The 144,179-nt window shown below is 36.2% G+C and overlaps 1 protein-coding gene across 3 annotated transcripts; it reads right to left on the minus strand.

The window, feature by feature from the left end:
• Nucleotides 1-43,565: 43,565 nt before the first annotated feature.
• On the minus strand, nucleotides 43,566-105,154 carry PCDH10 (protocadherin 10). 3 transcript variants are annotated; one of them, XM_030313061.1, is made up of 5 exons: nucleotides 102,076-105,154; nucleotides 100,440-100,498; nucleotides 99,776-99,882; nucleotides 91,559-91,864; nucleotides 43,566-44,079 (listed from the first exon to the last, which is right to left on the minus strand). In XM_030313061.1, exons 1-5 carry the CDS (start codon nucleotides 104,704-104,706, stop codon nucleotides 44,012-44,014), a joined length of 3,171 nt encoding a protein of 1,056 aa, XP_030168921.1. In that variant the 5' UTR covers nucleotides 104,707-105,154; the 3' UTR covers nucleotides 43,566-44,011. The 3 variants fall into 3 exon arrangements, with proteins under 3 accessions (XP_030168921.1, XP_030168923.1, XP_030168922.1); XM_030313063.1 differs by lacking the exon at nucleotides 43,566-44,079 and adding an exon at nucleotides 65,961-66,549; XM_030313062.1 differs by lacking the exon at nucleotides 43,566-44,079 and adding an exon at nucleotides 85,696-85,937.
• Nucleotides 105,155-144,179: the final 39,025 nt, after the last annotated feature.

The following is a 144,179-nucleotide window of genomic DNA, read 5'->3' on the forward strand; positions in this document are numbered from 1 at the left end:
CCACTCATTCGTTAGTAGGGTGTTCTTTAACCTCCATGCTTTTGGAGGCTTTCCAGACTTTTTCCTGTGGTTGATTTCAAGCTTCACAGCATTGTGGTCTGAAAGTATGCATGGTATAATTTCAATTCTGGTAAACTTATGAAGGGCTGTTTTGTGACCCAGTATATGATCTATCTTGGAGAATGTTCCATGTGCACTCGAGAAGAAAGTATATTCTGTTGCTTTGGGATGCAGAGTTCTAAATATATCTGTCAAGTCCATCTGATCCAATGTCTCATTCAGGGCCCTTGTTTCTTTACTGACCGTGTGTCTAGATGATCTATCCTTTTCTGTAAGTGGGGTGTTAAAGTCCCCTGCAATTACCACATTCTTATCAATAAGGTTGCTTCTGTGTATGAGTAATTGTTTTATATATTTGGGGGCTCCGGTATTCGGCGCATAGACATTTATAATTGTTAGCTCTTCCTACTGGATAGACCCTGTAACTATTATATAATGTCCTTCTTCATCTCTTGTTACAGCCTTTAATTTAAAGTCTAGTTTGTCTGATATAAGTATGGCTACTCCAGCTTTCTTTTGGCTTCCAGTAGCATGATAAATAGTTCTCCATCCCCTCACTCTGAATCCAAAGGTGTCCTCAGGTCTAAAATGAGTCTCTTGTAGACAGCAAATAGATGGGTCTTGTTTTTTTATCCATTCTGATACCCTATGTCTTTTGGTTGGCGCATTTAATCCGTTTACATTCAGTGTTATTATAGAAAGATACGGGTTTAGAGTCATTGTAATGTCTGTATGTTTTATGCTTGTAGTGATGTCTCTGGTACTTTGTCTCACAGGGTCCCCCTTAGGATCTCTTGTAGGGCTGGTTTAGTGGTGACAAATTCCTTCAGTTTTTGTTTGTTTGGGAAGACCTTTATCTCTCCTTCTATTCTAAATGACAGACTTGCTGGATAAAGGATTCTCGGCTGCATATTTTTGCTGTCTAGCACACTGAAAATCTCGTGCCAAGTCTTTCTGGCCTGCCAAGTTTCAAAAGAGAGATCAGTCACGAGTCTTATAGGTCTCCCTTTATATGTGAGGGCACGTTTACCCCTTGCTGCTTTCAGAATTTTCTCTTTATCCTTGTATTTTGCCAGTTTCACTATGATATGTCGTGCAGAAGATCGATTCAAGTTACGTCTGAAGGGAGTTCTCTGTGCCTCTTGGATTTCAATGCCTTTTTCCTTCCCCAGTTCAGGGAAGTTCTCAGCTATGATTTCTTCAAGTACCCCTTCAGCACCTTTCCCTCTCTCTTCCTCCTCTGGGATACCAATTATGCGTATATTATTTCTTTTTAGTGGATCACTTAGTTCTCTAATTTTCCCCTCATACTCCTGGATTTTTTTATCTCTTTTTCTCAGCTTCCTCTTTTTCCATAACTTTATCTTCTAGTTCACCTATTCTCTCCTCTGCCTCTTCCATCCGAGCCGTGGTGGTTTGCATTTTGTTTTGCATTTCCTTTAAAGCGTTTTTCAGCTCCTCGTGACTGTTCCTTAGTCCCTTGATCTCTGTAGCAAGAGATTCTCTGCTGTCCTGTATACTGTTTTCCAGCCCAGCGATTAATTTTATGACTATTATTCTAAATTCACTTTCTGTTATATTATTTAAATCCTTTTTGATCAGCTCATTAGCTGTTGTTATTTCCTGGAGATTCTTCTGAGGGGAATTCTTCCGCTTGGTCATTTTGGATAGTCCCTGGTGTGGTGAGGACCTGCAGGGCACTTCCCCTGTGCTGTGGTGTATAAGTGGAGTTGGTGGGCGGGGCCGCAGTCAGTCCTGATGTCTGCCCCCAGCCCACCGCTGGGGCCACAGTCAGACTGGTGTGTGCCTTCTCTTCCCCTTTCCTAAGGGCGGGATTCCCTGTGGGGTGGTGTGGCCCGTCTGGGCTACTTGCACACTGCCAGGCTTGTGGTGCTGGGGATCTGGCGTATTAGCTGGGGTGGGTAGGCAAGGTGCACGGCGGCAGGGGGGGCAGGCTTAGCTCGCTTCTCCTTAGGTGATCCACTTCAGGAGGGGCCCTGTGGCAGCCGGAGGGAGTCAGATCCGCTGCCGGAGGTTTGGCTCCGCAGAAGCACAGAGTTGGGTGTTTGCGCTGAGCGAGCAATTTCCCCGGCCGGAACCGGTTCCCTTTGGGATTTTGGCTGGGGGATGGGCGGGGGAGATGGCGCTGGCGAGCGCCTTTGTTCCCCGCCAAACTGAGCTCTGTCGTCCGGGGGCTCCGCAGCTCACCCTCCCTTTGTCCTCCAGCCTTCCCGCTTTCTGAGCAGAGCTGTTAACTTATGACCTCCCAGACGCTAAGTCGCGCTTGCTGTCTGAACACAGTCCGTCAGGCCCCTCCGCTTTTGCAAGCCGGACTCGGGGGTTCTGCTTGGCTGGCGAGCCGCCCTTCCGCCCCGGCTCCCTCCCGCCAGTCCGTGGAGTGCGCACCGCCTCGCCGCCCTTCCTACCCTCTTCCGTGGGCCTCTCGTCTGCACTTGGGTCCGGTGACTCGGTTCTGCTAATCCTCTGGTGGTTTTTTGGGTTATTTAGGCAGGTGTAGGTGGAATCTAAGTGATCAGCAGGACGCGCGGTGAGCCCAGCGTCCTCCTACGCCGCCATCTTCCCAGCTGCTTTTGGGATTTTGGAGGTGACCACTAAGCAGGCATTCCCAAATGAAACCGGGGGGAGGAGGGGTATCTAAAACAAACTAAAAATGACATCATGACATAGCAGGCTGAGTGAGAGAGGAGCAGAATAGTACTCCAGAGGGTCTTACAAATTCTACTCATCAGGAAAATCTTCCAATTTTCAGTATGCCTCGAGGCTGAGTTGAGATTCATGGGTCAGTCATGTAAGGGGAGAGGTGACCTTATGCTGGAGGGTGATTACGAATGGACATCCCAAGCCAGACTCTCAGTGGAGGACATGGCTAAAACTCAAGAAGAGTCTGCTGAGTCTGTGTGATTACAACTGGGTTTGGCAGAGAGAAAGCACTGGGCAATTACCCAACAAGAGGACGAAAGATTTCATCAATGGCCATTTTGACAGATAAAAGTACAAGCAATTGGGAGACCACTCAAGCCAGCAACCTTGCAGCTGAGTCCAGTTCAAGGACAAAGAAAAAGCTCTGTGTTACGTTAAGGATTTTCCTCCTTTATCCAGGGTTTAAAGAAACTTTCACACTCAAACCCCTTTTGGGGCATGAACAAGGAGAAGGAAATGGTTATAAGAAGACTGGTTAAAATAGAGAAAAACTGCCTCGAATAATAATAGATCAAAGATACCTTAACTGGAAAGTTTAAGAAGGACTTCATTTTTCTGCTGGTACCACACTGTTTTGACTACTACAGCTTACTAGTATATCTTGGAATCTGGAATCATGATAGCTACAGCTTTGTTGTTCTTTCTCTAGATCGCTTTTGCTCTTTGGGGGTCTTTTTAGGTCAGTACAAATTTCCGTATTATTTGTCCTAGTGATGGGAAACATGCTGTTGGCATTTGGATAAGGCTTGCACTGAATCTGTAGATTACTTTGGGTAGTATGGGCATTGCAACAATATTAATTCTTCTAATCCATGAGCATAAAATATCTTTTCATTTGTAAGTGTCATCTTCAAATTTTGAATCAATTTTTCATTGTGTTCAGAGTACAGGTCTTTCATCTCCTTGCTTAAGTTTATGTCTGGGTATTTTTTTAGGTGCAATTATAGATAAAATTGTTTTCTTAATTTCTCTTTCTGCTTCTTTGTTATCAATGTATAGAAACATAACTGATTTCTGGGTATTAATTTTGTATCCTGCAACTTTACTGATTTCATGTACTACCTCTGGTAGCTGTGGGAGTGAATAAATCATGGGACTCAGGCACAGCGTAGGGAATATAGTCAATGATATTGTAACAGCACGATATGGTGACAGACGGTAGGTCCGCTTGTGGAGGGCATAGCACAACATGTAGAGAAGCTGAATCACTACGTTGTACGTCAGAAACTAAAGTAATATTGTGTGTCAACTCTACTCAAATTAAAAAAATAAATAAATAGAGTAATTCCTTCATCCAGTAATCAGGAAGGAGAGGGATTCTTGAGATTAAGTTCAGAGAATGTATACAAAATAAAAGTATTTTTTTTCCTTTGCATTTAAGTAAAGAGCACTAAATTTGAGAATCGGAGGCAGTTTAAATTCTATCTGTAAGGGCTGGGTATTGAAGCATTTTTGTCAAAGGTTCTAATTCCAAGTTTGAGGGAAAAAACTGAACAGACCTTTCGGCAGACTGGTGTATGTCTACTTCAATGTCTACTCACACTTATTGCTTTAGAAATAAAAACCTCTAAGCATTTTAACTGAACACATAGTCATTCAAAATAAGTACTACAGTTACTGACAACCTCCCTACCAGGGGATGTGACTAAGTTCAGGACAGTAAAATACGTGAATCGTTAAGTGATATCTTCTGGAAAAAAAAAAAAATGATTAACCCCCAGTATACTGGGAAACATGGCTATCACCAGTTACTATCTGGCTCCAATGGACCCTTAACTCTTCTTTTTACAAGTAACGAATGTCTTATAAATAATGTGCTAGAGTACAAAATAAGGAGTTTAAAGAAGCTTTATCAGAAATATCAATAAAAAATAAACATAATAAGCTTCTCTGTATCAGATTAGTTTTGGAGCACAAATATCTTAAAGGCTAAAAAGAGACACAGTCATTTTTCCTTGCAACATGGAGAATGATCCAAATTATTTTAGAAATGTATGATGAAGTCCTTTCTGCGAGTGACTAACTGGATGAGGATATCATTGCCGAAGAAATGTGTATTTCACAAATTAATTCTTGTGTTTGAGAAAACTTAACTAGGGTATTGTAGTCTGAGTATTCATAGTCTGAGATTCCATTTACAAGATCAATTTCCCAGTCACCGTTAGAGTCTAGAGGAGGGCTAATAGAATTCTATGAGTTACATATATAATTTAAAAATATTATAGTCACATTAAAAATGTAAAAAGAAATAGGTGCAATTAATTTAACAATATATTTTATTTAATCCAGCACATCCAAAATATTATCATTTCGACATGAAATAAATATAAATTATAATGATATATTTTGCATCCTTTTCTTCATACTAAGATTTCAAAATATGGTTATGCTCACAGCACATCTTAATTTGAGCTCATTCCAGGTGCCCAATAATCACATGTGGCTATTAATGACTATCAGATTGGATGGTATCTTTCTAGACAATTATTTGTCTCCTTGCAGTTAACTTCTAATAATTGCAAAACATCTAACTTTACCAAGTCTTTCCTCTTTGTCATTATAGGTGGAAAATGCTCATCTGAATTATCAACTGTGTTCAATAAAAGCTCAAAGCAGACTATCAGTTTTCTTTATACCTTCTTTTTTTATTTTTAATTTATTCTTCATATTTATGTACTTTTGAGAGAGAGAGAGCACAAGCAGGGGAGGGGCAGAGAGAGAAGGAGACATAGAATCTGAAGCAGGCTCCAAGCTCTGAGCCGTCAGCACAGAGCCTGACATGGGGCTCGAACTCACAAACCCTCCAAAGTGGGATGCTTAAACAACTGACCCACCCTGGTGCTACTCTATAAAGAGGAACCCTCTTGAAATAATGATGCAAGACCTGAAACAACTGAGTAAGAACACTGACGGATGGTGATACTATTATAGCATTTTTTCATATAGTGTCTTTTTTTTTTTTTTAGCATGGTTTGGAATAATTGATGAGTGATGAAATAAATCCAATGAGGATCACGGCAAAAATTTTCAAGACATGGCAAAAATAAGTTAAGAACCCATAATGTATCTAAAATTGATAAAAGGATCCGGTAGACACATACAAGTAATTGCAAAATATGAATCTTATTCTACTATCAAAGAAAATTATGCTTTTTTTTCCCCTCTGATCTTTAGAAGACCTCATAGAAAATAATAAAATATTAACCACCATGAACAGTTAGAAGTGTTCAAACAAAAACTGAAACTATGTACAATGCACACTAATAGCATACTGAAGACTAAAGATGTATGTTGCATACCACTGGCCATTTTGTCTGTGCATTCCTCTCTTGAACTGTCTACCATGTGATGTCGTTTCAGACACTATAGCAGTCATCTTGACCCCTGAGCACAAAGTTCACACACTCAGAGTTATTAGAAAGGTGAGATGAAAGAATCTGGTTACCAAACCAGAAGCTACCTCCTGGCTTTTTATTACTAATATTTGTTTTTACCATTTGGTGGTTGCCCTCAGTATGGCCCTCTTACAGAATGGTGAACAAATGAAGATTATGCCCATGTTTTTAAGGTTATTCTCCCAACCAAAGATACTTTCACATCGGGCAGTGATAAAGTCAATAGTAAATTACACTGAAAAACAAAAACAAACAAACAAAAAACCACCTGTCTTTTTTATTTAAAATGTCTTTTACTTAACTTCCGTTGTTTTCTTATTTTTACTTTGTACTTGTTTACCGAATGACCAGACAATTCAAATGTCAATCAGGGTTTCTTTCATTTTGAAGAATGCGTTGGTGTCGCAATGATGAGATCTTATGAATAATAATTATCATGTAAAGTGAACTATATTGGAAAAATATTGTAAAATACTGACGGATTTTTGAACAGATGAAAATTCTATTAGTATGTTTATTCCATCTCCAAATGGTGCTAGTTCATTCAAACAGGACTATAGCTGTTACAGTATGACTTTTAGCTTTTTTCTTTTCTTTTGCTTGCTTTCTTAAGTCTGGGCACTATATTTGTATTATCTGTATTTGTTTCATGGTTGACTATGAATAAAACATCAGAAACTAAGTTATATGTCCAAGTAATATAAAATTGCCTTGACCTCTTTGTAAATATCATCAAATGTAGCAGAAAAACACATTTTCTTTATTTCCAAACTAGAGGGTGGTTTCTTTTGAAATGAGTAGGTCAAAAAACAAATTGTACACATTTTAAAATATGAATATAGGAAACTACAAAGAAGGAAAGGAACATGTGGGTCAGGCTAATGATGCTTTGCTTATCACAACCTGACCAAAATCTAAAAATGGTAAAATATATTTTAGGTTATTTCCTCTGCACCAACTTCCAGTACAGGAAAGCCTGCACAGAAATGTGATGTTAAACTCCTGTTTTCTAAACACTCAGCCCAGTTTTCCTTTTGGTGTTCACACATCTAAGAAGATATATAAACACCGCGTTTATGACTACGGGGCTTAGATGGAGAGAATTAGAATGACTAAGTCAGAAAAAAACAATGTTTTGGGTGAAACAAAAAAATACATGAACTTTTCTTAAAGAGAAAAAAAAAAAGTAACCACAAGCATCACGCATCATTCTTCAAAAGCATCTTTGTCTTAGTAGCGTTTAGCGTGAAATAAGATTAAAGGTGAAATTTACAAATAAATGAAGGTCTTGCGAGTTCATGTCTTCATTATTCATCTCTAGTACCTGAAAAAGACTTGCAACGTGTATTGTCCTTTTATTTTAAAAATAAATCTATTTGTGAGCAGACTCTAGTTTGAAATAATTTATTGGAAATTAAAGGCATAGCAACAAACACACAGAAGACAATAACTGCCTTCTGAATTCTACCCTGACCTTTATCTTTCAAAACAGTAACTCTCCAAAATTGCTGAAAGGTTAACTAATCTCTTAAAAGGTCACCTGTCTTTAAACTAGCTACAGTATATAAATGCTTTTCTGCTATCCTGGAGCAATTCATCAATAACTCATTAAAATAGCACTGTTTCTTTCTTAAAGTTTTTACTTTCCTGAAAGGCTATTTCCTCTTGGTCAATATAACATTTAACATATGTCATAAGTTATGAAAATATGACTATATAAGACTATTATAGCTCAGTTCGTGTAATTAAAACTATTTATTGAGTACATAGTATATGCCAGATGCAGGTCTAGTTGCTAGCAAACGACAGCACAGAAAAAATCATAGGACAGAAGAAATGCTTGCTGCAATATGTGTTTATGTTTAGCGAGTATAATGAATATCAGCATGTGGTATTTAAACCTAAATAATGTTTCATTAAACACTTTGAAAGATAATGCATTTGATATTATTGAATTGATTTAAACATTTTCAAAACTATTTTTTTTCCCTAACTTGAAAGGCTACAGTGTTTCTTTCTTAACATCTTTAATGTTAAATACAAATCACTGCAAAACTCATCCTTGGAGATCCAACTAGATATTTAAACGTGATAAAAAAAATCACTGGAAGTTTAATGGGTTGAATAAGGTGACTATAGTAGTTGAAAAGGGGCTTTTAATTGTGGACAAAGATGGGATTCTAGAGTAATAACGCGGGGTTTCTTTCTATGTTCTGCAATTTGATGTATAATCTTTTTTTTTTGGTGTTGCTATTTAAGGGGATACAAAATATTTTTGTGTAATTTTTGTTTATTATTTAAAAATGAATCTGACAAAAGTCCTTGTATAGGAATTAGACTTACCCATTGCCCACTCATTAATCGAGGCCCAGTGTGCAATTCTCCTCAGGAAGACCATGCTATGCTTCATGAAGAAAGACCTACTTCTTCCAAAGAAGTAACAATTTATCTGCCCTGTGGATGAACAATTACGGTTAATAATAAACGTGCAATGCAGTTTATAAATCCATCTTGCTTAAAAGTGTTCTCATTTTTGACATTTATTAAATTCATATTTTTCAAGCTATGGCTCTGACATATATTATGTTTTTTTCCCCAGCATAAAAAATTATAGAACAGAAAATGCATCAAGAAATATCAGAGTGTACCAACTATAGTAAAGCCAAGAAGTGCTTTATGAAACTTGCGTTTCAATTATGTTTATTGCTGTGTCTCTATATATGTATTTATGTATACTTGGTTGCAGTGTAAATAGCTTTTCCTATGAAGTTTTTTCATTATTTGAAAGACACTGAATTAGAACATTAAATCAGTCTTGAAAGCATCAATAAGGAATAATGTTTGATTTTCACAAATACTCATTAAGTCCACATCTCTTACTTTTCCTGAGAATAAGCCAAAAGTTATACCATTCATTAAATTGAAGGTACAGAAATTCACATTGATTTGAAAAGAGAATACAAAGTTGTGATTGGAGTTGTAGGAAAAGAGAAAAATAAATGGAAGTTATCGGAAGGCACTTACGTTCAGAAAGTACAAGTTCATTCACCAGTGCACCCAAATTAGCTAAATGACTGTGAGATAAACTTAACTAATACAGTTCATGCATAAGGTCATTTACAATTTTAGCTATATTAGCTATCTAAGAACATTGTTTTAAACATAATTTTACATCTCTTTGTTTTTAAAAATATATAGTCAGGCTTCTAATTCAATGAGGGAAATTGAAGCAGTCATTCTTTATCTTAGTGCTGTTATTGTTGCCTTTTAAACTATCTGAATGAAAGTCTGTATTATTTACTTTATGTATTTACTTACTTTTGAACTCTCGCCTATAGGAGTGTCTTAGCTCCAATGTACTCCCTATGAGAAACTTCTCTTTTCTTCTCCAAACTAAAGTACTATCTCCTTTTGCAATGCCAGTCACTAATTAGAATGTCGTTCTGTTTTATTTTCTTGATAGTAATTTTGTCATTGGAATGACAGCACTTGATTATAGAAAACCAACAAAAACCATGAAAGGTTGGAAGTCCTTTTAATGTAAAGACTCTTTTTTTTTTTTTTTTTAAAGCTTTCTCTACAAAAGAACCTATGCAGAGAAAGCAGAGGACAGATCAGTACATTGCATTTCAGATAACCTTCCCAAGAGCCCTTAAACTCCAGCACATTCTATGTTTACCTTCACTGGAGGAAATGAAGGCAATTTATCTGGAGGAGGAGAAATAGGCTTCAGGCTTGCTTGAAGTCCTTTTCTATTAGTTCACCTCACCTATGTTTCAGTATTTTTACAGTACCACCTTTCCAGTCTTATCCTGACTTATCTTTCTAAAATGTTTCTTTTATTTTTCATAGCTATTGTTTTTACTATGATAAACTACATGCACGGCACTACCCAGGAAGGGAAGGGTATTACATTTAATTAAATAAATCTAAGCATTCTACATTTATTTGTGAATTGAAGGTCACTTCTCTTTTTTCCTTTGATAGGTAGGCAACTATCAATTGACTCACATGGGCAGGTGTATATTTGTTGTATCACTCCTTATTCTACTTATACCACTTGAGGATCATTATGGCCCTATAGTCATTCGTGAAGTAATCTCTATTTATTGTGTTGTTTTCCTGCTCTAATTGTTAGTAGTGTGTGTGTGTGTGTGTTTATATATATATATATATGCATATATATGTATTATGTATATACATAATATGTACATATGTGTATGCATATATATGTATTGTGTATATGCATAATATGTGTCTGTATACACACACACACACACATATATATGTATATAACATACATATTGTGATTTTGACAATTTTTTGGTTTCTTATTAACAATATCTGTTAAGGGCGCCTTGGTGGCCAGTCAGTTAAGCATCCGACTACGGCTCAGGTTATGATCTCACAGTTCATGAGTTCGAACCCCGCATCTGGCTCTGTGCTGACAGCTCGGAGTCTAGAGCCTGCTTCAGATTCTGTGTCTCTCTCTTTCTCTCTGCCCCTCCCCCACTCAAGCACGAGCATGCACTCTTTCTCTCTCTCTCTCTCTTTGTCTCTCAAAAATAAATAAACATTTAAAAAAATTTTTAAAATATGTTAAGGCTTAGCTCTGAAATCTCAATGATATCCAGCACTTGTACTCACCCCCCACCATTTTGATACATGTGCCACTTGTTTCTCCCTTGAATATTTTTGTCAGTTTCAAGTCTTCTTAATCAGTGTTAGATGCATTTTTCTTCTTCTTCTTCTTCTTCTTCTTCTTCTTCTTCTTCCTCTTCTTCTTCTTCTTCTTCTTCTTCTTCTTCTTCTTATTTCTTTAGAGTATATTATGCTTTTTTTTTCATGTAACCCCTTAACTGAGGGCTTCTAGTCATTCTCTGTATTTTTCACTACTGCTAACAACTCATCTTCTGAGCTACTTTTGCTTTCGGTTGCATCTGATTCCTTTTCAGCAAGTCTGGTGTTATTTTTCTTTTTTTTTCCTCATGGTCAAAGATACATTTATCCCTCTCTTTGCAAATAGATGGATACATTTATTTTGTTTTCATTTTTCAGGGACTTGCAAATATTCAATTGTTAGTATGAAGGGGTCACATAAATCTTGAAACATAGTTTCTAACCCTGCTCACCTATCTCATAGAGGGACATTTCTCACTCTCTTTTGGACCGAGAAGCCCCTTCCAAAGTCACACGTAATCCCATTAAAAGTATAAAGAATTACTCACAGGGTATTTAGTATAAGATGTATTTCATAGTAAATTTTTGTTAAAGAATGCATTATAACGTTCATTCTGATAAAGTAACATTATTCATAATATAATACACTTTCAATAGTGATTTTTTTATATTTAATAGTGGCACATTTTTATTGATGTAAATTTAAATTAAATTTATTTAAAGTGTAGATATATTATTAAGTTTGTAAATGGTACATTCTCTTGTATTTTGTCTTTGTGTGGAAAAAAAAGTTTGCATGTTAATTTAATTTTACATCATGGTATCAAAATAGACAAAAGCCATTGTTATGCTTGAATTACTTGTTTCCTAACAAATAAAAACTTAATTTATTTTTATAATTATATAGATAATTTTCCACTGAAAAAAATTAGAAAAAGGCTTAAGGATGCTATCTGCTAACTCTTTTCCTCAACAAATTTTGAAAAATATTTTACAATTTTATGCACAGTGGATAAAATCCACTTAGCAGAAATCATCATTTTACTCTTACTTTATAATACCAGTTTTTTACATACAGAAATATTTTTGTTTGATCATATGAATAAAAACTTGAGATCTTTTGAAATTTACCTTGAGGCTAATTTTTAAATTTTAAGATCTCTGTTTCTTAATATTGTAGTATTTCAACTTTAGTGTTTTTTTAAATCTAATAGGCTATTATGGATATGAAATAAATAACACATAGAATTAACAGTGGAAATAAATTTAATGGACTAACACTCAACACACCACTTTGGTGAACAGCTTTTGCCTCAGTGATTATCAAAGTTAATGAGTGTAGCATCAGTTTTCTCAGCTGAAATTCACAGTTAGCTATACATGCTAACACAATACACACTTTTAAGCTCTCAAAAGATGGCATGAAGGATATAGTTATACAGTTAAATGTAAATAAAATGTTCTAAGTTGCTTGCATTGTGTGGGAAGTAGAGAAAGCGCTCTTGCATTAGCCTTTAATAAGGTAAGGAGCCAAATTGTGGACTTTGAAGCAATATTGATAAAGAACTACTAAAAGAGTATAATCAGCAAGCTAAAATACAATAATAATAATAATAATAATAATACTTGACTTTTCTGAAAAGAGCAAAAAGTGGGCTACATATTCCAATTAAAAGAGAAAGTCACCATAATGGATTGAACTGTATCTTTCCAAAATTCACACTGAAGTCTGAACCTTCAGGATCTCAGAATGTAACCTTATTTGGAAATAAGCTCTTTGCAGATATAATTAGTTACATTAAGATAAACTCAAACTCAATAAGGTGCGCCCCTAGTTCAATGACTGATGTCTTCATTGGACACAAAGACACACATACTTAAAAGAAAACTGGTTGAAAATTGGAGACATATTCTCATAAGTCAACAACTACCAGATGCGAGGAGTTCTCTGGAACAGAGTCTTCCCTAGTGCCATCAGAAGGAGGGAGCATGGTCCTGCTCACACATAGATCACAGACTTGTAGCCTCAAGAGTAATGAACAATAAATTTCTGTCATATAAGCCACTCAGGTTCTGGCACATTTTTGTGGCAGCATTTGCAAACTAAGTCAGAATTTTTAAAAAAGAAATCCAAATATATTGAATATATGTAGTTTACAAAATCTATACATTACACTATAAACATTAAATCTAAAAGTGGAAGGAAAGAAAAAGTTACACTATGTAAAAAACTAACCATTGAAACTAATGCGAATTATACAAGGTAAAGAAGGATGTTTCATGTAGTGTTGGAGCAAAGAGACATCCACAGGCAAGAAAAAGAAAAAAGACACATTGAACTAAATCTCCTACTTTATACCAAAATTAACTTATAATAGACCACGTACCTAAAAGTAAAATGCAAACCTGCAAACTTAAGTAAAAGAGACAAAAACTTTAGGATCCGGGATAAACAAAGAGGTCTTAGGCTCAACACCAAAGCACTAGTCATAAAAGCAAAAATTGCTAAATTTGATATCAAGAAACATAAGAAAAGGAAAAGAGAAAAGAAAGAAAATAAAAGTGAAAAGAGAAGAAAAGTGAAAAGAGAAGGAAAGGAAGGAAAGGAAAGGAAAGGAAAGGAAAGGAAAAGAAGGAAAAGAAAAGGAAAAACAAAAAAGAAAAAGACAAGACAAGACAAGAAAAAAGGAAAGGAAAGGAAAGGAAAGAAAAGAAACTAGGAAAGAAGGGAGAAAGAAAAAAAAGAATGAAAGAAAGAAAGAAAGAAAGAGAAAGAAAGAAAGAAAGGTTAAATACTTGCATACCACATAGCTGAGTAAAGATATCTAGATTATATAAAGCACTCTCAAAATTCAACAGTAAAAACCAAATCTATTTAATTAGAAGTTATATTTTTAAAGTATTAATTAGACATGAGACATGAAGAGGAATTTCACTAAAGAGGAGATATAGTTGCCAAATAAGTGCATAAAAAAGGTATTCAATGCCATTAGCCATTAGGAAAGAGGAAATTTAAACCGAAAGTACACATCTCTCAGAATAGCAAAAATAAAAATAATAATAATAATAAACGATAGTGTGGATACAGAGAAATTGTGTCATTCATATTTTTCTGCTTGGAATATAAAATGGTAAAACCACCCTGGAAAAGAGTTTGGCAGTTTCTAAAAAAAGCAGAAGTTGCAACTACCATATAGACCAGGCATTGCACTCTTGGGAATTTAGGCCAGAAAAATACATAAATAAAAAGTTGTGTTCACACAAACACCTGCACATGAATGTTTATAACAACTTTATGTATGTTGCCCAAAACTGGAAACAACCAAGGTACTTTTCAGTGGGTGAATGGTTAAACAAACTGTGGTGTATTCACACCATGTAATACTCTCAGAAATAATACTTCTAATGATACTTCTAACTATATGGATGAATCTACAGAGAATTATGCTTAGTGAAAAAAGCCAATCCCAAAAGGCTCCATACTATATAAATCTGCATAACATTCTTGAAATAACAAAATTACAGAAATACAAAACAAGTTAGTAATAGGCTGGGGCCAAAAGATGAAAAGAGTCAAAACACAGAGAAGAGAATGTGGCCAGAAAAATTCAACATAAGACATCTTTGTAGTGATGGAAATGTTCTGTATCTTGATTATCAATGTCCATACCCTGGCTTTGATATCGTACTATGATTTTGCAAGATGTTTCCATTGGGGCAAACTAAATAAAGAGTCCATGGGCTATTCCTGTATAATTTCTTACAACTGCATGTGAATGTACAATTATTTCCAAATGAAAAGTTTAATTTAAAAAATTTACCCTTTATAGGAACAAGGAAGAACATCACCTAAGTAGGAAAACATCTAAGGAACAGGTATCTACAAATATAACAAAAGAATGTTACTGAAGAAGACCTAAATAAAGAAAGGGTTAGGGGTGCCCGGGTGGCTGAGTTGGTTAAGCATCCAACTTCAGCTCAGGTCATGATCTTGCAGGTCGTGAGTTTGAGGCCCAATTCAGGCTCTGTGCTGACAGCTCAGAGCCTGGAGCCTCCTTCGAATTCGGTGTCTCCCTCTCTCTCTCTGCTCTTCCCCCACTCTCACTCTGTCTCCGTCTCTCTCTCCCAAAAACAAATACACATTAAAAAATTTTTAAAAAGGGTTATACTGTATTCATAAATTGGAAAACTTTATACTGTAAGGATGAAACTTTTCCACATACTGATTTCTGGAATCAAAGCAAAGCTAATCAAACCTACAGCATTGTTTTCTGTCTTTGTTTTTTCTGGAATTTGAAATTTTTATTCTAAATGTATGTGGAAATGAGGCTCCTGGGTGGCTCAGTGGGTTAAGCTTCTGACTTCAGCTCAGGTAATGATTTCAAAGTCTCTAAGTTCGAGCCCAGCGTCGGGCTCTTCCCTGGCAGCTCAGAGACTGGGGCCTGCTTTGGATTCTGTGTCTCCCTCTCTCTCTGCCCCTCCCATGCTCATGCTCTGTCTCTCTAAAAAATAAATAAATATGAAAAATTTAAAAAAATAATAGATTGTATGTGGAAAGACAAAGGACAAAAGAATGGCCAAAATAATCTTTAAGAATACTTACCTAATATTAAGGGCATTGCTACCAGTTTTCAGGATACATTATGAAATTATAGTAATTAAGGCATATTAGAGTTGCCCAAGGAAAAACAAATTTGTATCAAAGATGCAACTCCAGTTTAGTGGAGAATACATGGTCTTCCCAAGAAATACAGTTGAGTCAACTGGTTATCTGTAAGAAAAAAAAAAAACAAACTATATGTATGTATATATATATGTGTGTGTGTGTGAGTGTGTGTGTGTGTGTGTGTGTATATATATATATATGTATATATATATATATATATATATATATATTCCTGGCACATATCTCATACAATACATTTCATGTAAATGAAATACAAGTAGACTTTAGATACAAATGTAAAAAAACTAAGTAATAATGTTACTATAATTACTAAAATATATCACAATGGAGAAACAGGGTAACTACAAAAGAAAATATTGATAAGCTAGGCTACCTCACAAGTAACAACTTCTGCTCATCAAGAGTCACCTTAAAGAAAATGACAAGACAAGCAACAGGATGGAAAATATTTTTTTTCAATACATACCTCTGGAGAAATATGTGAAATCTTCTTTCACAACTTTTTATAAATAAGAAAATGGCGACCAGTCACATCTGAAAGCAAAGGTATAAGAATAAGACAACGTAGCATGCTCTACCCAGGTCTGCTACTCATTTTGGGTAAATTATGCTTTCTCCATCTTTGAAGGGAATTTCAATTTTAGCTATGTTAGTGGGGTACTCTGGAGGGGTGCAGTGTGCTAACCGTTACAAGTGAGAGTCCTGTGCAGAGGCAGATATATACAGACATGCAAACCTAGATCCTGGATCTAAAGAATCAGATAGTAATAATTTATTTTTTTTTTACATCAAAAAGTAACAGTTGGAAAACTATTGGGAGTGACCTCTGTCAAACAGACCTTGGTAAACTTTTTTGGTAGGCAGTAACAACAACCAAGTAAGATCTAGCCCAGGTGTACGGTCCAATGTTGAGTAACCGATCAATTATTTTTGTACATTCTGCTGGATTTAATTATAAAAATAATCACTTTAGTAGCAGTAATAATGTAAAGCAAACCATATAAGATATTATATATTCAAGCATTTATAAAAGAAGAGAATACAATTAAGATCAGAGAGTGTGCAAATAAAAGAACGTTCATATCTCTAACTTCATGTAATATAAAACAAAGCATGAAGTCTTTCTACCAGCCACTGTAAATTAGATTGAGAGTCGTGAAACACAAAGTCTTAACCTATAAGTTTTTCCTCCTGTTGGATGATACATAAAAATGTTGATTACAGTATAGGTCCTCTGATTTTAAAAAATGCACTTTTCCTTGCAATGTTAGAGAAGCAGTCTTTGGAAACTTCTTTTCCCGCTGAAGTATTTTCTAAATAGACATAAGATTTTTCAAAGTGATGTTACCTTAACATCATCTTGTATTAGAAAACCTAAAATATACATGTAAATTAATTCATAGAGTGGTCTGCTCACTCTGAAACTTAAATCACTGCCTGGTAAAAATATAGACACTTCAGAAGGCACATTTACTCTTAAAAGCTACTGCCACATGTAAGTTAGCTCACTGTAGCAATAGTGTGCTAAATGGCACCCATTAATGTCTCATTACGTAGAAACCTATTTTAGAAGAGCTTCTAATCTCTTTCAGAACACATGCAAAAGACTCAGAAATCTTCATTTTCAGTACTAACCACTAAGCAAAGTTGCCAAACTTAAGATAAGTAGTCATTATCCCTGCAATCAATTTTTTAAAAGAAAGGAACTAATTGTCAGCTTTGTGGCCAAATCTTAACAGAGACGAACTATTGAATATTTTTAGAAACTTAGGGGTGATGTATAAGCTCTCAATATAAATTTGTTCTCACTCTTACTGTTAATTATTCCATAAAAAAGGAATATAAAATACATTTAGGGAACTCTATAAATCAAATATTGAATGAAATGACAGAGCTTATTTCACTTCTCTAAAGAAAAGGCACAGCAATGACCTTATAAGAGGCATTACACAGTCTTTTCTATAGTGTTACAAAGATGGAATTGGAACATGGATTATCTTCCATTATCTCCACTATGTACGCTTTCTTGGATACTCAACTTCTATACAGAAAACAATTTACCAGAGATAATTTTGATTTAATTTATTCAATTTTCACTTGAAGGAAAGTGATCAAGTACCTTCAGTTTTAATCAAGTTGCATTTGGTTGCAAAGAATAGATTGAATACTATTGTAAAATAATTCCGGATAAAAAGATCATTTATCTCAGCTGCTTCTAAAATTCAAAGAACTAATAACATCAAATATATTTTTCTCTCATTTGCCTAGTTTTGCCTGTCTTTGGTATTCTTTATTTCTTGGTTGTATTCCTGTCTTCTTCAAATAGGCTGCATCTATTTTCTGGGAAGGGTAGACTCCCAGCAGCCCCCGTCTTAACATCCTTGTGAGGTAAAACCCTAAAAGAAAAGGAAACTACCTTTTCTAGCTACTACCTAAATGACAGTTCAGAAGAATCTAGACAATGGGATATTTGTCCTACTTTTAGACCAAAGCCTATACCCCAAGTCTAGGTTCAGTGAATGATAATCACACCAACACTACAGGAGATGGGAGAGAAATTCTCTAAAGAAAGCATAATGTTTTTTTTTTGTTTTTTTGTTTTTTGTTTTTAGACCAAAAATGTGTGGGAAACCATGCTAAGCAGATAAAATGAACAAGCAAATAAAAAGCACAGTCTACTACATCTTTCATATCTAAAGTATTTAAAATTTCTATTTGGCCTTCTATGAGATATATAAAGCTAATGTACTTTTCATATAGTGAAAGGTACTTATAATTTTATTTTGTTTTAGATAAATGATAATATGCAATCATAATAATCAAGTCGAGCACTTTTAAAAAACACACATTTGGCAAATGACAGCATTTAAAAAATTATCATTTCTGCTTATGATTACCACATTATTTTATTAATTTAATATTAAGTTTAAGAAGTATATGAAGAAATAAAATATTTCCCTTAACATTATAATTCAAAACTTCTTGGTGTACAAACCATGATACCTTGTATATACAAGGCCATGTCTGAAGTAGTACATGCAATTTAGAGGGCCAAGATTTAGGAGATATGTGGGTAAATTAATTTTATTCAGAGGAGGCTGCTGATTTAAAAAAAAATGTTTAAAAATCATATTCTGTGAGAAATTTGAAGAACAGAAAAAGTAATTCCTAAATGTTAGAATCTTTAAGCAGAAAAGTTTTTTTTTTTAACTTTTTTATTTTTGAGACAGAGACAGACAGAGCATGAACGGGGGAGGGTCAGAGAGAGGGAGACACAGAATCTGAAGCAGGCTCCAGGCTCTGAGCCGTCAGCCCAGACAGAGCCCGACACGGGCTCGAACTCACTGACCGTGAGATCGTGACCTGAGCTGAAGTCGGACACTTAACCGACTGAGCCACCCAGGCGCCCCTAAGCATAAAAGTTTAAAAATATCTACAAATAGTTGAAGAATCTTTTGTTAGAAGAATATATTCACTGCAGTTCCAAAGGCCACTAGAAGAAATAAATGCAAGTCGCATTTATAGGTTGAAGTTGACTCCAGCTATAAATTTTAGTAGCGTGACAAAAATTAAATGAGGGTCTCTTGCAAACTACCTCTCATTCAAAATACTTTGCTTTTAATTTTTTACTGTTTATTTATTTTTGAGACAATGTGCAAGACAGAGTGCAAGAAGAAGAAGCAGCAGAGGGGCAGATAGAGGGAGACAGAGAATCTGAAGCCTACTCCAGGCTCCGAGGTGTCAGCCCAGAGCCAGATGCGGGGCTCGAACCCATGAACCGTAGTGAGCTCATGACCTGAGCCGAAGTCAGATGCTTAACCCACTGAGCCACTGAAGTGCCCCTCATTCAAAATACTTAAACAGAGATAGAATGAGTGTTCTAAGAGCTAAAGGAAGACTTCAAGCAGTTAGAAGTTAGGAAAATAATGCCTGTATGGTTAATAATTCTTTAAAAAAAGCCCGAGATGTGTTATTTCTATTTTTACCTTGCGTAGGTCACTGAAACTGAAATAAATGTTCATCTTGATCAGGAATGGAATAAATGATGAATATTTTAGAAAGAATGCCAATTAATTATTGTATGTCTTAACCTTTTGACCTCATACATAGCTATTTTTCAGAGTCAATTTTGTTTAAGGGAATAATGCCTGAATTACAATCAACCTAATTGATATATTATTGATGGCAGGAAATGATACTTATTGTAACTTTAGTAAAATGCTAAACGAATTAGTTTTCCCATGATATATAACAAATTATTAAAACATATTAAGTAACATGTTACACTAATAGTATGGTAGCATTACATTGTAGAATTATAAGAAGACACCAAAAAGGACCTAAAGGTAATGTCTAGATACAACTTATCTCACTGATGAGAAAACGGAGTCAGGTATAAGTTATTTATTTCAAGACACCGGTTAATAATTTATTCCCAATCAATGATAAATTGAAGTTTCTTCACATTTTTAATGATCTCACATACTGCTACTCTTTACTGATCCGCTCACTTTGAGATTCTTGTTCTTTAGGACCGACCGCATTTACAACATTATCAAGTTAGTGTTTCCTCCGGAAATGTGTGACCAACATGTAAGAGGTTTGGAGGACGCGACACGTAGGAAGCAGTTTTGGAAATGAGGGATCCCTTTACGAAAATCAGCAACTAAGTCTCAGGTAATGAAACGTTGAAATTTGAGAGCTCGGGGTAATTTGTTTTCTTCCTCAAATCCAACAGGGTCAAACACCGCTGAAACCAGCACTTCCACAGCCTTCACTATTTTAGCCCCTGACCTCCCCAACCTGCACTTACTTTAGTGTTGTGGTCTCTCAACTAGCTAGCCTTCCTCATTATCATCTTCCAGAGCACCTAATGCCGTGACCAGTACATAATATAACCTGCTTTAAAATTACATGATTCTTGGGGCGCCTGGGTGGTTCAGTGGGTTGAGCGACCGACTTTGGCTCAGGTCGTGATTTCACGGTTTGTGACTTCGAGCCCCGTGTCAGGCTCTGTGCTGACAGCTCAGAGCTTGGAGCCTGCTTCTGATTCTGTGTCTCCCTCTCTCTCTGCTCTTCCCCCACTCATGCTCTGTCTCTCTCTGTCTCAAAAATAAATAAACATAAATTTTTTTAAATAAATAAAATTACATGATTCTATCTGCCAGTGATTCTCAAAGAATGGTCCAGGAATTCCCAGAGTCCCTGAGATACTTTCATGGGGTCCACAGTATCAACGCTCTTTTCATAAAAATAGAATTTGAAGAAGTTTATTGATATGGCTTCAGATTCTACATTGCCACATGTGGAAACAACCATCTGTCAAGTTTTAGCGTGGTATCAGAGAAAATACCTACAATTATCTGAAATACCCCTTCCTTTTCGAACTGCATATCTGTGTACTTTATATAGATGTTACTTATATTCTTTTTCTTATTTTTTTTAATGTTTTATTTATTCTTGAGAGAGAGAGAGAGCATGAGTGAGAGAGAGGCACAGCGAGAGAGGGACACAGAATCCAAAGCAGATTCCAGGTTCTGAGCTGCCAGCACAGAGCCCGACCTGGGGCTGGAACTCACAAGCTGTGAGATCATGACCTGAGCTGACGCTCAACCGACTGAGCCACCCAGATGCCCCTCTTTTTTTTTTTTTTCCACATTCTTGAAAGCCTGGAAATGGGTCAAGCTTGATGTCCTAAAGACCACTGTAGCTGTTGCTCTGTGAAAAAGAGGAGAGTGTTAGAAAACATAGCTAGGCAATCAAAAGCTATATTAATAGGGCCTTTATACTTAAAAACTGATTTTAATTTGGATACAAAGACAAACCAATGGACATTTTAAGTTAGGCTAGGACAAATAAGGTTTGGAAGGTAGTGATATGGTCCAAATCAAATTCTAAAGACTTCCAGTGCCTAAGTGGAGGATGCAATATAGTAAACAATGGAAGCAGGAGAAAAATTAGTATAACTTTGCAGAAATCTGGGAGTAAATTGGTGTGGCAAAGAAGTCATCCCAAAAGATATGTTTTGAAAGCAGAGCTGATGTATTGACTATTGTATTGGATTTAGAAAATTCTTAATGTGTATTTATCTTTGAGAAAGAGGGGGAGACAGAGCAAGACCAGAGGAGGGGCAGAGAGAGAGGGAGACACAGAATCCAAAGCAGGCTCCAGGCTCTGAGCCATCAGCACAGAGCCTGATGTGGGGCTCGAACCCACGAACTCTGAGATCATGACCTGAGCCAAAGTCGGACGCTCAACCCACTGAGCCTGCCAGATGCTCCTAGAATTCTAAGAAAATTAATAAAGAAAGACTTCCAGATATTTAACTTGTGAAAACGTGTGGACAATAGTTTCATTAACTGATATGAGAAAGATATGCATAGCGACAAGGGTTGGGAAAAAAATTTCCAGATCTTAGTTCTAGACACATTAAATTTAAGTTACATACTAGACTTCCAAGTGAAAATGGTAAGTAATAAGTTTGATAGTCAAATCTGTAACTTTAGGGAAACCTGGAAGTCTGTACTGTCTCAGCTGTGCATCTATCTGTAACCTAACAGTGCCTGACCGATTGTATGTACTCTCAGAGTATTTGTTGACTAAATGATGCAACACCTAGTTCCCTTACTCTTAATCTTAACTCTTCATATAGTCTTCTAATTAATTCATTTATTATTAATTATCCTTCAAGCTTATACCTTATGAGGATGAATGATGACATAAATAAGAAATCTGAGCATTTCCCTTACTGAAAAGCAAGCTCCTTGAATAAATTCTTAGAGTGAAATATTTCATGTAAACTGAGATAGCGTTAATACTTACCAAACATATAACACCACCGAATAACTAAGAAAATTTAAGTTCCTGGTGTTACCTGTCTTGTCATTGCTGTTTACCATGACAAGCTCTGCCTATAAAGAACGTATGTATTTATTTATATGTTCATTTATTTCACTGATTTTGACAAATATTTATTGTTCCGTGCTCTCCACTAAGCATTTCAGGTGGTCATATGGAAGAATAATGTCTCTGCCTTAGAGTCTAGGCACTGGGGTCTAGTCATATTCCAGAATTACAATCAATACCTTGCATCCAAGAGAATGGTATTCATAAGTCTAATGGAAACAAGACGTGGGATGTTCTAGAGAGTTCCTGGGAGTTAGGAAACATTTTGTAATATTTTACATGAAACTAGTAACAGAGAGTTAGAAAGGGTAGTCCAGGCAAAGGGTACAGTGTATCTTCTAATTGGAATATTATAGAAAATACTGTGGCAATATTTTAAACAATAAACTGAAAAGGTCAGCAGTAAAAGGAAGAGAAGGAGGTATGAAACTAGAGACAGGGAAAAGGATAAGAAAGCTATTTGAATAATCTAAGGGAACTCTCTGAACTAAGGCAATGACGCTTTAGATAAAATATGGCTTCCAAATTTCAGACTTTGACATTTTGGTTGGCTAATACCATCATCTAAAGGTGCTAAGGAAAAAACAGGAGAGAGATCTTGAGACATCCATGTGGGGATGTCTAGAAGGATAGGAAGGTCTGGAGGAACACTGAAATTTAATCCATAGTGAATAGTTATATCAATGATCATTTAAGACATAAGTGTGACTATATTTACCCAGCAAGAGTAAAGAGAGCCTCTACCAGAGGCAGAGTCCAAGAAAAGAAATGTAAAAATAAAGGAAAAAGGGTGTGTGTGTGTGTGTGTGTGTGTGTGTGTGTGAAACTGAGTCGATATAGACAGAAATACACCTACAGAAGTAGTAGGATGCAATGTCATGAAAACCAAGAGAGCAGTGTGTAATGAGCAGTGGAGACTTAATAACGCCAGAGGACACAATCATAAAATTGAAATGCAAAACATTGGAATAAATTTTGATATAGTGATGCAAGATGGAGGAAAACAATAGGGCATTTCTTCTGCCATCATGAACAATGGTCAAAGTTTTCATAGGAGAATGTGTAGCTTTTTTGAACAATGTACTTCCAAAGAAAATTCTTTGAGGAAAGTTTGAAAGATAGTTAAAAGACTGCAAGATGTGGCACAGCAACAGATGATTTTAAAAAGCCGAGGTCTTTAGTCTATAGGAAATAGGATTTAATGTAGTGTTCCCAGTAGTCCTTACTTATATGAAGGGCTCTTACATGGGATCTTCTCTGGAACATACCTGTGGGAATTAAGAAGTTAATACCAGAATAATATTTCACTGGGAAATGCCATACTCTAATTTGGAAGAAAGGAACAAGATTGTGACTAATGAAGTAAAAAAAAAAAAAATCTATTTGAATTTGTTTGGCTTTGGAAGAGGTAGGAGTCATAAAGTTATAAAGATACATATTATGGTACCAAAGGGAATGCCAATGTTTAATTGAAGAAAATAACGTCTTAATGAAGTAGTTTTATTTTCAGACTAATAAGTATGCATTAGGGTTTTGCTTGTTTGTTTGTTTGTTTGTTTTTGCAGACTACCCTAATGTAACATTTCATGAAGATGAAACAGGTTTTGCTTCCAGTTATAAGAGAAGATACTATGTCACTTTTATCTTTTCTTGAAATTTGATGCAGTTTCATGTGTCTAGAATGAGTATCATAAGCACAGTAAATTTTTGCTTTTCATTTCCAATTGCTTGCAAACCTGGAAAATATTATACTTATTAGAATCATTATTTAATCTTTATTAGGTACTGAAAGTTGCATACTCTGAAAGCATATGAAGATTGAAATTATACTTCCATGACAAAAGAAAGTATAAACCTCATCAATTGTGTTTTTTAATCCAGGAAAATCATGTAGATCTAAATTATCCTGATAACTCCAAGTTTTAATATGTATTTTTTTGTGATCTCTTTAATATGAAAATGACAAGAAACAGTCTCCTTGAATATATATGAAAACTATTTAGACCTTAAGTGGTATAATAGTATATTTTAGGAATATATGATTGACCTTTCATGACTAATGGTTGGTGATTTATTATTTTACCTCCCTTCCATAAAAATGGACTGTAAGACAGTGACAGACACTTAAAAGGAATCGAGGGTCTTTTTCCTGGCCAAATTTATGATAGACTTTACTATGCTTCCAAGAAAGAAAAGGATATCTTCAAGGATGGTCATCTTGGGCATAAATTTAGCCATTATTGATTATATTGTCCTCTAGTTGAAGTAACTAATCCTTCAGCTGATGGCAAATGGAAGTAAAATGGTCTGATTATTTCACTTTGAATTTTAAAAGGCACACAGTCAAGTTTAAACTTAGCCAGCTAAAAATAAAATAATGGAAAAAGGTGTTGTCAGCTAGCTGAATAAAAATAGAAATGTTTTCATTACTTCAAAAATAATGAAAATATATTTTAGTAAAGAAGAAATCAACACTCCATTTCCCAGCATTATTTTGGAAACAGATCATAGGATGATAATGTAAGAAGACCAGATGGGAAACACAAGAAACAAGAATTAGACTTTCAAAATACTTTAGTATAAGGTACATGGGAACCTGGAAAATAACTCCATGCTTTATAAGTAATTTATTATTAATTACACAAAAATTTACCAAGGACACTTTATATTAAGACTCACATGGAAAAAATTAAATAAAGCATATATATACACACATATATATGTGTATATATATATACACACATATATATACATATATATATACATATATACATATATACATATATATGTATATATGTATATATATATACATATATACATATATATGTGTATATATGTGAATATATGTATATATGTATTTGTGTATATATGTGTATGTTTATACAGTGTGTATATATGTGTGTATACATATGTGTGTATTATATATAATACATGTGTGTAATTGCATGTATATATGTATATACATATATATAATACATGTGTGTATTACACATAATATATATATGTGTGTAATATATATATATATAATACACGCACATATATATAAAATACACACACACACTTTAAGCATATTTTGGTCTTAATTAAATGAAACGTAAAATTAAAACCATTCAATGGTTTTGCGGAATTTATTAAAATATCAAAAAAAACCCTTTGCGAATGTTGTAACACATAGTATGGGACTGAATGTAATCAACTGTAGCATATTATAAACTTTTCCACAACTAGTTCTCTACTTTGACTCTAAGAAAAATTACTGCTAATATTTTCCTTATTGGAATTTGTGCTTTATATTTGAAAAGAATTCAAAAGAACAGTTACAAAGAAAAAAATATACCACTTGATGTAAGGTGTAACACTAGTTGCAATTTAGCATATTGCTTTTGAAAATAATAGGGTCAATCACTTCTTTTCAGTTTGTATGATAAAAATTGCACACCACCCAAATTAGGGCTAATGCATCACATATTCAGTGTAGCATTTGTTTCAATAGGCCATTTACTCAAATTTCAGTGGCCACTTTTAAAAATCAGAGTCTGTAATTTCTTAATCAAATACTATTGAATAAAGTTATTTGTGAATTTTTCACAGCTGTGAAATATCAAATATGACCAGAACTCCACAGTTAAAAATAAACAGAAAATTTATGAAATTATTTTGATACTTAAGAACTGACATGCTGTATATATATTTTTATATGACTTCTTTTTCCAAAGCAAAGCAAACGGAGACAACATACATAAAGAGGAATTATGGAATTGAAGCTATTGACAATTAAAATTAGGTTTCTATGGTTTCAAATGGCATGATTAATTCTAGAGAAATCTATGCTGAAAATAAAGAAGACCAGTCACGAGATGACTTTGACCTATTAACATAAGTTCCTGTGAATACAGGTTAAGTTATTTATAAATAAGAAAATCACAGAGCTCTTTCATATATTTATATAAAGCGTTACCCTTAATTCACTCATAGGAAAGAAAAAAAGAAACTTACTATTACCCTAGGACTGTGAAAGTTACTTAGAATAAAGAATTGTATAAAAAGTGGTTTCCTCATCTTAAAGTAACTGAGGATCCTGTACAGCAGGCAGGTATTACAAGGTAGCCTTTGTACCTCTGAATCTGTCACTACCACACCCTGTCCTTCTCACTGCTATCCAGCCACTGATAGCCTGCCTTTATTTTTCAGATGCACAAAAGACTTTCCATCTCAGGTGCTTGTGCTGAAGTTTCTATCTGCCTGGGGCGCCCGATGTGACCAGCTATTTCCCAAACTAAGGTCTTTGGAATTCACTAATAGTTGCCAACTCTGTATGCTTATCTCCTGTCTTTTTGCCTAAAATTTTACATGGAGGGAAAGATGATGCTTATTCCAAGCCAAGTATAATAAAAACTGTATGCTTTCTTAATTTCCTGTCTATTAGGGCATATATATTTCCCAGTTGTAATACAATGTAGGCAAAAATATGTTGGACACTACACTGGGAAATCTGTTGTTTCTCTAAAAACATACAACAAATGTAACTACTCCTTCTTTCTTTCTGCTTTGAAAAGAGGTGGGATAGATGGAAATGAAGAAGCTATTGGGTAACCATGAGGCAGCAAGCAGGAGGGAGAAAGCAACAAGCTAACAATAAGTATGTCGCTGGTTGCATAACTGAACACTTAAACCACTGTAGCAAAGGACTGCTTCTAGAATTTTCAATGAGAAAAAAAAAAACTACCTATTTTTTTAATAAATTTGTTTTATTTTTTTAAAGTGTATTTATTCATTTTGAGAGAGAGAGAGACAGAGAGAGAGCCAGCCCAGGCGGGGGGGGGGGGGGGAGAGAGAATCCTAAGCAGGCTCCACACTATGTTTAACTGACTGAGCCACCCAGGTGCCCTTATAAATTTTTTTTAATTTTTTTTTTTTTGAGAGAGAAAGCAGGGGAGGCGCAGAGAGAGAGAAGGAGAGAGAATCCCAAGCAGGCTCTACACTGCCAGCACTGAGCCTGATGTGGGGCTCTACCTCACAAACCATGAGATCATGACTTGAGCCAAAATCAAGAGTGGAACACTTAACTGCCTCAGCCACCCAGGCACCCCAAAACTATCTATTTATTTTTATGCTACTATAGTTAAATGCCATTACTGACTGGTACAAAGCCCCAGTTCAAGTTCTCTGTTCAAACCCATAGAGGATGTTCTCTAAAATTCCTTCCCCAACTAGTTATGTTTAAGTACCTGAACTTTTTTATTTACTTCCAAGCATGTATAATAACATGTGATTTTCTCATTTATTTTATGTGTTCACTTGTTTGTTGTCTCTCTCCAACTCTGGATGGAATGGAATCTCCACGAAGGCAGGGACTTTGTCTTTTTGTGTACCTTTGTATTGTCAGCACTTGAACCTATCGGAGAGACAACACGGGGCAGGTGAAAACTGCCCGAATCTAGGAGACAGAGGAGAAATTGTGCATGTTCATGGAAAGGAGAAATATTCTAGGCAGGACAAACTAACTTGGGAAAAGACAAGGAAACTTGAAGTGGCAAGCAGTTCTTCCTGGGTGGAAGAGTGTGATTGAAAATAGTACAAGATGAGGTTGTAAAAGATGTCACGTGGGCAGGAGATTATTCCTCACCTGCTCTAATATGGGGACTCTCTGATGGAATTGAGTCAAAAGGAATGCGATAGTTATGCCTTTCCAACAGGTGAGTTTGATGCCTTGTGTCTTAGGGAAGAAATGAGGTTGCTACCAGTAAAAAAAAAAAAAAAAAAAAAAAAAGAAGAAGAAAAAAATTCTGCCACAGTGAGTTATGCAAAGAAGCTTCAATCAGGTTGAATATACTGGGATGGAAGAGGACAGGCGTATTAAGGAGACTTGGAGCTAGAACCTATGTTTTGGTGATGAATTATAAGAAAAAGTTAGTTTCGTATCGGTATTTCAGAAGAAGGAACACATTAGGTATAACAATAAAATTGGTTTTATTCATCTTGATTATGAAGTGCCTGTAGAACAGTAAGGTGCCAGGATGTAATGATAATCAATAGGCGGTAATTAACCTGGATTGGAACTAAGATAAACCATCATGTCTGAAGATGCATACAGGTATGAGTTTAAAAATGTGGACGTGGAGAGATACCTTTCAGGCAGAGCATGTAGAAAGAGACGATGGAAAGGCCAGAGGAGAACTTTGGAGAAAACCAATATTGGATGGAAAGGAGGACGAAAAATGAGAGAAGTTATAGTTAAAAAAAAAAAAAAAACCCTGAGAAAATCAGAAAAGAATAATTCTTCAGAATGCAATTAAAAGGACAGGTCGGCATCTGGTGAGAAAATATTTGAATCTCTCCTCTTGGAGCACTAGAAAACTCTCTGTTACATTTAAAGTTTTTCTGCCGATATGAGTATACGTGCACAACTCCCTGCTCTTGTCAAAAGAGGAACAGAAAAAGAGGAAGGATCTCCATTAGTTGGACATCTCCTGACTGTGGTAAATGTGATAGGAGAACCAAATTCAATTTAATTTAGGAAATCGTAAAATATGCTGCTTCTGGCACACACATGTTCTGCAGCATAGTATGCCTACGGGGTACAAATCAACAGCACGACTAAAGATGACTACCTCGTGCACAATAAATAGAATACATCTTGTCAGTGGATATAATTCCATCAGGAGCAAACCATCCATCCTTAACTTACCATTTCCAGTTATTTTTAAAAACTGAAATGACAACTGGTAATAAATGTTACTGAGTCGGGAAGAGTAGCACACACTATTCTCTCAATGAGAGAAAAGACTCCTCTATTTAATGAGGGATATTTCTGACTTACAGTTACATGGTAACAGCTGAATGTGTGCCTCCATGTTACACGGCAACTCATGCACAAACGATGATTTAGTTTTGTCATCTTTTTTTTTTTTGTCCTTAAATTCTCTTAGCTACTAACTGTTTCTGCATTTATTCCCACAACAGAATTCTCCAACATTTCTGAAAAGGGGTTTCTTGTTTTTGTATGTCTCTGGAATAACTGTGTTCTTTGGTATGTTTGAATTTTTGCTGAAATTAAACTGCATTGAGAAAACTGCACGTCATGGTGTCGCTCACAAAGTGCCCCTGAATGATCAGCACCTAAAGCAAGACCTGGAATTGTACCAGATCCTAATCCTTCCTTATGCCTGTTCAGATATTACTGAACAAACTATAACCATTACCCTGAATTCTAACATCATATATTATTTGGTCTTTTCTTGCACCCTATCTACACAGAATTTTACAATGTGTACTCTTTTGTGTCATATTTTATTAGCATAACATTATGTTTGTGACATTTATCACATTATTATATGTAATTATAGATTATTCATTCTCATTACTATATAATATTTCATTGTATACCTATAACTAAAATTTACTTAGCCATCTATTTTTGTTAGCCATTTGAATAGTTTTAGTTTGCTTTCTGTTTTCTTTTATGGGAGTTACCTGTTTCTTTTTTTTTTTTCCAGGTTTTGTTTTTTGTTTTAATTGTGTATTTGCATGTCTGAGTATATGTTTACTACAAATAGAGCGGGATCTTAAAATACGTTTATGTTCTTTAGCAAATATTGCCCATATTTCCATACTGTATGAGAGTCCCCATTGCTCTGAATCTTGCCCCCAAATTTGTATTATCTGTTTTTCATTTTAGCCATTGCAATGAATGTGTAATGTATCCCATTGTGGTCTTGATTTGCATTTGTCTGATGACCAACACAGCACCATTTGTATGTTCACTGCATTTTGGTTATTTGGATTTTTTCTTTTGTTAAATATCTGTTGAAATCTTTTACCCATATTTCCACTGGATTTATGTGTTTTCACTATTATTTTATAACAGTTCTTAATTTATTTAAAAGTCTTTTATTTGAATACATGTACTGTAAAATCTTCTCCGTTGTATGGGTTGTTTTTTCACTCTGTGTCGAGTGTCAATTGAAGGTAGACGTTCTTATTTTTAATGCAGTCCAAATTATTTTCACTTCTCATTAGGTCTGTTTAAAAAATCTTATCTACTTCAAAGTCACAAAGATACTGCATGATATTTTCTTCTACAATATGACATCAATCTACAATTGATTTTTATGTATGATGCAAAGGAAGGGTATGTAGGCATGTGTGTGGTATATATGTGTATGTATATATATATATATATATATATATATGTGTGTGTGTGTGTGTGTGTATTAGTTGTGCAACATAAATGGGTGAAATTCTAAAGCTGTGGATTATACAATTCTTTACTCTTAAATGTTAACCTTAACCCTCTGAAACTTTCTTACAATTTTAACAAGGAAAAACAAACGATGCAGTGAAAGCAGACCTTGCTATCTTAAAACCTACTACAGAGAGTTAATTACAATAAGACACAGAAAATCACAAACTAAATCTGTATCTTCATCAGAAAGATCCAGGAAAGGTATACTCACAGAGAAGAGTGGGCCCTGGATGAAAGGAGACAGAAAGACTGGAAGGCAGAGTAGAGAGCTATATAATAGAGATATATTTACATATATTTCACAGGAAATCCAGCATACTATATAATGTAAACATTTTAATATGTTTCCCCTACAAAAATCTTTGGTAATTTTCTAATAATATTCACTAAGTGAAGAATATTAATTTTATCAATCTGCATTTGGCAGCTCTATTTCTTTCTTAAATCTTCGTACATATTCAGGTTGGCCTTGTATTATATATTCCATCATGTTTCATATTTGTTAGCCAAGAACATGTAGCCTAATGCAATGTCTGATAATAAAAAAATAGAGATATGAAATGACAAACATAATACCAGATTTGCATAAAGTATTTCAGTAGTCTTCCTTATTAAACACATAATTTGGTCTACAATTCATTAGATGGCCCAGGATATTTTTATAGCAAGTAATGAAATATCAAAGTTGTATTGTTTAAATTCTGTGAGTCAAATGACATTGATGGCCTAAGTTATCTGTAATATACAAATACATAAAAGTCAAATAGATTCTCAAAAAAAAAATCTGCCTCTGAACAACCTGAGTTAACTATTAAAGGAATCAATGAATTTATCATTATCAGAGGTTTCTTTTGGCATTTTAAGTCCATAGATCAATTACCATTGATATTTAACTTGCTTTGATGGGAAAATAAAGTCAGCATTTGTAGCCCATATAATTTAATAAAAATTTCATTGGGGTACTCGTGTTTTGCTTCATTTCAGATTTGATTTCAGACTTGAAGAATGGTTTGTCTACTATGGAGCCCACAGCAAACCTCAAACCAGAGAATATGCTCAAAAAACATATTCCATAGTTATTAGGAAATAATGCTACTGAGCACACTATCCTTGACTATACAGAAGATAGATTCTTCCTAGTGGCTGTATGCTTACATGTATATTGTAAACAATATGTTCATTCGTTTATATAATTTAGAGAACTTTTTGCTCATTAAAGCTTCCTACTCCAAAGCAGTGGTGGTTTCTTGATAACGGCATTTTCCTGACTATGGCAGTGACAGAATTGATACACCTGCTGATCACGGACAAGACAGTGTTTCTCTTACAAACTTGCTCTTGCAATGTCGCATTAAAAGGGGTTCCTAAATTCTCACCCAAAGATCTCTTTTCCTTAACTCTACTTAGGATTATGTGAGACACTTAACAATCTGTAATAAATTCCCTCCTGCTTAAAATAGCTAGAGAGGATTTCTTTCCTTCTAATGTACTTTGACCAATAGTATGTGGTGCAAAAAATTAGTGTGATGTAAATTGGTTAACACAGTGACTGGGATATAGTTAATGTACAACAAATGTTAGCATCATGATTATTGAGGAGTCCTGAAATATGTATGAGGTATAAGGTATAGCTAACTAGTTGTAGATTAAACAAGCTTTTGAGCAAAGTTTAAAGGCAACAAAAATTCCTGGGAATTTTAAGATACTTTTGGCTATCTTTTACAATCTTTCTTCTTGTCAATTGCAATTTACTTTACAATAACCTGGGGATGTTGACCTTATTCTTATCTTCACAGATGAAAATTTTGATGCCATTCTGCCTCAGTTACAGTTCAGAGACTCTGTAAACCTCATTTGTGATTGCCTTTAAACAGAGTCTGGAACGTAAGATATACTTGAAGACCAAATGAAGGAATACAACTCCTCTTTGGATGTCCTCTAAGCTTATCTAAGTATTTATTTCTAGGAAAAAAGGATATTATTCTGCTCCATCTGAAATGAAGAGAAGGTGAAACCTTCAGACCAGATGAAGACAATTTGGACAAGCTTAGCCAGTTTGCATCATAGTATTTTTCATGATCATGGAATACTCGTGCAAGCAAAGGAACATTTGGATATGATGTTCTGAACTGCCAAACTGCCTCACCCATCAATGAATCCCATGATCTTAGCCCAGGGTTGGTAGGGCGGCTCACTTGAAAATTATCCTTGTCACCATTAACACCATAGCAACCAAAAAAAAATCTACCAATTACTGCCACTTTATAGTTTGTCCATGTAACAGCGTTTGGGGAAAGATATTACAAACTCAAATTTACCCAAGTAGGCTCTGAGAATCATTGAAATTACCCACTATTACACCAATAGAAAGTGGCAGAACCAAACATTGAACAGAGATTTTTCTAAAAGATCTCAGTGAGTGAATGATAGAAACCTCCTTCCGTATGAAATATCGTTCTCCCTCCCCCCATGGCAATTCGGAGATGTTGCTACTACTTGCCTTCCCCAACTATCATTTTTATCAACTGAACACAATGCGGATTTACTGAGCCCTCTACTTCTACAGCTAAAGATATTGTGTCTCTTCAAGCTTCTCCTCTGCCTTAAAGAAAAAAAAACAAAAACAAAAACAAAAAAAACAGACCTACAGGAATTCCTTCTTGAAGCCATTTTTTTCCTCTATGATTAAATGAAATAATTGTATTTATTTAAAAAAATGACACTGTATTAAATAAATAAATGTCAAAAAATAAGATAAAACTGGGGCACCTGGGTGGCTCAGTCAGTTGGACGGCTGACTACAGCTCAGGTCATGATCTCGTGGTCTGTGAGTTCGAGCCCCACGTTGGGCTCTGTCCTGAGCACTCAGAGCTTGGAGCCTGCTTCCGATTCTGTGTCTCCCTGTCTCTCTGCCCCTTCCCTGCTTGCTCTCTCTATGTCTCTCTAAAATAATAATAATAATAATAATAATAATAATAAACAATAAACAATTTAAAAAAGATAAAACTAAAATGATAAAACAGATTCCATAAGAAAAAATGGCAAATATTTCATATATTTTGTTTTTGTAAACACTAAAATAAAACAAAAAAATAAAAATAGATAATGAACATTCTTTGAAAACTATTATATGTGCAGTTGACAATTGACTTTTAAATAACGTGGGGGTAGAGGGACCGAACTCCTACACAATTGAAAATCCACATGCAACTTTTGACTCCCTAAAAACTTAACTACTAATAGCCTACTGTTGGCCAAAAACCTTACTGATAACACAAAAAGTTGATTAACACGTATTTTGTATGTTTTGTGTTTTATATACTGCATTCGTATAATGAAGTAAGCTGGAGACAAAGAAATGTTAAGAAAATCATAAAGAATAAAAAACACATTTACAGTACTATACTGTGTTTATTTTTAAAAATCCATGTATAAGTGGACCTGCTGTTCAAACCCAAGTTGTTCAGGGTCAACTGTAAATATAATTGTGTCTGTTAAATTAAAGGAAACAGTTATTCAAAGAACTCATATCATTTCGTTAAAGGCAATTAAGTCACACCATGGATATACAGTTTCAAAGAGTTGGAAACCTATCCAGATATTCCTTCTGTTGCCAAAATACACTTTCTCTGCTTTTATAACATTCTATGAAAAAAGTCACGTTACTTCTCAGATTAATGCAGATCATCACCTGAATTGAACTGCTTCATTCATAAAGGCTTTTAACTCAGAATAAATATTTAAAGTATACTAAATATTGGACAAAGTGCTAAACTCCTAGGATGATAAAAATTAATTCTTTATAGTTCCTGATATTGATATCATTACTGCTAAGCCAAACGCTGGAAATAGAAAAATCTTTCCCAAATAGTTTTGATGAACATGGTTAAGAAAACTCAAAATGCCTTTTATTTCAATGTTCTAAAAAGTCTAGGCTGTACTTCAATGACAATGTACAGATAAGGTGGTAACTTATATATACAGTAATAATAATAATAACTATTCATAAACAATTTAAAATCTATGGCTGTTATATTAAACTGGTCACTTTTTCAACATATTGCTTTAATGTATAAACATTACATTAACAAAATTGGAGCACTTGGGTGGCTCAGTCGGGTGAGCACCTGATCTGATTTCGGCTTAGATCATGATCCAAGGATCGTAGGATTGAGCCCTACGTTGGGTTCCACGCTCAGCATGAAGCCTGCTTAAGATTCTCTCTCTCTCTCTCTCTCTCTCTCTCTCTCTCTCTCTCTCCCCCTCTGCCCCTTTCCCCCAATTGTGCTCTCTCTCTCAAATAATTAAATTAATTAATTAATTAATTAATTAAAGTGGTCTTTACCATAATACAAGATTTATAAAGAGCATACATACAGCTTATTACTAATAAGTGATAATAGAGCTAAACTAGTCACACATAGTATACTTTCCTTTGTTTTCTGTAATCTCTAAAACTAATCTGTATAAATAAATCATCCCCAGTAAACTCTACATAGACTTACTCCATAATTTCTCACTTCATAACATATCTTTTTTTTTTTTTAATGTTTATTTATTTTGAGAGAGAGACAGAGAGCGGGCAGGGGAGGGACAGAGAAAGAAGGAGACACAAAATCTGAGGCAGGCTCCAGTCTCTGAGCTGTCAGCACAGAGCCCAACATGGGGCTCAAACCCACGAACTGTGAGATCATGACCTGAGCCAAAATTGGATGCTTAAGCAACTGAGCCACCCAGGCGCCCCACTTCATAACATATCTTACTTAGACAATGCTTGTAAATTGTCTTCCTCATTCTTAAGCATTTTGCATGTGACTCTCAGATATATCTAGATTATAAACAACATAATGGCAAAAGTCATTCTTTGATTTATTTTCAAGTTACTTCTAGAAGAAGTGGAACAGAATCAAGTAAAAGAAGGGTAGACATTTATCTAGAGCAGTCAAAGATGTCACAGAATAATCAGCATTTGAATGATTAAGGAGTGAAGAATGAATTGGGGTTCCTTAGAAAAAGTGACTGAGACTGTTCCACACAAAATGAACATCAAATGCCCAGGGCAAAGAGATTGAGGGAGGTTTGTTCAACTAAGAAATACAACTCAGGGTTCCTAGACTGAAAAATGTGACGCAAACTTAGGGAAAAGAAAGGTTGACTCACTGGTCAGAATATGCACTGAAGTTGTTTATGTTTTATCCAGTAAGTCAATGGTGTTAAAATATTTTAGAGGTAAAAATATTTTGAAATATTCTTTGGTACCTTAAACATAAAATAGACAAAAGGGAACTGCCAATAGTTTCTGGATAACTTGCTGTAGTTTTTTTTTTTTTTTTTTAATGGTTATTTATTTTTGAGAGAGACAGAGACAGAATGTGAGTGGGTTAGGGGCAGAGAGAGAAGGAGACACAGAAGCAGAAGCAGGCTCCAGGTATACCTCAGAGATACTGTGGGTTCAGTTCCAGACCATAGCAATAAAACCAATACTGAAATAAATCAGGTCGAGTGAATTTTTTTGTTTTCCCAGTTTATATAAAAAGTTATGTTTGCACTGTATTATAATCAATTAAGTGTATGATAGCATTATGTCTAAACAGGTACCTACCTTAATTTAAGAATACTTTATCACTAAAAAATACTCTCATCTGGGCTTTCAGCATGCCACAATCTTTCTGTTGGTGGAGGGTCTTGCTTCGATGTTGATGGCTGCTGACTGAACAGGATGGTGCTTGCTGAAAGGTTGGCAATTCTGAAAATGTGGCAATTTCTGAAAATAAGACAACAGTGAGGTTTGCTGCATCTACTGATTCTTCCTTTCATGAATGATTTCTATTTGATAGCATTTTACCTGCAGAAACTTCTTCAAAATTGCAGTCAGTCCTCTCAAAGCTTGCTGTTGCTTTATCAGTGAAGTTTATACAGTATTCTAAATCCTTTGCTGTCGTTTCAACAACCTTCACATCACTAGTGGAAACCACTAGTGGTTTCCGTCAAGGAACCACTTTCTGATTCTAGTGCTTCTGCTATTTCCACGACACCTGCTCTTACTTTTCCCACCGAAGTCTCGAACTCCTCAACGTCATCCATGAGGGCTAGAATCCACTTCTTTCAAACTGTTGATGTTGATATTTTGACCTCTTCCCATGAATCATTAATGTTCCTTGTGGCATCTAGAATCCCTGTTCGAAGACTTTTTCGATTTACTTCATCCAGATCCATCAAAGGAATTGCTATCTCTGGCAGTTATGTCCTAATGAAATATATTTCTTAAATCATAAGACTTGAGAGTAGAAATTACTCCTTCGTCCATGAGCTATAGAATAGACGTTGTGCTGCATGAATCTTGTTATATACCTCTCCATCAGAGCTCTTGGATAATCAGACCCATTCATTGTCAATGAGCAGTCATATTTTGAAAGGAATCTTTTTTTTTTTTTCTGAGCAGTAGATTTCAGCAGAGACTGAAAATATTCCGTAAACCATCTTATAAAAAGATGTGCTGTCATCCAGGCTTTGTTATTCCATTGACAGAGCACAGGCAGAGTAGGTTTAGCATAATTCTGAAGGGCACTAGGATTTCCAGAATGATAAATGCGCATTGGCTTCCATTTAAGAACCATCTGCATTAGCCCCTCGCAAGAGACTCACCCTATCCTTTAATGCTTTGAAACCAGGTATTGACTTCTCCCTTCTAGCTATGAAGGCCGAGGTGGTATCTTCTTCCAATAGAAGGATGTTTCACCTACACAGAAAATCTGTTGTTTAACTAGTCATCCTTCTTATTTATCTTATCTAGATCTTCTAGACAACTTGCTGTAGCTTCTCTATCAGCCGCTTACCTCGCACTTTTATGCTGTGGAGATAGCTTTTTTTCTTACACCTCATAAACCAATCTCTACTAGCTTCTACTGTTCTTCTGCAGCTTCCTCACCCCTCTCAGCCTTCATAGAGTTAAAAGAGTTAGGGCCTTGCTCTGGATTAGGCTTCGGTTAGAGGAAATGTTGTGGCTGGTTTGATCTTCTATTCAGATCGCTGAAACTTTCTCCATAATCAGCAATAAGGCTGTTTTGCTTTTTTATCATACATGCATTCATTGGAGAAGCACTTTTAATTTCCTTCAGGAACCTTTTCTTTGTATTCACATTCTGGGTAACCGTTTGGCACAGGAGGCTTAGCTTTTGGCCCATCTCCGTTTTCAATAGGCCTTCTCACTAAACTTAATCATTTTAGCTATGGTTTAACGTGAAAACCATGTGACTCTTCCTTTCGCTTGAACACTCAGCGACTATTATAGGGTTAATAATTGGCCTAATTTCAGTATTTCAGGGAATAGGGAGAGGGAGAGGGGTGGGGGAATTACCAGTGGGTAGGTCAGTGAGAACACATATTTATTGACTCAATTTTCTGTTTTATCTGGGTACTGTCAATAGTGCCTCAAAATCGTAGCCTCAAAAATTACTGATCACACACACAGAAAAATCACTGATTACATATCACCGTGACAAATATAATAATAATAACAAAAATGTTTGGAGGGCACCTGGGTGGCTCAGTCAGTTAAGCGTCTGGCTCTTGATTTCTGCTCAGGTCATGATCTCGCAGTTCAAGAGATGGCGCCCTGCATTGGGTGCTGTGCTGACAGTAACAGAGCCTACTTGAGGTTCTCTTTCTTCCTCTCTCTCTCTCTCTCTCTCTCTCTGCCCCATCCTCATGCACTCTCTCTCCCAAAATAAATAGAAACTATAAAAAATTTGGAAATATTGGGGGAATTACTAAAATGTGACACAAAGACATGAAGTGAGTAAATGCCATAAGAAAAATGGAACCCCAAGACTTGATGGAGTCCTTTGCCACAAATCTTCAATTTATAAAAAATTTACTTATCTGTGAAGGACAATAAAGCAACTTATGCCTGTCATTCCTTTAGTAAGAGGAGGCCTTGGCTCATTTAAGTTGGAAGTGAATCCAGAAAATCTGTTAAGTGTGAACAGAAGAGCTGAAAAGCAAGGATTCTCAGAGACTAAATAGTGTTTGGCTCTAGCTTTGGAGAGTACCTTGATCACTTTTGTGGCAGAGGTAAATCAGCAGTACCAGGACAAATTCTGTAGGGTCCACAGTGAGGCTTTAATTTTCTGGTGTGTTGAGTTTGAGAAATCGGCGTGAGAAACATGAGGGTTTGAGGTGCAGGGACATCTGAGTGGTTGAGCTAGGATATACAGAGAGAAAGTGAGAAACCACACATATATCAATCCAGATGTTGTGTAAGTGTGTATTTTTAAGTTAGGGTAGCTTGGACATGTTTATATACCGAGGGACAAACCTGAAATGTTACTGGAGAGGAGGAAAGAAAGGAAGAGATAATTGATGGAGCAAGATGTCCAAAGAGCAAGCAAGAAGAAATGGGATTAAAATCGTAAGTGAATGGATCAACCTTAAATTTAAGACTTAATCTTGTTTCTCACTTGGATCCTTGAATACACCCATGCATAGACCTTTCAGTTACCTGAGCCAAAGTACTCCTTTCCTCTTAAGCCAGTGTAGGTTGACATTCTGTCGCTTACAAGTCTTGACAAAGACAAACAGTGACAAAAATTTTCCTTTTAAGACGTAAGGATGGATGCAGATGATGTTGAGACTATGAGACGTTTAGAAGAAGTTACAGGATCCTTTCTGATGGCCAAACTATTTCTCTAAATTAGGAGGCAAGCTCACCCCTGAAATGTATGGGTGAGACAGGCTTAGGGTTCAGGCTTGAGTAGAGTACTGATGGTTTAACATTGAGCAGGGAAGGAATAGAAAATAGTATGAAATGAGATGGCATTGCAAAGCTTAGACTGTGTGATGCCTGATTCCAGGAAATTTAACTAACTATAGAAGGTATTGTCAGATTATCCAATTTGCTAAGAACCATTTTTCAGAAAAAAAACCCACATTTTTATCAAATGTTATGTTAATTCTGATATCCCTTGGTTTTTGAATTGGAAATCTAGGTATCCTTACCCTATATCAACTATTCAAACTTGAAAATGTAGTTACATGATCTGGTATTCCTGATAATTGCACACATCAAACATTAACTAGACAAAACATATTAGAAAGGCTTCCCATTAGAAAGGCTAAAAAAAAAACTATCATTTCCTCCAATGCTTATATTAATTCCCCTCTCTCCATTAAAGTGTGTTTTTGATTCCTTTTAATTAAGAATAAGTAATGAATACAATTTATCAGTGTCTTAAAAAGTTCCTTATGAGCCTTGATTTCATGCAAATCATTTACAAATAATTTGTTTTTAAACAAAAAACACTGTTTTTCACAGCATTTCTGAAGGATGATATACTTTTAGATCATCAGGTAAAATGTTTATTGCATTTTATATATTGTATAACATGCAGGTCTGTATTTATATGTGTGTGCATACATATGCACATACTTGGCTAAAAAGCATTAAACATGATTTTTTTAAGTTGTAAGACTCTTGTGAGACTTTTAACATGGCAAGGTGAATTATAAATCTTTCAGCATGCAATGTCTACTTGAAAATTTCTGGGGCTCCTGGGTGGCTCAGTGGGTTAAGCATCTGACTTTTGATTTTGGCTCAGGTCATGACCTTAGAGGTTTGTAAGTTGAAGCCCCACATCCGGTTCCATGCTGACAGTGCAGGGCTTGCTTGGAATCTCTCTGCCATCATAAAAAATGAAAACCAAGATTCGTATACTTTTCCCTTTTCCCCCACTTTCAATGAAGCGAAACTGAAGTTCATGTAACACGTTTTAGGAAATTTTAGACAAGGAGATCTCTAAATCCCATTTTACTGCAGCATATTCTATGGAACTTTATTCTATACTATTTTGTTCATGTCCAGGATTGTGACCATGAAGTTCCTACCTCATTTTACACACACACACACACACACACACACACACACACACACGCATACAGAGTCTGTATGCATTGTAATTTAAAGATGTAGCAAAAGCATACAACCTACAATTTAAATCTGCTCATCTTTTTCCTCATTTCTAATACGTGTAATACACGCTTTGTTTAAACCACAAGATATGTGGTTTAAATGTGAGAGAAATATATATATCTTGGTTTATATTTAAAATTTGGCACGTATCTATTTGGGGCATTTCTAATGAAACATAATATGCTTAATTGCCTCATTTTATTTTTTCTTCTTTCCATATTATTTTTAAAAATTTTTTTAAATGTTTATTATTTTTGAGAGAGAAAGAGCAAGCAGGGGAGAGGCAGAAAGGGAGGGAGATACAGAATCTAAAGCAGGCTCTAGGCTCTGAGTTGCTAGCACAGAGCCCGATGCGGGGCTTGAACTCACAGACCATGAGATCATGACCTGATCTGAAGTCAGACACTTAACCGACTCAGCCACCCAGGTGCCCCATTCTTTCCATATCATTCAAGGTAGCTGATAGCAGGGGTCCATATGTCAGAAGTTACTTTTAAGTTTCAACACTCACTAGCCTTATAATTAAGAAATAATCAAGTTTACATGCTTCTCATAGTTTCATCATCTGTAAATTGATTAAAAATATCACTTTTTCATATAAATGTTGTGATGAATAGCACAGTACTTGTCACAGATGGAATATTTAAGAAATATTAGTTTTCATTATAACTTTAAAAGCATCATAGTTTTGATTTTAATGTGAGCCCTATAGGTTAACCTTGGTTTGTGCAACCATTTGGAATTGTAAAAAAATTCATGGTAGCGATAGTTTATCACCTTTATCAAGAAAAGATTATTTGTAACACCCACCAATATAACTTAGAATATAACTATTCTCCATCACTAATAACTAGAACCATTTTAGTAGGTCCTTCACGGGATTGACAGAGTTTTTTAGTTTGTTTTTTTATGCTAACCCAGAACTTCCACTGAGCAAGGAGTTTCACATGAATTTGTGGAATGAGTATGCCCCCCACCCTGATCATAAAAGATTCTCTCTAGAAAATGAAGATTGTTTTCTTCTTTAAAAAAAATAGTGTTTATTTTTATTTTTATTTTTATTTTTGAGAGAGACAGAGAGAGAGGGAAGGAGAGAGAGATTGAGGGAGCGGGAGAGGAGCAGAGAGAGAGGGAGACACAGAATCCGAAGCAGGCTCCAGGCTCTGAGCTGTCACCACAGAGCCTGATGCGGGGCTTGAACTCACAAACCGCGAGATCATGACCTGAGCCGAAGTAGGACGCCTAACGGACTGAGCCACCCAGGCACCCCGGGATTGTTTTTTTCTTAAATTATTCCCAACTCAATTTTGATTCATGACCTTAATTTAGATATGAGAACTGATTTGAGTCTCCAGATCAACTTCAGAAATTTACCTAGGTCACATGATTTTCAGCAGTAGACCTAGCAGAATCCAGTTTGAAATAATTTCAGAGGTATCCTGCTGCTCCTCACACACTGTGTATTTTCTACAGTATCAAAGTTAACAGTGGTACTAATCTAATATATACATTAAGTATATACATTAAGTTACATGTCATATATATATATATATACACACGTATATATTTTTAAATTATAGCGCCAAAGCTAATTAATGATTATGTTTTTCTCAACTACTGCTTGAGTTATCATTTCCTTTCATATATATTTTGCAGATTAATAAGTGGTAAGCTTTGCAAAATGCCAAACACAGTACAGTTCCCTAGCTGTATTGAACACATAAATACTCTATTCATCATCTACTCAATTCTGCTTGAATCAGTATTAGTATCAAAGCGTCTATTTTGTCCAAAGTTTTGCCCCCTCTTGTTCTGATTTCAATTATACTTACTTAGTATCTCTGCACAAGCTAGAAACACCAGAGTTTAAGGCGATTTTCATCTTCAATTTTAAGACATATTTCCCTTTACTGACAAAACCAGATGAGATGAATATTTCATTCTTCTGTTTGGATTATAATTTCAAGAGAGAATGTGCCCTTTAAACAGAAAAAAAAAATCTTTATTCATGACTGATCCAAAGAACACTTCTAAGATGTACTTTTACTTAACACAAAGCGGTTGGGATATTAAAAATGAGCAGTGCGTACTCTTTCAACATAAAGTTAGGGTTTTTAGATTCTCCTCGTAAATAAACATAGTATTGATTTTCAGGTTTGGAACATAGAAAATGCACTGGTTTCCTTTTATGCTTTTATCTTCCTGCTAGCTGTAAGGAAGAGTGTGGGCGCTTTAAATCCTCTTGATGTGTCTGTCACTGGCACAATAAACTCCCCTCCTGTGCAGAAGAGACCCTTGTCTGTCACTGGATCTCTACGGAGGTGAAGATTGCCAAGTGGGTTTTCTGTCGACTTCCGAAAATGTAACCTCCTCATCTAGGCTGCCATCTCTAGTGTGACAGATTGGGTGGATGATTCCATCATCGCATCACACTATGTTTTACCATGTGGGGCCAGATGTCATCTTTGGGGAAGAGAGTTAAAGCTTTTGTCAGAGAGCATTTCTCTTGTTTCACTTAACATCTACTCACCTTTTGGTATTGAAAGAATAAAAAATACAAACTGATAAGACTATCCCCAGGCAGAGTTTTCGTGCTACCCAAAGCAGTCTTGGCAGTTATAAAGATCCTTCAATAATCTGTCAAAAACTGACATCACTGTGTAAAGAGCTGTTCATTTCTATATCTCATTTTGGATTGATGTACGTGCACTTTTATATCCTTCAGTTCGATATAACATTTGGCCTTTCATGTTCTCAGTTTAAGCTACAGGGAATTCAAAGCTATTTCAAAGCATAATTATATCAATCTGCATATAAAAGGCTCTATGTCCTACAGAGGGTTCGATGGAAAAGCAAACTCTTTCAAAGAAGAAAATTAGAAGTAATTCCCACAACTAAAATTCACAAAAGTTAATACATTTTTCATCTGATGAGAACAGTTTTATTTTTTTTAAGCCAATAGAAGTTTAATCAAGAAAGTGATGGGGACTTTTGTGTGAGGTAGGGAGGAGAAGAGGAAGAAAGGAGAGCAGAAAATTGGAGAGGAAGGCAAAGAAACGATGCATGTACATTACACATATTGTTCGATTATACACATCACAACAGAAAACATCAAGAATTCATATTGCTGTGGCAGACAATAGGATTCTCACTTCCATATTGTATTAGTTATCTATTGCCGCATAACAATATATTCCAAATTCAAATTTGTATGATTCAAAATTCTTAGTGCACTTTAACTGGGTGTCTCTGACTAAGGTCTCTTCTGGGACTGCGCTCCAGATGTTGGCAGAAGCTCTGGTCTCCTTTGAAGATGCCGCCTGGGGAAGGGAGTCTGCTTCAGGGCTCACTCATGTGTTTGTTGAGAGGCCTTGATCTCGCGCCGCGTGGGTCTCACCACAAAGCTGCCTCCAGATCTCTGCAAGCAATCCAAAAGAGAATGAGAGCGTGTATAAGAAGCTTCCCAAGATGGAAAACATAACCTTTTCATAACTTAACATCAGGACCGCATTCTGTTTCATAGAAGTGGGCTCCGTATCTCAACAAGCTTCAAGGGAAGGGGGGTACTCAAGCGTTCAATACCAGGATATGGAAATCACGATGGCCCATTCCAGGGGCTGCCTACCCCGTGTATATACATCCATGTGAAGTTGCTTTGGGCACTTTTTTTATATTATGAAAGACTTTTCAAAATAGAAGTCCTGTGAATATGGTTTTAACCTGAAAGTAAATGTGACTACACAAATTTATTTTTTCCAAATATTTGCTCTCCAAATATGATCTTAGTAGTTTTCAAATGTTTCATAACTTGAAAATCACAAGTACAGTTGCTTCAATCTTTAAAGTGACCCTTTTTAATCTTTTTTTTTTTTTTTAATTTTTTTTTTTCAACGTTTATTTATTTTTGGGACAGAGAGAGACAGAGCATGAACAGGGGAGGGGCAGAGAGAGAGGGAGACACAGAATTGGAAACAGGCTCCAGGCTCCGAGCCATCAGCCCAGAGCCCGACGCGGGGCTCGAACTCACGGACCGCGAGATCGTGACCTGGCTGAAGTCGGACGCTTAACCGACTGCGCCACCCAGGCACCCCTTTTTTTTTTTTTTTTTTTTTTTTTTTATCATCGCATAAGGAAATTTTTTTTAAAAAAACCTCCCAAACAAAATTCTGTAAATTCTGGAGCTAGCGAAATACTTAGCACCGAAGTTATGGAGCATATGGTTATCCTAGTCCCAAACAGTAAAATGCGTCTGTCTGTGCCAGCTCTTCATTACCGGCTCATTAACACTCAGGTGTCAATTGCTGGTGGCAAAGGCAATACCCAAATGGCCTAGTTTCTGTCATGCACAGTGTAATTACATTGACCTCAAGTACTAAAGCTCGCAAGTTGCCTGATACGATTTGGACACTAATTTCAAGCACTATTCAAAGTAGAATAATATGGTGAATAAACCAACGTAATAAGAGAAAAGCACTATGAGGTTTCCAGTTATTTTTTTTCATATGTAACTGTAACCTTAAAGACAGTCGACTGTTCTGTTACATACAACAGCACATAGGACACGTTTGGCTTTAACATTATTGATCTAAAATTTTGTTAGATCTCGAGATAATGATAAAGTTGTTACAAGCCAAAAGTGAAAACTAAGTTGTTGTAATAGTCACGTTTGGGAAAACAGAAATTCCATATCATAGTTTATAATCTCATTTATTGATATGTAATGGGAGCATTATTTATATCTTACATTTAAATTATGAATTCCCAGGGGGGCCTGGGGGGGCCCAATCGGTTAAGATAATGTTCTCACGGTTCATGAGTTCGAACCTCACGTTGGGCTCTGTGCTGACAGCTCAGAGCCTGGAGCCTGCTTCGGATTCTGTGTCTCCCTCTCTCTCTGCCCCTCCCCATTCTCACTCTGTCTCTCTCCCTCAAAAATAAATAAATATTAAAAAAATTTTAAATATTAATTTAAATGTGACCAAATATAAAGCAAATCTATATAATCCTAGCAACCAATAAATATGTACTTCCAGCAAGAATTACACCATCTCTTAATAATCTAAGAGCAGATTTCTTCATCACTTTCTGTTTAAGACTTTGCTATTATGTGCAAAGCTTATTTTTAAGGTTCCAGTTGAAAAGAGAGAGGGGATGAATTCATGCACGAAACTTAACTTTTTATAAAACTTCACAGAAAGGAAAAGAACATTTTATATGGAAAAATCCACAAGAACAATTCAAAGTCAAAAAACAAAACAAAATAAAACAAAACACCCACTACCAACAACAACAGCGAGAAAACAACCGTAACAATATTTTGGAAGTTTGGAAGTGGACCACCAAAATGTTATCGACTTACTAGTTTTGAAAATGTTTAATTTTGAGCTGAAAGTTAAGAGTTTAAAGAAAAAAAATCTGATTTATCCCACAGAATATTCCAAAGTCTCAGGAATTAATAGAACAAATTAGTTCTGAAGTGGGAGTGAATATAAAAATAAAAAGAAGGATCAAAAATGTCATTGAGAGGCAATTAGACTCCCAGGTTTCCCTCATCCACTGTGCATAAGTAGGTGATCAATTATCCCCTCTGGTTAGAAGACAGGAGATTTATTCTCGAAGGAGGTTAAAACAGAGGTGCCTACATCAGAAGACAGCAGGTACAGTTTAATGTGAGATCATCATACCGAGAAAACTTAGGATTTTGAGTATTCCAGACATCTTTCCCCAATTAACTTTCAGAATGCATGTGCCCAGGCAGAAGACCCAAAAATACTTCCCTGAATATCTCTAACTAGCCTAAGAAGAAAAATATACTGAACATATTTACACTGGGGTTTCCTTAACTAAATGATCCAGCAAGATCACCCTATAGACAAACATATTCAACAAGCTTTCCACACAAAACAGTTTTACCTTCAGTATTTTGAATACTGTTTTTTTTCAATAATTTATTGTCAAGTTAGCTAACAAACAGCATAGTCTTGGCTTCAGGAGTAGATTCCCGTGAATCATCACTTATGTACAACACCCAGTGCTCATCCCAACAAGTGCCCTCCTCAATGCCCATCAACCACTTTCCTTTCTCCCCCAACACCCATCACCCTCAGTTTGTTCTCTGTATTTAAGAGTCTCTTATGTTTTGCCTCCCTCTCTGGTTGTAACTTATCTTCCTGCTCTTTTTTTTTTAAGTTTATTTATTTTTGAGAAAGAGAGTGAGTGAGAGCAGGGGAGGGGCAGAGAGAGAGAGGGAGACAAAGGATCTGAAGTGGGCTCTGTGCTGACGGCAGAAAGCCCTATGGGGGGCTCAAACCCAAGGACTGTGAAATTATCACCAGAAGCTCAACAGACTGAGCCACCCAGGAGCCCCTAGAGTACTGTTCTTAATTATGGGTACACAGCTAAGTGTAAATGTCACCAGACATCTGCAAAAAACCCCTACCATAATTCCTGGAAAGAGATATTATTCAGGGAAAATGAAATGCAATATAAACTATCATCACTATTTTCAGATGAATAAGAGAAAATATTGAATACATGAAAAGAGTTCAAAATACCTTAAAAAAGAATTTTGGGAAAACATGAAGAACTTTTATACTTAAAATAATAATAAAATAATGAAGTTAAAAACTCTATAGAAGGTTGGAAGATAAACATAAGAAAATCACTGAGAAAGTAGATTAAAAAACTGTAGAAAGTAGGGAAGAAAACATGAAGAATATTGGTAGGTCAGTAAAGGAGGTTCTATATTCAAATAATAAAGGATAAAAAAGATGAAAAAAATGGAAGAAATGATGAAAGCAATAATTCAAAAAAAAAATCCAAAACTTGAAAGGCTTGGGTTTAAAGATTGAAGAAACTTAATAAGTGTCTGCAATTCAGATGGAAACAGATCCACATCAAATTACATGATATTATGAAATTTCAGAACTTGATGACAAAGAGACCCTCCCATAAGAATCCCATAGGAGGTGGGGGACCTATGTTCATAAAAAGTTTAGTTTAGTTTTACTTTGGAAAATGTTCTACTTTAAAAAAATATATAGAAAACCTTTCAAAGAATCAAAGCTTAATATCTGACAAATTTGGTTTGAATCTAGTGACCGAGACCTACATCCTTCAAGGGGTCTCAGGGATTTTGGTCCTCTGAAACAGCCTACTGTTCATTCTTGCAGTATGACCAAAATTAAGCCCAATATATGTGTTGTCTTGACATCTGGCATAACCAGGAAGACTTGAAACAACCCAACTCCAAATTTCTCTCTCCATTCTGCTCCCAAAGATAATATTCCCTAGCAGGACAACCCTACTGGCCAAAGGGCTCAGGTGAAGGTGGGTGTCAGTTCCCTACTAACTTGCAAAACAAGCCAATTCAAAAAGCCTATCCTATCTCATCAGAATCAGGGAGCACCTCACCCTCTTGATGCTACAAAGACCTGCCTCCATGACTCTTGGTTGTTCACTCCGTTCCTGAGTGCAGCCCTGTGAGGCCTTGTGCAGGATCCTTCCTGCCACCTTCCACCCCGGGGTTGTGATTATATGAGACTAACAAATTGCTGTTGGTCTGTTCTGTCCTATGTCAGGGGCTACATAGTCTCCAACTCCATTACTCTGGAGCAGAAATTTTCCCCTCACCAATGGAGTGATTAGGAGGCAAGTTAAACAACCCTAAACAAGATGATCCAACAATGATCAAGGAGACCCAGTCAGCTTGAATTAACTGCTCTTGGATAACTAAATGGTTTCATGATACAAAGAAGGCAGCCTGGGACTAAACTGCTTGTTACTGGTGGACTTGCACTTCGGCCTACTGGACCCTGTGTGGTCTTTAGCAGGTATTTCCCTCCCTTTCCACCCCAAAATGCTCTTGTTCTAAAGAAGAGAATTGTGGTTAATTCCCTATACCTCAGCATGATGTTTTGTCAGTTTTAGTCTACGTTTGGCAGGTGTCTCTAAGACCTCTGCCTGTAAAAACACCATACCTGGTCTTCTGGTTCTTCAGCTCTACTTACCAAGGAATAAGCTAGAGCTCTCTGGTCACTGGATCTAACTTGGGAATCATTACTAGCTGCTTGGACAGCAATCTGGACTTTACTGTGATTGCACACCATCAGAGGGATTCCAGGGATGGCTTATTATGTGGTTTGTGGAAAAGAAGGACATCACTACCCTACAGAAGATTAATCATGGGACCTAAGTCACTTAATAAGTCACTTAATAAGAGTCGTTCAGGCAATGGCAGCTACCTTGCCCATTTCCTATGCTACTGTTTCCCGTGCTGCTATCCCAAGTATTTTCCTGATCTCCAAGTGTAGGTATACATGTCTGGCAACCCATGGACCAGGCACTGATGAAAAAAAAAAAAAAAAAAAGAGGAAGAAGAAGAAGAGGAGGAAGGAGAAGAAGAAGGGGAAGGGGAAAGAGCATTGGGTACCAGTTCCTCCCCAAACAATGGAGGACATAACACAACTGCCGTCTCAATGAAAAGGCCCTAGCAGGGATGCCTGGGTGGCTCAGTTAGTTAAGCATATGACTTTGGCTCAGGTCATGATCTCACAGTTTGTGGCATTGGGGTCTGTGCTGATAGCTCAGAGCCTGGAGTCTGCTTTGGATTCTGTGTCTCCCTCACTTTCTGCCCCTCCCCGGTTTGTGCTCTGTCTCTTTCAAAAATAAATAAACATTAAAAATTAAAAAAGAAAATAAGATAAAAGTCCATAGACAATGTGCCTGGGCTTGTCTTAGTGCTGCTGGCTACTAGCATGCCAAAGGGCTAACTTTCTAATCATAGGGCTTGACTGCATGACTAGCACCATAGACAGGAGGATTTTACTAGAGGTGAACCCTGACCTTGGGAACATCGCTTAACCCTGGAAAAGGAGATAGCTGTCTATAGGAGTTGATGGGCTGCCAGGCTTTTCTCCTCCTCTATGCAGAAGGTCTGCACCAGGTTGTAAGTTGCCTGTGGACTTCTTATAAAGGAAACTGCTCTCCTTGGCCTTGCACTATATACCATTAGAGTGGTAGTTCTTGGCCACACACTGAGCTCTTCTGAAAACAGTCTCTCACAGCCCCTACACATCTATTCCTCCATACCAAGCCAACCATTATGCCTTGGGTCGTGGAGCTAACATGCTCCATGCTTTGCACGGCTCACAAGCTTTGCACAGTTATCAAGCCTTCCGTTCTACAAGGTGGAGTCAAATCTGACCCCCTGACATATCCCATCTGCAGGGTGGTGTAGCCCCACCTCTCCTCAGTTCCTTGACACATGACATGGTGGTAGAGGAGATCAACTCTCTCCTAGACCCCTTAGCCACATGGAGACCCCCTTCGGAGCAATTGAGTGAAAAATTAAAGGGAGTTTATATACTTTATGGGCCATATTGCCACTCTTCTCATATATAATGGAACTTGGTGGAATGTTGCTGGGTTTCATTCTTTATTCAGGATGTCCTTGTCAAACAACAGGATCTAAGCGTCAGCCATACATCAGGTAGTCATCTTAGCACCACATACCCCGGCCAGAAAATGGCTCCATACGTACATATTCATAAACTCTTGGTGTATTACATAAGAATTGCTTCCTTTGAGGTAAAGCACTCTGGGAACCGCTTGTCTCACAGAGACCCAAAATATAAATCAAGGTAACAGATGTCACTACCTATACTAAAGCCACAATTCAAGGCTTTGCCGGTATACTCTTCATCCCCTTTGGAATTTCAGAGATTATTGATAGTGGCCAAGGCATTCATTTCACTTCTCAAAACAGACAATGTTGGACTCTTGAAGAAGACATTCAATACAACTTCCATACCTTCTATAGACCTAATGGCCCCTTCAAAGAATTCCAAATAGAACAAATAACCCCCCGTGATTGCCACAGATATGGTTAGTCTCAATCCATGTGCCATGGGGACATGCAGTCCCTGTACTAATGCCACCAGCTTCCTTAATTTCTTTTACTGGTCATAAAGGGAAGACCTCTAAAGTTCACGTTTTTGAAGGTCACCTCACTATGTGGCCCTCTGTGGGGGGGGGGGGGGGCGTAGCTGATGTATTAAATTTAAAAAATGCAGTTTATGATATGCTGAATGAGGAGGCATAAGTCACCCATGCAAGTTTGGCAGATAGCTCCCTTAGCATCTGAGCTCCCACTTTGGGGAAGTAAAACCCAGGATTATTTTGATCAATAACACAGTTTCAATACACTCACACAAAGGAAATAAAATCACAAGGTTTAGTAGTTACAAATCTCAGGGTGGGGGGCAAATAGCCAGAGAAAGGGCAGTCCCCTGTCCCAGGCCATGAGTAAGGAGACAGAGAGCAGGGTAGTAAGCACCTATAAGGTGGTTGGGGTGGAGATCACTAACTTTTCACTGGCTTGATTCTAAGTGGTTATTCTAAAAGGTGTCCTGGGAAAAGCAAAGCAGGAACTTTTGATGGGAATCCTAAGCTCAGGTCCTTATCTAAATGTCCAGACTCTGGGTCTATGCAGGGTTATCATACTGTGGAATGCTTAGGCAGCAACTCAAAATAGTTCTTTTTCTCATCACACTGCCTCTTCCTCCAGGTCAAGTGCCTACTTCATGTGTTGGAGAGGTACTTCTCTTACCTAGAAATCTCAGTTCATCACCAAGATAAAAATTGATGTCAAGACATCGGGGAGTCAATTTGATATGAGGACTAAAATTAAAGCTCAATATTATGTGGTGCCTTGACATCTGGCCTATCTTAGAGTGCCTTGAATGGTCTAATCTTACCTCCCTCATTCCCCTCTGGAAAGGGAGATCCAAAGACCCGAACAGCTCTGCTGGACAGGGGGACCAGGCCCAGTTCATTCTTAAGTAGTGAGGTTTCATTTCCCTGCTAGCTCCACTGAATTCTCCCTGGTCACATCCTCCAGCAGGAACCAGAGAATCCCTCCCTCTTGATGCCAAAAGAAAGCCTGCCTCTCACGGCCCCTGGTAGTGTCGCCCTGTGTTTCGTGTGATATCCTTCTTCCCCAGCCTGTGAAAATACATGACTCATAAATTGTTGTCAATTTCATCTGTCTGTCCAGTGTCAGATGTTGTATGTTCTCCATCCCCATAGCCCTAGGATGGAAATCTCTCCCTCTCCAACAGGGTGAATAGTGGATGACTAAAACCACCCTTTACCTAACTTCTTTTTCTTTCAGTATTTCACTAAATTGGTTGAAGTTAGTTGACAATGATTTTATAAAGTCCAGTTATTCAGACCTATTCTTGGTGAAGCGTTAGTTGCTATATGGGATTTCTCTGGGAGATGTACTCATATTTGTTTGACTTTAGTTTTGCTTATTCACTGCCAACATAGCATGTTGTTAAGAGGAATAAAAATGCATATGTTAAAACAACATCTTATTCTAAATATAAACCATAAAAGGACAGTCAAAACTGTCTAGTTTCTTAGGCCACATTTCATGGTGCCTTATACATGTGAACCATCCTTAGAAATGAGCATGTGGCATAGGGGGAGCATTGAAATTTAAAAATATGAAGTGGAGTTCTAGATGCTATAATTTATTTTTATATTTTTTAAATATAGTTACTTCTAGGATTTCAAGTTAAAATAAGACACAGGGACTAGAAATGCAGCCTGGCACAGGTGAAGAATTCAGTCAAGAGATAGGGTTCAGGCGTTAAGTTCATGGTTATGCTCTGCCATCATCTGGTCTATATTGTTCTCATTTTCTTCATAAGTAGGTTAAGGACCAGAATATTTTCAAAGACTTGCTCTGCACTAAAAGCCTATTATTCTGTGGGGCCCACTTAAAAAGAAATAAAACATAGAAAATAACATTCATTGCTGATAGTAGTTGATGAATAAAGGTCAAGCACCATGAAGGTGTTTTGATTTAAAAAAAAAAAAATCTGCTGAAAATGTTAGTTGAACTTAGATGGAAAGGAAACACAAATAAATAGATTTTACGATTCTTATAACTTTATTTTTATTTATGTATCTTCCTCTTCATTATGTAGTATCATGCATGTGTCGCAAAAAGAGTGAGAGGGTTTTTGACTTAATCTGCATCCTTTTTAAATTAGTCAAGACCCCTTTTGGCATATACACTAGCCAAAGTTGCACAGGGGAAAAAAAGAAAACCTTTAAAAATATTTCTAATTTACATATTACATATGTATTACATATTACATATGTAATTATTTCTACATAAACATAATGAAAAAATTCAGGTTAAGAGACATAATTTAAATGATTCTAGTTATATTACTACATGGAGAATAAACTAGCATACAGTAGAGAGACTACTTTTGATATAAGGATAAAAATCTAAAATTTTATGGTATGTTTAAATATAACTCAGTTCAATTTCCACTTGGATAGCAAGCATAGCAAAAAATTGAATGATAAAAGGAAATTAGCAAACCCTGCTACAAATAAGATTACCTTACTCACAAAGCTTTTTCTTTCTTTTATGTTGCTTTATTTAAGTACAGCATGATCCACTCAGGTGCACACAAAACCCCCGTCATAGTTACTTCTCCCTCTCCTTCCTCAGTCAGGGAGCAAGTATAATCTGTTTTCTGAAATGTCTCCCAGTTGTGTCCTTCTTCCGTTTTTACTAGTCCAGACTGAAAGTTAATTGTGCTCACTTGCTTCTTAGCTGAAGATTTACAATAGATCTCTGTTATCCCAATTTCTTTTTTTTTTCTCTCTCTTTTTTTTTTTTTAATTTATTTTGAGAGAGAGAGAGAGAGCGAGAGAGAGCTGCATGAACAAGGAAGGGGCACAGGGAGAGAGAATCTAAGGCAGGGTCCATGCTCAGCACAGAGCCTGAGGTGGAGCTTAATCAGGTCATGGGATCATGACCTGAACCAAAATCAGGAGTCAGTCGCTTAACCCACTGGCCCCCTTTGCCCCCCCCCTTTTTCTTGTTTTTAATGTTATGAATCATCTCATAACATTATCTAAATTAGTAATGCTTTTACATTATGTGCAGCATTTATTTTCATCTTTTCATTATTCTTATATCTAATACTGGAATAGACTCTTCTAGAGTGCCAAAGGAAGTATTACATTTAAACTAAAACTGTGCTTCATATGTAAACTTTAAAAATACTAATGGGGTGCCTGGGTGGCTCAGTTGGTTAAGCGTCCGACTTCGACTCAGGTCATGATCTCGCGGTTTGTGAGTTCGAGCCCCGCATCCGGCTCTGGGCTTATGGCTCGGAGCCTGGAGCTGCTTCCGATTCTGTGTCTCCCTCTCTCTCTGCCCCTCCCCCGTTCATGCTCTGTCTCTCTCTGTCCCAAGAATAAATAAACGTTATTTTTTTTTAAATAAAAATACTAATATACTTTGTTCACTTCACCCAACTGACGTGCGATTGAAAACACTCTTCCCACCTCAGTAGCAATACTCTTGACTAATAATCAGTGTTGTAAACTTGCCATGTAGCTTTATGAAATGTTATGCCAGTGTCACCTGATTCTGCATGATCTATTCACAGTATTCCCAGTTTCTCCCCTGTACTCGTCCGTACAATTGCAAATGCATTTTCTTAAGATGATTGAGACGCCTTTGAACCCAGTAATATTTACACACATTGTCATGTAAATCCATACATCCTTGTCGGAGAAACAATGCACACAAAGCAAGCATCTACAGAGGCATCCCAATGAGATAGCTTGGTATTCTTAGATTTTAAAATAAAATTTATATATCCTTTCTGTGTTTTACTCCTTTCTAGGGTATACCAGGTCACTTTACCTCATTCTTTATTGTATTTTAAGTAGAAATACTCAGCCATCTTTTATTTTCATGACTTTTCTCCTTGTTTTAACTTATTTATGTATACGACCACATAAACTTTGAAAATCATAACTGCTTCTCAGTCTTTTAAAACTTACTGGAGAATGAAGGAAGACAATGGTTATATTCTCTTTCCTTCTTTTTGGCCTCACATTTCTTACTTTCTCTCTCTAATTCAACTTTACTTGGTACATTTTATTATAAACATTGTGTTGTCTCTTTGTGGTCTTTGTCACCCAGTATAAAATAAGGGTTCTTATCAGAGTGTCAAAAGAAATTGACTATTGATTGTCCACCAGTGGAAAAGCCCATGGTAGGGGCGCCTGGGTAGCTCAGTCAGTTGAGTGTCCGACTTTGGCTCAAGTCGTGATCTCGAGGTTCGTGAGTTCGAGCCCCGCATTGGTCTCTGTGCTGACAGTTCAGAGCCTGGAGTCTGCTTTGGATTCTGTGTCTCCCTGTCTCTTGCCCCATCCCTGCTCATAGTCTCTCTCTCTCCCTCTCTCTCTCTCTGTCTCTCGAAAAATAAATAAACATTAGAAAAAAATTAAAACAAACAAAAATAAAACCAGAAAAGTCCATGGTAGCTTGTTGAAGATCAACCAGGTTTTCTGATAGTCTAAATATTAATTAATATAAAGGGGCACAGAATGTGTGTGTTTGCATATAGGATGATTCCATTCATGTATTCCTCCATGAGTCTCCTTTGTGTTGCTTAATACCTCTCTCCATCACACACACACACACACACACACACACACACACACACATCAATTTTGAGAAAAATGTATTGCCAGAAAACCTTGAAGTTGGCCATTCTCTCCATTGTTAATTAGGAAACACAACTAAGAATATAAACACTCTCACACTATGAGGATACAATTCAGTTTCAGGCTTATGCAATTCACCACACCAACGCTTGTTTTCTTCGCTTTTTTCATGATTAAAAGAAGAGTCACTCACAATGATAAAGGGAAAAAGAGGATGGTGACTGTGTTCCAAATTAGATAATTGCAACATTCATTAAATGTTTCTTACGCCCAGGCAGACTGGTTGAGCAATGACCCAATGATTAGCAACTGCTCTCAAAGAAAAGTAAATATGTAAGATGAAACAAAACAAAAACTGTCTTCAATTACACAATATTCTCAATAGAAGTTTTTACATGGATTGATACATTTCTTTTAAAATAGAAATGCTCCCTCTGAGACATTTAGTCACAGATTAATATGAACTGCTTTACTTGATAAGTTTAAAACCCTAGCTTTCAAAATAAGGAAATAAAAATTGCGATTGATTAACAGAGAAAAGCGGAAAATAAAATAATTTTGAACAACCCGAGGACAGCTCTAGAGAACCGGGTCTGCCGAGCTAAGAAATTACAAGTTCAACAAGTCTACAGTTAGAACCACCAGTGAAAAAATCCATTTGATAGAGCAGATACTAAGTACTGCAGATTTACAGGGCACCCCTTTAACTAATCCTGATGTAATCTTGATGTTTACAGGTCATGTTGTAGAAATGAAGAAAGACATTTTCAAGCTCACCAGGTGCTTGCTTTCCAATAAGGACTATTTGAAAGGGGGAATTTCCCAACAAGTGAAGTCAGACCAACAAGCAGATCCCAGGCCCTTACCAGACCATGTCAGTTATCAGAAGGACAAACTGCTAATATTTATACTAACAGCCAGTATGTTTTGAGGGATGTTATGGAAACAAAGGGGTTTTCTTATGCTCTCTGAGACCCCAGTCAAAAACAGAGAAGTAAATGAACTATTCTTTTACTTTCTGAAATTGCTGTCATCAATATTGAGGCCCACAGTGAAAGGACTGAACCTGAATCTCAAGGAAATGCCCTAGCTGACTTTCCTGCACAGACAGCAGCAACAGAATCTTAAAAGTTGTGGCTCAGGTGGTGGACTTTATTCTGCTTCGGCAAAAAATTAACCCTCATTGTCAGACTTTTTTGTCATCCTGATGTTCTTGGCACATAGTAATTGTCTGTTCCTGATTCAGAAAATAATAATAATAATAATAAGATAGGCAAACAGTGGTTTAAATCAAACAGTTTGGGGCTATGGGAGACCCAAGATGATAGTTTATCCTGGCTCCCTAGTAAACCCCAACTTTGGGTTTTTGCACTCCTTTATCTGCCATGGTGCGTTTAAGAGGACTCAAATTATGAATAGACATTGGTATAGCAACTTCTATACAATTGAGAAAACAGTTTACTACCAACATCTAACCTGTCAGATCCATAACACTGGAAAAACTATTTTTGTCCCAAAAGGCCTCAGACTTAATCCTTCTGGTCCTTTTCAGCACTGGCAGCTGGACTTTATTCAACTGCTACTTATTATGGGTTATTGATATGTATTTCTTATTTTATTTATGTTTTCCACATGGTTTGGAGCCTCCCCCTGCCACAATGCTGATGCTCTCGCCATGGCAAAGAGATTATTAGAGACTGTGTTTCCCACTTGGGGCATACCTTCCACAATCTCCAGTGATCGAGGCACCCACCTCACTGGATAAATCATACGAGCCTTAATGAAAATCTTGCAGACTTCTTGGAATGATTGCTGTCCCTATCATCCTCAGTCATCAGGCAAGGTCGAGAAAACTAATGGGATCCTCAAACTCAAAATCTCTAAACTTGTTGGAACTACTGGACTCCATTGACCTAAGGTATTGCCTCTGGCCTTGCTGACTGCTCTCAGATCCCTTTCGGGAAACAAACTAACTCTACATGAGATAGTCACCAGTAGACCAATGTCTATTGGTACACAACTTTCTGCTGATCCCTTGTTGTCATGATAGTATGACTCGTTACCAAAAGTATTTCATGTCTTATATTAATATATATTAATAAATATGTCAATAATGTCTTATTTAGTGTCTTATATACGATCATTATTTAACGTTTCTAAGTATCAACAGATTAAAGAAGACTTCCAAGTCTTGGGATCCAAGATCCCAATTCAAAAGATTCTGTTTGTTGGTCATTGTCTGAAGCCTAGTGACTGGGTATTCTGGAAACATCAACCTGAGCCCCACTGGAAAGAACATTACTGAGTCTTCTTGACCACTGACACTGCTGCAAATCTAGAAGACACTGAGTCTAAGGTACACATCTCACAGCTAAAGAAGGCTTTACCTGACATCTTGACCTGTACAGAAGCTGAAGACCCCCAAATCAAACTGACGAGGAATAGAAGCAGCTGACATGAGTGTAGGCTCCTTCCACCCAGGACACCAGATCCACATTTCATACTTTAACTGAACATGAAAGCTTTTTTTTTTTTTCCTTCTCTTTCTTTCCTTTACTCTGACATTGGTCTGGAAAGATACACAACACCCCCATCCATATTTCCTACACCAATGCTAATGGGGGTGAACTCATCAATCTTGGAAGTCTCTTACCAAGTTCCACTTTTATGATCAGAATATCCAGTGCCTTGTTTTTTTCCCCTTTCTCCAATTATAGCTGTATTTAGGCAGTTAGACCCATATACCTATGTAAATCTTTATACAATCCCACTCCCACATTGCCATGAGCATCTGGATCAGATCTGCCCACTAAGAGATCTCTTCGGCAGCACCCATCTTTGCAAGGCCTTTTTATTTCAGACAATGAGATTTACTTTCTGAATGTGCTGAGAACCTAGTTGACCCCTGGGTTGAATGGGGCAAATGCATTAATCTCTGTAAACGAATCCATTAACAGAACCTCCTTAATGGGAATGGTTTGTGCCCTAATTGGCTTTGTCTTTGTCTATGATACTTATCATTCTTCTTGGACCTGAATACCTAGTTATGGCTGGTACATAACTGGGCCATGCCTCTTGGGTTATCCAACTGTGCCTCTAATTTTCCACAAACTAAGATACTTCGTGAATTGACTCCCCTGAATTCACACCATCCAATTAGAAAGAACCTCTCAGGAGGCACTAGTGACTCAGGATTTGCTTCCTTTGGCGGGGCCATACTTCCTTGGCCAGGAGTAAATGTAAATGAGAATATGATGGGAAACCTCTCCCTAATTCTTGAAGATATTGTAGAATCTGATGCTAAAACAATAGCTACCCAAGAAAAATTTTTAGACGTTTCTGACCAAGGTAGTTCTTAAGGACAAGATCGCTCTTGATTATCTTTTTTTTTTTTAATTAAAAAATTTTTTTTTATTTATTTTTGAGATAGAGAGACACAGAGCATGAGCAGGGGAGAGGCAGAGAGAGAGGGAGGGAGACAGACAGAATCTGAAGCAGGTTCCAGGCTCTGAGCTATCAGCACAGAGCCCGACGAGGGGCTTGAACTCACAGACTGTGAGATCATGACCTGAACCGAAGTGGCACACCCAACCGACTGAGCCACCCAGGCGCCCCAGCCCTTGATTATCTTTAAGCTCAGCAAGAAGGTATCAGTGCTATGGCCAACACCAATGTGCTGCACCTGGATTAATACTTCTGTAGAAGTTGAAACCCGGTTATATAAGATCATTGAGCAAGCCACTTGGCTTAAAAAGGTGACTCTTTTAGGGGGGTCTTTCTTTGACTTTTCTGATTTTGATTGGTTTGGGTTTGGGGGACCATGGCTCCAAAGTGCACGCCACACATTAAAAACTATCCTGCCTATTATAATCATAATAATCTCCCTAGTGCATTGTATTCTCTCAAAAGCTTTAAATGTATGTTCACAGCTGCTAGCCACCAAGAAAATGATGGCCCCAAGACTGGGATTTCAAAAAAAGAAGCAAAGAGAATGATGAATCTAAGGACTATGAACCTGGAGCAGTGACCTATGGAAACCACACAAAGAAACAACAAAAGCTGCGAGTGGTAGCCGAGAGGGGTGTTAATGCCTTCAATTTTGATGACATATCTCAGTCAAGCTGACAGTCTGATCTAAAGGAAGGAATTGTTGAAAAGGAAACCACACATCCAAAATGGAGTTGCTTCTGCTAGGCCCGCATTGCCAAACAGGGGCTTTATTCCTAACCTAATTGTAGTTTCAACCTTCCCCAGAAATGCAATCTTTCTGGAATTCTCTGCTCAGCACCAGTGAAGTAATCCACATAATAAGTCCCTGTTAGCCCCCAAAGGGAGGCGATCTTGCCTATCTTGCCTGAAATAGTCCTTTATTAGGTTTATGATTCCCTTGTTCTGGATTTATGAAACCTTTCCCTTTCTGTAGCCCTTTGGAGCTCTTTTCTACTTGCTAGATGAGATGTCAGATTTCTGAATTGTTCGATAAAGCCAGTTAGAACTTTAAAATTTACTCAGTTGAATTTTTGTTATTTAACACTGTCCAGATTCATTTTATGATATATCATATGCAAAAAAATATGATTCTGTCAATTATTCAGTAACTCCAACAAACATTTATTTGCATGGAAATAGAAAGTTATTCAAAAAGCACATTGGGGGTCAAGGGGGAAATATCAGGTAAATATATCCTAGTGCAATCATACATATATATTTTTCAATAGTAGGGATAGAGGGCTATTTGAGAGTTGCAAAGGGGGGCGAGGGAAACGACTGGAGCTCAGCAGCTGTGAGTTTTACTTCCTGGACTCCATACCACCAATAAATAGGCAAAGGTGAACTGAGCTGATGAGTAGATACCAAAGGCAAGTTAACTTTCATCTTGCAATTTTGCAATCAGCGCTGGTTAAATACAACTCAGAAGCAGACTAGAGTTTTAAGAAAGGAATGATTTCCATTTGTTGCCTGTATTCCATACTTTTGAGAATCAAGAATAGCGACAAAGTGATGAAAAGCAATATTAATAATTAAATACACCACTTAATGTGCGTTAGCATTGTGCTATGCATTTCACACATGTCAGTTCACCTAATTCTCATAAGAATTTCACAGCTAAGTGTACTTCATATTTTACAAAAGTAAAGATCAAAATTCAGATGTGAGATAACTTTTTGAAAAGATCTCCCCTGACTTTCTATAGCATTAAAGAAATTTAAATTTGAAATAGTGATCATACGATGCGGTGCTTTTCAAACATTTGGGTAATGATTCACAGCGAGAAATATATTTCACATTGTGACCTATTTTACACATGTATCAGAAAAAATTGTTTCACAAAGAACTATTTGTTTTTACCATGAGTGACGTGTTTTCATACTCTTCTACTCTACTTTTTTTCCTATTCTATTTACTTCTAGTTTTATTTTTATGTTATCGTCTTAATACACTGAATTACTCTTGTGACCCACTATTGGGTTTTGACCACAAATTTGATTACTTAATTATTTGACTGTTGAATTATTTCACATTTTCCTATAGTTTCTTTGGTTCTCAAAGCAAACTAGAATTTTCATGAAGGCAGATATTACTATGCATTCCTACCTCTCCTCATTGTTGGACCTTAATAGAAGTGTGTAATTTAATAAAATTTAATTTTTACGTCTGAAAATTCATAATCTTGGTTACATAGAAGAGTCCATGATGTGATTCCCAGAAAGGGTAAAAGTAAGGGACAGGAGGGACAGGTCTAGGGGAACAAAGCAACTTGTAACTATCGCTGTTAACATTCTCTTGAGAATCATTCCTGTATATTTTTATTAGTTTTTTTCCCACCATAGGGCTGGCTTTATTAGACATAAAGAGCAAGAGAAATACCTAGTCCAATCCCTATCCCTTGTTGCTTCATAAAATGAGTTTCTGTCCAGGTATGTGTAGTTTGAACTCAAGAAAATTGGTTACGTAAACCACACATTAGGTTACAAAGCACACTTTTCTTTTACCTTTTAGTTATTTCAGAATATAAATTTCTGTAAGATTTGTCCAGATTATTATCATTATTAAAAAACACTATACCTTAATTTATGTTTTCTTCTTGGAATATGATACCCATATGAATTTTATTTTTTTCTTATGTGTCCATTGATTTTAAATATGAAATAATTTGTGTCTAAAATTTTAGATAAAATATTTTCCTTTTATTGCTCGAAGGCACTCATATCCTGTGTCAAACATCTACATTATTCCTTTTTTTTTTTAATTTTTTTTTTTCAACGTTTATTTATTTTTGGGACAGAGAGAGACAGAGCATGAACGGGGGAGGGGCAGAGAGAGAGGGAGACACAGAATCGGAAACAGGCTCCAGGCTCTGAGCCATCAGCCCAGAGCCTGATGCGGGGCTCGAACTCACGGACCGCGAGATCGTGACCTGGCTGAAGTCGGACGCTTAACCGACTGCGCCACCCAGGCGCCCCAAACATCTACATTATTCCTTGTGGGCCCTTGGTATTACTACAAATCAAAAAACTTAAGAAGAAAATATAACAATAGGTGGAAAAATATATACATTTAAAATATTCATTGTGGGTATCATGAGAATCATATAGAATTAAATGCCTACTTTCAAAAGTGTAAATATCGCAAAATCCTTTAAACCTAGCATATGTTTCTTCGAATGAGACTCAGTTTTGAACAGATGTCCCCTTAGACCTGTTATATTAAGACTGAATTTACTAAATCAGCATTAGTTGTTTTTAAACTTAGGGCCATATTTTGCCACTGATTTTTATTCAAAGCTCCCACGGGCGTCAGTGGAAGATCCATGCATGGAAAAATGGCATAATATGTATCCTAGTTTTATTTATTTCATGTGTATACAGCAGTATAAAATAATATATTACATTTACACTCATTTTACTTATGTATTATTATAGCATTCACAGTAACAAACACTATAGTTAAGATTTAAACTCATCTTTTGTTATAATACCCTGTTTTCACTCACAGATAACTGTCTTGAAAATGTGTTTAGAGCTGAAATTCCCTGCTTACTTTCACCTCTATGATGTACGGATGTATTGGAAGTCTGAGTTCTATCGTTCAGAAGTTTTTGAGTCTCATGCGAGATTTTAATATTTGCATCATTAATGCAAAAATTGCACGCAACTCAAAAACGTCTGAAGTGTAAAACTTCAAACTAAGCATGTGACAAGTTTTCAAGAAATAAAAGTCATTTTTCTAATTTTACAAATACTTAAAAAATAACAGTGGTTAGAAATACATGCATGCACACTAAAGGTATTAGAATTTTAGTCATATTATTGCCTGCAATACTCTGGCGGCACCCATCTCCCAGCATTCTCATAGAATGCTATAATCTAAAACCTATGCCAAGTTTTAGAAGAAACAAAAATATTCTATTGAACAGTAGCTTCACAAATTACTGTATAAGGATTTTGTTCGACCTAGCAGAGGGATAGTCCTTGAAGTGCTAACAATATATATAAAATAATTTTACTACTCCATGGCATAAAAAATATGGAATTTTGTCATTTTCTGTTTTTCCTTGTTAAAAAGGAACATAAAAAGGATGTTAAGTGCAAAGCCTTTACCACTACAAAATTAGAGTTTTGAAAAAGATAAAGAACCCAAGAAATTGCAATATGAAAAATATAAGATTTTCAGAAAAATTATCAAGTATACCAAGATTTTAAATGTTTTTGAGTTCCTCGGGTATTAAAAGCACACATAGAAATACGAGGGGGAGAAAGAAAACCACATGTAATGACAAATAACAGTGCTATCTATGATCAGTCAGCACCGTAAGCAATTTTCTTTATGCTGCCTAACATTTGCAACATTCTGAGTCAGTAGTCGTATTAAATATTAATTTTACTCCAGTAAACTATTTTTGTAAAGTTAAAACGGCATAATTAATAGACAGTTATTAAAGTTTATGTTGAGAATTGTGAGGATGTTTTTTCTTCCTCTTATTGAAGAACTAAGAAGGTTTCTACAGTACAGGAGATCCGGCGGCAAATTATAACACTATTGAGAAATGAAACAGGAGGAAATTAAAAGGAAACGGGAGTAATTAAAATATTTAAATCCTCTACTATAGTACTTAATTTGCAATGTTTGATAAAGGCATTGCATTTAATATCTTCAAAAAACAAAATATACATATTTCTCAATAATTCCCAAGAAAGATGATACACTTAGAGTGATACCATTATATCTGTAAAGTAATTATGATGTGATACTTAAATATTGATTTAAAATGATTTCACAAAATTATGTTTACAAGATAAGAATTAGAATTTTACACGTGGAGGAAATATTTCTAAAAATTGTCGTTTGACATACCTTTGAAACGTTAAGACACTGTTTCCACAGGAAAATATTTTGACATTTTTACTACTTTAGAACGAACCGTGTTTATCAAGGAGTAAATGTCATGATCATTCGTTTCTGAAGTAATTTATTGATGAAATGTCATCTAATAATTTAGATAGTATTTTTTGATATGTATGAAATTATGTAAGACTGGATATTAAGATGACTAGATTAAACAGAAAAACTATTCTAAAATTCCTTTTCATGGTAATCTAATACATGCTTTTTTGTAAACCTTTATTATTGATTGGTTGCATTTTTCTATTTTATAGTCCCCCTCTCCTTGGTAGAAAACATCCTAGCCAATTAGCTAAAATTATATCATTACTCTCTGGTAACTTCTGATTTATTCTGGATACAACACATGATTAATAACTGTTTAGCATTTTAGCAAATTCTATCTTTCCCACAAATTGGGTAAAATTTTCTTGTTTTTGTTGTTTGTTTTTGTTGATTAATGATATAATTTAATAATTAGAATGTAAATTAGAATAACTGTTCCTATGATATATAAAAAACGAATGCGTAAATATATGGCATAAGAAGTTTGTTCAAGGGAGATGATATACGATGACATAAAAGTCTAAATAATTAAAGAAACCTTCTTAACATTGAATGAATGAATATAAACATAATACATGAAATGAATATAACCTTATTTTTAATGCATGTGATAAGGCAGATGGATGTGTGTTTTCCGCCATAATTGGAAAATGATGAATGAAAGGTTTTAATTAAAGCAGTGATTCAACAAGAAAATCATTTTCTTGTTTAAAAAGCAATTACAACAAACAGACATTTTTCCAGCTAAATTATATAGAAACATATCCTTATTAAAATAGTCTATCATTCAAAATCTTAATGAAGTAGCGCCAAAAGTTTGAGAAAATGTTACTGCTGCACTTTTGTGAACGTATGTGCTTTTGTGTCATATGCGATGGATTGGTTTTACGTATTTTTAAAGGGTCCCCAAAAGACTGGAATATTACACATACTTCAATAGATAAAATGATTGGGATTACGACATATTAATCTCTGTCATTTGATAAGTCAAATGAGTGATGCCAAGATATCACTCAAATCTACATATCAAGGTCCTCTGAAAAAATATGTATGCATTTTATTGTTAAATCGAAGGAAAATATTCCCATTTACGTGACCATAAAACTAGGTGGGAAACATTTGTTATGTGTTAAGCTTTAGTCTGCTCTTTAATAACATAGCACAGCTCAAACTATCACTGAATCCAGAAGATCAGTTAGCAGTTAAGGTAAATGTGTCAAAATTGATCTGTAATTTGGATTGGGCAAACATTTAGAAATTTTGAAGACTTTCTTAGGAGGGAGCTTTGAGAATTCTGTTTTTTGCTAAGATTATCTCACATCCTCTGATTTTTCTCTCTTAATTTCTCTCTTAATTAAGCAGTAAGCAACAGCTGGTAAAAAGAAAACTATGTAAAAGAAAGGAAAATACATCTAAATGAATTTAATAATTAACTTCGTGGACATGAAAATAAAGGGCAAGCTTAACTTTTCAAGGCTGACTCAAAGAATTTTCTCATTAATAAAACACTGACTATATTTAACCTATAAAATCTTCACATGTAAGATAATACTGAAACAATAATGTACCATATTTCTATCTCCAAATTTATTTAACTTATTTTAAATTTAGAGATCACTTATATCTTATAGTTACTCTTTACCAGTTCAGATACTTATATATCTCTATATGTTCATATAGAGTTATAAATAGATTTTATATTCATGTGTTAGTAAGAGTCACAAAACTATGTAAAACTATGTAAAATAAAATTCTGTGTGAGTTATACGGTTGAGGACTTCTTAAAATAGTAATCTCAATTACGTATTTTACACCACAAAATGTACAGACACCCAGTGTTTGTTTTTGTTTTTTTTTTCTAACAACAAATACAGGTGGATTTATAGATTCTTTATAAAAGCTTTAAATGATTCTAAATTCAAAGCCATAGAAATAGAATCGAAAGAATGTAGATTGTTAGATATTCTGATATTACATATTCAGTGCTCTTCTGATAACATCGACAGCTATATCTTTGGCATTGAAAATTCAGTACAAGTTCTTGACAAAATTGTGTAGCTTAGAGCTTCATTTTCTTTTAAACAAGGAAAAACAGGGTTGTATAAGATGAAAATTGGGAGGAAACTATTAATGATTATTCTTTTCTTAGTAAGTTTATCTTTGGGACCCTGAATTACCTTCACTTTACTATATGATGTGGACTGTATGAATCCATTTAAAAACCAACTGAGTTGTACCACATTTTAGGAAAATTATATAATATAATATATATATTTTATATTTATTTAGAAGCTTTGAAATAGTACAGTAAACACTTTGCAACACGGTGTATAAACTACAGAATGTCTTTGATATTTTGTGGGTCTTCAGAATACAACATTTTTTATAACCCACAGGTGAAAAGAACATAATCACAATCTGTCTTGTAAAGTTGGAATAGTTCGGGGAACACTTGATCACACAAAAAGAATATAAAACAGTCAAGTTTAAAACAGTGATATTGCATTTATAATGCACAAATTTCCTTTATCTTTATGACTGGCTTCTCGTGGTGAATATAAACATGTAAAGGGCTCAGTGACATTTGGAGAGAGAAAGATATATAGTGCTGTAAACAGGCACACACTGATCGGAGAGGCAAAAGCAGTTGCCTCTAAAGTTTCTACAGTTCTGCACATTTCAACTCATTTCTCAGGCCTGCTGAGAGCAATTAGGTCCTATAATTGGCCACGATGACTCCGCCGGCAATCTAGTACTCGGTTACACACAACTAACTGATGGCCAAGATAATGAAGTTGAAAAGTTGATGCTTTTGTTGGTCGACTTTGTGCAAATCATGCTGCTTCAGGTAAATCCTGTAGAATTGACTAGCATATCCTTTTCCGTGCTGTGAAAAAGAAAGAAAAATACTCTAAGAAAAGGAGCCTGCGTTTGGGAGTTTAGAATTGCATGTTACTGGAAAAGAAACAAATACAACTGGAAATAAGTCGTCTCCCTATACCAGACCCACGTCGTGTCAAAGTATTTCAGTGTTAGCCTTGGTTTCTAATTGTCAAGTCAATCCATTGCGTGGGTTTCTAAAAATGTCAATTTTGGTATTTTAGAAAATGAGTTTTGTGTGGGAAAGGTATGTTTTATATATCAAGCACCAATTATGTGGAGATTAAACTTTTGAAGTTACATACAGAACAATCCCCACTTCATTACTTATGCACGATCAGAGTATAGAAAAAAAAAAGTGTGGCCTGTAAACATTCTAGAATGAGTCATTAGAATATCTACAAATAACTGGTTATACGTTTAACTGAAAAAATTCCAAATTATATATATTAAATCAACATATCATACAGAAACCTGTACTAGAAAATGTTGATGTAATTAAAAAGTTAAAAAATGCTTCACATTTTCTGGTTTTACTTTACTTCATCGTTTATATTATGTAAAAACCAAACCTTTTAATGTGTACAAAAATAATAATAATAATAAATTTATTCCCTAAAAGGAATCTGTTTTCTTATAAAAGGGTGGCAGGAAAAAAGATATTGAATTTGGTCCAGTCATAAAATGTACTGAATTATGAGGTAGAATTTCCAAATCCAATCAGTTAGATTTTATGATTTTAAGTATCTTATTTATTTATAATGATAACGGATATTTCTTCCTACCTTTCTATAATCTTTATATTAGGCAATGAGCACAATGAGAGCAGAAACTGCATTGTCTGGGTCAGCATCTGGCGTGTAATAGATATATAATGAAAATGTGCGGAAAATAGTGTTCAATTGTGATAAAAAGCAATTCTGTTGTGTAAAATCGATAATAATAATATATATACATATATAAATTAAAATATAATTAAAAATTAAGAATTACATTAAATAGCATAAATGGATTATTTCAATCTGGTAAATAGTTGGCTTTTTTGTTTCTTTTGTTTGTTTTTTTTTAACACAAACATAAGAACATACTGATCAGAATAATTTTTCTTCTGTGGTATTTCCATTTATTTCAAGTAGATTATCTAGTTAATATATTTTTCTTAATTTATTTCCCCAATTCTCACATTTATTTTTCCTCACAAATTCAGTTTCTGAACAAATCACCAAACACTTCTTCCCTAGGTCACCATTTAGCAGACACATCAACTAAAATTGGAAAAGTCAGGCATCATAATTGACAGAAATAAAGTGAAAATGAATATTTACATGTCCCTGGTGGTAACTCATATTGAGCAATCAAAATATATATATTTTTGTAATATAATATCATGAATTATAAAACAAGTTAGCTACAACCCAGGATTATATGGTAGTTATTATAACTTACCTGGTCATAATGCTATAGAGAATATTCTATTAAAGAAAATAGAAATTTTCCTCTTTTTAAGCAATCAAATCTTATTTTCCTATGTTCTTGAATTCGAATTCCCTGTTTCATGATAAACGTGAATATATCTAGTTTAAATATATTTTGTTTATACCAATCAGAATTTAAAAGCCTCAGTAAATTACAATAACTAATCACCATGGAAATTCAGGTTTGTAAAATGAATTTGAACAAATAATTGCAGGGGTCAAATAATTTACTGTCTAATCCAAATAATTGTGTGAGTAAAAGGAAGCACAGGACATAATCTTGTGCTTTCATGGATAACTCAGGACACATGAACATTCTGCAAATAATACTACTTTTCTCAAAATAAGGAGGGGATACTACTTACAGGATGAAACTTTTTTTTTCTTAAACTACTGATTTATAAGAAACAACTTTCTAGTAGTTCGAGGACAGAACAAACTCGAGTGACCTATCCACAACCTATAGAGTAATTTATTATGTGTAAAAATTAATATACCGAAAAGCACATCGCAGTATAATGCAGAAATTAGTCAACCTAACACATATTTAATCAGTAAAATGTTTCTCATTAGGTTATAAAATACTTCTGGAGAAACCCTTTAGCATGGATATTACATGTTTATTTCATGTAGTCAAAATACAAAAACAAATTGTTTTTACTGAAACAGTCCAGAATTTTAAGAACACAGAAGTTTAGCACACATTATACTCGATACCTTAAATCTCAACATAAATTTAAAATGCATATTTTAGTTACTGCTTAGGGTTACTTGTGTGCCGCTTTTATTTAAAGTGCACCTATTTCAAGTAGTTGTATGAATAATATAACCGCCTTTTATTAAATTACCACCTCCCACCTATCTGTTAAGTCAGGAATGCAAATCTGAATAGGACAAGCGTAAAGGCTGAGGTTGAAGGTCAGAACCAAGTAGGATGGGAAGGAAAGATTTCCTCTATTTCAGCATCAAATTTCCCAAATGTGAAGTAGTGCCAGATAAACTAGAGAAAATGAAATATTATTACTAAAGTTATAGTCACATACATTTTGTTTCAAGCCTTTTAAGAGCTGATTTTGAATACTGAATATTCATTGTCCTTGGGGGCTGTCTGGGTTAATGTTGGACATGCAGCACACAAATATATATACATATATAAAAGCAATGTTATTACATTTTAGAGTCAGTGCCAAGGACAGTTATTCCACAGTGTTAACTATTATGGGTATGCATTTGCTGAAACATTTCAGGCTAGAGAGAATGGGTCAAATACGCTGAATCTCTATGCTTTATGATATATTCTACATATGTTTTAGAATTATGAAAGCGTACTTGAATTTTTTTTTTTTTTGCTTTTTCTCTTCACTTCACGAATGCATTTTTCCCCTAGTTATTCATCAGCATACATAAGGAGTTGGTCACTTGATATAGATGAAAGATTTTCTTTTCAGTCAAATCTAAAGTAAAGGCAAAGGACTGTTGGTATTCTTTTTTATATCAATTTATTCATTCACTTCATTTATTCTTCAAAGTGAGTCATAAAAATCTTACATTTAAGACCTTTATATTATTTTCTGAACTATGGATGAAAAAATTACTCTTAATGGAAAAGAGATATTCAAATATCTCCTTTTTTATAATTTTGCATACATGTATGTATGCATATATTTAACATTATAGGTATGTATATATTTAACATATAGGTTTTAATGACACTTTTATGATACATATTTTTCTTTGTAATTTTTTTAAGTTTATTTATTTTTGACAGAAACAGAGTACGAGCATGACCTGGGAAGGGGCAGAGAGAGAGGGAGACACAGAATCCGAAGCAGGCTCCAGGCTCTGAGCTGTCAGCACAGAGCCTGACGCGGGGCTCAAACTCACAAACCGTGAGATCATGACCTGGGCCGAAGTCGGATGCTCAATCGACTGAGCCACTCAGGCGCCCCGATGCATATTTTTCTTTATATTGTGTCATCCTGTTATTGCCTTTGATCATCTGTAAAGTATGATATTAAACTTTGGGACATTTACAAATTCTGATTAATGACGTAAGAAGAATAACTATAAGCATGTATGCTGCAGAAATAATTGTAAAAATAAAAGTGCTGATAATCTATTTATACCATGAATAATATTATAATTTGCCTGCCGAAAAATAATTTAGTATAATATATTAAAATGAAAATTAAATAACTAGAATATTCACATTTCTATATTTGCATAACAGGAAGCAAGTTATCCTTTATACTTTATGACAGTATGGACCACAGAAGCTAAAGAAATATATAAACGTGTGAAGTGATCTAACCTACTTCTGTGACTGAAAGAAAGAACAGCCTTCAAATATCCCAAATGACTGAGACTCCAGTGCAGTGAAAAACTTCCAGATACTGAGATCAGTAACCTACTCCAGAGCGCATTCAAAAGTTTAATGAGCCTCAAGGTCAGGACACTTCTTTATAAGTAAAGTGAAACTAGCAGAGACAAGTTAAAGCCCATTACCCCTTCTAGAAGTCAGAAACACCTGCCCTCTGTGTCCTGAGTAAAAGCATATCATAAACTGAAAGATCGTTTAAAAGGAAGTCTCCATTAGAGATCTGTCCAGCTGAATAATCAATTCATTTAACTTTCCTCTATCTTATTCCTGAGACATTTTTGAGGATTCTCTTTAAAAATGTATTTTTTTTCTGTTTAACAGTAAAGTCCAGAAATAAGCATAGTAGAGGTTACTATTAAAAGTGGGTCACTGCTTGATTTGTCTTTTATCTTCCCACTTGAACAGTATTATATTTGTTTTTATATTTTAAGATATAATCGTACATTGTCCATATTGTAAATGCTTTCCTTTTCACAAAAAAATGACAAAAAGGTTTAAAATTTTAAGATCCATATAAGGCATAATTATTATGAATTATAAAAAGCTTGAAAGCCTTCTGTTATTATAATATATATTGTCTTTTGTCTAACAGTACTAGCTTAGTGTAGCATAATCTTGAGGTCTTACATTTATTTCGTAATATTCACACCATCCTCATGTTAAATTTCCTTTTTTCCTTTCATCAAACAGTATGCTCTTTATTTTAGGTTGACAGAGCTAAGAGATTATAGAATACATTTAGAAAACGAGAGTTCATCTGGAGAAAGTGGTTCCCATATGTAAACTTGATTAGTTTTTTAGAAAGAAAAATGTATAAAATGAGTGACTCAAACAAGCCTTCAGAACAATGCGAGAAATATGTATTAAATCCAAGTGTTTAGTTTAGTCTTTAGATTTATGTAATGCTTACAATGTAGTTTACAATTAATAAAGCTTTATTAAAAGTTAAATTCATGGGTGTTTGCAGAGATAGGTAATTGGCAAGTGTAGTTTTGTGGTATAGAATTTTACACCAAGAATGAGCAAAATGGATCATTTCTGAGAGAAAACAAGCATGTTGAGCATATTCTTTTCAGAAATATTAAAAAGAAAACCATTGCCTGCTGTTTTCATCTTTCAAAATGGCATCACTTGGACCAAATTCCTATACAGGAGCCTCATACCTAATCTATTTGCAGTTTCAACCTCTCCCTCCCAGAAATCCAGTGTTAATCGTCAGTCAGAAGAAACTTTTCTTTTTGATTAGCGATTAGGGACACAAGGGCCCTCTCTCTTCCCCAAAGGAAGATGAGGTAATTTGCATGATAAATCCCTTTCTTACCCCTGCTATGGGAAAGCAGCCTTGCCTGGAACAATCCTTTCCTTCCTTCCCTTCGTTTTGCTAATAACTTTCTTGCCCCACCTTTCTTCTATAAAAACCTTCCATTTTGTACAATTCCTCAGGGTCCCCCTGTATTTGCCAGATCGGATGCTGTCCAACTGGTGAATCATTTAATAAAGCCAATTAGATCTTTAAAATTTACTCCGTTGGATTTCTGTTACTTAACAACAGTCACCATCTCCCCTAAAAATCCAAAGTAACCAATACTGCTATATTTCAGTTGTGGTAAAGACTATATACCAATTTGAGGCTATGGATTAAAAACGAATTAGGACTCATATTCTCACTAAGAATGGTTATGTACAAAGATACTTTATTTTATAAGCTGGAATGTGCTCCCAATATCATGATGATCAAATAGAGGTACAAAGCCCTGAATTTACTACCAGGGAAAATTTCAGAATTCATTGCTCAAAATTTATTTTCAAGCCAAACTTTATCGTTATTTAAAAGATTTAACAACCTTCAAAACAGGAGCTTCTATTAGTCCACAAGTACAGTCCACAACTATGACATATATCATGACCCTCACACAACTCTGTATGAGGACGTGAGTCTCCTGAAACATCAAGGGTTCTTTCTAGATAGAGGATCCATAGGCTTTTAGAAATTTCTATATACTTGTGTGTGTTTATGTGCATATGGGTATGTGTTATTTAAAATGACCTTCTCACAAAGGTACGTTTACAACTGGTTCACTAGAAAATATCTACCCTGTGGGTTACTGCGACCATGTCAACTATCACTACTATTTTTAACAGGAAAGCTGTACAATTATAGTAACTCAATTTTGTTTTTCAAATCTTTAATTCTAATTAGCTAAATTAATTAAGAGTGCTTTGAACTCTACAGCAAAAACCAGTGATCATGTATCAGCTCCTTTAATTAGACAATACACTTTGATTATTATCATTATCTAAATTGATTCAAGCTAGATATCTAAAAACACAGTAATCATGCATAATTTTTCCATCTAAACACAAGAGTGGTCAGTATTCTAAATATCTGTTCTTTAAATATTAAAACCATTAAGCTTTTAAATTATTTATGAAAAAATAAAAACCCACTATGACAAGGTATTGCATAAAAGTTACAGATTGAAGGAATCATCTAGAAACGTGGAAAATTATGCCTTAGAGGCTTAAGAAATTTTCCCTGAGAGGGGAAAAATAGTAGAAGGCGACAATACCTAGCACACATTGGCCACTCTGTCAGGCTCTCTTGATGAATAAAACCACCTTGCATCATTGGCATCTTAAAATCAAAGCTGGGGATTCAGTTAGTTTTTTAATACTTCCATCCCACATCAGCATATATTTAGGCAATGGAACTCTAATATATATTGCCCTCTATGTTTATAATGTCATCAAACATTTTTCTGGAATCCTTTATCATAATCCACTAAAATATGAACACTATGATTTGTTCCAGAGTTATTTGAAAACCACATTTTTTTTATGTTGGTAATAAAGAAGTACCCTTGAAATATCTCTTGAAGACAAGCCACTCAGTTATCTTGCTTTAATAATGACAAAGGATGCTTTCATTTAAGTTACACAAATACATTAGTTTATGTATCTAAAATTCTAAGAGGATATCCTTATACTCCTTTACAGAATAAATGGTTCTTCTTTTTTCTTTGACAATTATGAGCAACAACATTTACTGACATTTAGACGCTTATATTTCAACTAGTTTTCTTCAAAACAACATTATAAGGAGATCAAATTAGTTATTTCCCTGTAAGGTCGCAATTAGCATTAATTTTCAAAGCAGAAGACATGAAAAATGCCTGAATGGGATCTGTCATTCCTACAGGTATAAGGGTCTTATGTACATAGACCTATCTGCAACAAACATCATTGTACCACAATATTAGATCAATTACTAGTGATGTGTGCACCTTTGTCTTTTATATGAAAACTAATCATAAATTCCAGCAATGAAAGATAGGAAAAACTTTAAAAATAAATACATAAAACCATCATTTAAAAATATATAGCTATGTATCTAATTTATTAACCACTAATAACCTACTTAAGCCAAATACAATTTCAAAATAATGTAAGTAAAACCTTAGATAATTAAGCCATGAAAATAAATGCAAAATCTTCAGGATTGGGAAATAAAATACTTATGACACAATTCACACAAATTTATTTTCAAAAAAGACACACACGATACACACAGCTTAGAAATTATGTATAAAAATATGGCTGTATATTTGATATACTTAATGATCCGATTTCCCCTAACATAACTCAGTTGCTTCTATGTGTAAACAAAGAGCAGATTAAAAAGAGGAATTTGCAGGCTCAGATAGGGGTTGAAATGCTGACATACTGAGAAGTGAAAGCTGACCACTGTTTTTTTCTGTATTCAGAAAACAACCCTCACACTCAACCATGTCAGAAACTCCAAGACTACGTATGGGCTTCCATAACGCCTTGAGCAGGATTGCCAGATAAAATACAGAATGCCCTCACATTTGAATTTCAAGTAAATAATGAATAATTTGTTAGTATACATAAGCTCCATGCAACATTTAGGTATCATGTCATTTATTTGTTAAACCTGGCAGCCCTATCCTAAAGCATCTGTTTCATGACACCACAGGTGACACTAGTTACTACTGAGGTAAATGGTACAGTGTTTTCTAGAAAAACATGTTGCGTTACATTTTCTAATTATTTTATAACACTATAATTCCTAAATTTCATATGTATTTCAGTCTACAATGATTTACAATTAAAATAACAATTTTTTTAATTTAAGATTGAAAATTCAAAGAAGAAAATAAATAAATAAAAATAATAAAATTCAAAAGATAGAGAAATGAAATGCAGTTATCTACAATATAAATTCATATGTAATGAATTTAATATCATACACGAAGGCAATCTTTATTGTCATTTAAATTATTTCTTTGTATCATGATTAAATTGTAACCTTGGTTTTGAATGAAATCTTTGTTTTTATGAGATGTGGATATAGCATATTAGATCAAATCTTCTTTCTCTTTTTGCATAGTAACATAATTTTTAATCATTTATTCTAAAATCTAAGCCTATGTATACATTTTAATTTTAGTTATCTCCTAGAAACTCATTAAACCACCTCCCTCTTGCCCTTTCAATTTAACCTATCATCAGATAATTAAAGATTTGAAAACTGATACGCAGTGAACTATACTCACCTTTAAAATAATCGCAAACATGCGAATTGTTGAAACAAGATCACATTATGCTTGTTAAAGGTTAAAATAATTTTAGTTATGTACTAATTAAATGACAAGATTTGGATCCTTAAATAGTTGTGTTACATCTCATAACTTTACACTTTTGTTTAAATAGGATTAACCTTAATTACTGTAAATATTTAACCACATAATAAATAAAAGTAAAAGTCATATTAGACACTTAGTATTTATGAAAAATACCACAATAAATCTAGAAAAAAATTCAAATTTTAAATAATCGATCTTTGCTGGGGCAGCAACAGATTCTGGTTAAATAGTATTGGCAGTGTATGTTTATATATAAGATATCTATATCATTATTAAAACATGACAAATGTACAAACCTACCTACATATCTTACGATAAAGTTCTCACACAAAAAAATCAAAATTCTACCTTATGAAAAAAGAAGTATGAGGTAGTCAGTTGCCACAAGGCCATAGAAAAAGAGTTGTCTAAGAAAACAATTTGAAAATAACTTTTGCAATAATGATGATGAGTAAAGATAACAAAGACTTAAAAACTGTTAGTTACATGGAAACCCCCCCCCCCAAACCTAAAGGAAAGTCAGTTAAATTGCTTGTAGCCATAGTTATCCTGTATTATTAACAAGTTCCTGCCCTTGCCCATAATCATGTATTTAAAGTGGATCTCCTTTTATGTTCATATTTAATTATCTTATATTGACTTAATTTTTACAAATATGTTTGTAAATTATATACAACAAACCATTGAAACAATATATTAGTTAAACGAGCAGTTGGTGATGGTGAAACATGAGGCTTAGGGAGTTTTTAAAGAAAAAGTAATCAATCAGAAAAAAAGAATAAAAAGACTAATACAGTTAAGGCCAGAATAAAAAGGACAAAGAAATTATGGAAGGTTAAAAATCGATGAAACCCAGGGGAGAGTATGTTAGGAGTAGAAATGGTTAGGTTTGGAGGATTGTTTGTTTGTTTTGGCATTAAGAGATTATTACAATTCTATTAATTTGCATAAGTCGGGAAGATGCCTAGATAACCAAACAGGAAAAAAAAAAAAAAAAAAAGTTCTCTCTTAGTTTCAAGGTGTTTCATCTATTGATTCATTGATGTAGTCTATAAGCATTTATGGGTGTTTACTTTGCTGTAGACATCATTCTGGGATTTGAGACTCTAAAATGAATACACATGGATTCTGTTCCAAAAGAGTTAACGATTCAGTGGTAAAAACAATGTTTTACAAGATATTTTAAAAATAACAATCATGTATAAAAATCTAGAAGAAGTTACAAGAAGAATGCATATCTCTTTTTGGACAGGCTTCATTATTAAAAGTAAAATCAGGGACGCCTGGGTAGCTCAGTCGGTTAAGCGTCCACCTTTGGCTCAGGTCATGATCTCATGGTTCGTGGGTTCGAGCCCCGCACTGGGCTCTGTGCTGACAGCTCAGAGCCTGGAGCCTGCTTCGAATTCTGTGTCTCCCCCTCCCTCTTCCCTTCCTCTGCTCATGCTCTGTCTCTATCTCTCAAGAATAAATAAACTTAAAAAAAATAAAAAATAAAAAGTAAAATGAGTTGAATCTTAATTGACGAGTATGAGATGGCCAAACAGATGTGGTGAGGAGTGCTTTTGTAGGTGAGAGAGCATTCCAGAAAGAGAATAGAATGTGTCAAATCACAAGAAGCTGACAATCACTGAATGACATACAGCAAAACTACAGGCAGGGTTTAAACATAAAAAGCTTATAAAGCTACTGAACATTATTGTGGTCACAACAGGGAGCTTCTCAAAAATTTTAGAGGACTATCGAAGTCAAATGTCTATAAATATAAGTTAATACTCTACTTAACAGTAGAAGCCAGATGGAAAAACAGAGGGATCTTCATTAATTTTGGTGAACTAAGCACATAGGACCGGGCTTGGAGAATGCAGAAGAAAGTATACCTGTGTCTCCTCACAGAGCCCAGCAGAGAGGTTTATACTTTACATATCTGGAAATAATTTGCATTCCACCCTAAATCTCCCAAATGTAATAAATTATTTTGCAATCAAATGACTGCCTGGGTGTTTTGGAGCTGATAATTCAATATTAAAGATAATTTTGAAAGACAAAAATTGGTGAAAGGACCTGCTCAAAGAAGTGATTCTGTCCCAAATCTCAAGCCTCGGGTAGTGTCCGCAGCAATAAAACTAGGCGCCTAGAGAACAGTGTGGGATGTTTTTCACACACATTTTAACAAAGAAAAATTAAGGCAGATGATGCTCATAGCCTAACATTAAATTTACTTTATAACCATGAAACCAAAATTTTGTAAATAAAATATGGCTCCTGAGTTTATTCTTTCAAAGAGACACTCACAAATAAAGCTCACCCTAAGAACATCTGGGTCCGCAATTCACAGAAATAGTGAAGACACAGGAACAATTTTAATTGTTGCATTTAAAATAATATATTTTAAGTGATTAAAGGTCACATGCATTTGATCAAATCTTTCCTATCCAAAATTAACCCCTGTCATATCTCTGCCTACTAGAATTTTCAGTTATCACCTTACCTTGTATCTACTTTTCACTTCCAAAAATCTTGATACAAAAAGTACACATTTTTTTACAGTCTCACAATTAACTGTGACACTGTGTAAAAAATTTCATACTTTTGATATATATTTTGCTTTTGATACATAATTTTTCATCTTTTTCCATTTGATTGAACTGTCCTTTCAAGGGTGTTCCTAGCTGGTTATTAGTTTTTCAATCAAAATGTATTCCCTTTCCTTTAGTAGTTGTATATAAGAGGGATGCAACCTTTTCCCAAACATTCAGTCAGAAGATTTCACAACCATCCTTGATAACTATTTTCTTTATCTTTTATTGCTACATTTAGAATTCTAATACTTCCTTTTTTTTTTTTTTTAATTTCTCTAATAGTAAACTTCAGTTGTCATTCTCCTCCGGGGTCTTATTGCCACGAAGCTTGACAACTGGAATACACTCTGCTGATAAAACAAAATGCAAAACAATACCGTACAATACATCCTTCCTGACTTCTCTCTGAATAGTGTCCAATTTCTTAAGCCTGGGATTCAAGTAGTGAATTGGTTACAAGTAAATGCTTACTCTAGAATCAGGTGGTCTCAAGTAAAAAGCCTAGCTCTCCCTCGCTAGCCATCAGACCATGGACAAGTTACTGGACATCCCTTTTTCTTAATTTTATCATCTGTAAATGGAGACAGAAAACTTATTTCATTTGCTTATTGAGTAAGGCTTCAATCACTAGTTCATCACTAGTGCTAGTCTCTTGTTATTCAGGCAAAATAGCAATGTACATATACGGCAGTATATATGGGATATGTACAGGAAGGCAGAGGACAGAAAACAGAGAAACATAAAATCACGAGTTACGTAAGACAGCCCGACGAATAAACCATAAACAAAAAGTAAAGTTTGGATAGTCTTTTAAGAATTTCTCCAAACGAGGCTAGGTAAGATCATTTACTAGTCTTATGTTATTTTTAAAAGACAAAGTTACAAAAATATAAATATAATGCTGGGTGAGAGAATTCGGTTTATCAGATAATAGGATTTTAGGGCAGAAAAAGAGGCAGGGAAATATTGGAGTTCCTGCATGTCAAATACTGACTTAGGGCAGGCAGAGTCTTTGGGATATCTTCTAGAAAGACTCTATTTTCACATAGTAGCAGACTGTTCTCATTTACTTTGTGTGATGATTTGGGCGCATCTGTGTCATCTACACAGAGATATCAGAACTTTTTGGAGTAACAATGTCCTAAGGCCAGAATTTACTCTAATGGGCTAGTATAATTGTCGAGATGCAGATTATGTCAAATTAGATACGGGCATCTATTTGTACCACTTAAAATTTGGAAGGGGGGCGGGGAGCCCCAAGAAACGTAAGGTTTCTTTTTTCAAATATAATATGCTGCTTCTTACACCAAAATAAGAATCTGTTGTCTCAAAAGTGTATTCTTTGTCAAATTATTTTAACTGCTTGTTGTACATGATCAAGTGTATTTACTCACTGTAAATACACAAGTTAAGTAAAATAATGAGAATATATATATTTTTTTAAATTATAATCATGCTCTGTGACTAACATCACCACAAAATGAATACAACCCAGTCTTTAGTGGGCATCATACCTTTGGTTCTATTCAATCTGTCTCATTGGTTTTACAGATGAAAAAGAAAAATACGGATGCTGTCCTTTGAAAACATATGTATTATGTGGAAGAATATATACTGCAGATGTAACATAGTGATATATCGTGAAAAGAACATTTGGAGTCTGATTTTTCTCTGGGAGTAAAAGAAAGCATAATTAGTTCTATTTAAGCCAGAATTTTAATTTTCTCCATACTCAGGCTGATGTCATTGTTCCAATTTTAACTGAATATATGGTTGCCTTGAACACTTAATGAGTGCTTCCTTTGGGCCAGGCACTCCCTGCTTTAGATATGATAAATAATTTAATCTCTACAATGAGCTTTCGAGGATCTATGTCACAGATGAGGAAAATGAGTTACAGGAAGGTTAAATGAATTCTAGAGGTCACACAGCTAGTAACTGGCTGGATGAGTATTGGAACCCCGGGTAGATTGGCCCTGTAACCAGAGCTCTTAATTATACCACATCACATCTCTGATATGAGGACAGACAGAAAGACCTACTCTTGTAATTATGTAGTAGGCTATGAGTCCAAAGCAAGTATGTACATACCTTAAGAACAAAATCAGAAAGTGATATTTGCTGGAGTTAAAAATTCCATGTTCCCATATAGTCAAAATGGGGAAAAAATTAGTGATGCTTAGGAAAACCTACCTGAAAATAATAAGACTAGAGTATTTTCAAAGTATTTGCTAAGACCACAATCCAACTAGGTAAGTAGGCTGTGTTTCATGTACATTTTAAAGGAAATTGAGAACTTTTCACTAGTGTTAGAAAATGCCAAGTTTTGGTTATTCATTTTTGTTTTTTTCAAAATTATCTCAAAAGAGGGAGGGCTGGTAGTTAGCATGAAGTATAGCGTGGGAGGATATCAATAATTAAAAATGCTTTTGCGTATTTCTGGAATGGTGCAGAGCAGGTGACACTGAGATGACCTGATCTGAGTATGTTGATCTATGCTCTAGGGCAAACAAAACTGAAAATTACTGTGCCTAGAACATAGCTGGTGCTCAACTGTAAGTTTTCTTGAATGTGTGTCATACTGTTTTTGTCAGTAGCTTGGGAAGATCTGCCTAAAACAGCTGGTTAAAAACTTTTTTACAGTTCTAAACTGCCATGGCACTACTTTATAATAAATAATAGTATTACAAATAGTGGGACCTATTGACATCCTCTGAAATTAGAAAGTAATTGAAATATGAAAAACTTTGAAAGATTAATGAAGGGTATAGAATTAAAATTAACTTCAAAGAAATATAATATGCCCTTCATAAACTACATTAAATGTTTTTATTTAAGAGGAAGATAACATTTCCCCATATTAGATATATCAGCACACTTTCTCTATTAGCATTATGAAAATATAATTTCTATGAAAAATTCCTACAAAGCAAGCAATTGAAGTTCTCAAGGATTATGTCCCTAGATCCCAGGCTCAATTTTAAATGTGAGAGATGAAAATTAAATTATTTAATGTCAAGTATTTCCTAAAAATAATTCTAAGTAAGTCTGCATTAAAAAAAAAAAGTTTCTAAGTAATTTTAATGAGTCAATACTTTATTTTTATAATTTGAGAAATAATTGTCTTCATTCCTTATATAATTTAAAAAATATCATTTTCCCAAATCTTTAGCTTAATTCAAGTTCAAAGGAGTTAGAATTCACTCCAATCCATCAACAAAAGCCATTTCTACATTGTCTAATACCAAATAATCCCTTTGTCTCTATAAAATTAAGTGTATTTATATAATCATAAAATATGAATGTATCTAATTCAAAAATTATTTCATGACCCTTGATTGATAAGAAGCGCTATCCCCTTACAACACTGGTTGTATATTTACGAAATCAGTGTTTATTGTGTCTTATTTCATCTTTTCGTGCCTACAAAATGGGCACTCAGTAGTAGCTAGTACTGTTATTAAATTTAGACTCAATGTTTAGCTAATACAATTTACTGTTACACTGTTCTTTTCATTTTCTATTCTTTTTTTAAATTATTTTTAATGTTTATTTATTTTTGAGAGAGAAAGAGAGAGACAGAGTGTGAGCAGGGGAGGAGCAAAGAGAGAGAGAGAGACAGAATCTGAAGCAGGCTCCAGGCTCCCCATTGTCAGCGGGGCTTGAACTCACAAACCGCAAGATCATGACCTGAGCAGGCAGGAGTCAGACGCCTAACCAACTGAGCCACCCAGGTGCCCCTCATTTTATTTTCTTAAGTGCAGAATTAACTCCTGCTTTCATGTTACCAAGCTAATGCTCCATTTACTTTCCAAAATAAAACCCAAAATGTAATGATCACATATAGCCAGCTTGCTATATCTTCCAATATAATTAAGAAAGCTTGTATGACTACTAGGTTTAAGGAGTAGGCAACTTGACTGTGAATCATTATTAACAGCTGTTTCATTTTTTGTTTAATTGTGAGCCATTTCACAGTAACTGACACCAGGGATTTCCTTAAAATTCAGCAGAAGATAATAGGATACCAAAAGGGGAAAATTCTTATTATAAGAGAAATAAGTCAGCTTGATAAAGATTCAATATTTGACAAAGTAAGCTATTTAAAATCTATAGTCATCTGTCTTCCTTTTATAAATTATCATATATAATGTGAAGCTTCACATTTTTTAAGTTGTAATGCATACTTTTAATAGACACAATCCATGTTATATATTTCATATAAACAATAATTAAATATTCAATAATTTAATAAACATTTTACACTTAGCTTTTGCCCTCTACACATTTCCCCAAACTTCCTTCTAAAACTATGATTTCTCAATTTCTGTTCTTGGATAGTCAATCATCAATTGCAATTCATTGTGTGAGAGGGAATCAAAGGCTTTAAGAAACCAATTTTTTTTCCCTTTCAGAATCTCTAAGAAAGAATAAGAAGTCATCTATATAGAAACAGGAAGGGAAGGAAATAGATAAAAACCTAGGCTTCCTCAATTGCTTTTCCTTTGTCCTCCAGTAAAATTGAGCCTCATCCCTTTCACTCCTTCACCAGCCCCAATGCCGGGAAAAGTGTTTTGCAGGAAGTACATCACAGGGCTAGAAAGTGCCATTCTACCAAATCACAGTTGACATATGACTACGTTTGTAGTTTGTAAAGCTTTCTAGGTAAAGTGTTTCCATATCTCTCAGGAGAAAATACCAATGTCAGGGTCAGGATATTTCCCATAATGTGCAATTTACATCTCTCAGGATGCAATATAGATCCATTTTCTCTTTTCTGCTCTCAATAAAGACAGATTAACCGATCACTATCTTATCTGTGTAGTATTTGTTTAAGCACTTAATGTTTGTTAAGTCACCTCTCCCCTTTCTTCTCAATTCACAGTCCCTCAATCCTTTTAAACTCTAGTCAGATATGCTATTTTCCAAAATGTTAATCTCTTTATTTTATTAACTCTCCCTTCAGCATCATGGGTGCCAGTTTGCCACAGTCCTCTAACCTAGACTCAAAGAAATGTGAAATACAGACATTACGATTTTTCTACTCTCTTGTTTTAATCTGGTATTCAAATCAATATATTTAAATATTTGTTTCTATAAAACACCTCTAAGTTAACAGATTATGTTTCAATCAAAAATAAAGGTATAAAGACAGGTACCAAGCATTTCTGAAAGACTAGATATGACAAGAATTCCAAAAAATAGCAAGATAAATCATGTTCAAGGAGAATACATGTTAACTGGTCTTTTTAGCTTACACATTTTAGGCTCTGCTGATTGCTTTCCCTGTATTAACAGAGAGAATAACTGGCTATTACATTTTAGTGAAACAAATACATTATACTATTCCACTTACTCAAATTATATAAAATTGAAAACCCAGAAAAACTAAATTTGGTTAGGGGCTAGGATAGTGGCACCCCCTGGGGTGGTCATAGCTGGAAGAAGACAGAATACAGGGCTTTTTTAGGTACTTGTAATGTTTTGGCTGCTCGACCCAGTTAATGTGGCCACTGATTACACACGTGAGCTCATTTTGTAAAAACTGGAGTTATACATCTGTGATTTTTGTATTTTTCTATATGCATATTATACTTTAATAAAAAATTTAAAAATAAAAAATGAGTTGCCATGTATGGAACTTATTTCAAGCATGAATCAAATTAATTTTAAGTGTAAATAATATTTATGAGAAAATTATGGAGATGGGAACAATAATTAGACAATCAATGATAGTAAAAACTTTCTTGTTGAAGAGGAATAGGTTCTTGTGGTGATGTTAAAAATAAACTTCATCTTTAATAAACATATGCTGAAATAGTAATGGATTAAGCAGTCAGAACCCTGGATTTGCTCTAAGACTGTGAGGAAAAAGACAGTATGTTAGCATTTGGATGAAATAAATTTGGCCAAAACCTGATAATTGTTTAGGCTGGAGAACATGGAGAGTTAAGTACTATTCTCTCTATTTTATATGCTTGAAATTACCCATCATTTTTTAAAATGTTTAAAAGTAAAATTTAGTGGAACTCTACGAGCTCCGAGCAGTATTGTTTTCTATTACCATAGTTCTCATAAAAAAAGTTTGAAGTAAATCAAGAATCAAGATACATCTACCAAAACAAAACTAGGTTTCATGCTCTCCAGTGTAATCATCTGAGGAGTATTTCTCTGGCAAACAAAACTTAAACCCACACCATTAGTAACTGGCAAGAGGACCAGTTCTTGCATAAGGTTTATCAACAGTGGGGAGAACAAGTACCATGGTTTTATACTAATTTTACAGGTTAGCCTCCAGATTTTCTATACATTTTCTAAGAATAAAATGATAGCAACTGTCAAACTAGAACATTAACCTTCCTTTCTATGGACCTATTCCTAAAACTATTTTGATTAAACCTACAAGTGAGATATTTCATCTTATGTACACCATCAGGTATATACCATCAAGACAACATGTATGCTTATTCTACTGTTGCCGTTGTTGACTCGAACTTTCTACCATGTGTTGTACTTTGAGACAAAACCCAATGATATGTTCAGTGAGCTATGAGACAGACCCTTCCCCATAGCTACTTCTTTATCATGGGTGATTCAAAATTTAACTCAAGAAATATATATTTGATACTGGCTTTATTTATGTATTTCTCCTAGGCCTCGGTCTTTTCATCTTCTTTAAGGCACTTATTTGAAGATTTTAACAAAAACACATTTACAACTATGCTTTTTATGGAATAATGCAGTCATTGGCCAACTTTCAGCTGAAATATAGTGACTGGCATAAATATAAACCTTAGGACACTTGATCACAAACAAAGTCACTTTTCTAGGAAGTATAAAATATATGATTAAATATCCAGCACAGGTAACTTGGAATCTGGTACAGGATTCTGGCTGATAGCAACATTAAAAGAGGAAAATAAGTCCTATTCATTACAATATTTTTGCAAACAACAAAAATAATGTTTTCCTCGTAATACAGACACCTATTTCCTCTACAGGTCAATTTTGCTTTAATGTGCAATGTGAACTGGTCCTCAAAAAGTACACCAAGCACCTTAAAAAATAAAGAAACGGACCAAAACCGATTGCCACTTATCTGTTTCTCAAAAAGTGCCAAATTCTCATGTTTAACAGTTTCTGATACTGAAGTAGCCATTAGTTAAATAATCATGCTCTGTTCTTTCTCGGGTAACTGATAGATATAATTAAAAATTAAATTAAATGAAAGACATAATCCTTCTATATGGGATGTCTATATGCATAAATGCATCCATATAACAGAATCATGACTACAGAACACAGAAAAAGGATTTACAATCACTTGTTAAGCTCATTGTTGAGCTCAATGACTTAAAAGCTGTCAGTGGTAGTTTTTGTTTTGTTTTGTTTTGGTTTGGTTTGTTTTGTTTTGGTTTGGTTTTGGGTTTTTTGTCATTGATTATTTAATAACACTCTACTGGCCAGATTATAAAAAATTTGTTGAAATGAAGTTCACATATACTCTTTTCAATCCTCACAGTTAAAAGAAATATATCTCCAGGAGAAAGAATACAGTATGTGCCTAGGTAGAAGGTACAAATATAATTTCATGCAATGTATCAGTTAACGAATCAGAAATAAAACCCTGAATTTTATCTGTGAAAATTTCTAGCTTATAATTTGTTTTCATCCGTGTCCTTTTGTATGTAATTACATTTTCGGGATTCAGTGTTTCCAAATCTTCTATACTGTCCCCACCTAAACTGATGTAGGTGATTAGGGGCCACTAATGCAGTAATTAGGAAGTCTTATGAACCTTGATACAAAACTTCCAGGATTTTATTACACTTTGGGAAACATTAAATTGACTCACATTATGTTAAGTTCAGTCTTGATTTGAGAGTATTATTTAATCTTAAACACTAAACCTCAGAGTACAAAACAGTTTCCAAGCTCTAGTATCTAAATGACACTATCTGATTCCTATTAAAAGGACTTCAGAAGACGCAGACTCACCCAAAAAAAGTCTGGCACATTGAGTATTGAATAATGTTTAATGATATTTATAAGCAATTGAATTTATATAATCCAGACTTCTTTACAATATCTTTATAACTCAATGCATTTAAATTTTGACCCACACATCTTCAGTATGATGAGGCAGGAAAAAATCCCAGGTAGATAATCCTTTTCATTGAATAATTCTATTTATATTTTAATTGATAATCTTCCTTTGTTAGGCTCACATGGCGGACAAATGCTTATATGGATTTATTTCCAATGTACAAAATAAGAAAGAGGATGGAAATGATCTGTAATATAAAATCAGGTATATAAATAATATTAATATGCTAAATGTTTGCTCAATAAAATGCAAATTATGCACCAAATAAACTGCTTTAAATAACTGATGGACACTCACACATGGAGTGTAAAATACTGAATAAAGATATAAATTACTTTTAGCAATTAAGTTTCTTTCTATATACCCTTAAATATATATTTTACTGAACTATATATCTGTGAATTCAAAAACAGAATTAATAACATGCAAATAAGTAATTCCTACATGGGAATTATATAAGAAAAACAAGTGATGATACCAGAGGAAAATTTGGATCTATTAACTTTACAAAGAAATGAAAGATGGGACCGAAACCATGAGAGCTGTCAGTAAATAAAATATGTCCAAAAAAGCTTATCTCAATGACCTGGTAAGAAAGGGGAGTACTTAGAATTGTAAGAGAACTAACAGGTATGAAACAAATTTAACACTTTTTTAGGATATAAGTTCTTAGAATGAATCAAAGGGAAGCCTCAAAGCATAGAAAAACTCCACCTATATCCATAACAAAGCACCTCGGTTGGTGCATTTCAATATTTTGAATGAGTTCACGATCTACTTCCCCTTACAAAAACTTGAAGGTAATAGCACCAGAGAAATACAACTAATTTAAAACATATTTTAAAAATTAGAAGAGAAGAAAGTTTGCCTGGAGATTAAAAACAACTGCAGACGTGTGTGTAAATGAAAAGTATAATGAGAGCATTAAAGATTATTTGGATACTTTAAAAACACTCATTCAGCCAGTCATTCATTTTTCATCACATAATTATTTAGCATTTATAATATGCATAGCCGGGTAATGAGTCTCAATATGCCAAGAGAGTATTGGATACTAACTAGTTCCAATGCACCCAAAGGCACACATTTTAAATGACATGTGATAAGTCACAGAGAAGCACTGATGTCTGAATAAGTAAAAACAAATTGCCTACAGAAATTGCCATATGTATAGATGTACAAATGAACTGTTCACCTCAGAAGATTTTTACAGCTTTTGATGTAAATCATATTAATTGAGGTAGACCATTACTTAACGCAAGAAGAAATAAGATAATATTATAATATCTCATTTATCTGGAGTTACAGGAAAGTTCCAGGCAGCTGCTGCATCAGCTAACTGGAGTAATGATACCAGTTGTGAACAGATGATCATTTTTCAAAGAAGTAAAATATCATAAAATTCAGTGAACATTAAATCTAACAATAGATATGCAAAGAATATGAACTGGGATTGAGTTATCATTTGTTTCCTGTTCACGGAGTTGAGGTGCGTAAATTATGTCGATTATGAAAGATCAATTCTTAATCACTAAACAAAGGAATTTAATGAAAAATAGAAGGACTGGTGTGATTCAAAGACTAGAGATTTGTCACAAAGAGATAAACTAAAAAAGTGAGAAAGTTAGGTTCACAAATCTAGAGCTATTCTTATAGAGAAGAGTGAGAGGAGCAAAAGTCTCAGAAATAGGATATTATAGAAAAGTAACACAACTTGGAGACAAAGAGAACAGAAAACAACATAAGTACTAGGAAAAAAAATATTCCTGAAAAAGATGTGCATCTATTTAGTGATGTATGGAGCTAGGAGACAGGAATGTTAAAAAGGCCACATACAAGAATGCTTCTTTGTGGACTTTAATATTTGAAAAAGTGATGCTATGTTTATGACATTATAGGAATATACAAATCCCAGAGAAAACACTATATGAAGATATGTAAATATGAGGGTGCTGTGTGCCAATAAGAGAAGTTGTTTATTTTGAATCCTATGTACACTCTTACCACACTATTGAGTTCAACAGATTAAGAAAACTCACAGAAGGCAGATTGAGATAATGAAGGGATTGAAAGAAATGTGACTAAACAAAACATGCTCTACAATTTTAATCAACTGAAAACTTGAAGTGCACCATAGAAATAACATCGATGCCCAAAAGAATTTTCTCAAAATGACGTTTACTGAAAAGAAGTCTACGTAAAGTGTCAGCAATTTTTCAAATGGAATGTTTCAAAAGTTCTAACACCTTTTCTTGTGTTAAGAGCAAATTGAATTGAAGTTTGAAGGGGATTCAAAAAGTAGGCAAAATTAAAATTAGGTCAGGAGACAGCTCGTAATTTTTTGGCATGCACGGACTGGTCTAAATGACGTGTAATACGAAGACAACATGGACCATGACACTTCAGTAAATCGTTCTTTACAGTTCTAGAAACCTAGAATATTTCATGAATACAGTATTTAAAAATTAATTATGTCACTGTATTTCTTCATTTCATTCAACATAATTTATTATCTCATGACCCTTCAAATTAATGAAAAAAAGATTTTCACAAATATATTTTAGATGAAATTTCATTGGTTATTGTCTTTTGACTGTTGCCAATTCTTAGGCACTGATTATGTTTATCAACAAGAAATCAAATTTCCAAATAATGAATCCTGAAATCCTGAAATCCTTTGTTTCATTTAGGCTTATTTGAACCAAAAGATATGTCTCATCCACTGACAAAATCAATCGTTAAGTGATGATGTTCAAAATGTGTAGCCAAAATCATAAGCAAGAATGATTGCAAAAATAACATAATTGTTTTAACTACTGGGTTTTTCTAAATTACCTTGATAATACAGCTTTTATCAACTATTCTGGAACTTAAACTATTTTTATGCTCTTTATTTGCTGATATTATTCAGGATGTGTCATTTGAAAGACTGATTTTATATAAGGTGTCTATAATACTAAAGAATTTCATGAATTCTTCACTATAAAATGTGATGTTATTTTTAAAGTCCAGGTAATATTTTTTGTGTTTCATTTTAATAAGTGTTCAAAACAATGATTAACTTTTATTAAAAGTTAAAGGGATACTTTAGAATTTCTTATTATTCTAAAAAAGGTAAAGCCAAGCTAAAATTCATCAGCATTTTAAGATAAATCTAAACACTGAGTTTTGAATATGACCATATTCTACATATTTACATTTATTTCTTCAGTCCTTCAGTGTATCCCTTTGGTTTTTACCAGAGTTTTAACAAACTACAATATCGTAACAAAAATAAGAGCAAACAAGCTCATAAGGTGTTCATGACTAACGAGTATTAATAGAAACTTTCAAAATCGCTCCTGATTTAAAAACGAACTTTCATTTCATTAAATGCATCACGTATATTCTTCACAGATCTTTTCTTACACATTGGGAAAAAAAAAGAAAAAATATAGCTGTATGTGAGCATTTCTTTAAAAAAAGAAACACAGAAACTACTTTCTTTAACATGTGCATACACGTACTTTTATGTAAAAGTTGGTTTTCTTGCAAGTTTAAATTTTAAATTTTGCAATCACAAGTATAGAAACGGGAAGTCCTTGGGCACAGACAATGATCTCATTTGTATTATTAAGCATATTACCATTTCCTCATCATTTTATAAATGGCAGTGGTAGCTTCATTAGGCTTTATTTTTAGAGCTCTACAAAAATAACCAAATATACAGTTGTTTTTCTCAACATCAAAATGTACATTATGTTTACTAAAGAACTAAATGCATGTTTAGCAAAATAAAACTCTATCTCAATAATTATTTAAACATTCTGATTCAAAATAAGTTATAGATGTCAAAATTTTAATTTAGTTACGTAAGGGACATGCTTTCAATTTAGAAGATGAGAATACTTCCATTCCTGATGATAAATAATACAAATATGAATGACTACCACCATGTGAATTTGGAGGGCAAAATGGTCAGGCATGGTTTTGATTTATAGTTTATACTATTAAATTAACCATAAAATTGACTATGTCTATTAATATCGGGCTCATGATGTAATTTTAAGTTAATATTAAACACTAAAAGTTGAAGTCATACGAATAGCTAAGGAGAGTATAAGTAAAAACAACAAAATACTTATATTTTTGCTTCTTTTTCACCTAGGGCACGCTTCATCCCAAACCCTAAATTTTGAGTGGTGTGAGCTGGCTAAAACAGAAAAAAAAAAATAGTTTTTTAAAACGAATTTATTCTACCATATCTGAGTAATATGGAAAAAAATCTTAATTTTCTTAATTAAATGATATATGAATTCTTTGATTTCTAGCAACACACATAATAACTATTTTAGGTTATTTTAAATCACTAACGTGTGTAGATGTATGAGCTAAACTTTAGGACTTTAGCATCCAAATTTCATCAGTTATGATGTTGGACATTTCAATACTTTCTAAGTATATGTGGTCTCCTTGCATTTTATAACGCCAAAAAATAAAGCAAAATAAATATCAATAGTTTATAGACAGGAGTAGTTATTTGGTTCTGAAATGATATGGGGTAATGGTATTTCCAAGAAATCTGAAAAGTTGAATTGAATCCTTCATAAAACAGTTTAATCGGTGTTGCCATCACAATGTATGTTTCCAATGGCAGATCCATGCCTTTATCAATGTCTAGAGTAGTAGTCTTGTCCTCCGTGTATTCAATTCATGCCTTTCATATTTACATTCATGAGTTAAAATATATGTTCTTCTAGTTTGTCTTTCCTTTAGGTATTTTTTTCTATTTCCCTCCCATTCCTGAAGTCATGGAAGTAATGATACATCTGCAAACTGTTTTATTTTTGTTTCTAGCTTATGATCCCATGATTTTCTTTTTTTCTTTTTTTTTTTTTTTTGTACTAGGGGATGAAAGTAAGAAAACACCATGTACGTTAGATTTGCAATACAAAATAAAAGTCATCTTTTGATTGAGTCTTTATGAGTTTCATCCTTATCAAGTATTAGTTTATGTGGTTTGACCAAACTATGGAATTGTCAGTGGTATTTACCGATTAACTAAAAGAAAAAAAGATTCCTATGTAGCAGAGAATAATAGGATAATTTCATTACCAAAACCCTCAAAGAAATATACTACAGAATCTCTAAGCATTTTTATTTTCACTGTGGTTGCATAAAATAATCCACTTAGAGAATATGGTCCCAATATTGAAAGAGAGGAGTACAATTTTGAACATCTCCATTGTTAGAAGAATGTATTATTTTAAGTAAATGAAGAATATTGCTTTATTCGTATGTTTCCATCACATAGTTCCTCTGATTCTGACCATATGAACATATTACTAAATCACGTTGAATGGTCAAAGTGATAGCTACGCTGATTTCTTAATTTAGCCTAAAATGTTTAATGTCACTGTGGGAAAAGGATGATTATGTGAAAATGCTGGCATCAATAAAAAAATGAGATCTCCCAGTGACTCAAGTGTCAAGAGATGTTTTTCCATCTTAATTAAGCCCTTCAAAACACATGGAAATCAAGTAAGCAAGCGAGCAATATTCAAAGGAAATATGAAATGCATTTGAAAAATGTTTTCAACATCAAAAGTTATGTTTGATTGTTGTCAACAACCATGTCCTAACACAGAAACCTGTCTTCCTGTTAAGATATTCATTTTTCCATAGTAAAGGACTGCCTGCATCCAAGAGTCACTTTTATCTTTGTTTCTGAAAAACAACCTGAGCTCTATTTTCACTAAGAAGAATGGCATGTTGAACTTTATTCCCTCAAAGGGAATACTTTGATAAAGGCTTTTATGTAATACTTACTCAAATATGGTGGTTTGTAAGGCGCTCGTGTATTAGACAGCAGTCCATCCAGCTCCTTCCTCTCCAGGGTGCTGTGAAGGGCCTTCTCTTTGCCAAAGGTGGAGAAAGACCTCTCCGCCCCAGGCTGGGCTTCTGGAGTTTCAAACACCTCAGTGTCTGGAACAGAGTCCATGCCAGGAACATGCAGATTGCTGCGATAATCCGCAGCCTGGCGTCCATCCGCGGGGACAAAAGAAGGCATCCAGCACCGATCTGAATGGCCCAGCGCTTTACATTCCTCAGTACAGTTGGAGAAGAGATCCATGCCTGTAAACAAAAGGGAAACTATGGATCCAGGTTTCACTAATGTGAAAGATTACAGGTAGCATAAAGAGTGCTGGGTGAATGCGTTTTAACAAATTTTTCTTGCCTTAACCTCATAGACATCAAAAATGTCTTTGTACTATTGTGCAAAGGGTTAGACTCTTCTAGCAAAGAGGACCTTAAGGTAGATAGATCTTTCTAAAATTCTCAGAGTTGGGAAAAAGCTGTGGGAAAAAAAAAAAAAAAAAACTAGGGAATGGTGAGTAGAAAAAGAATGAATATTTTTAAAAATCTCTGGTGAAATTCATAATAGAGAAAAATATAAGTATAAAGCTTTTATAATCCATAATCTCTAATGATGATAAGGCATCCAACATGTTTATTTTTTCCCTTAGAGACAAAAACATCAGAAATACGTAAAGCACAAATGATGATATTTAGATTAAGAAATCTAGACATTAAACAGAAAGTGAAATCCAAGAGAAATACGGCACACATATTGATAAACCAATAAATAACAAGAATGAAACAACATTTTGTGAGTGGCCAAGAGCATGCTTTCTTAGGATCTCAGAAAATGACCCTAAAAGGTATAGCTCAATGACATTCTGGTAGCCCATATTACTACTTATTATTCGCCACTGCAGACAAACCCAGAACAAATGACTATAATTAGTGAAACCAAGGTAATCAAGTGTAATGTGAGTCAGCTGCAGATACTATTGACAAATACCTTATTACTTGTTTCACACTGGAAACGCTTGTCCTAGTGAACACAGAACTGTTTCCTTACTAATCCTAGGATACTAAGATTTCAAATGACACCTTCAAGTTTCATCGTCTCCCACAGATTGACAAGACTATTAAATATTATCTGGTTGTGACTCAAGAAAGCTCAGTTTCTTAGGCAAAGCATAATAATTTTGAGCATTATAGAATACTATTTGACATTCATTTTGGTAACTACCCCTATTCAGAGAAACAAGTACATAAACCATAATCACATTTTAATATTTTTCTAAACATACTAACACATTTATTGTGCATGTTTTTAAACAGGATCAATTTAAAATAACTCAAGTATGATTATTCTGCATAAAAGAAGCTCTCAAATGCATGAGCAGTCTGGAAAAACGATGAATTTCTTTTTTAATCAACAGAGTCATATTTATTTAATGAACCCATCTGATTGTTTCTTCTTACAAATATCAGTAGTGATTTTGAACTCTTGAGTTTTGGTTTTAAAATTCCTAATGGCCTTTTGTCACAAACTGCTTTACGTGTTTGTGTGTGTATATATTAACATCTGTATATATAAAGTATAGAAAATAATTTTTTTCAGAGTATTAATCTTCTAGATTGTCCACAAGTATTTTGGAGATAAGAACAGTTAATTATGTAAATTATGTTTAAAGAAATAAAATGAATCTTCTTATCATATATTAATCTCACTTTATGACTTTTTTATTTTAAATTAAACTATGTATAATGCCGAGTCTGGCTTCGATTATAGTATTCCATTGATAATTGTCATGCATAAGCCTTGAAATAAATTACTGATCAGTGAACTGTTGAGGAACCTAAACGTGAGCTGAAACCTGGATAAGGAACCAGGTTAAGAAAGCATGTAAAATATGTCAGTGTTTTTTTGACACCAGGGTAGCTGAGGTTTTTTTTTTTTTTTTTCCCTATTTCTTCACAGAGATATTTAGAAAGAAAAAGAAAAAGGAAAGAAATTGATACACATTGACATCCTAGGTTGGTAGAAGCTATAGAACCAAAGAAATTTATATTTGAATACTGTACTAGAAATGCTCCCTATTTGAAATACGATAGAGAAAAAAAAAATATATTTTTTTGATAGATGGAATTACTGTTCAAAGTAAAATGATTGTGAGCAATTATTTATTTTAAAATTAAATCCAAATCATAATTAAGTTTGGAGTTGGTGGAATTAATACAAATATCAGGATAATACTACATTATTAAACCATAATAATAATGGGTATTAATGCAAAATTTGGAATACAGTTTTTTCTCACATGACCAATGAATATCATTTTAAATATACCACATGATACCATTAACAATCTTTCCCATCTTTTTGAGCAGCTATACTCTCAAGTACTCTCCTAATTTTAAATGTGATCATCTGTCTTATAGAAAAATTTTAATAAACTAGTCTCTCAACATTATTAAGATGTTGTATGTGTTAGGAGGTACTTTTAGTAGAACTTGTTTAATTAAATAGTTTATACTCAGTTGCGCCCATTTTCTTTTCTTGAAGTGTCTGGTTTTCTGGTCTTTGGCTTCTTTAATTATTAGAAACTAGTTAACATTCTCTCAGACGATGTAATCAAGTTCTCATGAGTCGAGAACCCGTACAAAAATGATATCATGTGCATAACAAGAAAAATGAGAAATAGGATGAAGTTTTATGCTGGAAGAACAATTTTACTTGACAGAGAAAACACTTGTAAATGATGCTCTTACTGAATTCATGAACTAGTCTTTTAAAAGTGTGATTCCCACAGTAATACCACACAGCTATATGTAACCAGAATGAAAGATAAGGTGCTACAAATTGTGCATGAACATACTCCACCAGTTTTACTGACAAAACAAGTGTACCAGTTTCTCAGGAGGAAAATGTCAGACTCAGAAGCAAAATTAAAAAATAATAACATAAAAACTACATCAATACATGCCAAATCATTTGTCTTTTATATACATGATTTGAGAACCAAGTAAATATACCTGTTACCATTCCTCACTTGAGGGAGTCACTGAAAGACTAACTATTCTTTTCTTTTTTTTTCTTTTTTTACCTTCTTTCATTTATCGCCAGTCCCATTAAATATACTGTTTAATGGCCAAATAAACAGAAGTATGTTTAAGTTCTGTTGTGATAAATGACTACATGATATACAGGAATGCCAGGTCTTCCGGGACAGGTGATGTATTAAAATGTATGCTTTACACATTGCCCTTGGAATTTTTTAATAGCTCAAAGTGAAGGCCCCAGAGAAAATAAATTTAAGGTGATTTTTATATTTTCTCATTCAAATGCCCCTAAGTATAGAACCTGTGAGATTTGTTTAGCAGAAAAATACAGGCCAAACCTCAGTTTTGAAGTTTTGGTAATTTCTAAGAATCATCTCAACATATATACACACACACACACACACACACACACACACATATACATACACATATACACATATATGTATATACATGTATATATGTATATACAAATATACACATATACATACATACATATATATATATACACATATACACACATACATATACATTACTTGAAATTTCTTCTCCTAGTTATTTATTTTTCCCACTTCTCAGAAATAATCTGTTCTACAAGGCATGACAGCTGACGTGATAGACTGCTTGTTATGCAAAGATATATTTAGACAAATTTTAAAATACATATTTTTGAACTGGCAAGTAACTTGTTCTTTATAGTCAGAGGCAGTGCTATTACCATTGAGAACAAATCATGATTTCAAAAATATTATAATTGTATTCAGTTTGTGCTGTTTTCTGATGAATGTAACAATATAAAGTTATGTGTGCATTTCTTTCTCATGCACCAAGACTTCATAAAAATGCTTAATTTTTCGTAACACGATAAATTAATTTTAAAGAAAATCAATACTTAATTTTTTGAGGAAATTTCCAGTCTTCCTTTAACCACTTACCAACAACAAAAAAATGGAGAGATATTAATTATAACCGCAAAAATTGGCATAAGTTTTAGGAAAAGATAGCTTGGACGCAGATATTTATTAACATGATTCACTCATGAAAAAATCAAAACATGTGCATCAAAATTTCTCCTCATTTATCAATCTTCCAGTGTGTTGATATTTTTCTCCATTTTCTCTAATACTTTGTTATATGCGTTTTTTCCAATTATAAATCTCTCTGTAGCATCAAGTGGCAGTTCAGATTTTCACCAGTAACACGAATAAGCTTTTGCAAACAATCATATAAATTCACTTTATTTACAAATCCAGATGCTAATCTGCCAGTATCTACAATCTGAGTGGAGCTGGGAAAGGGAAATTTGTATTGATGATAAATCAAAAATTGTCTTGTTGGTCTTGTAAGAATGGTGCAATTGCTGAATATGTTTCATGGTATACTTTACAAGTTTGGAAATACTGGCAACTCCAGTCACTTTGTTTTTTTAACATGTAGCCAAATTTTGACCGCACATCCTGCATCGATCTCAATAATTAAAATGAACACACCTAGTCTAAGTTTCCTTGTAACTGAAGGTCAAACGTACAAGGAAGAGCGGTTTGACAATTTTCAGGTAAACTATAACACGTAACATTAACAGAATCATTTATTAGATTGTCCTTTTCAATATATTTTTTAAGAGGACACAAATATTAGAAATAAATTGATAAGTCTAATAGTGTGCATATCACAAATATTTAATAAGCGAGGCAAAAAATTCTTATAACTAAATATATCTCCTTAGATGTGCCTGTAATAATGTTAAAATGTTTAAGAATATGCAATTCAAATTTTTGTATCAGTATTCCAAATCAGAAAAAAGATATCTTAATCTCATGATATAATAAACCAAATTGAAACCATATTTCTTTTAAGTACACTTTGACTTATTTGTGGCTATTTAAGCTGTGATTAATCAGATTTTCCTCTTGTGATGGTTTATGCATACATTTACCACATCTCCCTGGACTTCTGCCATATCTAACCAATACATCAATAGCACCCTGAAAAAAACGGAAAGCACCTTGACAAGGCTATAGAAAGAAAATGCCACAGAGCAGTGGTCAAGCCGAAGAATTTCACACATGGAGCCAGGTGCAGTAGAAAACTGAAAAAGCTTATGTGATTCTCTGTGCAGCTGCCTCCGTGTTTAAAGCCCTTCTATGAACAAGATTGGTGACTCCAAATGGCTTAGAAAGGAGAAAAGCAAGGGGGGGGGGTAGAGAAAGAACAAAAAAGAAAACTATTCATAGTAGAATAAATAGAAGGCATATCGAAATAAATAAATACAAAATAATGCTAACAGAAAAAGAAATCAGGGATAAATAAAAAGTTAGCAAGTTTAAACAGGTGAAGCACTGAGCTAAATAGTGTATATAATGAAATATGGAAGAAGGTACACACTGAAGTAGAGATTTCAGAGTCTGTATCTTTCTAATGTTATTTTTCCATGGCAGTCTGGTGTTCTTCCCCTAAAAACTAGCTCAGTGAGATTTGCTGATGTGTATGATATTTTTTTTTCATATCCTAAACCTGGATATAGACGTGCTATGAATAATATTTCCTAAATATTACACAACTAGAAGATCATTAGTACCTGGCATTACAAGAAAATAAAACAGATGTACTTATTTCCCTGAAATGGGCTTAACTTTTAGGAAATATTGTAGCCACTTGGTGTGAAGTTTATAGGACACAACATCAGTAGGGACTGGAAAAAGTCATTAAGTAAATGGATTTCAATTCTCTGCACTCAGGGTTTCATACTTAAAAAAAGAAAACACTTCAAAATCATTCTTACCATAAAATTAGACATATTAAATCTGATTGCAATTCAGCACACAAAGGTGAGATTACTTCTTAATACAAGCGTGTCATTACAATTCTAAAAGAGCAATTATCGCACTCAGTATGTTGTGCCTGCCTTGTAACTGCCAAGGAAATACAAAAGTAAATTGTTAATTCTGTGATACTTTTCGTGTTTAAGAATGTAAAGACACAGGCAAATTTTACCACTGATAAAGAAAAATACAAACTGCCTTGCTTTTTGGAAAATTTTCCAGTACACAATGTAGCATTTTAATTTTCCTTGTAATGCTTTGACATCTCAAATAATTTGAAAGAAACATTACCGAAATGGCAACAGTGAGTGCCTGTGGAATAAAACAGCTACTGGGAAGACGCATTGATAAGAATATATTCCCATCCATCTTCCAAATTTAGCACTTTTTGCAGATGTTTATTCGTTTCTCTTTCTTTGGTTAGGTTATTATGGCTCATTATGTCTGAGGGACTAAACTAATTGAAATGTTCATTGAGATTGGAGTGCTACAGAAAAACAACAACAACAACAACAACAACAACAAAACAAAGCAGAGGGTGGGGGAGTGGGAAAAGAATAAAATGCACCCAAGGAAACATGCACCAGGTACTCTGTTTTAATATTAAACATTTTGTTTTAAAAGTTTAAAAAAGGCTAACTTAAATTAGAAACCCTGGAAAAAGAACAGGAATGAGCAATTCTACATGTACAGCTTTTTAAAGATAACAATAAATCATATGCCATATATAGGCCAAAAATGAAAGGGACTTTGTACTCAAATATAAACTTCTGGCAAGATCTGGTTTGTTGTCAGGTTCCCAGACACTAAATAGATGCTCTGTTCACTTAGCGTGAAGGCCCGCAAGGGGCAGGGACCTCCGGGGATTCTTGGCAGTTCTCAAGTCTCATTAGGTCTGCATATTAATGACTTGCAGCAATATAAAGAGACCCTTGAGCAGCCTTTCCCCCCCTCCTCCTGCCTGTGTTTCCCAAGGCTAAGTCAGCCTCAGACACAGCACACATTGGCCAAGTGGGAGGCTTGCAGTAACCACTGCTGCCAGGCGACCGTGGGGTGTGGGCTGCCCTTTGACACACTGCCTCAGCACGGTTTAGAGGTCCACCGAGTGTGTTAAGGAATGTGTGCTCTCTAGGACCAATATTACCTTGAGAATCAGGACTCTCTCACTCTAGGGTTACATCGTTAACCAAAATGGAGCTCAAAAGCATGTGACCAGAGTTGAATCCAGAGATGGCCCAATGATGGACATTTTTACAAGTCACAAAAGTTAATTCATTCGCCTTTCCATTTCTTTTCGCATGTCAGAAAACCACAAACCTCAAAAAAGAAAAATTAAAAAAAAAAAAAAAATCACCCTACCCTTCTTGGTTGAAAGGCCAACGAGGTGGAAAATCCAACCTCATTTAATCCAACCTCAAACATGAAATCATTTTCATCATTGTAAGGTACATATTTTATCTTTAAAGTGTCTTCTTTAAGTATTAGTAAGCAGAGTTATCGGCATCCTATAAAACTTAACAGTTAAATTTATATAGACAAAAGTAAAGCAAATAAACAATGTAAAACATCTGTGTCACATTGCAACCCCATCAGTGACTATCATTAAGCTCGTATACAAATACACACAGGGTTCAACTTTTGACAGGTCATGGGCCTTATTGAAAATATGAGGAAATCTAGGATGCTCGAGAAAATACACATTATCAAATGTTTCCTAATGTCCTGAAGCCTAAGAACCCAGCATTGGAAACCCTGCTTTCAGGCTATTCATGACTTTTCATCACCATTCCTTCTACCATTCAATACTCGGTGGCTTACAAAATGCACTGCTCTCAAAAGCAAGAAATTTGGATTCTAGTTCCCAATCATCCAATTATTCTCTTGTGACTTTGTACAGTTCAATCAAGTTCATTCATCTTCAGCTACCTCATCCATAAACAAGTCTAATAATACCTTAATTGACTAAAGACTGAGGACTGGACCAGGTGAGAAATCTATAGCTCTTTGTATGCAATACAATTGCACTAAAGAACATTGCATAAGGAAGAAATAGCTCATATTCTAACATATTTCACAATACATCTCTAGCTTTACCTCTCTGAAGGAACATCAAATTTTTATAATCCTCTTTGAATATACACTTATCAACATAACATGACACCATTTTTTCTGTGGATTTACCAACATTAAACCTACAGAAAATTACCTAGGACATCATTCTTTCTAGATTTATTTAAAACAACAACAACAACAACAACAACAACAACAACAAAAACCATAAAAGTCAGCATTGCTCTTTGAACACACTTACCAGCTGACTGGCCGCGGTTGGTGGCATCGTGATCACTATCTCCTTGTTCACTGTCTCCATGACCACTGTCCTTAGAGCTTACTATGTCGGCTTCCTGGAATGCAGAACTAGAAGTACAAAAACGTGAATATTAGAATAAAAAAGGTTAAGAAACACAGAAAACATTCTTCTGCCACCACATGGTCAACAATGGTGCTGCAGATTCATAGACCTCTCAGTTGCCTTTATTTCTGCATAAAGCTGGTTTTCATCACCTTAAACTTAACTCTTTAAAACTGAGCGTAGCAGGTGGTTGAGCCCTTAAGGTGTATCTAGTTTAGCCATTTTCTATGATTAGAGTTATGTATATGTTTATATGATTTTCATAAAAGAGAGTATCCACCTGGAACAGTTAGGGAGACTATCAGAAGCAGCGTAGGCGTGTAAATTGATAAGATATTCAAATATATTCAGTAAGTTGTATATAAATGAAATATGCCCAGATTTTAATGTATTGTCTAGGAACCCCAACATAATCAGCATGTATGTTCTGCCTTAACTGGAAATGCTTTATACATTTTATATTTTAATATTGAATAATACCCCTAATTCCTAATTTTAGTAGGTTGTAAATTGTCCACACACCAAGGTAGGAAAAAAAAAAAAAAAAAAAAAGAGTCCATACCTGTTAACTCGGCGAGGTCTGTCAACTAGATAGCTGAGCTCTGCTCGCTGGTGTTTAGTCTAGAAAAAAAATAAATAAATCAAGAGCATTTGAATGCTAAGGGTTTAACTAATAGTCCTTTTTTTGAGGTAAGGAACTGAGTCTAGTTTAAGTAATTGTGTGCATTTTTATGAATTTTCAAGCTATTCTAAGACCTCACCCTAGTGACTGCTGGGTAAGGGGTGGGGGGATATGCAGAGACACTCAATCTAGACTTTCAGTAAAGGTTAAAAAAAAAATTCCAAAAATAAAAAGCCAATTTTAAACGTGTGTATGTGTGTTTTTAAGGAGAGAATGCAAATGACCTCATAGCTAGGGCTCATAAACTATTGTCCCTAATAGAGTCAACCTAGGTAAACTCTACAGTCTTTCTTTCAGTGGCCTAAAACAGTGTTTAGGTGCATACTGGTTGACACAAGAAAAACAGCACGCTCAATAAGCAAAAAAGTTTGGATATTTTATGGAATTATTTTGTTGTTTATTTTCAAAATGTGCTTAAGATACAAATGAACTGTACAAATATTCATGAAAGTCAATTAATAATATCTAAGACTCAAATAAAATAACCTGCCAAGAAAGGAATTCATAAAGCCCCCCCCTCCCCATTCTTTTCCCCCTCCAAACGCCCTCTGCATTCTCCTCCCCCCACCTCCGGCATCCACACACCTTTTCCGGTCCAAACTTTCTAGTACATAAATCAACCCTGTTCTCCCCCTCCCTCCCACCTTCCAACTTTGCCACTTCTCCATCTTTTAAATAGAAATCGGAATTGACAAGCCAAATTCTTTGAGGAAGAAAGCCAACAGTGGTGATTTATCAAGAACAGTGGCAAGAAGTTATTATTAGTTAAAAGATATATTTAAGGTAACAATTGTTTAAGCCTTTCTTTAGTTTACGCTTACAGGGGTTTGTGCCAAAGTAACTTCATTCAAATTCACACTGTGTGGGCCTTGGGTTTCAAGAGCGTCTGTAAATGCTGTCCAGAGCAGAACTGAAGGCTTTTCTGCAACCCGAGTTCAGGGGACAAGGATCTGATAAGTTATTCGCTAAAACATGCATTCGAGTTTAGACGACTGTGCAAAGTTAAACAATCTATAGCTTACTTTTACACGCGACTGAAAGCATCGATAAACAAAGCAAACAGCATTAACTTTATTAACGCCTGGGACAAACGCAAAGAGAAAAAGACCTTTGCCCGGTGCCAGAAAGTCCCTCCATCACATTTCCCTCGGTCCCCCTCCTACTTTTCCCTTTACCCTCAGAAAACTGAGAAGGGAAAGGACTGAGAAGGGGTTAGGATTTTAAAGGAACCAAGCCCGAGGGAAGAAGGAAGGTCCAAGGTGGCAAAGCACCAAGGGGAGGAAATGAAAGTAAATGTGGAGGGGTGGAGCGCAGAAAATTAGGGACAACACGAAGTTTAGGTTACATACGAAGGGGTGGGATAGCCTCCCCCGCCCAATTCCTGCCCCCACAAAGATACAAAGAAGTTAATATCCTAAATATAAATACAGAGTGCACCAGAGATACAAGGGCCGGGCTAGAGGAGGCTTTCAGATGGAGGAGATGAGAGATGGTGGTCCTTTCGCTTCAGCCTTACCTCGTTGGACAAAATGCTTCCGTTGGAGATGATGTCGGGCTGCTGGTCTGTGTAGCCGGTGACGATGGCCCCGCAGGGGTTGTGCTCAGTGTCCGTACTCCGCGATGGGCTGCAGGGCTTAAGGAACATCAGGTCGGTCTTGGCGGACTCAGGGGTCAGGCAGACCTGGTAGCAGTAATTCTGGTTGTGGTGGTGGGAGCCAAAGCCCCCGGACTCCTCCACCGGCACTTGGGCCGGGTTACTGGGTACGTTGGAGCTTTGCACCAGCATGATGTCCGACTTGCTGAGTTTTTTCTTGCGCGCCCGGGCTTGGCGGCCGCAGCAGGTCGAGCCCCCACCGCCACAGCAGCAGCAGCAGAGGCAGCAGTCACTGGCCAGACAGGTGTAGATGTTCAGCTTCTTCTCTTTTTGGCAACGCACGGCAAGCACGATCATGGCTAGCAGGAATATGAAAGACACCGAGCCCAGCGCAATGATGAGGATGAGGGTGAGGTCCAGCGAGGTCTCCGCGCCGCCGGAGCGGCTGGGGCGCTGATGCTCCCCTGACCCCCCGCTACCGCCCCCGCCCCCTCCCTGGGGCTCCACGGCTCCATCCACCAGCTGCACCACCAGTGTGGCAGTGGAGGACAGGGGCGGCTGCCCGTGGTCGCGCACCTCGATCACCAGCTCGTAAGGCCGCTGGGGGTCGCGCTTGGCCGGCACCCGGCGCGCGGTGCGGAGTTCCCCCGTGCGCCAGTCCATGCGGAAGAGGTTCATTTCGTTGCCCCGCACAATGCTGTAGGTGAGCCGGGCGTTCTCGCCGTCGTCTGCGTCCACTGCGGCCACGCGGGTCAGCAGGTAGCCTGGCTCCGCCGACCGGGGCAGCACCTCCCGCGCTGGAGTCCCGTTGCGCCCAGGCAGGGGCGCCACGATGGCAGGGGCGTTGTCGTTCTGGTCCACGATGAGGATGTTGACGGTGGCGTTACCGGCCAGAGCCTGGGGGCTGCCGGCGTCCCGAGCTTCCACCTGGAAGCTGAAGTCCTTGAGCTGCTCGTAATCGAAGGAGCGCAGGGCGTACAAGTAGCCGTTCTCAGAGTTGATGGACACGTAAGTGAAGACGCTCATGCCCTGGATCTGGCACTCGAGGATAGAGTAGGCTAGCTGGGCGTTGGCGCCCTCGTCGCGGTCTGTGGCGCTTACCGCGTAGATATAGGCGCCGGGCACGTTGTTCTCGGTCACATACACGTCGTAGACCGGCTGGCTAAACCGCGGTGCGTTGTCGTTCACATCTGACACTTGCACCTGGATCGACTTACTGGTGGAGAGCGCCGGCTCGCCCCGGTCCCGAGCCACAACGGTCAGGGTGTACGAGTCCCCGGCCTCTCGGTCCAGGGGGGCTTCGGTCACGATCGTATAGTAGTTCTTGAAGGAAGACTTGAGGCGGAACGGCACATCCCCCAGCAGCTCGCACTGCACCTGCCCATTCTCCTCGGAGTCGCGGTCGGTCACGCTGAACAGGGCCACCACGGTCCCGGGCGCCGCGCCCTCGCTCACCGCCTCCTTCACCGTGCTGAAGCTGATCTCCGGAGCGTTGTCGTTAGCATCCAGTACTCGCACAAGCACCTTGCAGTGCGCGGGCACCGCGTTGGGGCCCAGGTCCTTGGCTTGTACGTACACTTGGTACACCGGGCTCTCTTCATAGTCTAGCTCTCCGCTCACCTCCAGCCGGCCAGTGCGCGGGGAGAGTCCAAAGAGCTCCCGCGCCCGGGGCGAAATGTGGCTGCTGAAGGAATACACGACTTCGCCATTCTGGCCCTCATCTGGGTCTGTGGCGTTGAGCTGGATTACGAGCGTGCCCGGCGGCGAGTTCTCTGGTAGAGACACAGTGTAGACGGGTTGGTCGAAGGCGGGGACGTTGTCGTTGGAGTCCAGCACTCGGATGGTGAGTAGGGCAGTGCCGGTGCGCTGCTGTTGGGGGGGCAGGCCCCCTCCCCCGCCGCCTCCCCCTCCTTCTCCTCCTCCTCCCCCTCCTCCCCCGTCCACCGCGGTCAGCACGTAGCGGTGCACCGCTTGCTGCTCTCGGTCCAGCGGCTTCTCCAGCACCAGCTCGGCGAATCGGTTGCCATCCCCCTGGGTCTGCACGTCCAGGGAGAAGTAGCTGTTGGGGGTGATCTCGTAGTCGCGCAAGGAGTTGGTGCCCACGTCTGGGTCGAATGCGCTCTCCAGCGGGAAGCGGGTGCCCGGCGTGGCGCTCTCAGAGATCTCCACAGTCAGGTCCGGCTCCGGGAAGGAGGGGGGGTTGTCATTGATGTCCAGCACTTCGATCTCCACACGGAAGAGCTCGAGGGGGTTCTCCAGGAAGACCTCCAGGTGCAGGACGCAGGACGGGCTCTGCTTGCAGATTTGCTCGCGGTCGATCTTCTCGTTTACGTACAGCACCCCGGTCTCCAGGTTGAGGTCCAAGTAAGGGGTCCGCGAGTTGGGCACCGTTTGAAACCTGCGAGCTGAAAGTTTTGTAATGTCCAAGCCCAGATCTTCAGCGATATTCCCCACGAAAGTGCCATGTTCCTGCTCCTCCTGCACTGTGTAGTGAAGCTGGGAAAAGACTCCTTCCACCATCCAGAGCAAGGCAAAGAATAATAGCACAATCATCTCCAAAGGGAAAGGAAGCAGCTTCCCGCAGCCAGTCAGCCACCCAATCACCTCCCCCACCACCACGAAAAAAAAAAAAAAAAATCTTAAAAAAAAAAAAAAACAAATAAAAGTGCGCTGTCTGGGGGGCTCCTGTGGCTTTCTGTCCTGAAAAATCTTATTCCTTTTGCTTCATTTTAGGGCTTCCCCCAACTCAGCCTCATTTTTCAATCTTAGCGCAGGAAGGGTGACAGGCGTCCCCTTTCCTCATCGGTAATCTTCCCACTGACCAATTAATAAAATAATAATACAATAGTCAGCGTCCTTTATTCCGACAGTCTTGGCGCAACGCGGCGCTGGCAAATCCCAAGGAGGAAATTTCGATATTTCAAGACTGTCCTCGGTTTGTCTTCTTGCTGATGGGAGGAGAAGGAGGAGGAGGAAAAGAAGGAGGGGGAGGAGGAGGAGGAGGAGGTGGTGGTGGTGGTGGCGGTGGTGGTGATGGTGATGGTGGAGGAAGATGAGGAGGAGGAAGATGAAGAGGAAGAGGAGAAGGAAGAGGAGACGCTGCTGGCACCGCTGAACATGCCTCAATGTCAACGGCTGGCAAATGCAAAAGGGCTTAAAAACAGCAAGAGAATTTTGTGCCGGAAAAACATAGAACGGCTCTGCAGCATAAAACTTTCATTCTCTTCATTTCTCCGGATGGATGTTCTTCTTGGCATTTTCTCCTCTTTCGTTTTATTTGTATTTTTTGGCTCTCATAGTTTTGTCTTTCTCTGTCCTCATCTCCAGCATCATTTGCCTCTCTAGAAGTGTGATGAGCGGCTTCTTTCCTGCTGTTTTCTTCCCAAGCCTCTTTCCCTCTAACCTGTCTCTCTTCCTTCCAGTCTTTCCCTCCTCCTGCTTCAGTCCTAGAGACTGTGATCTCGGCTGGCAGTTTCTGAGCTCCGAGCGCTCCGCTTTTCTGTTTTTGCGCAGCGCCCTCATTCTGCCAACCAATCGCTGAGGAGCACCACCCACCGAGCCACCGCTAACTGGCAGATCTGGCTGTCAATCATGGGCGTCACTCGGCAGCCGGGAGGGGCGGGATGGAACCCGCGTTCGGGCGGGCTGCCGGGGTGAGTGTGAGTGTGAGAGTGAGAACAGCCCGGCAGGTCCCGAGGCGCTGGCTGGGGACTCTGCCGCGGAAAGTTCCCAGTCCCCAGCCGCAGGTAATGGAGAGGGAATAGAGAGGTTCCCTTGTTTGCATCAGCAAATGCGAAAACATAATAGCAACAGCAGCGGTATCCTCTCCCAGGAGCGGGGTTTCCAATGACGCTAACATTCTTTTTCCTTTAAGGTGTTTTCCTTTACTACCGATCGTGGAAATAAATCACCGAGAAGGGGAAAAGTTGCAGAGGGGCCGCTAACTGACAGGGGTTACCTAACGAAGGGGCTCTGGCCGAGACTGCCTGTACGATTTTAAAAAAGGGATATAACGTGGGTTGTGTCAAACTAAGCGGGAGGGTCTATCGGGGCTGGATGCAGCGGAGTGAGGCAGTTGGGGCGTGGGGCGGAGGTGGGTCCTGAAAAGCCGAGGAATTCACGCGGGGAGATGTGGGCTGGCAGCTACTATAGATGTGCAGACGCGTTAGACGTGCCTCTGCCCTTCTTCAGTGTATATCCGTAACATTCTTACCAAACCGATTATCTCCCCTGGGGACCTAGTTAGGGCTACGAGCGCTTTGATCAATGACTGAGGAATTCCATTTGAGCACTACCTGCAAGCACGCCAGCCTAACGCCCGACTCGCTGGCAACCGAGCGCCGCTGGGCGCTGTGGGGCGCCTCGGATATCCCTGCGCCTCGCCCTGCCAAGTGCTTCGCTGCGGCGGCGCGCACGGGCTATTTTCTGCTTTTTGTGACATTTGGAGATCCCCTTCCCCGCCCCCATTATAGACCCGGGCAGCGATTCTTGCCCAGTTTGGGGCAAGACCGCTAGGTGAAAACGGCGGGGCTGCTGAGAACACGCGCAGGGGTGGGGGTGGGTAGGCGGGCAGGGGCTGAGCACATGCGGGGCCCGAGTCTGTGCCTCTGCGGTTATCAGCGAAGGCGCTCGCACACTGACGGCGCTCGCATCCATCCTCCCCCATGCCGGAGCACAGGTCTGTGAAAGCCCCAGCGGAGTCCCGAACCCCCCACCCGGATCTCGAAGGATGCGCTTGACGAACTCTGAGGGCCCACTGCCGTGGCGCGGGGGCAAAGCAGAGCATGCATGCATCCACTTCTTGTGAAGTTAAAATACAGCGCGAACTCTTGTTAGAGAGTGGAATGAATGTCCATTCTCCGAGAAAAAAGATTTTTTAAAGCATGTTTTTATACTAATTAATGGGCTGTACGGGGGTTGTTTATTCACTAAAGCTGCCCCAGTTGAGTCTTCTTATGCCACAATGTAGGACGATCCCTCGCGGCTGTCTGGTAATGAATGACCCGAGGGTAACACCAACACAACCTTCGAGAAAAGGCGGACCATTTCCCCAAGCCCGAGGTACGTTTTCATCTCTTCGTGATAGGGAATTAAGCAGAGCAAGTGTCCACGGGCGTGATTGCAGACGGAGGCATGCCTCTGTGAGTCCCGAGAGTGCGTGTCTACTGCCCTGCCCCCCCCCTCCGCCACCCCCCCCCCTCCGCCCCGGGCTCTTTCATGGAGATGGGTCGTGCCTTTGAGCGGTTGGAAGGAAAGGATGCCAGCAAAAATGGCTAATCCTTTTTCAGCTGCAGTAAATTGACTACTGGCCATAGCCAAGAGAAAACCGCTGCAGTTAAAATGATTTTAGCATCACGTCTACTGCTGAGAATGGAATGGCAGTTTATAAAAACGACCTGTGGATCAATGAAAAGGAGATTATAGTATATCTGAATATTAATAACAGCATTGCATCTGTACTTTCCACCCTTCCCCCCTTTTTCTTTAGATCTGCAGGACTGAAATGAAATATTTTGAGCTCTTCTAGCTGACTCATCAGAATCCTGGAGCATTTTTTAAAATGACGGTAATTTTCTAATGTTTTCATTTATACATATGGAAACACTTGTGTGTGCGCGCGCGTGTGCACGCGTGTTTGCGTGTGAGAGACATGTGGCTGAATGACAATGCAGATCTGAAACTGTTTGGGGAAGAGGGTTTGTGTTTTCAAAACGTAGATGAAGTTTGGGCGGACTTGAGGCGTTCTCTGAGAGCCAAAGAGCTTCCAGAGGTGGAGATGAGAACGTGGAGAGATGGCCAGATTTGCCTGTAAATAATCACTACATCCACTGTAACACTTGAGCTGCTTTTTTTTTTTTTTTTTTTTTTTTTTTTTTTTTTTTTTTTTTTTTTTTTTGGAGCTGTTGTGTTTGAGCCGGGAACTCTCTCGCAAACGTGGGTTACAGGCGTCTCCTAGCGGCGAAAGCAGCATAGGGCAAGCCAGAGAATTTTGCTTTGGAGCTCCCTTTCCGCAGGGTTCGCCTGTTGGGGGCTCTGCAGGATTTCTTGGGTCACAGAGGCCTGTGTCCGCGCAGGCGACGCCGGCCCGGGCCCTCTAGAGGTCTCGCCTCTCGAACTTCTAGTCTCTAAGGCTCCCCTGGACCCTCAGGGTGACAGCGGGGTCTTCTGCTAGGGGGAACAGACCTGAGCCCGGCCTTGTCTTCCTTCTAGGTAGCTCCAGCCAAAGACAACTGCGAGAGCATTTTGTTCCGAACAAGATTCAGATACTGGCATTAATAGCTTTTTCCGCTTCTTTATCCTGGAACCATAAAACCCCACCCCGTCACCCACAAAACAACAGCCTTTTAAAAATGCCTCTTAATTCCTTTTTCTTTTACGTGCCCTTCGGTGGACCCCAGAATTTAGTGAAGCCATGATTAAGTAAATAAGAGCCTCGGTGGTGGGGTTCACGACCTCTTTGAAGTGCGGAACATCGTGTAATAAACCGCATCCCTCTATCCCCCTTCCCCCATTACTGGACCCGGAAGGGAGCAGTGATACCTATGGAGCACCTCCCTACCCCTACCTCCAACACCTTCTCCAGGGGAGCCAACCGTCTGGACTAAAACAAATTGCATCCTAAATCAGAGTGGGAAAGCAGTAATTATTATTTCGAGAGGTGTATCAAAATCAATTTTCATAAAAGTCCTGGTTGGTGTATGAGAGTGATAATGCACATTCGTGTGTTTCATTGGCCTCTAAGTGCAGCAGAAATTGGGGGGTGCAAAGGATCCCACAAATGCTTTTTATATACATAGTTAGAAACTTTGAAACTAGGTAACAGGGTTGCTTTCTTTCTTACCCTTTTGTGGAAAAAGCGGGAGGGAAACAAGTTTGTTAACCAGCGGTTGGATAAATGAGTGTTTGCAGTGATTTAACTTGACTTGAAAGCAATTTGTTTCTAAATCCTCTTATTATTGCAGTGTGCCCAGAGCTTTGAGAAAAGATTTTTTTTTAAAGAAATGAAGGAAAAAAAAATTAAATTGTCAATAAGAAGTCTTTCAAACACCAGACCTGGCCAGGATTGAGGTAGATGGTTCCTGGCATTTGCCATTCGCAGCAAGGAGAGTGCAGAGAGCAATCACAAAGGACCTGGACTGCGTTGCATCTCTTATGGCTATGAAATAGGTTTATTTGTGGTAGTGCAACCTAACTTTAGAGGTGGAAAGTTTTGGAGCCAAAGCCAGGGACGCTGATATTTTTGTTCATCTAGTTATAGAGACAATGTTGACTAAGTTTCTAGAAAAGATTGATAGCATATTGTAGGCATTTAGGTAACTCCTTAGTTACTGTGTTGTAATGCTCTCAACTCAACAGAGAACAAACTAATACATATTTTGGGGACTAGTAATACTAGATATTCCATTAAAGCATTACTTGATATTCAAAGTAGAAATGTTCTTCTCCATTTTGTTTAACCTCGTTAATATTGGTGCGGCTTCACATTTCAGTGTCTTTTCAGTTATCAGTCAGGGCCAGCATTTTGTTAAACTCTAAACAGTGAATTAAAAGCACTGATGAGCTGAAGCAGCCCTCTAATGCAAAATGACAAATTGCACTTAAGCAATACATGAAGAAGAAAATGATTTATGGATTTTTACAATGGTCTGAGCAAATGAAAGCAACATGAATTATACATCCTAATGCTCACGATATCATTTTCTAATAATACTGTTTCAGTTCAGATGCTACACTCTCATCCTTTCTATAAGAGATATTGATCAATCAGAGGTCCAGGAATATTTTTAAATTAGGCAATGGTGTCCGATATGGGTTCCAGATATATATTTTTTCCCCGAGTGTGGATGGTGAACATTTAACATACTAACATTCTGGTCAGTTCCTTCACATACTGTATCACTGAGTGATAAATAGTCTTTGGGAAACTAATGTTTTGTTCCACACCTTCTTTCAGAATGCAAATAAATAGATCTAATTTAGAATGACAATCCTTATTATGTCATGACCTCTTTCTCTGAAAATCAAAGTGTGTAATCTCATCTTACCTTTTTCTGTCATTGCTTTGGATATTGAAAAATCTGATTTCTCAAAAATGTCTCTTATCTTCTTCATCTTTGTTTCATCCTATTTTTCCAGAACATTGTTTACTTCCTTAGTGTGTTAAAGACACACCTGAATTAGTAAAAAGGTCATATGCCTTAGTTTTATTTTGGCCTTAGTAGACAGAATAGTTCTTTTGGCCATCTTAAATTACAGGAAAAAAAAAATCAATCAGATAAAATTTTATGTGATGCTTGTTTTTTGAATCTGGAAAAAAAAATCTAGTTACCTCTATGTTATGATGGGTGACTGCTCCCAGCACTTTTATTTAACCATTTGTGTCTTATGTAAGTATTTTAGCGTGTGGGTAGAATTTTAAGAGAAGATAGTATCTTTGCTGTATTACACATTTAACCTCAGGAAACTTCTAATTACCCAGAGGCCTCTACAGTCACATTGTTAGGACTAATCTTAATTGTCCAGGTAGAAAAAGAAAAAGAAGAAGAAAAAAATGAATCACAGCTTCTGCTTTTGATAGCATTCATATCACTCTTACTGAAAGTTTACTGAAATCAATGATATTATTAGGATTGTGAGTAAGAACTACAAGACATCACATTTAAAAAGCAAGCTGTTTTGCTAACATGAATGCCATGTGGGTTTTACTGATGGGGTCCAGAGGTAGAAATGAAGGTTTGAACATTTAGATCGGTTCAGAACAATTTCAAAAATTAATTGCAAGCCCTGATTAAGCTTGTCTGAGTAAGAAAAAAGGTATCTAGAATTCTGTGTTTTTTCTTCACCAGTGTGTTTGCTTCTTATCTGACAGTGATACAGTCAGCATAATGCTAGTGTTTATTTGGCAAGTATAAATTGTTTTCTTAAGGGGAAGCCCCTTGAGTTTATAAATACAGAATGAGATTATCCAAATTTTGATAATCCACAAGCATCCACATTGATAATCCACAAACCACAGCATTATTTTCTGAAGAGTTTGAAAATGTTATTGGAGACAGTCACCATGCAAAGAATATCAAACATAACTTGAGAATTATATTAGTAATTAGTAATTGGAATTATAATAGTAAACAGAACAAATAGATACTTCAATAAAAAAAATTATCTACCTCAGTTTGACTGGCTAGTTAGTGTAATTTTTTGTGTTAGAAACTTGATTTTCATGATGCCTCATTTAAATGGGCCTGGGAACACTATACTGTAATATATTTTATTACAGTTTTGATTTTTTTTAAGTGAAACTGGATAATTAACTTTAAAGAGCCAATGTATTCCAAGCATTCTTACATAAATTAGCATAACCTCCCATATCTAAAGGTATTATCATTTCAATATCATAGGTAAAGATAGTAAGGATGTTCAGAATTTAAGTAACTCACCAAATCAATACAAAACTCAAATCCAGACCTCTTGATGCTAATGTTGAAGCTCATTTTTCTACAACACGATGTTTCTCTAGTTCGAGTTAGATTTACTTAAAAAGTAAAAAAAAAAAAAAAAAAAGAACTAATTTAGAAGTGGGGTTCATTCAGATTTTGTACTGACAAGAATACAGCTTTCATCATAGTCAAATGGCTAGTACATCATTGAGTTGAGCCATGGAAATGTATTTAAGGAGGTGTTTTGTGTGTGTGCATGTGGGGCGGGGGCACAGGGCATTGTCAGGAAACCGAAACTTGAATATGTTTTGTTTTGTTTTTTTTACTAGAGTGAATAGACTATAAGCAGCCATCTCTTTCTCATGCAGTCCAGCCTGAAATGGAAATTGTAGGTTTTAATGATTGAAAATGGAAATTGATAGAACACACGTGCCCAAGAGAAATGCATCTCCAGTTCCTTCAGTCCTGAAAGATAGGATGTTGATCAGCGGTCCCAGAAGCATTGCCTTGATTTCTCAGAGTTTGTTAAAAGCTGGGGGGAAAAAAAAAGTGTAATCACTTTATACAGTGCAAATATCTGTGTTTATTTTGTATATATTTCTGGTCTTTAAAAGGGAAATTCTGTTTCAACTATCATTTGATACTAACTTCTTCAATGTTGCTCAGAAAAGATTGTTTTAATTTGAAATTTCAAAGTTAAACAAATTTATTTGACCATCTTGTGCCGGCATAAAATGGAAAGAAACAACTTTAAAATGCTCTTAAATGCAGAAAGAAATAATCAAAGGAAGATGATTTGGAATCTTATATACCTACTGCAAGTAAAATATGTATTATTATTTTGATAATAAGTACTGACAGAGGAACACTATTGCGTTTCTTTTAGAAGAGTACTTGGTAATTCAGGGTATGTGTATTGGATGCCCTACAGGGTAGGTTCTATATGTGACTCATTTCTAAAGGCACCCAACTATGGCAGACAATGATACAGTAAATTATGAAGAACATAAACTTGAGAATTAAGCCAAATTGGGCTCAAATCCCTGCTTCTCAAAATATGTGAACTTGGGCACACTACTTAACTTCTTGGAAACTCTGTCAAAGTGTGTCAAACATGCTGAACATCTGTTAAAATATGATGATATATTGACCTTGTGGAGTCACTGTGAGGCTTACCTGAAATGTTATATGTAAAATTCTTGGCCTGTAGTAGACTCTCAGTCAGTGTTAAATATTTTGATAGCCAGATGTTTTGAATGAGGTATCCTGAAATAAGATAATTATGGAGAATAATTGGCATTGATTTTCCTAGTGGTTTTATTTCCTTCATGAAACACAACCTAAAGAATTTACTTTGAGGTGCAAAAACAGTTTAACATTGTTCCTATTTTACGGAAATTATAATATAATTTTGAAGATTGCATGCAAATAATGAATGAAGAAGACTAAACTAACAAAATTTTAATTAGGCACCAAGACATAAAAATCAATAATGACCTTTATTTCATAATCATGTTTTATATTGAAACTTTTATTTACTTTTTTCCAGATAAGTTTACATTTTCTATAAGCTTTAATTTATATGATAATACTAATATGTAGATAGATTTTTAAAATCATCTTGATAAGAACATGGCTCTTTCGTTGCAAAAATATTTTTCTTCTATATTTGTCGCAATTTTAGGATTAAAGTACTCTTATTTGATAGATTCGCTTATCTTTCTTCCAGTTCCTTGATGTAAAGCCTTAAAGCTTCTACTCTGTCCATGCCGTTGAGTACTAAAATTCTCAAAATTAAAAACAAATTAGTGAAAATCAGTGACTGAAAATAGAATGAGTTTATTAGAATGACCAATTCTGAGTGTCAAGCCTCAATTGTATTTGACTTTCTCTTTAGCATTCTCCTCCTTGCAATTTCTCTGCCTAGTTTTGCTGTTAGTATTCTCTTCAGTAGCTTCTTATAAGTTTAGAAGCAAAAGCATGCACTGGTCCTGTTATGATAGGAGCACAGCCATAGGAATACTGAAATAATAGGAAAAAAAAAAATGTAGGGGGAGCCTGGGTGGCTCAGTCGGTTAAACATCTGGCTTGGGCTCAGGTCATGATCTCGCGGTTGGTGAGTTTGAGCCCCGCATTGAGCTGTGTGTGCTGACAGGTCAGAGCCTGGAGCCTGCTTCAGATTCTGTGTCTCCCTCTCTCTCTCTGCCCCTCCCCTGCTCACGTTCTATCTCTGTCTCTCTCTCAAAAATAAACATTAAAAAAAATTAAAAAAGCAAAAAATTTAAATCATGGGTATATTTTTTTTTAAGGATTCACGCTCAATGTGATAAATAAAGAATATACATTAACAGGTCTGAACATTGAACAGTATGAAAATAAACCTGTTAAAACATATAATGACTATAAATGTTGAGTGCATGGAGAATAAAGAAAACACTAGAATAACACCAATTAGGTAAGCAAAAATTTCTAGAAAAGGGCAGTTTTGTTACTGTTTTAAAGACAACAGTGATATGGGTTAGTAGAAAGACCTATCTGAAGTGAGAAGGACTTGCACAGTGAGGAAGTGGAGGCAGTGACAGCATAAAGCTTTTCTTACAGAGATCATCAAACAGCAAATTAATCTTTTCAATTACGGGGCAACATCCTGGCTTTGGACTCAGTTTATCCTGGCTTTGGACTCAACCTCATTGGAGATTGGCTTAAATCTCCAATGTCAGGAGGCCTTAATTTTATTTCATTAGATTTTCCCCTCACCACATGCAAGAACTTGACCAAATTTAAGGTCAGCAGAGAAGGGTGAGATCCTCATTCAGCATTCATACCTGAGTAATGCTTTGGGTATGATTTGGGCCAATAGCCAACTTTAGCCTTAGAATTATGATAAAACCTAATATTATTGCTTGTTCATTAGCATATATATTTGAGGACCTTGGCCGCTGTTGCTAATCTAATGATGAAGTGCTGATTGCTGATTTTCGCCAACCATTTTTTAACCTTGCCTAGTCAGACTACCTAAGTATCGAATTTACCAAGAACATATTGCCATTCTGCTGAACAGGATAAGAGAGAGTACTGTTTAAGCCCAAGGAACCTAACAAACGTTCAGCTGAATGGTCACATTTTTGATGAAATTGTTGGCTGCATAACCGGTACTTAATAAAGATGTGCTGGCTAAACACATGAATGCTTGACCTTTTCACTTTCTGCTATTATTCATCTTAAAAGATATTTCTAAGATACTTCACTCAATTCCACAATATATGTTTTTAATAATCTGTATTTGAAAAAGGTCTTTTCAAGTAGATTATTGCTAAGAAACCTAATACGGAAAGCCCATGGTACGAGTGTGTTAAAAACACTTTATCTCTTACTTTCCACTAATGAAATGCATGTCTTCTCTCTCCAGTTGCTATCATTATGATTTTCTTTGTTGTCTAATGTTACTCTTATTTTCTATTTACTGCATTGACTGTATGAATATGAATAGAGTAAGCAAAAAAGCCAATATTCTGGATTGTTTTATTTCTTTTATAAGGTCATGATGATAAGGTAAGAAGGAGTCCTCTGTGATTAGAATGTTAGATGTTAAGGGTAAACAGAGAGGGAGATGGGAGAACATTTGCTGCCTTAGGTAGAATCGGGAGATACTATAATTTAGAAGAGTATTTCAGGGTTAATTTAAAAAGAAATGTTGATTAACTTTGTGGACTCAAAGCAATATACTGAATTTCAAGCCAGAGGGGACACTGTCTTGCTCCTAGCTTCTCATTTCTTCAATCTCCTGAAATGGAATTATGTCACTTCAAAAAAAAAAAAAAAAAAAGGCTATTAGTTGCATATATATATATATATATATATATATATATATGCATTTCCATATTCCCCAGCTTCTTCATTCCATATTATGACACTTATATTACGTTATGGTTTAGATATTATGGAGTTTGGATATAATTCTGTAATTAGGCTCACAACTATTTTGCACATGCAAGATTAAGAGTAATCCTGTGAGGTTTTTCACAGGCTAATAAAGTCAGGATTAGTTGACCAGAGTGAAAGGATTTAAGTATAAAGGTAAAGTACACACGGTAGGGGAAAAAAAAAAAAAAAAAAAAAAAAAGGTATAGTAGTTAAAACTATGTTTTTTGGTATAAGAAAATAAAAACATATCAGTGAAACAGGGCAGATGACACAACTTCAGGTGATGTAGAAGTTTGCTTGGTTTATGGGGCGCCTGGGTGGCGCAGTCGGTTAAGCGTCCGACTTCAGCCAGGTCACGATCTCGCGGTCCGTGAGTTCGAGCCCCGCGTCGGGCTCTGGGCTGATGGCTCGGAGCCTGGAGCCTGTTTCCGATTCTGTGTCTCCCTCTCTCTCTCTGCCCCTCCCCCGTTCATGCTCTGTCTCTCTCTGTCCCAAAAATAAATAAACGTTGAAAAAAAAAAAAAATTTAAAAAAAAAAAAAAAGAAGTTTGCTTGGTTTAAAATGGAGAAATTTCATGTCTGTTGTGAAAAGAAAGGTTTAGTTTTTCATCTTTCGTGATATACAAAGATGAATTCCCACTGGATTTGAGCATTAATTAAAAAAATATAAAACCATGGGCTAACTAGATCTATGATAGCTTCTGTCAAAAAAAAAAAAAAAAAAAAAAAAAGGAGGTAAATGGAGGAAAGTGCAAATACCAGAAATTTAGTTTATTCAGGAATAGCAGAAGAATTGCACAGGGAAGGCAAAAGGTAGGAACCTTTTGCAAAGTCTGAGCGCCTGGGGAGGCTGCATTTATCTGGAAGGAGCCCAAGGAGCAGGGAGTCCAGCCAGAGTCCAAGCAGTGAGTTTATGGGCTTAAGAAGGGGGATAGATTCTTTGCAGATGTTCCTTGGCTGGAAGAGAAGTTTCGGTCTTCTGTAAATAGGGGATTTACGGGGGCAGCCTTCTAGTTCTTCAGTTGTGTGTCCCTTAGAGTGCATGGGTGAGATGTTCCGTTTCAGATGCTCTGTTTCAGAGGCTCCATTGGTGCTTTCGATTGGAATCCTTTCACACGTGGAACATTTGCATCACTCCAGGTTCTTGTTACAGGGCTTACCATTGTGCCGTTCAGGTCCACTCCTGAAGGCAAGTAAGAGAATTTCCCAAACAAATATGTGAGAGACAGCAGAAATTTTGCTCTTCCCACGAAGTGAGGCACTCAAATGGTGAGCAGGAGCCCTCTCCTGAGATCTGCTCATTCACTCCTAGGAGCCCCTGTTGACTGAAACCACTGATGGTGGCAACAGATGGAGGTTCTGGAAGGGGAAATCAAGGTTGTAATTATATGGACCTCTCTTAATTGCAGTATGAGGTGTTTTTTTTTTTTTTTAAAGTTTGTTTGTTTGTTTGTTTATTTATCTATTTAGAAAGAGAGCTAGCATATGCACACCCAGAGAGAGGAGGGAGAGGCTCTGTCAGCGCAGAGCCCAACATGGGACCTCAACTCATGAACCCTGGGATCACGACCTGAGCAGAGATCAACAGTCTGCCTTTAACTGACTGAACCAAGTGCCCCTACATGGTGAGTTCCTTTTGACATTGATGTGGGAAGACGGGAATTAAGATTGTTACCCTTTCAATAATTTCCTCATTAACAGGATTTTAAAACTTCCCAATTTTTAGTGTTGATACCCCAGAAACTCTAAGAGGCTTGTTTCAGTTAGAGAGTCCTGAGATAATAACCCGTTTTTCACATTCCGAGTGGAGAGTATTTCTAACCTGCATAAAGAGCTTTGACAATGCCTTCTGATTGGAAAACTAAGTTACTGGTTGTTTTATGGTTCTTACTGAAATTCACATTAATATTTGTCTAAAAGGTTTTTGGCTTTTCAGTTATTTATGTTTTAGTATAGCATTCCTTATTTGAGTAACTATTTTTCTAGAATTAAATGTATAAAATAATATTTATCTCTGAAAGGCAAAAAAAATGAGTAAATATCAACCAAGAGCATGTGATTTATTTATCTTAAAAATCTATTGATCTTCATCATAATTCTTTTTAATAGCACACCCAAATTAATCTGGGATGGGAAAATTCATTTACAATTTTAAAATAAATGCCCGTTTAAAAAGTTCCCTTCTTCCTCACCCTTAAAATTAGTAGTTTGGATTTAGCTGGTTTTCTCATAATTTATGTAACATTTTTATGTTTAAAATAAGGACATGCACGAGAGCATGAGATCTGATTCATAGATTGGAGAGTCTAACAAGAACAATTTATTTCTGTGCACTTAAATTTTACATATGAAGAATTTTAGGTGTAAAGGCAGCAATGTTACTGACTTTATAGTTTTATTCCAACTTTAATAATTGTGGGTAAAATGGATTAAAAAGTAAAGGTCACAGCATTTAAGAATATCTTTTTAATATGGTGCTGTTCTCTTAAATTGCTGATGATCACAGAGTCCCTGCTGATTTATATTGTGTTCAGCAACATTTGCAAATTTTCTTTTTCTTTTTTTTTTTTTTTATCTGAGAAGAATGTGTTATATTTCAGTGAATTATAGGTGGCAGTATACACAGCTAAATTCCATGTTTTATTGCAGGTAGATAGAAGATATCTCAGTTGGTTAGCAATTTCATATTTAAGCTTATTGCAATTTTAACTCCCATTCTAAACTCCCCCTTCCTCTTTGTTATTAATATAAGAACATCAAATAAACTCTCACAAATAAGAGAATGCTCTTGGAAAGTATTGTAAATCTCAGGTTTATTCTGACAGATACAAAGTATTTTTTGTAATGTTATTAAAGATACGTTACAAAGAGTGTAATAGTCACTGACCAGTTGACTTAATATTAACATCAGAATTTTAAAGCTTAAAGCCTTCTTAGAATTATATATCAAGCCAGTGACAAGAGAATTTTTTATTCTGTCTCTACCTCTTCTGTTTTAAAAGTTACAAGCAAATGTGTTTTGACTGCTAAGTTGTAAAAATTCAATACTTTCTTGATTTACTATCTTGAGGTGTGATATCTATCTTTGAGAATAAGTACAAAATTGCTATTCTTTATGCCTCATATCCACTCCAAAAGCATTATATCCATGAGTATAATAAAATTATACATGATATAGAGAAAGAGAAAACTTTAAATTGATGATCAATAGCCAGAGTGTGTCGTCTCATGGAGAATAAGAACCTTAGGCAGTAAAGTGGTCTATTGACACCATGCCTTCCAGAACTTTTCACAAGTGAATCCAGAGGTTTTAGGAAGGTTACTGAGAGACACGTGGGGTTGGAAGATGGGGCAGAGAGAGTGGAGGTGAGAGCCAAAGAGGCAAGCAGGTCAAACTCTGGTGCCCTGCAATTTTCCTGTTGTTTTGTTTTACCTATTGAACTTTGTAAACTAACCTCTTTCCCTTCTAAACTAAAATCATCTTATCTAATTCAAAATCCTCATGTTTAGAGCAGGTAATTGAGAATGGAGTAGATTCAGACACTTGCTAAGGGTCAAGTCAATAATTAGCAGTGTAGGGCTGACATTATGAATACTAACCACTGTACTGCTAACCAAGTAAGCGGTATTTACTTTGTATATGTGTTTTCTCCAGAGTCTTTTTTTTTTTTACATTCATTTATTTATTTTGAGAGAGAGAGAGAGAGAAAGAGGGAGAGAGAATCCCAAGCAGGTCTGGATCCCAGGAATTGCAAGAACATGACCTGAGTCCAATGCTTAAACGACTGAGCCACCCACACGCCCCTCCAGTGTGGCTTTTTATGTCTGTTTGCTGACTTGCTTTGTTTGTCCCTTTCCCCACCATAACTTGTTTATTCATTTTAATGCAGCCAATTACTTTGCAAATTTTGGCCTATATAGTAGCTTGTAACTTTCAAATAGATATGCTTGGTTGCAAATGTTCATGTTAATGCTGGGCAATTGTTTTAGGATCATTTGGTTCTCTCAAGCTGATATTTAAGCATTATTAATTCTAATAAGAAATAAGTAGACTTAGAGAAATTCAGAGAGAAACTATTCATTTTTTTTTCTCTTTCAAGGTCAGTAAGGTAAGTTCTCAAATCTTGAATGTTTCTTAAGTACTTGCCAACGGATTTTATTGTTTTTTGATAAGATGTAGTTCTCTAGCATTTGGAAGTATGAATATCCTTAAGCATTTGCAGTTTAAAATAGGCATAAACCTGTAGAAATACAAGAAGACATCAGCTAAATGTATTGAGCTAAGTTCATTTGAAAAATAAATTGAAGCCATGAAAATGTTGGGAGACCAACCCCAAATCTCCTGTTTGGGTCGGAGAAATGCAATGGGCCCCAGGTTGTAGCCTCTTTATTTTTAAATAATTTACTCTTGAATAGCTTTTGAATCAAATAGCATGTTAAGAATAGGCATCTTTTCACCTGAAAAAAATATGCTTGGAGCTACCGTATTCCTATGGAGTATATCTAAGAATTTTTCCATTATTATATTAGTTGAGATCTCAATCTTTCCCACTACTGATGCATATGTTTAATAAAAAGATAAACAAACATCAATGGATATTGCAGTATGAGTGCAGCTGACTTATTTTGCATGTGTGGTTAGAGCCTAGGAAAAAATCATTTATTTAGGTTGTGCTTGCATGGTCCTATGTGATAATCTGGATTTCAAGTTTATGAACTCAAGTTTATTAAATATAGCCCCCCCCAGTAGTTAATAACTTGTAATGCTTCATGTAACTTCAACTTGAAATTTAAAAAATGGGAAGAAATTTTGGTTGACTAATTCATTTATTTATTCAGGAAATACATATTCAACATCTGTGCCAAGCAAGGTGTTTAGGATACAATAGCGAACAAAACAGACAAATGTTCTTGTCTTCATTTAAGTGTGTGTAAGTACAGACAACAACAAATGAACGTATTAAATAAATAAGTCATCTAGCTTTTCAGAAGGTGAAAAGTGCTATGGAGAATAGGAAACGTTGAATAGGTTAAGAGGATCTTTTAATTTAAATTGAGTACCTCTGAAATTTGTGAGGGTTATGGAATTCAGAGATGAAATACAGAGGGTTATTAGTAAATGACTATGGTTGTTTTGCCATGGGAAGAGAAAACAAACACAACTTAAGCTGTTCTTTTTAAAGATTTCCTTCAGGAGTTGCTTTAAAGTAGATTTCTCATTAGCCATTAAATTGAATGTTTTCCCACTAGGCAATTTGCCCCAAACACTAAATTAGTGGGAGACCCACTAAAATAACTTTGTCATTCTAATGGCAATAAGGCTTTTAAAGTAAAGGTGTAAAGGGAAGTCTGGATATAGAGTAGGTTTCCTTTTTCTTTTTTTTTTTTTTTTTTCTCTTGGCAGAAACATAAGGTAGGATTTAAGAACATGTCAGTGGAGGCAAAACTGTGGTTTAAGATGTTGAGTCCCCAGCAGGAGACATTTGAAGAATTTCTTGGTTACATTAGCAAAACCCTTATCTTCCATGGGGAATAACTAAACAATAATAAAAATACAGGCAAAAAAGAAAATGTAGTTATTGTCACTTGAGCAAGTAAGTTTCACGTGAACACTGATGACAAAAAGCTTTGTCAAAGTTGACTGCTCTAAGAGTCCATTTTCATTGCCCTTTGCAAAAATACCATTCTTACACAAGCAGTGGTCTTAGAACAAGTAATGTCTTCTGTGAATGCAAAATCAGTGATTACAAAATGCTCACTCTTGTTTTATCCTCTGAAAGATTTTCTCCTGCCTAATTTTCCTAGTTTTATTTTAGAAGAATGCGTATCTCCCAAGCTTATTTATTTTCTGCTAATGTCATATATTTATTTACTCACTTGTTTAAAAATGTGCAATGAAGTCTTCTATGTTTGGGACATTGTGCTATAAGTGCATACAAAACCTTTTTCTGGTTAAAGAAATTCCTGTGAAAGGTGGTAAGGTGATATGGCTAGTCTGAGTGCCTGATTTAAGAGCCATTGGTTAGTTCTTTCTAGTTCACAGCTGTATGAAGTTCACACTTACAGCTGTGAGTCAACCATTTGTGACAGGGAAGATGTGCACAGAAGTATCACTAGATTTGGAAGCAGAGAACCAGTTATCTGGGTGAATTCAGGTAAGTGCTACACATGTGATGGTGTACACAATGAAGACAAAGAGAACAAGTTAAATGTTGTTTATTAAGAATAAGAGACATTTTTAATACATTTCAAAATGATTTCAATACAGTGGCCCACATTTATAGAAAGTTAATAACAAATTACATTAATGATAATGATCCTTTATATATTTAAGAAGTTTATGAAGTCCTTGATTAGCTATTTAAAAAAAATGTTTATTTATTTTGATAGAGAGAGAGAAAGAGAGGGAGAGAGAGGAGAGAGACAATACCAAGCAGGCTCCATGCTGTCAGTGCAGAGCCCGACACAGGGCTCAAACTCATGAACCATGAGATCATGACCTGAGCTGAAAAGTCAGGCACTTAACTGACCGAGCCACCAGGAGCCCCTTTGATTAGCTATTTTTCCAGTTCTTTTGTAAAGAAAATTATTTTGTGTGGATTATTTTATTTTTATAATTTGATGAAAAAATTACGCCATTATAGATTGCATTTAATCTATTTTTTGAAAAAGATGCTCCATAAATATTTAGCTTAGTGATTTGCCATACCTGTTTTGCTGCAAACCTATTATTCTATAAAGACTCTCCTATATTTTATGGATTTACAGTGCAATTAGTGAATGTATTTATAACCCTAAATGTTAAAAGAATCATGTTTAGATCATTCTTTCATTTACATACAAGGAGCTCAGTCCAGTATACCATATCTTATACATACTAACTTGTGGATATCTTGTTTCCAACAATTTCATCATGTGAAATTGGAAATGTGCACTTTAGTTTCTATAGAATGACTTAAATTTCACATAATATCTTTCTGTGAGAAATGTGAGTAATTAAGAAGCATGAAGCTTCCTATTTAATTAGCCTACTTGTATCCACAGAAGAATGTTTAGTTGTAAAAAGTCAGAGGGAGCTTGCCTTTAGTTAATTGAATCAGGGGATGTTTTACCTTTTTACATTTCCCCCCATTCATTTTATTTAGTTTTATTCACTCTAAATGACTCACTGAAAAATTCCAGACTGTATACTTTTGTCTCAGTAATATTTTGTTGAAGCCTCTCTATGGTCAAATCTAGGGTCAATATCAATCATATTTTGTGACCAAAAAGGCATGAATATGTTTTTATGATAAAGAAGTATTCAAATATGAAAATAGAGTTCATCGGTCTTTAAGAGTAAGGGATTTAATGTTTTGACATCTAATGAATAGTTCAAAATGCACTTTGATTGCTGCTTAATCTTTCTTTCGAGTGGATATTGCTAAACCACAGGTGTGGAGAACTTGGCTTACATATAGATCCTTCTATCCCCAGATAATTGTAGTATTTACGGAGATGAACTTTATCTGTTTCAGCTTAATATTTCTTTGAAAGGGCAGTCCTAATTTAGAAGCAAGTGAATCTAAAGGCATCATGCTTTTAATTACTTTTTAAAAAGAACCTGATTCTTTCCCCTTTGAATACCCTAAATTAGATTAAACTTTTCGGGGAGAAACAAAGCACAGGGAGTTGTCAGTGGAAAAGTGTTTTGAAGCCAAATATAAGTTACCACTCCTTTTACGGAATGAAGGAAACTAAGGAAAACAGCAGCTGCCACTTCAGCTCAGTAACTCCAGTAGCTCCGAGTGAAACCATTTGGAGACTGCTGAGTAGAAATAGTTTAAAGGTCTATTGTAAAAAACAATAATTTTATGCATTAATTAGACTTGTCAGAAACTGCTTTGATTTTGCAAAAGTGAATAACCTTTTATTCCCTGGTTATAGTGAAGTCCTTAAGCTCATTTGATTTCCTGTGCCCCACTCGATTTCACTTTAAGGTTTCACTTTTGCAAATGCATTATACCAGGCCAATCTCATTAATGTTTTCATTTCCCTCTCGCTTTAATAAAAAAGCAAAGAATAACTTTTCTTAAAATGAACATAAGACGGGGTGGGGGGTGTAAATTGCAGAATTGAAGGCACGAGTAATAGAATGAGTAACATTTTGTTTGAGTGTTTCCTACCTCAACCTCAGACAGATGATGAAGACTGCTTCCTTTTTTCTTAGGAGTGATTTTTTTGTTGCACCATATTGGATTTTTATGGAGATTGTTTTCAGTTTTGCTACTTTTTAGTTGAGGTTGATTCAAAGGCAGAATTTATGCCAGCATTTGGGATTTTGCTGTCTAGCATTTATCATATGTTAATTCATACTCGATTACTATAGAATTTCTGAAAATTTCAGTGTAGTTTTGGACTTTTTTGATACAGTGGAAAAGAGTACGCTAAACAAATAAATAGCGTAAAAAATTACATAGGAAAAGTATACATACTTGGAGATCAAGCAGTTTTCAAAGTTTTAAATATAGCTGAAAATTTTCAAAGCATTATTTTTCAATCATTTTGACATGACAGTTTCAACTTGCTTATTAATTATACTATTGATGTTCCTAAGAAACATTGCCTTGTTTTAGGTTTTAACATATTTCAAGTTACAGTTTCTTAAAAATAACTAATTTTTAATTTAAGTTTTTTAATGTTTCTTTTTTTCTTTATTTATTTTGAGAGAGAGAGAGAGAGAGAGAGAGAGAGAGAGAGAAGTGAGCAGGGGAGGGGAAGAGAGGAAGACTGAGAATTCCAAGCAGCCTCTGTGCTGTCAGCACAGAACCCGAAGTGGGGCTCGATCCCAGGAACCATGAGATCATCATCTGAGTCAAAACCAAGATTTGTATACATTTTAACTAAATAGTTCAGTGTATAAAATACAGAGATCTTCTGCTCCCACCCTCCCCGTCTCCCCATCCAAAGTACCCAGTCACTGAAGGCAAGTATTTGAACGTTAAAAGCTTTTTTTTTTTTTTGATAGTTTTAGTTACATATCTAAACATCTCATTGATATTTAGATTTCTTGACCTCTCAATTTTAGGCTGCTTCTAGCTATTAATGTCCCAGAGTAGAAGCTCTCTTAACAATCTGGGTATACATATAAAAACACGCTCCTACTGCTTCCATTATCCCACTAGAGCCTTATTATAATTTTTGGTTAAAACATTACTTGGTGTTTACATTATTACAACTATGTAAATGTTTTTATATCTGAGTTAAATGCCATACACTAGGAAAATAATTGCTTTCTTCTGCAACTGTTTTTTTTTTTTTTTTCTGGAGTTGATGATAAATTATGTCTTTAATTTGTATGTACCCATCATTCCAAATTCTCCAGATACACTATGAAATTCTCTCAGTACATACACATCAGATAATCTTCTAGATTTTTTTTCACTGCCAGCTTCTTATTTTATTCTGCAGCTTCTGAGCTGTAGGTCAGTGATACCGCTATCAATCCAGGACTTCCTTCACCATCATCCCAAAATTTCCTGTGTGAAGCTCTTGTGTTCGGTTTATTTTTATTCTCCTTCCGGGTTATCCCTTAATTTTAGGTGAATATGTCCTCCAGAAACATATGAGAAAGGGATCTTGGGAGTTAACATTTTTGACAGCCTACAATTCTAAAAAGCATTATGGAACACTGTATTTGACTGAAAATATAATTCTAGTTTAAAATGTATATTTTTCCAAATGTTGAAGATTCCATTTCTTCCCCCTTCCAGAGTTGCTCTTGAAAAATCTTACTGACATTCTGATTCTAAATCTAGCTCTTTGTGATGGGACCTATTGTGCTTATTTATGTCTCCAGAAGATTTTGGGATTTTCTCTTTATCTTTGGTATTCTGACATTTTAAGATGATACAACCTGTGCGTTGCTCCACACAAAATACGACATTTCATTGGGCTCAGGACTCACTAGACCATTTTGCATTGTAAAATGTGTGTGTGTGTGTGTGCTTAAAAATATATATATTTATATATATTCATACATATATATATATATATATATATATATATTTATACACACATACAATCTTTCAGTTTGGGGAAATATTTTGATAGTATTTCTTAAATTTATTTTCTTCTATTTTGTTGCTCTCCTGTAATGCCCCCGATTTCGAATCCGAGAGACCACCAAGGAGCCGATACGGATGCAAAAGCATGAGGGTTTATTTGCAAGCTCAAGCTTGGGCCCAAGTATACCCGACACAGCGGAGCAGGGACTTGGACCCCTAGGTTAAGAGTCGTAGCAGTTTTATAGGGGCCAGTGGCCAATGAGATTGTAACACACACAGAAAGTTGCAGAGTCATGTCAGTCCACACACAGGTGGCCAATTGAATTACAATTTACCCTATAGTAACTGTTGAACTAGCCTATCACTCTGGTCAGAATTGGCGCACAAGTTTGGCAGGCAAAAGGCGGGGTTTAAGAACTAGCGCACAAGTTTGGCGGGCAAAAGGCGGGGTTTACATTCTTTGGCGGTTAGGGGTTCCGCATTCCTATATGAGCCGGTTTCCAGTAAGGGTGTGCTCAGCGGCTTGACTAGGGTGGGGGTCATGAGATGGTGGGGGTAGCACAAAATGGAGTTAGTCTTGCTCTGCTTGTCCAGGGTAGGGGATTTTTGTTAAATTCCTTGGGTCCCACACTCCTTTTTCTTGAAACTTAATTAAATCGGTGCCTTAATTTTATTACATTTTCCTATTATCCATGTCTTTGTGATTTTTTTCCTGCTGTCTAAACTTTTTTTTCAATTTGGTCTTCCAAGTCTTCACCTGGGTATTTTCATTTCTGTTATCATATATTTAATTTATAAGAGGTGTTTTACTCTGAATGTACCTTTTTAGTATCTGAAAAAATATTTTGTTTTGAATTTTTTTCAATGTTTTATTTGTTTGAGAATGAGCAGGGGACATGCAGAGGAGGAGGGGACAGGGGATCTGAAGTGGGCTCTGCACTGAGAGCACAGGACCCGATTTGGGGCTGGAACTCACAAACCGAGTTCACGACCTGAGCTGAAGTTGGACGCTCGACTGACTGAGCCAACCAGGCACCCCTCTTTTGAATTATTATCCTTCACCTTTATTTATTCTCTTTCTTCTCTGATCCTATTTTCTGTTTATTGAATTTGTTCACTGTTTTTCATTTACAGTATTCTTTTTCGTGTGATGGCCATTGACCATCCATTCAGTTTTAAAAACAGAACTAAAATGTTGCTTTAAATGATCGGAATAAAAGAGTTCATTACATGCTCAGCATACAAGGGTCAGTTTGAGAATGGTACCTGTCCCTTGCAGTAGGGAGAGCCATTTAATCAGGGATTTTTAAATATCAATGTTGAGGGATCATTTATCCTCAGCTAATCTGCATAAAACAGAATCTTCTAATCTCTTCCAGATAAATATGAAATGGGCTGGGGAATGCAACTTTTGACTATGCGGACTTTCATGTTAAACCTTTTGGTTTTTGGGGGGTACCTCACCTTCACCTCTGTCACCTTTGGTGACCCAGAGACAAAAGACTTTTTCTTTTTAGGTTTATTTATTTTGAGAAAAAGAGAGAGAGAGAGAGAGAGTACAAGCAGGGAAGGGGCAGAGAGAGGGAGAGACAGAATCCCAAGCAGGCTCTGCACTGTCAATGCAGAGCCAGACGCAGGGCTCAAACTCAGCGAACCGTGAGATCATCACCTGAGCCCAGATCAAGAACCAGACACCAACTGAGCCACCCAAGCACCCCAATAAAGTATTTTGTGTTTACCATCTCCATAAAGTTAATGCGTGTTAAGAAGAGGTAGGGGTACTTTTAGGACTGGTGGGAAGGTTAGAAAGATCTGAGAAGTGATCTAGTCCATCTTTTGACAAATCTCCCTGTTTTCAGTTTTATCCTATATGCTTTACTACTGGTAAATTCAATTCCTGAAAAATTCAGTGGCCTTTTGAAGTGGGACATGACTTTCTTCCTGTGAGGGCACTTCAGCATTGGCTTTCTTTGCTGTCCTATGTCAGTTATCATGTATCCATCTTCTTCACCTTTGCCAAAAGAATTTCCTGACGTTTCTCATCTGCTGTTTCTTCTCTTTCTCTTATGTATATGTATTTTTTTTTATTCATTTACTTGTCACTTTATTTTTTATTTATTTTTAAATGTTTATTTATTTATTTTGAGAGAGAGGAAGGGAGAGAGAGAATCTCAAGCCGGCCCCACGCTGTCAGCACAGAGCCAACACGGAGCTCAATTCCAACAACTGTGAGATCACGACCTGAGCCGAAATCGAGAGTCAGACTCTTAACCCACTGAGCTACCTAGGCGTCCCTTTTTACTTGTCTCTTTAATAGTTTTAAGAGGCAACAGAGGAAAAACCATGTTCAGCCGGAAGTCACATAATATAACTTCAATTTGTAAAACTGGCAGTTCAGAATTTTTATTATTTTATTTTAGTGAATTCACACTAATGACCGGTTACATTAGATGAGTGGCAAAATGTTCTCGTGAAAAATTATTACCCGCTGACTACAGTATTCACATCTGATCTTTTCTCCGCTAGAATAAAGATGATTTAAAAATACATATATTTATATACTGATTGAATTCCTTCATCAGTAAAAGTGCATCACTGATCATACCAGAGCGTTCAATTGATTTTCTATAGTACTCGGTTTCAAATGTTAAAAATGTGTGGATGAGATGTCCTATCGTAGTATTGGTATCCGTGTTTAGCCTGTTGATAGAATAATTGCCACTGTTGTTGTAAAATGCAATGTTGTTGCATTTTAGGCCTTGCTAATGCTTATAAAAATATTGATATTATTGGCCGATATCATAAAATGTCCTACTCAAATGTATAGAATTCAGTAAGCATACTGACATGTCACATTAAATTTCTGTAATTGAGGTAGAGATAAGAACATACTATTGAAATGGGGGCAAACTCAAAAATGAGATGACATCAAGTCAATTCAAGGTAGTATCATTGACTGTTCTGTATTACAAATGAGAGGAAGCTTCCTAGGAAATGTAGGTTTTTGTTTTTTTTTTAATTTTTTTTTTCAACGTTTATTTATTTTTGGGACAGAGAGAGACAGAGCATGAACGGGGGAGGGGCAGAGAGAGAGGGAGACACAGAATCGGAAACAGGCTCCAGGCTCTGAGCCGTCAGCACAGAGCCTGACGCGGGGCTCGAACTCCCGGACCGCGAGATCGTGACCTGGCTGAAGTCGGACGCTTAACCGACTGCGCCACCCAGGCGCCCCGGAAATGTAGGTTTTGAATAAGGGGGCAGATACTGGTACGATTAATTGAGGCATGATGTATACAGGAAAGAAGTTTGCGGGAGACAGATGTTTTGGTTTCAGATGGATTAGCCTTGAGGATCTTTTGAAATGTTAAATAATCTGTAATATAGGATGGGAACGCATCAGAAAGGTCTGGTGTAAATATATAGAATTGATCCAGTTAGCTAAGCTACAGCGAACAGGAATATGCCCACATCACAGGTGCGTAAACAAGATAGAGAATTATTCCACTCTTGTGGGAGAAGCATAGTGGAAGGCAACTAGGGCTGAGGGGAGCACTAAAAATTCATCGAGACTTATTTCAGATCTCTATTCTGCCATTTGAAAGTGTGGCACTCCTTCTACTCCAAAGTCTCTGGTGTAAATGCTTCATCACAGTGGTGTCTCCAGTAGCAAAATGTAAGAAGGCAGAGCTCCTCCCTTTAAAGAGACTTAGCCAGACTTTCACCCCATTCTGCTTATATCTCTTTTATGAGAATTTAGTCATATCTCACCAAACTACCAGGAAGCCCTGAATATTATATTTTATTCTGTATGGTAACATGGAAGGCTAAAAAAAAAATTAGTGTTTTATATTTAAATAGAAATAAGGGAATGGTAAATGGAGTATGCATGTCACAGTCCTGTATTAAGTCACTGGCATATAGATTGCATTTTGAAATGTGGATATGTATGAATCACAGCGTGTATATTAAAAACCTTATTTTGAAGTCAGATTTCTGTGGATTGAGCAACGAATGGCAGATGAGGAACTAAAGAGAAACAGACAAATCCTTCAAAAGGCTTGGATGAAAGACGAGGGAGAGAGGACAGTAGTCCAAACATTTAGGATTTGTGGAGAATGAAGTGAACTCAGAATGAGGTGAATCAAGAATGCAGGGTGTGATAAGGCTGATGACCAATTAATATGTATTAAGTGATGCTATGTATTGGTGCTGTATTGAATGCTTTTATATGCACCAACTCCTTGCATCTATCATCCCCATTTTATAAGCAAATAAGCTTAGGCCCGAAAGATTAAATGACTTAAATTGAGACCCAGAGTTGCTAAATACTAGCGCTAAGAAATTTTACACCGAAGGGACCCTTTGTCCACTCATAATTACAATCTACCTATTTCTTCTTACCTAAACAGGATGTCTCCTCTTAACGACCATCCAACTTAATTACCTTTGTTTTTAGTTAGGAAGTTAAAGAGCTCAGGTGAATGGATAATCTTAGTCAGAAAGGACAATGCATGAGCAAGCTTTTGGTGGAAAAAGCCTTACTAATGATGACATTTTTCAAAACAATTTTACCAGGAACCTAGATTAGGTGCCAAAGGTACATGTTCTAGTCGTGTTTCCAAAGCAGAAACTGATCATCACATTTTAAATTAAATTAATGCTCAATCCTCTTTGAACTATAAATACTGCCTTAAAAGAGGGAATTAGTATTTGTGTTTTACATTTCATTATTTTTTATTTTTGTTTGATCTCTCATCATTTAAAATTTTCACTCAAGCACAATTTAATAACTATGATAATGTTATAATTACAGTTAATTTTGTTTATGTGAAAATGATAACCATGGATGTCTGTGTAGTCGGTGACAACATTTTCAGATGATTTTATTCTTTAGAACCATGCTTTACACTAGAGGTTCAAATAAGTGTACAGAATAGGAAAAGCGTGTGCTTTCTCCTTGGAGAAGGGCCGATAGTTTATTTCCCAAAAAGTCTTCATTTAAGTGGACTTTTCAAAGTTGCTGAAGAATGTGATTCTTTGAATATATTATGTCTGTTTCTCTGGTATCATTTCTTATTGACTAACAGTGTAAGACGGATATACACTAGTAGAATGTATTTAAACCCAATTATAAGTAATTTAATAGAGAGCAGAGCTGTGTTACTAGAAAAGCTCCTTTACTTCATGTGGTTAAGCCTCTGCTGGGACCAGTTGCTAGGTGTTTCTGAAATGAGACTAAGGCAAGCTAATTTAATTTTACAGTATTATTAAAACTAGTCAATTCATTCATCTCTCATATGATGGCGTTTTCTGAAGAAAAGTCCATTATTTGTGGTGCATTGTGAAGAGAGGATATAAATGTGTATAATTATCCGGGCCCTTAACATGTACCAGTGTACTGAGGTCTTTTTAATGCTTTTGTTTTCCCTTTATTGCAACCTTTTCAGATGGATAATGTTATTCTCATTTGACAGATGATAAAACTGAGGTTAAAGAAACATTATGAATCGTTCAAGGGTTGTAAATGATTGACTCAGAATTGTCACCAAGGCCAATTCCATAACCCGAAATGGAAAGGACTCGGTGTACAATATTCCTATAGCAAGCGTTTATCAGATTCTTCAGAACGCTGTAACAAATTGTCACCCACTTAGTGGCTTAAAATGACACAAATTTGTTCTCTCAAAGGTGTGGAGGCCAGAAGTCCAAAATCAAGGTGTTGGCTTCCCACAAAGACTCTAGGGATGAATTCTACTTTGCCTTTTCCAGCTTCTGTGGGCTCACGGTTTTCTTTGGCCTACACCCATGTAACTCCAGTTTCCTCCTCCATTTTTTCATGGCTGCCTTCCTTGTATCTCTGTGTCTCCTCTTTTCTGTGTCTTGCAAGGAAATTTGTTATTGGATTTAGGACCCACCTTAATCCAGGATGATCTCTAGGGATTCTGATCTTAACTCCATTTGCAAAAACCCTTATTCCAAATATGGTCACATTCTGAAGTTCCAGGTAGACGTACCTTTTTAGGAGATCACTTTTCAACCCAGTACAATGGACATGGCCACAATTTTAAAAACATTTAAAAATTGTAAGATAGGGGTGCCTGGGTGGCTCGTCGGTGAAGCGTCAGACTTCAGCTCAGGTCATGTTTGCACAGTTTGTGGGTTCGAGCCCTGCATTGGGCTCTGTGCTGACAGCTCAGAGCCTGGAGCCTGCTTCGAATTCTGTGTCTCCCTCTCTCTCTGTCCCTCCCCCACTCACACTCTGTCTCTCGCTCTCAAAAAATAAATAAAACATTAAAAAAATTTTTAAACATTGTAAAACATAGCAAAAGGACAGAAAAAAATATAATGCATCATATACAATATAATTAATAATAATAAAGTGATCACCTGAGTAGCCACCACCCACAATAAGACATAGAACTTTCCCAGCAATCTGAAAATATACTGTTTCCTTTAATGATTATCTCCCCATCTCTGTTCATTAGAACTGTTTTGATTTTATGGCAATAATTTCCTTACTTTTTAAAAAAAAAATGTTTGCTATTCATGTAGCAAAATAATAGTTTTATACATGTTTGAATTTTATATGAATGAAACATGACTACATATTTTATTTTGTGTTCTGCTCTTCAAAAATTTTTTAAAATGTGTATTTATTATTGAGAGACAGAGAGAGCCAGAGCATGAGCAGGGGAGGGGCAGAGAGAGAGGGAGACACAGAATCCGAAGCAGGCTCCAGGCTCTGAGCTGTTAGCACAGAGCCCGACGCTGGGCTCAAACTCACAAACCGCGAGATCATGACGTGAGCCGAAGTCGGACACTTAACCAACTGAGCCACCCAGGCGCCCTAAGTGTTCTGCTCTTTTAAAATAATACTGCATTTATAGGAATCATATATATCATTGAGGGTGGCTATAGTTAATTTACTTTCTTTACAACTTATACATTTTATTTTTGTTGCCTATGTTAAATTCTCTTTTTTGGGCTTCACAAACACTATTGTTATGAACATTTTTATTATATTTATCCTCATATAGTTGCACAATTTTATGTGAGATATATGCTTAGTAGATGATAACATATTTTCTTTTTTATTTATTTTTATTTTTATAGAGAGAGAGTGTGCTGGGGGAGGGGCAGAGGGAGAAAGAGAATCTTAAGCAGGCTCCATACTCAGCACAGAACCCAACGCAGGGCTCCATACGACCACTGTGGGATCATGACCTGAGCTGAAATCAAGAGTCAGAAGCTGAACCAACTGAGCCACCCAGGCACCCCTGAGAACATATTTTCAAAGCAATTGTAGCAATTTACCTATCAGCAGTTTATGTGAGTTCCTATTGCTCATAATAATCCATGGCATCAGCTGAAATTTTAGTTATCTGATAATTTCATAAGTGTGCAGCCAAATTCCATGACAGTTTTCACATAAACATCCCTAGTTACCAATGAGTATCATAAATTTACTGGATTTGTACTTTTGTGAACTGACAGTCATTTCTTTTTCCCATTTCCAATTTGTCTTTCCTTATTATTTCTTTTTTCTTATAATTCTGGATAGGAGCCCATTTTTATTACATGTAATGTAAATATTTTTCTACCATATAATAGTTGTTTTTGTTCTCTTTTAGTGTATGTTTTGATGAACAGAAGTTCTTTTTTAATGTAGTCATTTGAATCCATCTTTTTCTTTATGATTAGGGCTTTCAACTTTTTTTTTTCTATTATTTTCTATCAATGTTTCTGTTTGCAATCCTTTTTTGTTTGTTTGTTTCTTTAAACAACCAAATCCTTTTCTGACTGACATATTCTTTTTTAGACATGGTATATTTCGACTTTAAACAAGCCTTGCTCATCAGAAGCAATTCTTTCATTTTCAGGTGTGTTGTACATTTAGTTTGTTGATTTTTCTAGGCTAACTTAGAGGCCAGTCTTAATTTGCTCATTTTACTCTTCTTGGGGAATTTGTTTACAGTGGGCCTTAGCTATCCAGTAAGTATGGATAAAAGTGGGTTGGCTTTAAAATTGGTTTTACTCTGTGCTTTTTATATAAAGAATCTCCTCAACTGATTTTCAGTGTCGGTCATACTTCGTATTAGGTATCTGACTACATGGAAAATTTACCTTTACCAAATATTTGACATGTGATATTTCAATTATATATCATAAAAGCTATTAATATATATAATAATTATCGTATTATTGATGGAGATTACGAGATTGAGTGACGACATTAACTAATATACTCAAGGACAAACGAGGAAGTTACAAATTAAAAATATGTACTCAAGCTTCATTTTTTTCAGACTCCTTCGATGTCTCTCTTTAAATGCAATTTCAAACTTTAAAGTTACAGATTCACGTATTTTAAATGACATCGCCAATTTAAAAATAAGTGAAAGAACCCTGCTCTAATTTAAACTACTTTCAAATTTCTCCCTATGAGCATTCTTGCCTTATCCATATTCAAATAAAATTATTTACATTTATAATCCTTTTGAAAGTTATTCCTGTTGTTTTTCATGTTATTTAATGTAATGTATTTTCTTTTTCTTTGAGGAATTTTGGGGTGAGTCATAGGGAGTCTTTCGAGGACAATTTGCTTAGCAAATAAACTTTCTCCCTTGTTTAATACTTTTTAGCAAGTATTTTAGATAAGAGAAAAAAAGGCAAGATGGTCAAGGCCAGAAAAAAGATCCAGTTAGAGAAGTTCACTTACCATTTGTCTGCAGTAGATTTTTGACTACGGTTGCTGTTTTGAAAGTTTATTCCTAAGAAGATATTTATTTACAGTTAAGTTATTACAGTTTTAGAATACATAAGTTTTATTTGCTTTAAAACCTTGAAAATCATATTTATAGATTTGTAAGGGGATGAGTTCCAACCTTATATCTCAGGAATTATTCTTCAAAAACAGATTCAGTAATTCTAAATGCTTCTACTAATTCCAAACCAATGGTGAAGGCTACATGTCTGAAGTTATGAGATAGGCAAGGGAAGTGGTAAAATGAAGTGGGAATATCTCTCTTTTGAATCTATTAACACAAAGAGATGAAAATATAATAATTAACTGATAAATGTTGAGAAAAAATTTAAAGTGTAGTATCTAGTTTAATGGAGTATCTTCAGATAAATGTGCTCAATTTGTGAGATTTTCTAATCCTCATTTGTCTTCTAGCAATAAGGCTATGCATAATTTATTGTGTAATTAATTCTTAGAAATCATTATATTATTCATACAATGCTGAATTCTAATGATAATTTAGTTATTTAAAATAAGACTGAACCTAGACCACTATTAGCTACTAAATGGTAAGCTGTCTTCTGCCCATGCTCCTACCTATGGTTGCTTTTTAGTATGATTTCTCATTTTGAAAAATCTTTTGTAGTTCCTAGGTTTGAAATCTTAGAATATATATACTTCTTTCAAAAATTACTTGTACTTTGTAATTATAATTACATCTCTTTCAGAAAAAGAACAATAGAAAAGTTGGCTATTATATGCTAGTCTCTCAGATGGATTATATTCTATCATGCTGCTGTTGTCTAAATACAAATACAGGGGCGCCTGGGTGGCGCAGTCGGTTAAGCGTCCGACTTCAGCCAGGTCACGATCTCGCGGTCCGGGAGTTCGAGCCCCGCGTCGGGCTCTGGGCTGATGGCTCAGAGCCTGGAGCCTGTTTCCGATTCTGTGTCTCCCTCTCTCTCTGCCCCTCCCCCGTTCATGCTCTGTCTCTCTCTGTCCCAAAAATAAATAAATGTTGAAAAATAAATAAATAAATAAATACAAATACATTGTATTACTAGTTGATATAGATTGAAATCTGAGTAATCTATATTATCATTCTACTGGGTGTTAGGGTTTCCCCTTAAAATCATGTTTTTCAATTTCCTTTGAGTCTCTTTGGTTCAATCTCCTGCTGTTGTAATCATTAGAAGTCCATAGAAAGTGAAATTTCTCAAAATATAGACAGCTTTATTCAGAACATGAGCCCTCAGGCATTTCTTTTCATTTTTACTTAGCTTGGGATATATAGATGCACCTTTGACTTTAATGTACTTATTATAGAGCCTGAACGCAGAGTATGCTCTCTTCCGCTTTCAGATACAGGTGGCAAGAATTCTTGGTCTGCCAAGGAATTTTATTTGCTCCTAAAGTCTCACTGTCCCATTATATGACTTTGTTAGATTAAAATTTTAATAATGCAAATAAGGGTCAAGCCTTCTTTGTTGATGAAATATTAAATCACTCTTTGGTCTTCTTACATCTGACAGTTATTTTCTACTTCATCTTTAAAAGCGGAAGTGTGAGAGCTTTTCACCCAGTGGAGTAGCTGGAATTTATTCATATGAGTTCAGACCCATTGAAACCTGCCAACCGTATAAAAACAGTTGCCAATATGGGAGAAGTCTTCCTTGTGTTGTGATAGAAAGGGTTTCACTGTTTAGATGTGAGCTTAAAATAAAAATGTATCCCTCCATTTAAAAAAAAAAAGCATGTGCCTGCTTGTCCCAGATGGCTTTCTACAGGAATTAGGAACAAAGATTTATTTGATAACAACTTAAATCTTAAATTACTTTTCAACTTATATGTGTATGTGCTTACAAACATATTTTAAATGAACATATATATATATATATATATATATATATATATACGTGTGTGTGCATATGTGTGTATACACACATGTAGATATATATCTAATGTTAGAAATAGTCTTAATTTAATATCAACTTTAAATTGGATACAGAATTTATTTGGACTTGTTTTTTGACCAACTAGGCAAGCAAGCGATTTTTTTTTTTTTTTATAATTTATGGATTTGTTTTTTGGACTGTGACTGATACTTTGGCATGTGGATTTAAAAACAATTCAAAGTGATCTGAATTTTTATCAGTGAATGTTTCTTGACATTAGTATGTTTTTTCTTTACTACCTGTGTTCTTTTGTTAGTCGTGTTGTTATCATTCTAATCACCTGTAGCAGCAAACATGGGGTCACAGTTAAAAACATCAAAATCCTGGCTCACAGCTTCCCTGCCCAAGACGCTGGGAGTTGGCGAAGCCAAGACTCAGCAGACATGACTGAAAAGGGAAGTCCCAATGGTGCTAGAATGGTGCTGCAGTGCCAGAAGATAGCTCATGGGTGAGGTCTAGAAGAATGATAGGAAGGACATCCATCATTTGCTCCAAAGTATGAAAGTCGAATCCTGGGGAGAATCATGACAATCCTGATCCCTGAGCCGTTACAGAAGCAGACTCTGGATGAGCTGAAATGCACATGCTTCAGCATAGTTTGATAAAAGGCCAGTCTTCCTGCTTCTCCACACTCCCCTCCCCTTTGTTTTCTGAGGCCGTTTGTTGCTATTATTTCATCCTTTCCCTGTGCTGTAGGAGTTATGGTACTTTTACTGGAAGAGACCTCTAAAGTCTCAAAACCCAACAGAAAAGGAATAGGGAGGCTATTTTTTCCATTGATAGAGGAAGAACACCAAAATGTCGGTGAAGAGGGGTTTGAGATGTTGAAAGATGTGAATTGTTTTACACACTCACTTTGGGAAGACAAGAAGAGAACGCTTAGGAGATCCTAACATCCCTACTGCCCATGAATGGCAGGAGTGAGCTCGAGAGGGCTTCCTAGAAATCTCCATCCTGAACATAAATCATGATGGATATTCTCTCTCTCTTAACCTTTGTTTGAGATGCAGACATAAAACAAAAAAACAAAACAAAACAAAACAAAACAAACCTCAAAATCCTGTTTATTTTGTCTCTTCAATGTTTCCCAATCATTTATTCCCCCTCCATTCATCCTATCACCACTCTCATTTGGGTCCTCAGTCGCTCGCTAACATTCAGTTTTTTGCAGTTTCTGTCTATTTTACTTTTCCATTTCTCTCTATCCAATTCATTCTAAACATTACCTTCACTATTATTTTTCAAAAATATAGCTTTTATCCCATTATTTTCCCTGCTACAAATTTTCCATAGATCTTTGATTTTGGAATAAGTTTCAAGTGCCTTAGAAACTTCTCAGCTCAAGACAGTAGCCACAGCCGCGTGCAGGCCTTCACATTTAAATGTAAACTTAATTAAATGTAAGTAAAAGAAATTAAGTTCATCAATCACAGCTTCATTCCATGTACGCAAAAGCCACTGTGGCTACTGACTACTGAATTGGTTAGCATTTAGAATATTTAGAATATTCTATTCTAATATTTAGAGTTGTCTACTTGATTTAGAATATTTCTATCATCACAGAAATTGTTATTGAACAACTCTGTCTTAGAATGTTGTACAAACCCTCCCATAACATGTTCTAGCTTACGTTTCAGCCTTATTTTCTTCTACACAGTGTCAACACACCTCAATGATCCAGTCATATGGGTCTACTTATTGTTGAAAGCACCAACCATCCAATCTACAAACTTTCATTGAGCTCCTTTGGTATACTAGCCATCATTATAGTAGTGGCAGTACTACTATAAATTAAAACAAGACAAAACAAGACTTCTCTCATGGAGTTTATATTAGTGGGGAAATTATAAACATCCAAACTATTAAAAATGTAAAATACGCCATGATAAGGGGCATGAGGAAGAAAAATAAAAATGGTAGTGTTCAGTGAACAATAGGTGAGTGAATAAAGTGAGGAAATGAATCATGTAGCTCTCTGGGGAAGTATAAGTCTTTCATTCTATTACCTTCAAGATTTTGCCCCTCTTATGTTTGTGGGAATATCATTTATAAAGGACACATCATCATTAACGGGTAGCCTTTATCTTGCTCTAAAGATTTTTGGTCTCAGGTCAGGATGTAATTGGGATCATAGACTGCTAAAACAAGAGGCAACTATAGAAATCATGAAATATGGCCCTTTGTAGCAACATGGATGGAACTGGAGAGTGTGATGCTAAGTGAAATAAGCCATACAGAGAAAGACAGATACCATATGGTTTCACTCTTATGTGGATCCTGAGAAACTTAACAGAAACCCATGGGGGAGGGGAAGGAAAAAAAAAAAGGAGGTTAGAGTCGGAGAGAGCCAAAGCATAAGAGACTCTTAAAAACTGAGAACAAACTGAGGGTTGATGGGGGATGGGAGGGAGTGGAGGGTGGGTGATGGGTATTGAGGAGGGCACCTTTTTGGATGAGCACTGGGTGTTGTATGGAAACCAATTTGACAATAAACTTCATATATTGAAAAAATAAAAAAAAAAGAAAAGAAATCATCTAATCTGTTTCCTAATTTTAAGGGGGAGTTAGCTAAGATTCAGATAGGCCTAATTGATTTGTTTTAAGTGGCAAAGAGAAATAATGGTAAAATGTTGATTAGAACCTAGTCTCCTGGCCTCTACTGTTGTCTTATTTAGGACTGAGTTTTCTAAATAATGAGATCAAAATGAGGAAGACCTCTTGAACCTTTTAAGAATCTTTTTCTTTAAATATTTATATTATTTTGGCTTCCTTCAGAATTTTGTTGATAGTGATGTTTCAAATGAACCATTTGTTTTTCCACTGCAAATCTATCTAATTGTTCAGACACATATTTGTAATTATTTCTACATTTAGTTGTCTTTTAAACTTTAGCTTACCACTGCTGTAAAATATTTTTTAGCATTGTAAACATGACACATACACATATATATGTGTTTCTGTACAAGGTAGATGTATATGTATACATCTCTTTGCCATCAATTATATGTGATGTTTTTGTGTTCACACAGTGTATACATTAAAAAACAGAAACCTCCTTTTGTGTGGTCCCAACTAGCATAATTTGAATTGATTTAAGGCCTTATTTTCCAAATGAAATCCTGAGGAACTGCTCTGAGAATTCACATAGAGGGTGGGCTAGTACTTAATTTTCTAGAACATTTTTAAGGAATTAGAAACCTTAAACTCATCTTTGGTAGGTAAGGGCTAAGGCTCCTCTTGCAGAATGCAAGTTCATGGCACATTATTCAAGGTTGATAGTTTAGTAGTGTAATTTTATTATACTCACTATATTGTCAATTAATAGTAAGCTCATAAGGTGCCTCTTCATTTAATTATTTTGAAAACAGTGTATTTCAGCACTGAAACTACAGCTACTGAGAATGTGTATTGAATTACGTGCTTAAGAGAATGCCATCACCAATATACCAACACAGGTCATTCTTGATTTTGCTCCCCCATCACAAGAAGAAAAATTGACAGCTATTCAAGAACAAGATATCATTGAGAGAATTCTAGAACATGGCAGTGAGGCCAAAGCGTATCCTTGCACTTTAGAGACCAAGGCAAACTACATTAGAAGGGTAATGGAAACAGCCACACGTTGACCACATTTGCCCCTTCCCCAGGATACCAAAACACCATACAAATAGCTCTCCCTTGAGCCTCTGTTTATTCCAGTAGGAAAAGACAACAAGGAGGTCAACCAGCCTTCCCCAGCATTGTAGGTTGCTTTGTGGGAGCCCTCACTCTGCTCTTGCATCATGGAGATTGCAAGGGAATCTGCAGGGCCATCTCTGAGAATCTGATTGCCATAGAGAAGGCGGGGAGGGGCTTACAACAACCAGCACAGGAGCTTGGCAGACTGGGCTCCTACCTGTAGTGCCCAAGTAGTAATCCCAGATAGCACATCTGTTCATTTGCAGAACCTAGTCAGGGGTGCCCTCTGACCAGAGACCTTGAGGGGGGGTGCAGATCTGCCTGATTCAGGTCATCAAAGGAGGCATTTGCTAGCCTAGAGCCCAAGATGCTTACAGTGTAGCAAGGTGATGATGAGCTGTAGCTCAACCCACTACAGAGAATGCCTTCTAGGCCCATACGACCAGTAGGCTTGATGACAACTCATGAAGCTGTTCAGCCCAGTGGCACTTGAGCTGACAGGCAGACAAGAAGAATTGTTTTTTCCTAGAGCAAAACTTGTACCCAATGTTGAAGCTTCCCGTGCTATGAATAGGCAGGAGAATTAATGCATAGAAGGCTGAGTGTTGCTCCTGGCCCCAACCAAACAGAGAGCCTGTTTGGGTGAGTAGCTTGGAATGGCTCCTTCCCCTCCCATCTAGGCAAGGTGGCTGATATATAGTCCCACCTGCTGTGGAGAATGTCTTCAGCCCCTTCCGGCCAGAAGAACAGGCAAAAACACCTGAAAGCTATGCAGTTCGGTGTTCAAGCCAAGAGAAATGCAGACTAAGCCAGTAGTTTGTAGAGCAAAGCCAGTGGCCTTTTATAATCAGGGACATTGGGGTGCAGGTCAGCTTAACTTTAGACAACAAAGAGTTTCACCAGTTTTAGAGCTATTTTGCCTGCACCTTGTTAAGGAATCTAGTTCATAGCCCTGCTTATTGTTAAATATAGCCTTCAGCCTGTCCAAAGAGAGCACTTAGTAAGAGCACACAGGAAGCTGCATTGCTAATTCAACAGTGGGACTCTGTACAGGGGTCCTTGAACAGAGAGTGTTGCCTGTCTTCTCCTCTCTGCAGAACAAAACTTGTGGCCTCATCTGACCAAAGAACTCAGTGCACATTCAGCCCTGCTTTGGGCCCATCCCAAAGCAAGCTGTACAGGCCCTAGGCCCTGGTTTGCTATCTTAGCAAGGAAGCTAATCCATAACCCTATCTACTACTAAATATAGTACTCAGTCCCAAATATATAATAAGTCTGATGAGAGTTTTCACAAATGTAGAGTCTATCCTACAGCCTCACTTGGGTAGTGAGTAGTGTTAATCTAACTATTCTGTCAGTGAGACCGCCCCCCCATTCCTGTCTTCAGAACTCAAACAGTTGCCTAGCTTCAAAACAGCCCATGACAGCAGGCCTCAGCTGCCCAAGGGCATTATCAGCAGACGTACTCAGAAACCCAAATTGAACTGACTGGTGAAGAATGGTCTCTGCCAAAGCAAACCCGTAAAGTCTGGAAGAGGAGTCCCATTACTTAAAGGCACAAATACCAATGTAGGGGATCAGGGATCACACAAAATCAAGTATATATACAACCAAACTAAATGAATAAAGCTTCATTAACTAAACCTCAAGAAATGGAGATCTATGAACTGTCAAAGAATATATAAATTAAGAAATTAAGAAAACAATGCCTGAACAAAATAAGTTTTACAAGGAATAGCAACCATCAAAAACAAAAACAAAAAAGAAATCCTAGCGTTGAAAAATATGATAATTGAACTGTAGAATTCAATAGTGAGTTTTCAAAGTAGACTTCTGTCATGCAGAAGAAAGAATCAGCAACCTGGAAAATAGGATACTGGAAATTAACTAGTCAAAGAAACACAAAGAAAACAAGAAGGAAAAAGAGGGAAGACAGCCTACAGGACTTGAGGGCACCATGAAAATAAATAATATTTACACTATGGGAATTCCAGAAGAAGAGAAAGTAAGGAACAGAAAGTATATTTAAAACAATAATGGTTAAAACTTTGGTAGTAATTACACAACAGAACACAAGGAAATAGTCAAAGTGTACTGATACTAAAAGACATCAGAACACAAAGAAGAACACAGGACCAGAAATAGGGAACAATGGGTCTATATAACAACCAGAAAACAACAACATACCAATAGTCAATAATCACTTTAAACTTAAATCAATTAAATTCTCCAATCAAAAGACATAGAATGGTTAAATAGACTAAAAAAATATATCAAAGTCCAATAATATGCTGTCTATAAGAGACTCACTTTAATGTTAAAACACTCATAGACTGAGAGTAAAGGGATGGAAAAAGACATTTCAACCAAATGGTAACCAAAAAAAGGCAATATACCTGTACTTATGTAAGTATATTTATATAAGAAAACTATAAACTATACTTATATCAGACAAAACAGATTTTAAACAAAATGGTAAAAAGAGGCAAAGAAGGTCATTATATAATAAAAGGGTCAGTACATCAAAAAGATATAACAGTTGTAATATTTATGCACCCAAAATTAGAGCACTTAAATATGTAAAACAAAAACTAACAGAAGTAAAAGGAGAAATAAAGAGTAATGGAATAATAATGAGGGACCTTGATACCCATTCTCAACAATGGCTAGATCATTCAGACAGAATCGATAAGGGAACAGTAGACTTGAACACTATAGACCAAATGGACCTCACAGACATATACAGAACATTTTGTCCAACAACAGCAAAATGCACATCATTCTCAAGTGCACATGAAACATTTTCCAAGACAGACCACATATTATGCCACACAACAATTTTTATAAAATTCAATAAGATTGAAATTATACCCCAAGTATCTTCTCTGAACACAGTGGCATAAATCTAGAAATGAATGGCGAGAGAAGAACTGGAAAATTCATGAACACATTGAAATTAACACTCTCTGAACAACCGATGGATCAAAGAATAAAAGGGAAATAGTTTCTTGAGACCAATGAAAATGGAAGCCCCACAGAGCAGAACTTATGGAAAGAAGCAAAAACAATTCCAAGAGGGAAGTTTATAGGAATAAATGCCTACATCAAGAGTCAAGAGCAGCTAAGATGGCAGAGTAGTAGGAGGACCTTCGGCTTGCCCTTCCCTTGAGGGATATTTATCCCTATGTAAGTATCAAATCATTCCGAATACCCAAAAAATTGATCTGAGGACTGACAGAACAAACTGCACAACTAGAGGTAGAGAGAAGGTCATGTCATGGAAGGTAAGAGGCACAGAGATGGGGAAAAATGGGTCTTGGGTGCCATGGAGAAGAGCAAGCCCTGGTCAGGGAGAGAGGCAATGAGAAAGAGTGAGAGAAAGAGAGAGAAGAGAGAGAAGGACACAGGAAATTGCACAACGAAAACACTTCCCTGAAGCCATTGGCCATGTAAAGGGGAGAGGCTGATTTTTGTGAGTTTTTACAACCAGTGGAGCTCAAAGTTTTAGAGGTCTGATGCATGGCTGGTATAGAGCTCTGAGGGCACTGCAATGTTCCTGTAGAGAAGGCAAACAGGTAACCCCAGGGGGTGGGGCACAGGCGGCATTGTCTCAGGATCACCTTGGATGTAGTGGGAGAGACAGTTCCCCCTTTCTGGAACACATCTGACAGAGGTAGTATTGCCTCTCTGGGGACAAAGGAGCCTGCTGAGGACAGCTAAACTGGACACTTGCTCTTTAGTGTGCTTTGCTCCAACCCTCACGTTCCTGCTATCTAGTGTGACTGCCCTTCTAGGTCAAACCTGCATCAATCCCAGCATGGTGAGTCACTCCCTGAGACCAGCACAGGTCCCATCACACCAGGTCCCTAAAGTTTGGGCTGGGATAGAGCCCAAAGCGCACTGTGCTGTTCCAGGCAGGCAAGCAACCTGGACACAGACACAGACATTATGAAAACACCAATCTGAAGAACACCTAGGACACACGAAGGGCATTTGTTTGCTCTTCCAGGAGGGCTTTCCTGACAGCAGCAAGCACAAATCCCTGTCTCCAGGCACAAAGGGGCTGGCTGGTGCCATTTCCCTACCCCATCCCTCGGCATAAACTAACTTCAGTAAACAGCACTGTGCCAACACTGGCTGCCTAATCTGCTTACACCAAGCCCCACCCCCACAGTGCTCTGCTGGTACTACTTTTCTCAGGCAAGTGTGCCTGAGAACCACTACCCCAGGCCCCTCTCCCAGA

The sequence above is a fragment of the Lynx canadensis genome, chromosome B1 (assembly GCF_007474595.2).
Source record: "Lynx canadensis isolate LIC74 chromosome B1, mLynCan4.pri.v2, whole genome shotgun sequence".
NCBI classification, from domain to species: Eukaryota; Metazoa; Chordata; class Mammalia; order Carnivora; family Felidae; genus Lynx; species Lynx canadensis.

Excerpts from the sequence above, each read along its gene's own strand:
- PCDH10 (XM_030313061.1), bottom strand. The coding sequence starts at position 104,706 with ATGATTGTGCTATTATTCTTTGCCTTGCTCTGGATGGTGGAAGGAGTC. Across the intron at positions 100,499-102,075 it reads GAAGCATTTTGTCCAACGAG|ACTAAACACCAGCGAGCAGA; the intron begins GTAAGGCTGAAG and ends TTTTTTTTCTAG. Across the intron at positions 99,883-100,439 it reads AGACCTCGCCGAGTTAACAG|TTCTGCATTCCAGGAAGCCG; the intron begins GTATGGACTCTT and ends TTGTACTTCTAG.